Here is a 144,179-nt window from a genome sequence, read left to right as displayed (position 1 = left end):
TTTTGACGACTTCATTTCTCTCAGTGTACAAAGCATTGAAAATCAATTCAAGTTGAGGAACACCTAACATTAACAATGTGATGGGAAAAGTTATTGTTGACTTTACTGCATTGTAAGTGTACTTCTTCAGGCAACTAGGAATAAAAAACTTTTCCGATGTGATGGATCATTTATTTAATGAGGTAATTTTCATTATAAGTGATTTTCAATTTTTATAAACGTAACCCCAGCTTTTTTTGCATGTATATATTTTTTTTTACTTGTAAAAGATCAACATCGAAGAAACATCGAATGCAAAATATCTTCGATATAAACATCAGTGGGGAATTCATCGATGTTGCGAAATCATCGACATCGATGCCACATCCCTATTAGCATAACTCCATATTCTAATTAACATAAAATTGTTAGCCCATAAAAGAAGATTGATAAATTTTCTGTAAGTCTAATTCTATAGACTGCTGACTAAAACAAACTCTTTTCATTGTAATATGTGGATGCCTCACTTATTAACTCCATAAAACAAAAAGTAGAGAAAAATTATGAAGAAGATGGTGTTATCCATAGGGAGTAAATAGGCCCTCGTGTTACATTTTCTGCCATCACATGGTCAGAAATGTACTCAACCAAAACATTAATATAAATTCGCATGATAAACATCGATAAAGCACTGTTAAAGCATAAATGGTGATTTTTTTAAGAAATGGAGTTCATCGATTTATCAATTGAGGCACCCATATGTCCCAATAACGAATTCATAGTGAAGCTTCTCTCATAACTGTAAACATATTCTTATTTTAAGGATATTTTTGGTTAAATTATAAAACCTCGACATCAAAAAAAGTGGAAAGTAAAACACCGTTATTAGAAAAAACATCGACCGTAATACATCGGTGATGAAAACATTGATGTTTTAACGAAAACATAGATGTTTTGAAATTATCAATATGTATTTTTCACACCTACTTCAAACATAAAATTCCTAAAAATATATAATAGGCACTGTGAGTATGCCCTCTGTTGCAAGAGGTGCTATAGTTGAAGCGATAGTTTTGAGTGATAGCTCGATCCAAAACGAGTATTAAGCTGTTGATTAATAAAACGTTGATGTCAATAATATATTTCATGAAAATTCAGCACGTGAGAAATCCTTCTTTTTGTCTTACTCATATATTAGTGCGGTGCCAACCGAGCCTAAGGTCTTGATGACCCGTGGTAGAATACATGTGAAACATTGTTTCATACAAAATGAAGGAAAAAATGGATCAGTTCAAAATTATTTTACCTACAAGCTTCAGAGTTGAGGTAGCCGAAGGAAGAATGCTAGAGTCTCGCAGTCTTTGAAATTTTCTATTTTTCCTGCACACATTTAATACTGCTGAGCAATTCATCTAATGCAGCTTAACACAGCATAAATCTAAGCTAATGAAATCTAGCGCAACATAAAAAAAAACCTAACATAAATTAAATCGATCCTTTATAAACTGCAGACGCTACAAACTTGCATTTCTCTATACACTGCAGTACTGTATATTTTTTCTGGCATTTTTTACTTATAACACCACGAAACTTAAATTCAGGAGTATGTTTTATCTTTCTCTCGGAAGAAAACAAATTGATTAGTTTTCTATTGTTCAACTTTTCCTTAAATCTAAACAGTACATGATGTTTTTACTTCCTCTTTTTTAGAAACTACTAAAAAACTCATTTCCATAATGCGCCGTTTTTCTGTGTCAGGCAAGCAGCTGTGAAAATTTTTAAACGTTAATCATCGTCACGCTAAACCTAAAAAATTCTTTCTAACTCTCCAATTCATTAAAAGTTTTTAGGACACCGTCTTCTTCATCACTTAAAATGCATGTCATGTTGCACTTTCGAACTTAAACACTAACTTTGAAGTAGTTGAAACACTTACTTGCAAAGTATTAACTTAAAAATAAAGTTCTTTTCTTGCGACATTTTTTCTTTGTGCCTTCTACCTAAAGGAGGGAAAAACTTAAAGTACTCGTAAAAACTAAAAGGAGCACTTATTTTGTCCAGAATTACAACAGCCTGCTTTTATGTGTGTAAATAGTTTCTGTAATGCCTTTCATCGATAAAACTAAAGTGACTTGATTTAAATTATCTGAATCTTTTAAATGGAAATTTTTCCTGCGGTAAATATTGTTCGATTATTCAATAAAATATTGTTCGATTGGAACTGTTTAAAAGGGGAAAAATATTTAACTCAATACCAGTACTTTGATGTTTAATTTCCTTTTTTTTTCTCGTTTTGGGAGTAGATATACTTTCCATATTTAAATACTGTATACAGTGGTTTTTACAATCAGGGGCGAATACAATGAGAAAGTCATCGGGGTAGGGGTCCCCTTACCCCGCCCTAAAACGTTGAAAATAATATTCACCCATCATTATTGCAAGTGATCCTAATTTAATAATTGCAAAAAAGATGAATAAACTCTGAATGTTATACAAATAAAATATTACGTATCGTTTTCAAGTACTTAATGAATAAAAAAGTGTTTTCCATAGTTTTCTTACTTATTAAATTATTATTTTTTTATTTGAGTAGATATTTGAAACAGTACTTTCTTTCATTGTTTCTGAAATTAATTTAAAAATATCTTATGCCCTACTAGGAACCTCATTCCTGACCGATTTGGTGCTTTCTGTACACATCCAAGCAGTTCCAGAGATTTCTCGTACCCAAAACTCGATATTATTCAACTTGACTCCTTAAAATGCTAGTCTGTAAGCGCCCCCGGGTATAATTTAATCTTAAATTGGTCCTATCTGGTGCTTATCAAAGCTGTTGAATTAAGTAAACGTGTAAGTTATGCTACCCATTAAAAAACTAAACAACAAAAAGGATACCATAAATGAATACATTTGCTGTGTTAATTTAGTGAAAAATAGCATGCAAAAAGCATTGCATTTATGAAATCTTCTACATCATAAGTTTTAACATATGCTATTTTCAGTTCGTTTTTACAAAAGAAATAATTTAACGAATGTGAGATACAAAAGACGAAGAGAAGCCTATACTTCACTCCGGGGTACCCTGTATTTAACACTGCAAGTGGTTTAACTGGTTTAATGAAACCCCGAAAACAGCTATACAAGGTGTTGTGCAACACCCTGATCCAACACACCCAGAGGTAGCTTCACCACGGTAACTTCAGAAATTGATAACCACGACATATATTTATGTGCACTAGTTACCATTAGCGTATACGGGTAACTTTCTACTGGCAAGCATCGAACCTGCAACCTTCCAGTTACGAGTTCAACGCCTTACAGATCAGGCCACCACGGTAACGAAGAGAACAATGTACAACAATGTAAGCTTCGAATACTGACTGATAATGAGAGAAATTTTTTATTAATTTCATTTTATCACCTAATTCGCCAACCCTTTAAATAAAACACGAAGTTTTAAAAGGCGGTTCAAACTGCTCTGCTTTTCTTGATTTTTTAAAAGTTTTAAAGCGTTGTTGTTTCAACAAATCACTATTTTTTGAAGAATAAAATAAGCATACATGAAAAGTTTTGGCGCGGTGTTGTTTTATTAAATCAACTGAATTTGTTTATAATAGTTTGCACGTTGTTTATTAATAGATCTTATTCATGATAAAGACCACTATAACTTCTAGTATCAAGGGGGAAAAAACTATCAGCTCGATTAGTGTACTATTCGGATTAACTCCGCTACAGTCCTTCATGGTATCTTTTTTTAGTATCTTTGACTTTAGTGTCTTTGAGAAAATACTTAAAAGGCATAGTGCTGCACTCTTCCGGCAGAGTTATAAATCAAGTTTTCTACCCCTTATTTAATTTTTAAAAAAAAGTTGGCAATACTGTACACAGCTCATTGCATCATTCAATAAAAAGTTCAACCGCGTTTATCTCGACTAAATGGGACCAAAAGAAATCCGACTAAAACGAAAAATATAGCTGCTAAGCAAAACACATTCTTAAATAAGCAGACCTATCTTTTATTGCAGCAAAAAACGATGCTTTGCAACAAAATTGCAAAGGATCGTTTCTCAAAATCACTTTTATCATTTTCATTTCAGCTGCAGTGGTGTCGAACTGGCTTTGCAAGTACGCCGCATCGTTTATTAAATTACTATAATTTATTTCACGACGTATGCGGGAATTGTATGTGAAATAAAAATAAAAAGCAAATACTTGGCACATTTATAATTCCGTTTTTGCGATCATAATTTCAAATTATTATTTTAGTGCATATTATTTAACTCTAGAAATTTCATCCGGATAAATCAGTGATCCGTTTAACTGGAGTCGGAAAAACGAAGTTCTACTATACTTCTAAAGTTACTGATTGGAAGTTATTTTAGAAGTGGTTGAAAGTCTGTTCCCTACATCGTAATATTCTATGCAATATTGTAAAAGACAAACATCTTGCGACGCTCTGGAATACAGGAAGTGTTAAAACGATTAAAAATATTATTTCGCTGCATTGAAGTTGTACTACGTTTATTAAAATAACTTAATTTGCATCTATTCCTGGCGTGTCTCGAATTATCCCTAAATTGCAGGAAGGCTTTGAACCAGGATAATAATTCCTTTCAAATCTAATTTATAATTATTTCTTAGTTTTAACTATTAAAACAATAGTTTAACAGTGTTGCTTCCCTTTTGTACCAACAGCACTGTAAAAAAATTCCGAAACGTTACTGATTATTTCCGTGTAACGTTTCGGGATTTCAACGGTTTTTATTCACTTCCTGGAAAAATCAAGGATCTTTGTCAAAACGTTTCCTGAATTGCTACAAGTTACACGAAGGCAGACTTCTCATCGTTATGAAAAATATTTTTAGCTCCCAGTTTAAAGATTAACTGAATGATTAACTGAAAGTGTATCGGCTTCAGTTCAATTACGGCCCGTCCAGACTGATTAAGCTCCCAAAGGGAGCGAATAAGTCCATGGACTGCGTAGCTTTGCAAGAATTGCAGGAGAGTTAAACTCTTGATTCTCTCTTATATTTCTGTCTTGGCTTTGGCCATATTTCCGAAACTGATTTTGGAACTTTCTTGATAAATCAGGAAGGTGCCATGCGATTATATTATACTTACCAGAGACACAACTGGCTTTACACGGGAAAATTTCTGAGTTTTTCATGAAGCTTCCAGGATAATTTCAGAAAGGTTACTCAATTTTAGCGGAAAACTTTTCTGGCTTTTTCAAGATACGTTACTGGCGGAAATTGGGCACATCAGCTGCCCATTATTTTCCAGGAAAGTTTCTGAATTGTTTTGACAGTGAAATGCAGTAAATTTTTTTAAATATGAATGGGGCAGTGAGTAAAACAGAAAAAGTGTGACACAAAGTTACCATACTGTTTCGTTGTCGACTCCTTCACGTGACGAATTTTGTATCGGATTGGTGAATCAAATGCGATTTGTTCTCATGACTGGTCGAAACGACAGAGGAAGAAGTTCAATAGGTACAAGAATCTCCCTGATCATGCATGAAATTTAAAAATAAAACAAACAGAGCGTACTAGAAATACAAGCAAAAATGTAAATCTGCGTAGTCAATCCTAAGACATAAAAATTTAAAAAAGCAAATTTACGAGACCCGTTCTTAAAGAGTCAATGATAATAAATCCTTTGTTATTGATACTTATTCTATCGGCTCTCTCCTGATGGGTTTAAAAAGTTCTTCCCTCTTTTATATTGCTCTATTCACTTGCAATAAGAAATTCCTTGAAGTTTGAAAAGAGACGAATACAAACTTTATTGCAAATTTTTGTTTTTAACTTTGAGGAATTTAAGAGAAAGAGAGAGAAGTAAAGAGTTTTTAACCCTGTTTTTGTAACAACTCTCTTGTGTTTTTAAGAGCAAGGTCAACAGTAAGCATCTCTGTACCTTTTACTCCATTACTTGAAACACGATAAAACTGTTTTTTTTTAATTTAAAATATAATGTCTGATTTCTATTCAAATATTGGAATACAAAATAAAGCTAAAAATAGTTTATAATAGTTTTTAACTCTGAAACGACGCATGTTTCCATTTAATAAGGTATTCAAATGTATGCATTTCAAACACTGCTCTGTAAAAACGATTCAGAAACGTTTGTGGAAAATAATAGGCAGCTGATGTGCCCAGTCTGTGCCAGTAACATGCCTCGCAAAACCCAGGAACGTTTTCTGTTAAAACTTAGTAACTTTCCTGAAAAATCCAGAAATCTCCCCGTTTAAAGCCAGTCGTGCCCTTGGAACTTCAGAGTAATCTTAGGTAGGAATAATATAAAAGCTTGGAACCTTCCTGATTTATCAAGACAGTTCTAAAAACAGTATCGCAAACATGGCCAAAGCTAAGCCAGAATTGCTTATAAGTATCAAGCATCTCACCTGATTGCAATTCTTGCAAAGTTACGTAGTCCATACTCATTCACTCCCTTTGGGATTTCAGTCAGCATGAACGAGCCGTATTCAAACTAAAGTCGGTACACTTTATAAATACTCTTAGTGATTCTTTAAACTGGGAGCTAAAAATATTTTTTACAACAGAGAAAAGTCTGCATTCGGACAACTTGTAGCAATTCAGGAAACTTTTTGACAATGATACTTGATATTTTCAGGAAGTGGATAAAAACCATTGAAATCCCAAAACGTTACACGGAAATAGTCAGTAACGTCTCGGAATTTTTTTACAGTGTGAGAGCGAAATAGAATCTTCGTTGTTGCCAATAACCAATAAAATACACTGACGATGCTGAAAACTGAACTTTCCTGAAAAAACAAGGAACATTTCGTGTTAAAAGTTAGTAACTTTACTGAAATTAGCACGGAATCTTTCAGTAAAAGTTCAGAAACCCTCCTACTTAAAGCCAGTCGTGTTTCTGAATCAAATTTTTACCTTTTAGACAACAGCTCTAGTGCGGATGGAAATGTAAAATAGTTTTATTTTTATCACCATTTTCTGCATGTGTTGTTTTGTTCAGTCTTTTATGATTTTGATTAGGACTACGTCTTGTTCCTATGCGAAGAATGATATTTACTAGTTGAATAGTTAGGTACTTCTTCAAGGTTTGCCAATGTTTTACGATGTTTGACTATAAAGTATTTGTTAGTTTTTTCAGATAAAGCCTTATGCTGCCGAATTGTTTTTAGCCATGAAAAATGCCTAAACTGAAATAAGATTTTTGAAAGCATTTTTTCTGCGACTTAAACAAGAACTAAGAGCCGAGGAACATTTTTTAAAGTTTTTTTTCTCTTCCAATCAGGCATTTAAGAGCTAAATAAGAAAAATTTCTTTATTTAATTCAAAATGTTTTGAAACGTTTATTTTCATTTTTAAGGCATTTAAAAGGGCTTTAAAAAATATGCTACTTTGTGGTGCTTTATTTAAGTTGTAATACAATTTAACGACCATTCTTCAAGATATTTTAAGTTATTTTCCCTTTTTAAATAATTACAATAACTTAATAAGCAGTAAGTTAACATTTTTCACTGCCAGATATCTTAAAATATGGTTTATTTAGATAATTATTTTCAGCTCAAAACAGCCACAACTCTGTATATTTATTCAAACTGCAAAGTTGCCAGATTTTCAGAGTTCGTTCAGTTGGACACATTCCAAATACGGTTGTAAAACAGCTCCGTGCTCATGTTTACACTTTCGACAGATTTTAAGGTTTATAAATGTGCTGCATTTGACATTTGTTTTTGTAAGTATCAGTTTTATATCCACAAACACCATTAAGAATATTGATTTTTATCGTTCGCCAAGAAAAGTTGCAAAAACTGCGTAATCAACGCTAGCTTATAATGATTAATTTTACAAGTGATTATCAGAAAAGAAAAATTCTTCACATGAAAAAAATTGTTTCTTTTACGGTATTCATTTTTTTTAATTAATGATTATTTCTTATCTGCTTTAACTTTACGATACGTGCTTAAAAAATCTGTTTTATTCTGCATAACTTTAAATTTTCTTAAGATTTGTTTTTTCTTTTAGAAGGTTTGCTCTTTCATTTACAGTAATACATAAAACAAACTGTACTGTAAAAACGATTTCGAAACGTTCCTGGAAAATAATGGGCAGTTAATGAGCCCAACTTCTGCCTATAACATATCTAGCAGAAACCAGGAAAGTTTCGTGCTAACAGTTAATAACTTCACTGAAATTAGCCTGGAATCTTTCTGAAAAGTTCATAAACCTTCCCACTCAACGCCAGTCGTGTTTCTGGATTAAATCAAAACCTTCAGTAAAAACTTATTTATGTGCATAGTAAGAGCTTGGCACCTTCCTGTTTTACCAAAAAAAAAAAGCTCCCAAAGCAAAATGTCCGAAACTAAGACAGACTTGGAATCAATTCTTCCAAAGTTACAATATCCGGAGACTACATTTCGCCCTTGAATGGGATACAGTCAAACAGGGGGAGACAGTAGTTAACCTTGTCTGGCACCTAACTAAGCTGAAGGATGAACATTAAATAAAGAAACCTAATATATTTTTATACTGGCAGGTAAAAATGTTTTCCACCATAGTTTGAAATCGGTATTCGTGGAACTTGTAGTGATTCAGGAAACTTTTTAGCCAAAAAACTTGTTTTTCACAGAAAACTGGTGTAAACCTTTAAAATCCTGAAACGTTACCCGGAAGTAGTCAGTGACGTTTCGGAATTGTTTACATTGTATTACTCAAACGATTGTTTCTTTTTCTGCTGCTTCTTCTATGATTTTGAAGGTATGAGGGTAATCACTTCTAGAAATGATGGTCAATAAAACTACAGCCATGTTTTCACCCTAAGGTCCGTTACGCAAATATATACAGTGGTATTGAAAACCAATACAGAAAAGAGTAAGGGAGAGTGTTGTACTTTGGGGCGTTTGTACCTTGGGACACTGCTAATTTCTAAGAATCCATTTTTAGCAGCCATGATTTTGTAATCTAAAATAGTAACCTTCACTATTAAGTGGTGCCATACTAAAAATCAGCATCAAATGGGTAAAATACGATTTTGTGAGAGAAAGAAAATTTCATGACTTCGAAGTATTTTTATCATTTTTATTTCATTTTCTGTCTTTGTATTTGTGAAACTAATCAACTGAATTTTATTTTGATATAAAAGGGAAATACTATAAATATTTTGGGTATGAGAAAATAATGGTAGTGTATCTAGATAGACCGTCATTTTGATTTTCCTTAACCACTTGGTGATTTTACCTTAGGACAGCCAAACATATTATACCTTAGGACACGTTCCAAGGTACAACAAACGTATGGTTCTTAATAATTAAGATATGTTTAGGAACATGGAACAATGCTCTAATCTCATGTTTTCTTTTAAACACATTTAATATTCGACATAGTTCATTATTCATAATTCATAATTCATTACTCATGATCTAATTCATTACCGTGGACAAAATATATATTTTTCGTTTCTTGCTGCAAAATTGGTTTAAGTAATATGGAATCATGAAGACTTTTCCATAGTACAAAAGTCTGTGTCCCAAGGTGCAATACGATGTTGTACCTTCGGACAGCTTCGAACTTTTACTTTAAATGACTGGCAATATTTTATTTTCAAACAGTCTGAATTTTAAAAAATATACAGCAAAGAAATTGGTTGGTGTATTTTAATGTGACTTTAAAATTTTAAATTTAGTTAAAATATTTGGCGTTAAAAATTAAAATATGAAAAGTGTCTCAAGGTACAACAGTCTCCCCTACTGTTTATTCATATCTTGACGGTAATTAGACATGGAGTTCTACGGAAATTTCTTCAAATATATCTATCGCCAAACTGACATTGCATTAGGCATCGCTTTTTGCCGTAAACTTTGCGCCAGTTGCACCTACATATCACCAAACCTTCCCCATTAATCGCCACCAATTCAAAAAGTTACTTGTGTTGTATTCCGTTCAGTTGCTCTTATTTTTATGTTTGAATTTTACCGTCCTCACGTGAAAAAGAGGGTAACTTCAAAAAAATGAACTGATGTGTGCATCACATGACTTCCTTTTACTTCAATTTAATGTCATTTTCCCATTATTGGCATTTTTAATGTGATTCAATAGTTTTCTCTTTAAATATCACCAACAGTGGGCAAATTAAAACTAGATTTTTTTTAAAAAGGTCAAATTTGTCGCCAAGTTGGCAAAAAAACTTGGCGACCAAAAGACTGGTGATATATCGCCAAGTGTCCGCCAAATTTTAACACCACTTGAGTTTACATCGAAATTAACAATGATTTCCCCACAAAAAGGGGCAAAAGACCCCTTTAAAAAAAACCCGAATGCAACCAAAAGAAGAGGTGCACAACTAGACGCCACTAGAAGTCTACGTACCAAATTTCAACTTTCTAGGACATACCGTTCTTGAGTTATGCGACATACATACGCACATACGCACATCCGCACATACGCACATATATACATACGTACATACGGGTGTCACGAGAAAAACTCGTTGTAACTAACTTGGGAATCGTCAAAATGGATATTTCGCGTGTCTATACGTGCTTAGCACTAGAAAGACGGAGGGGCCTGTGTGGCCCCTCGCGTAGTTTGTTGTTTAATAACTCGGATAATATCTAACGGAACTTAATGGAATTTTCTGACTTTTCATTATTTGACACTATTTGAATGCTTGTTCAATCATTTAATCATTCGCCCCATAGTACTGTTAATATTGATGCTTATACCTAGAAAGACGGGAGGGGCCACAGTGGCCCCTAAGCATTTTGACAATTAAAAAATTTATTTTTTTCCTTTCTCCTAATTGTTGTAGCATAAAAAAAATGCCATTCACTCTAGTTTAACCTGTAACTTCCTCTTTATGCAGCCGATTGGATATCCAAATGCTATAAACAGTACCGAATGCTTACCATCCTAACGGTGGCCATTGCTCTTAGAAAGGAAAACTAATTCAACCTTTTGCCCAGTATAGAGAGAAAAACTAAAAATAATTAAGTACTAAGTTTTTATTTAGTCATGAAAGAAGGTGTATCAGGCATGTGGACTCCCTCAGGAAGAATTTTTAAAAGAATTCACTCTAAAAATGCGTAGGGGCCACACTGGCTCCTTCAGTCTTTCTAGGTATACAGAAAATGTCAGTCGTTCTAGTGTTAGGCACTTATCCACGTGTGATCGAGTCGAAAAAAAAACTCAACATTCATTCGGGGGTGAGCAAAATGGAAGTTAAGGTCGATTTTTGAGTGAAAATTTTTTCGCGAATACAATACTTCCTTTTTTTGTAAAAGGAAGTAAAAAGTGTTTTCCGTGGTCCGTGGTGTTAGTCCTCTATTACGTGACGAACGAATTTTTGAAAAAAAAACTAAACCTTCCCGTGAGATATATTTTTCAATATTTTTTTTTTCAATTCAAGTGCATAATTCTTGAACAAAGGGTAAGTTTAAATGTATAAGCATTAAAGTTTAAATCCAACGAAATTCCTGTTTTAAATATCCAAGTCACGATAATATACGTTGATATCTTCGTGAAATTTATATTCACAAATATTGTCAATAGAATTAATTTATTAAAAACATTTTTAACAGACATGATTTCTAAGTGGCTTATTTGGCATACATTTAGCTATTTCATCACACTCTATTAAAATATTCAGGAACCTTTCCGACGGAATTTCGAACTAGGAACATTGTATAATCTGCCCAAATATGAGGCAGAAACTTCAAAGAATCGTAATCATTAGTGTCAAAATGATTTGGACTTAATTTGTTCAAGGATTTTAACCATATACCATTAAGATGATTTATGATTTTATCAACTTTACTAATACTAAAATTTATCTATCCAGTATTGTTTTCTAAATCGAGTGTCATCTCTAAGTAAGATATAGAAATTTAGATTGACATACTCTAAAATATTTATGAAGATTTTTTTTTCTTTTTTTTTTTTCTAATACTCCATGCAGTTACGGGGAGCTTTTAAGTCACATAGTTTAAAGAATGAGATTTATGTGATAAATGTACAGCGATGTTCATACATCAAGAAAAGTTAGGCCTTTTCCCCCTAAATTGAATCAGATATGAATTTTCCTCTGTCATGTCCATTACTTTTTCTACAAAAGAATAAAAATTTCTCTTGTGCTGCGAAAGTAGTAACAACTTAAATTATGGCACTTGAACGCTTAATGTCTTAGAAGCTTCGGGCCATTTTATTTCTGTTTCGTAATGGTTACTGAAAGTGATTGATGATAGATGGTATATAAGAAGAATATTGTGGTATTTGTTACAAAAGAACCAAAATATCTCTTAAGATTACGTTTTCCTCGAGAAATACTCTTACCTAGAATAATAATTGCTTTATACAAAGTATTCGCAGTATTAACCATCCGAAATAAAAATTTTCTTTTATCTTCTTTCCGTGTTTAACAGAGACATTACACTCTTTCAGGATTATTTTGACCCACAACTTAACAGGAAGCAGGAAAACACAGTTCTCAGGGTTATTTACACAGATATTCATAATTCTTTCTGGAGTTCGGAAGGTCTTAATTAAAAAAATTAAGATGAACACGGCGAAAAAGAACATTTGAAATAATGCAGAAATGATTCAAGATTCATTTTTATAAAATGGGTGTTTTTAGACTCACCTTGTTTGTTAACTATAGAATTCAAAGTAGCTAAGCACAGAAGTTATACTACAGTGTTCTTAAAATATCAGTAAATTCAATGGGATGGTTTCCTTCAGTCAAAAGTACTACGTTTACTCATTGAAATTTATACAGTGAGCAAAAAAATAAATAAATTACATGGACCCAGAAAATACTTTCATTTTCCCAACAGTTTTTTTTAATTAATTTTTTAAAATGTCCAATTTTTCAAACAAGGCGTGGTCTTGAAGACGTCACAAATGATGCATTTTGCCTCATCTTTCTACTACGTTTCCACGTTATGATAATCAAGCAGCGAATTAAAATTGCACTCTACGCTTGCTATTAACCATATCGTTGCCAATGCACGTGAGTAAAGATGCAAATTAAATGTTTTGTTCTGTGAATGGCAACATTGATTGTCATTTCATCATTTGTGATGTCACACAATAGAAGTGAAAACAATAAAAGCGCACCTATTTAAGTAATTTTTTAAAAATATTATACTTTAAATAAATTATTTAAAAAATGGTCAGATCCTATGTTTTTAAGCATGCTCTTTCAAAAAAAAAAATACTTTTAAAATTTTAGAAACGATCCCATTGTTTATTTTATTTTTGAAATGGCTGCAACGGGGTGGACAGTGCAAAACATAGAAAATATTAAGGTATTAATTCAAAAAAAGAAAAAAAATACGCATTTTTTTATGTTTTGTTGTTACTTTATCTTTATGTAAAAGACATAAAGCACAAAATTAAAATGTTTTACCTCTTTGGCAATTTTCTTAAATTACAAGGTGACGTATTCAAGTTCTAGAACCAGTGGCCGCACTTGCAAATTCCGTTCCAATACAACTTTTCTCTCTATACCACGCCTTCACGAAAATGGACAATTCTGGAAAGGGATGGAGCAAAGGCTCAACTTTTCGCAGTCGGACTATAATTTCAGATGTTCTAGAAATAAGGATCTATTTCCTTGAAAACACAAATGTATTGATTTCTTTCACATGTGTTTGAAGAAATGCTGTTCTTAGAGGAATGTAGCCATCGGCTGTTTATGGAGAAAAGAATAACCATCGTTACCGAAACTGGATGGTAAAACATATGAAGAGGTGCGTCATCTCTACCAGAGAAAATACGGAAAGCAGCCACCAGCAAAGGCCAATATCAGGTTATTTGTTCAACGAACCGTTATCGTCACATGTTGGTGGTACTTTAAGACGTTTTTAGTCCCACGCAGTGGCGGCGATTCGGGGGGGGGGGGGCCCGAAGAGGAGGTTAGAGGTCAGCCTATGTTAAGTCTGGATTTTCGCCAGGACCATCAAAATGTGTTCAGAATATTGGGGTGTTCACGTTAGAGAGTGTTCAGATAGAGGGCGTTGGTTTAACTTATTTGCATTTGATAGTTTCAAGAATAAACTTGAACATAGGAAATTTATGTGTCCCACAATGAACTTTAAAAGGCAAGCTTGCTGTCCATTTATTTTAAGAATCAGCTATTTTTCATCACTTTGAAGTGATATAAGCTAAGAAGACACATTTTTCATCTTTTGAAGATAATTTTAGAGAAGTTTGAATTCCTTCTTTCTACTTGTCTCGAGTTGATGAAAATTAACTACTTCTAGTATATCTATCTGATTATAAAGCAGAGCGTCAAATTATATAGTATACTTCACAATTTTAATTCTAGCAATTTGTTTCAAAATGCCATCAGAGGGAGTGTTTTGTCTAAACAATTCTTTTATTTTAACATTCCGAGAAAAGTTTGAAGAAAATGTTTTTAACAATGTTCTTTCTTTTAATGTGAAGGAAGACTGCCTTAAATGATGCAATGTAAACAATGTTCTACGATGATTAAAGTGAAAAAACAACGTAAATAAAGCATAAATATTGGAGAAGATTGTGCTTTATTTACGTTGTTTTTTCACTTTAATCATATTGTAGCACAAAGCTTATATGATAATTTTTCATATAATGTTCTACGATGATTGCATTTATTTTTTCTTTATTGTTTTTAAGATTTTGAAAGTGATTGGATGAGAGTAAAACTAAGGAAAAGTGATAATGCGTTACTACGTTTTCAGAACAAAATTATGTTTAAGATTAAGATTCATTTATGTGTTTTTTACTTTCTTTCAAGGAATCACGTGGAATTGTTAAAAAGTTATCTCTATACAAAAAAGTAAACTTTACCATTTGGCAGAAAAATTAAAATTCAGTTGCGCATATGTTATTATTTCAATATTTTAATCGTCTTTATTGATAACTGCTTATAATATAAACTGCAATAAAGAAATTGAAGCTTTTTGTTCAGTGGAAAAGACCGTCTTTAATATTAAAATATAAATAATTCGTCACAACTAAATGTAACTTGTGTATCCTCATGTAAATAATAGCCGATGATCGAGTAACCCACGTGTTTCAACAATGAAACTCGGCATGATAGTTTGATAATATGTTTTGGTAATATTTAACATGCAGGGAAAGGCTTTATTGTGACAAGGCTGAACTCAATCCGGTAACTTAACTGTTGTATTGGTAAGACTGTGTCATTTGAGGGGAATGAAGAAACGGGAAAATGGTCAACTATATATATAAACGTTACCTTTTGGAGTTTAGGGTTAATCCACTGGAGTTACGGTTACAATTTCAACTATCAAAATATCACCAAACAGGCAACGGCTTCGTTCAAATGTAGAAGCATTTTTGACCCGGCATACCTTGACGGTTGATTTCCTAGTTTAAGTATAATTAATTAATCAAAAAACAATGAGCAATTTCAGCAGAATTCGCATAATTTCTTTTTAAGCTTCCATCAAAGGGAAAAACACCTTTTGATCCTTCCATTGTACCATACATTGTAGTTTATATACATATTGTCAAACGTTTAAAAATGTTCGAGTGAACTAAACTCCAAGGGGCTATTTATTTTCTGTTGTTATAAATTTTGATATTTTTTACTTTACAGTTAGCTTGCATTTTCATATTCATTTGAGTTAACTGCGATGAAATTTTTAAAACTACTCAAATTCACTGCTTATAATCATCTTTTGCTGTGTTTTAGTTTCTATCGGCAGCGTAAAATAAAAAATGTAAAAACGTTTCTGGGCCATTCCACGGAAAACGGTCAATTTTGTCCCGCACGTGACGCTTCATATGTTTCACTAAAAATAATACTTTAAAATATTAAGTAAAAAATTTTTCTGCTTAACAAATTACAAACTTGTGTGTGATTTCTTAAGCATCAAATTTCGTCATTACCCTTTTAAGTTATTTCTTTTTAATGAAATATATGAATATATGTCACGTGTGGGACAAAGGGTTGACTTTTTTGTGGGATGGCCCTTCTATCTGCATGTACGTTAATTTATGAAATAATATTTTGTTCATAAAGCGAAACAAAAACATTTGAGCTTCATGCAGCTAGTTAGCAATGCAAGTATTTGTTAAAAATAATAATATAAAACAAATAAAAACAGAAAAGAAAAAGAATGGGGCTGTTTCCTTCAGTCAAAAGTAGTACTTTTTGTCATTGAAATTGATAGAATAAGCAAAAAAAAAAAAAAAATAACATGGACTCAGAAAATACTTTCATTTCCCCAACAGTTATTTTTAATTAATTTTTTAAATTTTCCAATTCTTCAAACAAGGCGTGGTCTTGATGACGTCACAAATCATGCACTCTGCCGCATATCTTTCAAACCGCGATTCCTCGTTTTAATAATCAGGAAGCGAATTAAAATTGCGCTCTACGCTTGCTATCAACCATATCGTTGCCAATTCACGTGAGTAAAGATGCGAATTAAATATTTTGGACCGTGAATGACAACACTGAATGGCATTTCATCATTTGTGATGTCATTGCAGAAGCGTTAAACGATGAAAGAGCACCGATTTAAATAATTTTTTAAAAAATATTAAACTTAGTCAAATTATTTTAAAAATGGTCAGATTCTATGTTATTAAGCATGCTCTTTCAGAAAAAAATACTTTTAAAATTTTGGAAACGTCCCCATTGTGGTGCTTCTTGATTGTGGATTATTATGGAGTTAAGAAACGACAATGAAGAAGCAAAACCCGCTACTTTACTATAGCAGATATAGGAAAAAAGCATCGCTGAGCGTAAACATGGCGCACGTGTCGCTACTTATTTTACGTTTTAGAGCTTTACTTTAGTCAAGTTACACCGTTAAAAGAAATCCTGAAATTTTACGGTAAAAGTTACTGGTGTCCATGTTTCCAGTGACTTTTACCGTAAAATCCTATTTTACAGTAAAATTTTACCATAGATTGAACGAAAGTTACAAAACGCAGCATGCGAACAGCAGGTTCGATCTCGGGACTTTCGTATTAGCAGGCGGCTTTGCTGAGCATCAAACATTTGAGACACATTGAGTGAGGGGAAATACCGTGTTATCTGCTTCGCACTGTAAGTAACGTGGCGTATCAACCGTTTATTTTTTCGGTTCAATTTACTGTAAATTTTTTTCTGTACTGTAAACATTCTGTTTTACAATAATATTTACCTTAAAAGTTTCCGGAATTTTTAACAAATAATTAAACAAATAATAAAAGATAAATTACAGCACAGCGAGTAAGAAACTTTTTGTCTTATTATTCATAACTCTAAATTAGAAATTTAAACTAATTATGGTTATTCATCGCGTAATGTTTCTACATTCAAAAAATGGACTACATCTTTTAAAACCGTTGTTGTCGCTTTTTTTCAACTGAGGAATAGCTCTCTCACTCAGAAAGTAATGATCAAAAGAAATAAATAGAGCAGAAATAATTGAAATGAAAATTTACTGTCTTGTTCCAAATTCGTGGACAATGGCTTTTCACGAAAAGCAATTTTCGTTCAAAGTTACTGAAGTGTGAGAAATAAAAATCAATGCTACTTTCTCGAAATTATTGTTCCGTATTTCCTTCATGTTTTTATTCTTTTTGTTTGTGTAAAGTTGTTTTTACTTCTTTATATTTGCTAATTTTTCAGCTAACATATTTAAAAATAATTTAAATTAGTACTGTCAAGTGTCCATACTTGGGATGGTTTTAAGCTTGTAATTTTAGTAGCAAATTAGATGTTTTCAATTTAAACAAAGTATTCTATTTTATGGACGAGCCTTCATACTTTACCGCAGGGCAAGGTATAGATGTGTAGGTATGTCGCTTCAAAAATAAAACAGAAAAATATTCATTGTCCCAAGTTAGACAACTCTTTACTAGGGACACTTAACATCTTGGCCTTTGTATCCCACATGCAGATATCGATAATTACTTTGGAAACATATTGTCATTTTTAAGAAGTTTGTTTTACAACTACAGTGCTGGCCAAATTATTAGACTAAGACTGTTTTAAAAGCAAATTCTTTATTGATTACATAAACACATAGACACATTAACGAACAGTGAAATGATTATATAATATTTAGTATGCATTCCCTTGTTCTTGATGAGCATTTTAACTCTTTTTGGCATACATTTCACAAGGTTTACACCATTTCTTAACTTTTTAAAAAAGGAGGTAAAAAATTGTTTATGCTCACTATATTATATATACTCACATACACATACTCACTAATTGCCTAAAACTAACTTTAAATATAACAGAACACACTAGTAAAAAGAATTAGTGAACTGTTTAAGCTGATTGAGGTTATGTTCCTGGTAGGTAGATAAAGAAAGAACATAAACAAAGCAGACAGTGCTGCCACCTGCAAACATTAAATTATGGTAAAATAACGTAATAATCAGTGTACAGTATGTACTGTACTTTAACAGTAAAATAAATAGTATTTTAGTAAAAATAGTGTAAAAAAACAAAAAAAAAACTCTTTAGTCTAATAATTTGGCCAGCACTGTAAATAAAGAAAAATAACATTAGGTAAAAATGCAACAGTCATGTAGAGCTTCACATATTTCAGAATGTATACTTGCCTTCGAAAATATTGATTGTACCCCCAAGCATCTCTTTTCTTACAGTGTTTCCTCGTTCTTCTTTATATTTAAGAGCATAAAAGCAGTTGGTGATCCCAAATAATTCTTCATGCAGATGATTCTTACTTCTCTCCGTTTCTCATTTCAGCAACCACCTTTTCATATTCCTTTTAATTTCTTCATTATGCGCGAAACTCATTACAAATACAACCAATATTATCCCTATTTTCAACTCATTTTTAATTAATGGAACTATCATTTGTAATTATTTGGAAAAACGGCTTTTGTTCATGGACAAATAGTAAGTTTTTACCAGTGACAAATTTTCTGTCCAATCACGTTATGACAAATTTATAGTCATCAGAATACTCTTTTTTTAATGCAACAATATATTTTTTCAGTACAAATTGTTTACAAAATATTCTTTGTGGACGTTTTTTTATGTCTTTGTACCGAAACTTGGAACAGTGTCCCAAATTTTGAGCCTCTTTACAATTTTTTAAATTTATGAATAAATGAGTTAAATGAAATTAGTTTAGGCGAGCTGAATGTTCATAAATATTGAACAAGTACATAGCCGAAAAAAGATTGACAAAAATTTAAACAATGTTATTCGGTTAACGTAGGTAACCTATGGTATCATCCGGTAAAGCCCGCATTATCGGATGTCTTTACATCCGCAAGCTCACAACTTTGAATTGAAAAAGTGGTTCCTGGAAACCCCGAAACAGGTGTCTTCAGTTATGTGTTCATTTGTGCTAAACAACGTTGGCTATTGTTTGCCCTCATCACTTTTAGCAGGACTTGTGATTCATTACTCACTTTCGTTTGATTTCGGAATATTTAAAAAAATTCTAAGTCAGGATTAGCTGGGGGGAAAAGGGGGAAGTCAGTGGAAATTTAATAAAACACCAAAATATTGTTTGCTACACTGCCGTGTGCAGGTAAAGGGCAGTAACTGCAAATTTTTCTTTCTTTTTTTTTTTTTTTTTTGTCATCAATTGTATGTTACCTTTATTGTAAAAACTCGCTAATTTGGTTTCAGCTAAAAAAAAGGCTTGAAAATAACATCCAATTCCAACATTTTCTTGTTGTTAGTATTGAATCCACCACTATCTCGAAAACACATTTCTGCTGATACTGCCGTTTACCTGCACACTGCAGTATAATTGCGGTTTACTCATTAAATGAGAGTTGTCTTCCCATAGATTAAACATTGATCGAACCTAGTATATCTGGTTTCCTTCTTTGTTCTGAGTTATCGTAAATCAGGGCTCCTTATGATCGAGCTCAATTGTATACTTTATTTAAATGTTAAAAAAACTGCTTAGAACTATATTATATACAGTGAAATCCCGTTACAACAAACTTCAAGATACCACTTTTTTTTTTCTTTTGTAACGGGAATTTCACCATAACGGAATTCAAGCATTGTAATGGAAATTAAACAGAGCCTGAAAACCTATTTCGTTGAAGTGGCTAATTCGTTGTAACAGGATTTCATTGCATATTGTTTATTAATAAATTTTTACCATACGGCAGATAAATCCCGCTACAACGAATACCCGCTACAACAAGATATCTGTTTCACAAAATTAATTTTCAGTCCCGATTTAATTTCCATGGCAATGTTTGAGTTCCATCATAACGAAATTCCCGTTACAACAAACAAAATATGTATTCCCTTGAAGTTCGTTGTAACGGGGTTTCACTGTAAAAAGATCAACTTTATTTTTTGGTTGTTCATTTGTTTAAACTTGTGCTGCACAAGTTCGCTAAACCAATCTAATCACGCAAATCATAACGGAATTTGCAATCCCTCTGATCATTTCTCAAATCCAACCGAAGCTCCTTGATACATCTAACTCCCCGTTAAAACGAAAGATAAATGAAATAAATGTATCAATTCTCCTTTTCCTCAGACGCAAGATCCTCACTTAAAGCAGCCCTAAAACTAATGTTTAACGATTTTCGTTAAGCCATTTGCGAACGATTAATGATCGCACTTAATTGCAGCCGACTGGTTTTGTTAGACGAGCTACTTTTGTTACCATTCGTCATGGGTAATGTAACAAGCTATCATTACCACTCAGATTTACAGATTGCGCTTGCATTCCGCAATGTAGGTTAATTCTGGTTAGATTGCGCTGAATTTTGTTAATTACTGGTATTTGCAACTGGTATGTTTCAATGAAATAAAAGTACAGTATCTTTGTTTAATCGTATGACAGTCATTTGTGAAATTACAGCTATCAAGAAATATACTTTGTAGAAATATGTATGATGTGTGTATAGTTGAAACTGGAAGTGGATCATGTGGCTATCCACCAATTACAAAGTGAGCATTAGAAGAGAATTTTAGCAGGGTTGAAATGGCATAGAGAAACCTAATGGAACAGGAAAAGTAGAAAGGAATCAAAAATCAGCGAAAAAAAACGGGAAATTTGAAAATTTCATTAAAAACCTTCAGAACCTTCCTTCTTCTTTAAAATACTGCAGAGAATTTTACTTTTTGTTGTTGTTGTTGGTGTTGCAAAAATCAATACCTAAATCCAAAAATCAATCAATTAATTAAAAAATGATGATTTTATTTTGAAGTTTCTTTTTGAAACAAATATTGAAATGTCTATCATAAAAACAAAGACAATTTTTTATTTGACATGCATCTTTAATTTTATGTAAATTAAATTTTGAGCAGAAAAGACTAGCCATCAGTATTTAAGGAGATACCAATCAAAACAACACATGTCCAATTTCAACAAATATTGTATTAGCAGTTGTTTAAAATATTACAGGGGGATTCCTAAAACACTGCATTGTAAGCAACAGTCAACGAACTTAATTTTCTATTTAAATTCTGTTTTAAAAAATAGAGCCCTACACTGTAAAAAAAATTCCGAAATGTTACTAATCCAAGGTCACAATAAGGTTGAACCTGGTCAAAACTGCAATAGAAGTTTTTTCGATTGTTTTCAGTAAGTAGTCGATAATGAATAGAATATCCGAAATTGGTCAGAATCGAGTAATGGGAGCCCCTCCCCCCCCCCCACAAAAAATCAGACTTGAAAATGGGGGGCCAGTGACGATTATGTTCAAAATAGTTAATTTATTATTCATCTTTAAAAACATAGTAAAAACACATTTAGCATTCTCAACTGCAATAATTAAAGGTTAAGAGCCTCGGTTAAGGGTTACATCCCGAGAAAGTTAGACAGAACCTCGATAACTCGACACTTGGATAGCCCATCCCGGTAACCCGTCGCATTTGTTTGCCTCTCTAGCACAATGCTATATTTATATGAGTTGAGAAAAAAGGTTGCTCTACATATAATGCGATTTACGGTAGTCTGCCTTTGTAGTACAGAATTAATAGATGACTATAGTTTGCAGAAATTTTAAAAAAGAAAAAAGAACGTTTAAAAATGTCTTTTTTGAACAATGTTTCAAAATCTGACTGAAACTCTTAATTGTGAAAACTTCAGTATGTTATAAATTATTTTCTAACGTTTTATGAATACTTCGTGATTTTTGTCATCTATCTTGCTGCAGTTGTATATTGTTATATTTTGTTGGTTTCCTAAAATGAAATGCTTATTTCGCTATAGCTATCCCACTACGCTTGGTTGAAAGAAGTACTACTGTATCAATCGTATTGTTGTATCAGCTTTTATTTATTGCCATTGTAGACGATAACTAATAAGGTACATGAGAGAAGATAAAATAACGGAAGTCAGCGGAAAGTCAGTGATGCCTACCACTTATAATGTTACCTATCAAATAACTTATAGAATCGAATTAGCATCTTTTCGCTGATAGTTATCTGCAACGGTATATTTACTATCCATTAGAGATATAATAAAAAGGACATCTTGAATGAAGTAGAGAAGATTATATTTTTCGCATTTAAGGAATTTGGCTAAATATTTTCCCCATTTTTCTTAAATGAATAAGATTGATTTTTGGTTGGTTTATATGATTTTAATGGCGCAAAAACCCTTGGGGCTATACTGCGCCAAATTTTTATTCAAGTATACAGTCGGGAAATGATAAAAGTAAACGTATTTTGAAGTAAAAACATAAAACTTCAAGTAGTTTAAAATATAAAGTCGCTAAAAGCATGGAAAAGTTAAAAACATTTAAACAGAGTATAAATTAAGAAGATATGAATGAAACAATATCTTGACAATAAACCTTGAAATATAAGAAAAGGACAAATTGCATAATGACGAGACAAACACTAAATGAAAAAGGAGAAACCAATCCCCTGAAAGAAATAGAACAACCTGGGTTGTGGTAGAAGTCCCTCAGCAACACTCTTAAAGATGGATTAAAATCATTAAAATACTTAAAACGTATTCGATTAAAATTCGGGCAATTACTTAGAATGTGTAACACTGTCTGATTAATATTACATGTAATGCATATTGTAGCTGGTTCGCGGAAAATTGATTTTTATTTTAAATTGTTCACGAGAAGTAATAATGCTGAAAATAATCCGGTTGAAAATGAAAACGAAAATTTAAAATTTCTGCCGTTACACATTTAAAAAATCTATACATTTAAAAAACTAACGTTAAAGCAATTATATCTGTGTCCATGGACCTCACAACACCTACAACCTAGAAATTTGATACGCAATTACTTCAGATCTAGGTCGTTTGCACCTCAGAGTTTTTTTTTTTTTTTTTGAGCAATCACGATTGCTTATTGCTTTCATTTCACCGTTATTGGCGTTTGGTTCCTTTCTCAGCTTGGACCAGGCACACCAGCACCACCGCCCACCGGCCTCTGCAGGCGGCGCAGCTGCTTCGGTCCTGAACCATCCGCTTCTCCTGGTCGGAGGCGTCCATGTCCTACACACACACACGACTTCACATACATACACTCACACATACCTACGTGCATACGCACAGGTCTACGCGCACACACAAGCTTACACACTTACACACACAACTATGCACACGTAACCGCCTAGGAGGAGAGGCATGCTTGGGAGGACAGGAGCCGTTTCTAGAAACAATAACTCCAATGCGTAGGGTCCTGTCGCTTTTCGTGATTGCGAAAAACATAATTTGAATTCAAAATTTCAAAATTCAAATTAATTTTTTGTGTCATTAATTTTTTAAGTCAAAATTTCACACAAAATGCCGTCTTTTATTCTCTCAAAAGATGGAGTGTGAATTTTCTCAACTAACTAGATCAGCATTAGTTGATTAATTGGGATAAAATGTTATGTTAACGGAAATAAAAGATAATACCTCTTGCCTCTCGTAAAGTAGGTCCAGATGCTATGCAAAATCTATCACAATCAAAAATGAGGATTAAATTTTTTTTTGCAAAAATAAAAAAAAGAAGAATCAGCATAAGGGCATATTACCTTGTGAGACAAATCGCCCCATTCCATCGGGTTAGATGCCCACTTGAAGTATCATCACCAAACTTGTTACAACAAGCAAAAAGGATCTAAGATTGGGTAAATTAATGCAAATAAAAACAAATCATAATATGAGCAACGAAATGAAAATTAAAAACCAATTTTCCTATTAGCTTCATTTCGGAAAAATAAGAATGTATGAAGTAGTTGTCGTTAAAAAGTGTCACTCTTACCTTGCACTTTGTAACGAAGCTTTAATTACCATTAAAAGTTCACTGAATATGAATGTAGCGTACGCATAAAACTTCTTTATACATAAATGCTGGTGAAAAAGTCGACACAGGCGCACTCTGTTGTTGAAATCGCGAAGTACAGTTACTGGGGCATTTTATCTGACGGGGAGTGATACTCCGATTTACTCCATTGAACGTCAAATTAAAATGCAACACATAATTCAGTTAATAAATTCATGAACTTCAAACAGTTTTGAAAGACATTTCTGAAAGTAGTCTTATTAAAAAATAAACTTTCGTTCCGCATGATTATTCTAAACAAATAAAACGTAAGCTTTTTCGATGGCATTCAGAATTCAAAATGTACCAGTTTAATTCATTGAACCATCTTATGTCTTCTGCAGCGAGCAAGAAATTCTGAATGAAAACATATTTCCCTTTTTGTGCGAATTTCAATGTAAACCTTTGCTATTTTTTTATACCAGCATAAATATTCAGCCTTTTAAAATGAAAGAAATATAAATATCTATGAAAGCCAATCCAGGGCCTCAGAATTCTGGAACGATCTCGAAATGTTATGAAGCGTGTTTTTTTCTTATCTATTTTATTCCCCCAAAAAACATGACTTTCTTTTACTGAAAGAATTTCCCGTAGTTTATGGAGTAGTTAAATGCAACAATTTCCAGCCGTAGATACTCGCTTCTCGAAAAGAACAAAACTCGTAAAACCTCAAGTGAAAGAAAGAAAGTTTTTACGAGAATACATATTATTTTTGAGCTAATGGAGCAGATAGTTATTGCTCTAGAAACTTCTGTTCGCTCCTCTTTCACACAGTTTGGAAGGAAAGCAAAGAAACTTGAAAATAGTTGTCTCTATTGAATTCTTATGCTCTTTATGTTTGCAAATGTCAAAGTTATTTTAATATCAAAAGTAAAACCGTTATATCGAGCATATCATTAGTTCTTGCGTTTAATTAATTTTTGATGTGCTCACCGCGAATACAATTTATAGCAGTATTAAAGTCTCAATTTAAGAAGAATTTACGCATAAACGAAATTAAATTTCAAATTTATTTAGTTTAATAGAAGATAAATTGATTCAATATTGTTGCATTCTTGCTAATTAGTAAGAAGGTACATAATAAAGAAAAAATGTACGTAAAATATTGACACATTAAAACGTTTTCCAGAGGCTTAAACATTTTTTATAACATTAGAGATGCACATGACTGTAAAAGATAAAAGATACATTATGAATTAAGAACAGTTAGTTCGTAAAATAGTTTAAATTATATATATATATATATATATATATATATATATATATATATATATATATATATATATATATATATATATATATATATATATATATATATATTCTTTTAATAGTAGAAAAAAATGGCAAAACCAAAAAGTAAAAAGAAGTCAGACGTTCAAATACAAAAGAGGAGGGAACAAAAGAAACTTAGCATGAGACGTGCTAGACAGAAATTTAAAAAAAAAATCCTCTTATGTTTGAAGAAAGTAAGAAAAAAGAGAGAGAACGCTACTACCAAAGAAAGGCTAGTGGAAAAATTAAATGTGTTCAAGAAATGAATGAACGTGAAAAAAGAAAAATAAGAAAACTTTGGAAAGAAAAAGCAAGGAAATATCGTAAACAAAGAAAGTTGGATCATAAAAAAAGAAAGATACACCTCCAAGCACCTCTTCTCAATTGGATAATAGTAACAGTGCCAAGGAAAACAAGAATTCTGGAATTTTGAGAGGAAAAAAAACAATGAGAAAAAACCGTTATAAACTAAAGAAGAAGATAGAGGAATTAGAAGAGAAAAACAAAAAATTAAATACTAGACTTGAAAAATATAAAAAAAGATTCAGCAGATCTCAGAAAAGTGAAGAAAAGAAAAATGAATCACCACGAGAAAAAGTTCGAAGAGAATTGAGTAGTAAAGATAGAAAAAGCAAATCCAATGTGTTTAGAAAATTATTGTTTGCTGAAGCTATTCGCAGACAGATACAAACAAACTTTAAAAGCCAAAAATCTCACAAAGTGAAAAAGACAATGCTACAAGTTTTGTCTGGTAAAATTACGAAAAAGTATCGACTACTCAATAAGGTAAAAAAAATAACCTCAATCAAAATGCTTAGCAATTATGGTAATAAAACTTACAAAACTGTGTCAAAAAGAGATTTCACAGAAGAAACACAGCTAAATGTTCAAAAACTTCTAGAATCTGACAAAGCAAGTCGCTTGTGCCCAGGGAAAAAAGAAACAATTACAAGAAGAAAAAAAAAACAAAAGCGTTATTTAAATGATACTATGTATAATTTGCATAAAATGTTTATAAAGGAATGCCCACAACATCAAACTCTTAGTTATCAAACTTTTTGTCGTCTCCGACCTTTTTGGATCTTATTTCCGAAAGTTTCCGATCGGGAGACATGTTTATGTAAAGTTCACGAAAACATAAAGCTTTTAATAGTAAAACTACATAGTCTTGTTATTATAAATGAAAAAAATATATCTCAAGTTCTTAAAGCAACATGTTGTGATCCTCAGAGAGAACTTTGCCTAAATCGTAAATGTGATGCCTGCAAATTAAAAGAAATTAAAATAAAAGACTTTCAAGATGAACCTGTGCTACTTCCAAAATGGGTTAACAAAAAAGTTACTATGAAGATTAAAGGTGAAACAAAAATTTGCCATAGAACCATGAAAGTGGATACTGAGAGTACAAAAAAAGAATTAGTGAAATTATTTTTTTTTTCTGATATCATCAAATTTTTTAATCATACATCTAATATTGTACACCAATATCAAACGATTTCAGATATAAAAACAAATTTGAAAAGGAATGAAATCCTAATGCATATTGATTTTTCCAAAAATTATATATATAAGTTTCACAGAGAAATTCAATCAGCCCACTTTGGTGGTTCAAAGCCACAGGTAACTATACATACTTGTGTTGTATATTGTCATAAAGATATTAAAGAAAGTCCTATTTCATATGCTGTTACTGCTCATTTGCTTTCACTCAAAGATAATTTAAAGTCTCTAATACCTGATTTAAAAAAAAAAAAAAAAAAATATTTTCTCAGTGATGGTCTCAGTGCTCAGTACAAAAACAAAACAATGTTTCAGTTAATAGGTGGATATTTATCCTCTCAGTTTATTGTGGAGGAAATTCACTGGCACTATAGTGAAAGCTCTCACGGAAAAGGTGCTCCAGATGGAGTTGAAGCAGCAGTAAAAAGAACAGCTGACAATTTAGTTGCCCAGAGAACAGATATCCCAGACTGTGATAACTGTAAGAATGTAATAATAAAAAATGTTGAAGAAAGTTTTATAAGTGATGTAGATAAACAAATTCCAAAGCATATTTCACCGTTTTCAGGAACAATGAAAATTCATGAACTTGTATTTAAAAAAGACCAAATAAATATGGAAGCAAGATACCTCTCCTGTCTAAGTTGTGATGATCAATGTAAACATTACCATTTGGGATTAATTCATCGAGAAAGGATAGAAAGCAAACCAAAAATCAATAATTATGTTGTTGTACAACAGGGATGCACAACCTATAACCTGCGGGCCAGAAGCGGCCCGCGAAGCTTGTTAAATCGGCCTTTGGCAAGTTCTTCAAAAAAAAAAAAATGATTTTTCTTTTTTTTTTTTTTTTTTGAATCAAAAAAAATATCTTTTGATTTATTAGATTTTTTTTTAATCATCAATGAAACTAAGAACATACTTTCGATATTTTCTTTTCCAACTAAATTAGTTTGCACTTTATTGATTTTGTTACAAATGCTAGAATGTTGATTTTTTTTTTAAAAAAATAGGATATTCATAAAGAGCGAGGTCCTGAGTCTTTATTTCAAAAGCCTCCACATTTTAATTTGTTAATGTTAAGTAAGAGTCACATAATAGTTCATATAGTTTTAAAACGCATGTTTATTTTCATAACAACCTTTATTGACACTTTCTTGCATAAAAAATATCCTCCGTTGAGTATTTTATCCCCTCCGTGGACGAGGTGGGATTTAAAATGTTTGAAATCTTTTTAAAAATAAAATAGAAAACTTAACCACTACTATAGGGACATAATTTATAAACAAACAAAAATATTTATGCAATTTTTATTATTTTTTTACTTAGTTTTTTTAAAAGAATTTTTTTGGTCTATTTGTACCTTTTCTGTGAGAATGACCCATATATAATTTGTTACTATAGTGACAAAATACGAATGACAAACAAAAATGGTTGGTATAAATTTGAAGCAGAAAGTTTGTTGCAAAGTATTTTCAGTTTATAAGTCAAATACCAAATCCAAAATCATAAGCAAGGTAGTCCAAATGATAAGCAAACCGAATCGGTCTCAGAAATAAAATAACATATAAAAGTTTCATGTAGTTAAAAATGCATACGGGCAATGATAACACTTTAAACAGTATGCATGATGTAAGAATTCTAAATAAGAGCTTTCTACAAAATAAATTTAAAATGCTGGGTAAGTGCACCAGTGCTGGGCCAGTCTCTGGAAATCTACCACAATGGCATAAAACACCACAGAAGCAAGTATGTAATAGTTTAATATCAAACTTGAAGCATTTCTACGTTCACTTCCTTATCGCTAATTATGAGCGAACAGAAGTTGTTAAAGGGTAATTTTTCTTGAAATAGTTTAAACGTTTTTCAATGTTTTTGTTGTTGTATTTACTTTTGAAATGTATAGTTTATCGAAAATCAGCTATCAAACTGATTGCGAAATATTTGTGTTACCTTATTCCATAAAATCGGTGGCAGCGTAACCTGCCTCCACTGCTCTGGAGTAACTTAACAAATATAACCAGTAACTTAACAGGTATAACTGGTGCAAAGTCACCCATCGTTGCTTGCGGAAAGTTACACCACGGTATAGCGCAATGTATCACGAATTTCTGTGTAATTTATGTATGCTTACAGAGAAATTGCTTGATAGGTTACATATTATCAAAAATTAAGCTTTAATCTTTTTTTTTTTTTTTTTTTTGAACGAGCACTGGTTTTTCAAAAAGTAAAATTACTTATACTTTAAAATAACTATTCAATAATTTAAATTATTCAAATATTTTGAATGATCAAGTAATAACTTCTTTCTAATCAATCATCCGTTTATTTAATATTTATCAAGTTCATGCTTTCTCATAACCAATATACAGCAACCGACTTCACACCAATTCGAAATTTATTTTAATTTACAAACAATACATTTTTATAGCCCTATAAAGAAAGGAAATCACACCCAGGACAACTGAGTGGGATTGAACCCACAACATCTCAGTCTCACAGACAACACGCAAAGCAAGAGCTTTTTTACCGCTCGAACACGAAGAATGGTCGTCGTTTCGCCAGTAAAAGTTTAGGATTTCTGCGTCGATACTCATCTTCACGCATGCGCTTAGAATTTTACCTCAGTTTTTCAAAGTAATTTTGACTTCAGGTGGAACTTTACACTAACCGTAGTGTAAAGTTCCTCCAAATACTTGAGTTTTTAAAAAAAATAATACAATTTATTCCAGAATTCGTGTAACGTTACACCCATCAATCCTTTCACAATGTTTTTACAGTGCTCATGCAAGGACGACTACTGGTGCGTTTACCCAGTATAAATTTAGTAACAAATGACATGTTGTTCACCTGTAATCTTATGAGTTATTCAATGCAAAAAAATAACATTAAATAAACACTCAACTGTGAAGTGAATTTATTACACTAAGGTGCTTGGGAAAACTCATTATAAGTAAGTGAGGTAAGCACACCAGTAGTGGCCAGTGCTTAATAGCGCTTCGGTAATTTCCACTTCAAAGTTTAAGTTTGAAAAAAATACGATTTCAGGTTTCCCAACGGATTCATTGGGTAATACCCAATGGGTAATACCTCCTGTATGTTTGATGCACTTTTGAGTCCATTGGAAGACTTGGAATCCTATTTTTTCAAACTTGACCTTTGAGTGGCCATCACTGAAGCACTGGCCACTACTGGTGTGTTTACTCTATAGATTTTATTTTATGAATTTGATAAAAAAAACGTATGACATTATTCATGGAAAAAATAGATTTAAAATAAAATACATTTTAGAAAAAACATCCTCACTAAATGTATAACGGTGACAAGACAAAATTAGTGAAGCCAGAAGTGCAATATACGAATTCACATTCCTTGGAATGCGAAGAAGAGATTCTGGTAATGATTATTCTGAATGAATTGTTGATAAAGCTTGAGCTATTTTTTACTACGTAGATGTTTCTTAGTATTAATAAAATAAGGAAATAATCCCGAGTTCTTGTATTCTGAACATCAATTAATGTATCTAAATAAGTCAGTGGGAATGTCAATTTACTTTTAAATTTTGCCTTTGAACTTTCCTTTTAACTTAAAGCGGCTTTTATCTATTAAGGTCTTTCAAGACAGCAGAAACCAGTCCTTTCGAATTGCTTTAGTTAAAATTACATCTGCTATCTTAACATCAAAAGAAAAGCGGTAATCAACTAAACTCCTTGCAAGCAATGATTCGGAAAATAAAGAACCATTTTTCTTTCTGTTTATGTTTGCTAGCTTTTCTAAAGGTAGGATAATTTTCTGAAACCGAATCCAATATCAGTAAAAGAGAGAAGGAATTGTTTTAAGATTTGGGCTTTTTGTCTTTTCAAATTATCCAAGAAGTTCGTATTTTAACAGATAGCAGTTTTCTAAAAAAAACGGCTTGGGTTCTGAAACGTGAACATTGATTAAAATTCATAGTTTCATTTCATTCATTTTTCTTGTGTAATCATAAAATTGCTTGAGTATTTCTTCCTGTAATCAAAGAAAGATGTAATATTTTGGTATTTCCTTGACTTGCAGCCGATATAGTCACGTGATTTCGTGGCACTGAGCAGAAATCACAGAGTTAAGGGCAGAATAGAGTACGTCATACACGAGCGAAGATGTTCGGCAAGGATTGTGTGTGTTTTGTAGGTGTTACCTATGTTTTGTGACGTCTATTTTGTTAAATAATTGCCTAATGATAATAGTGGCTTCGAGTCATTTCCCATATCATTGTTGTTCTTGTTAACGCAATCATCATTGTTATTAGTATTGCTGTAAATACTGCTATTATTATTGTTATTATCATTACTATCATTATCATCATTTGTAGCAGTAGTAGTTTTTAGTCGTAGTAGTTTCATTGTTATCATCATCATCATTATTATTTATATGAGCGTTTCCATCATCATCAGCGTTATTATTGTTGTGATTTTTGTCATCAGCATTAATTATATTAGTAAATTATTATTATTATAAGCACTATCATCCATCAGTATCATTATTATCATTATTATCACTGTTATTAATCATCATTATTACTGTTATTAATAATTATTATTACTGTTATTTAATCATTAATATGGCTACCATCATCACAATTATCATTACTATTATAAATATTATGACTTTTTTTACCTTTCTTTCTCATAACACGGTAAGGATGACTAGAAGGTCTAAAGTGTTCATGGTGTAAGTCAAGAAAATTAAAAATTGGCTTAAGCACGAATTCGGGCTCAGTTTTTGTTTCGCCATTCAGGGTACCACTTGCGCAAAAAAAATACGGAAATGTATCGGCTCCTATGAGAGCCCTCAAATTGTCCATTAACCTCAGATACTGTTGAAGTGAGAATTCTAGTGGTGCAATTCAGTTTCTCTGCCGCTGTTTGGATCAGTAGACAGAACTTTCTTCTAGAAGTAGGAACATCCTTTAGTTCTGGGGAACAACCACCATGAATTGCAATAAAAGTATTACAATCAGAATTTGAAACTGAAGCTGGTTAAGATAGTTTAAGGAGGTTATGAATGTAAATTGGATAACTTCTGACAAAAAAAACTAGCATAGCTTTATTAAGAACGTATTATTATTAGCACATATGAAATTAACCAAACAACTAAATACAAATTTATTTGAGGTATTCTAGAATCTAGGTGAGAGTAGTATGTCATGCTAGTCACTTTTACATCATCCAGTGGGAGAGCTGTCATGGTTGTTTTTGACAAGTTTGAGGTTAGTAACTTGTAACTGTGACAAAGCACAGCTTAGGTGACTTTCAATGTCCAACTTTACTCGGTTTTGGTTCTATGAATGCCAGTGCTCAAATCTTAATTCATAGAGTGGATGAAAGTTGCACAGAAAAATTTTTAAACTCAGTAAAACCTCGTAAATGTGACCACAAAATTAATTAAATAACAGTTAATTTTAACTTTGTTTTATTTTTTAATACGTTAACGTCCCTCCTCCTTCCGCCCTAAAAATTCTCCACGACATCTTAGGGGGTGCCTCGTAGATAGATAACTCCGTTTTAATTTATAACAGCCCTTGCATTTGCAGTGAAACCTGAGTAATATGACCAGTTTCGGTACAGTAGTTTAGTGCTCAACTTAAACAAGTGGTCGACTTACAGAAGTTGATAAATACGGTATGGGACTATTTCTATAACTAACAAAGGCGGCCTACCTAGACAGGTGGTCAGCTCTCAAGGATGTTCACTTTTACAGGTTTTACTGTATTTCCTTTCTTTCCGTACTACCCACCGTAAATGTAGAATAACGGTGGTGTAAATCTTTTAAAGTTACTTCAACACAAGTTATAAATAAGTATTGATAAACGTGTATCTAGGTTCTTTAAAAATGTACCAAATTTTTAGTGACAAATTCATTTCTTACAGTTAAAATTTACGCAGTCTTGATTTATTTTCCTCGGTGAATTTACAAAACCTTCAAATGCTCGGTGTTTTTACAAAACCTTCAAAAACTTCTCTAGGATGAATTACACACACGCACACGCTTTCATTCTAATCATGCCCTATACCAGTGCTTCTCAATCTGAGGTCTATGGACCACTAGTGATCTACGAGCAATTTTCATGTGGTCCATGAACAACTATTGAAAATTAATCTATATCATTTTTATAGTTGTAATTAAATTTGTTAAACAAAACTTTGGAATTCATTTCATTTCATTTAATACAATTGTGCGAATATTACTTCTTATCCGCTTAGGATTCGGACGGGTACCAAGTGGTCCTCCGTAGTGAAACTGTTGGGAACCACTGCCCTATGCATTTATGAAACCATTGAACAAAATGTTTTGAAGAGCACTTCCCTACACAATTTCAAACATCTGACTTGTGTTTTAAGACAGTGGTTCTCAACCTTTTCATTACCGTTGGACCATTTGGTATGCTTTCGAATCCTAAACGAATCACATTCAGTAAAAATTATATTTTCACAACAATTGTATTGGGTGAAAAGAGATGAGTCCAAAAGTTTTCTTTAATAAATTTAATCATAGCTATAAAAGTGATACAGGTCAATTTTCACTAACTGTTTGCGAACCACATGAAAAGTGCCTGTGAACCACTAGTGATCCGCTATACACAGGCTGAGAATCATTATATTAAGACACTAGTGGTACCCGCACGGCTTAGACCGTAGTAGAAAATTAAAAGGTCCTTTGGTTCGCTTGTATATTTACAAGCAATGGATGATGAATTTATCGCCAATTTGCTATGTTCATTGGTATATCGCCAATGTTACGGTTCCACGTTATGATAATTTCGTAATTTTATCTTCCACGTTATGATAATTTTCTGGGTAAAATTTTCTTAAAATTGGAATAGAAAAAGAACAAAATAGAATTTTCGAAAAATCGCTTCGAGATGCAAACCCCCATGCTACAAACTAACTTTGTGCCAAATTTCATGAAAATCGGCCAAACGGTCTAGGCGCTATGCGCGTCATAGACATCCAGACGGACAGAGATTCAGATATCCATACATACTTTCAGCTTTATTATTAGTAAAGATAATAGAAATTGTTTTTATCTGTTTCTAAACATCTCAGTACATCAAAAGTAACGGTAAGACGGAAGTGATCGTTCCCATTTTCTTTTTAAACATCTTTAGTGCTAGAAAAGATAACCATGAGACAAAATTGGCTACGTTAACAACCAAAATAGTTTTAAAAAAGTAAAAACTAATTACTGCAAGTGCACTGGTTTTTTTTCGTTAAACTTTAATTTTCGAAATTTTCACGTTCATGTCGTAATCGCGAAAATTTAAGGCTAGTGAAATATTTCAATTTTATGTATATAATCAACTATCGGTTCTGTTCAGATGAAATTTGCAACCCTTTCAGCCGGTGAAATCACCAATATCTTCATTTTTGCTAAAACTATGACTCGTGAAAATAATTACTTATACAGTAATGAATGAAATCTTTACTAATAACAAAGCTGAAAGTCTCTCTGTCCGACTCTCTCTCTCTCTCTCTCTCTGTCTGTCAGGATCTCTCTCTGTCCGGATCTCTGTCTCTCTGCCAGGATCTCTTTGACGCGCATAGCGCCTAGACCGTTCGACCGATTTTCATGAAATTTATCACAAAGTTAGTTTGTAGCATGGGGGTGTGCACCTCGAAGCGATTTTTCGAAAATTCGATGTGGTTCTTTTTTTATTCCAATTTTAAGAACAAAATTCTCATAAGATGGACGAGTAACTTACGAAATTATAATAACGTGGAACCAGAACATGGGCACAAACCAATTGGCGAGAAAATTCACCCTACATTATTATTTGTAAATATACAGGCGAACCAAAAGAGCTTTTAATTTTCTATTACAGGCAAAGCCGTGCGGGTAAAACTAGTGAAATAATAAAATATGGATGATAGCATTTAATGAAAAAAAAGCAGTGGAGTTTTTTATAGTTTTTCTAGTTACCGTATTACCCCGCATTAGCCGGTATGCCACAAAATTCGGGAGTCACCAGATTTTCAATAACACTTGCCTGGTCCTTTCCGGCATGCCGGAAACATCAAAGTTAGGAAAAAAAATGGTAATGGTATAAAAATATATGTTCAGCCAAAAAAATAATATAAGTTTTATACATATCTAATTGGTATTAATAAACAGTATAATTTTGTAAAAATATTAACTATTAAAGCCATTTGTTATTTTAGCAAGAAAAATATTATTCAATAAGGAATAATTTTATAACAATTAAATTAAAACTAAGCAAACGTTTAAGCAGTAGTTACCGCTCCTGAGCCGCTAGTGCTGCTAAAGAATTTACCATAGCTATTCCATAAATAAAAATTAAACTCACCTCTCTAAAAGGAAACAAAAATAATTTATTTAAAAAATTATGAACGAATCGCAGTAACAATGATTTGCTTTCTGATTGGAACTGAATGGGGAATTTTACTTTAGTTTTGTTTTTAAATAAACCTCAAATTATCCGGCATGCCGGAAAATTCAAATTTTCCGGCATGCTGGTCAACCTCACTTTTTTCCGGTATGCGGATAATGCGGGGGTAACACGGTATCTTTACTAATAATAAAGCTCAAAGTCTGTATGTAGGATATCTGGATCTCTGTGACGCGCCTAGCGCCTAGACTGTTCGGCCGATTTTCATGAAATTTGGCACAAAGTTAGTTTGTAGCATGGGGGTGTGCACCTCGAAGCGATTTTTCGAAAATTCGATTTTTTTCTTTTTCTATTACAATTTTTAAGAGCTTTTTCCGGAGCAAAATTATCATAAGATGGACGAGTAAATTGCGAAATTATCATGACGTGGAATAGGAGAGCGAATGAACATAGCCAATTCGCGAGAAATTCGTCATCCATTATTTGTAAATGTACAGGCGAACCGAATGACCTTTTAATTTTCAACTACGGGCAAAGTCGTGCGGGTACCACTGGTATAGTTATAAAATAGTTATAAATCTTAATCCAACTTTCTCAAGATGAAACACGTTGAGCAGTTCTAAAAATAGTGCAAAGGACGAACATTTTATATTATTTCTCCATCATTAATAATGTCTTATTCCTTGAATCTTTTGACCTCTTTGCAACAGAAACGGCTTCGCACGTAATAAAAGGAATCGGGGACTAATCAATACTGGTCCCATCTGGAAGCTATTGAGAACGGATCAGGTAATAATCCATGCTCTAGATTAGTTGGAGAACCTTGTTCATTTTATGAAATGAGCTCATTTTGACGAAATTAAATGTTGAAGCAGGAAAGCTAGGCCTAATAAAAGTGACTCAGATGTAGCATCTCAAAAGTGTTTATTTTTAGGGGAAAAAACATATCCGTGCTATTATTGAGTTTGCATAAAATTAATATTCGTTTAAAGCAGTTATTTGGAGAGACTTTGATTCACAGTTATTCTATTTTTAACTCGGTTACTCATATTTTCATGGTGCTCATAATTAATAATTGCATAATTTCATATACTCATATAAAAACGAAGGAAAAATCCTGAAGTATTGTATAGTTTTTCAAAATTAAAAAATAATGATTTTATAAGCCGTTTAAAATTAATTATTAACTTATTTTAAAGTTATCCTAATAGGTAGTGCAACTTTAAAGAATGCAAAAAAATGTAATGTTTTTCTTTTTTTTTCCAAATTAAGCAAAGGAATTTTGAAACATAAAACAAAAAATTCTAAATGTTAAAAAAAAGTCCCATTTTTATTTCCATTCCACCGTTTGTTTACCACCTGTTTTGAATTAATCAAGTTTTAACTACCTAAGAATCATTTAACCAGTGCCCGAATATGCGCAGAATCCAGTTAGTCATCTGAGACACGGTTGCTTCTCAGAGCAGAAAAAAAAACTGTCTTCCAAGGGTTAAATATTTCCTGATGATGCTTTTTGCATATTGCTAACCTAAAGCTCGTTGAGGAAGAAAACTTTTTCAAACTGATTACACTTCTCAACTACCACTTTACTTTTTTCTTTTTTTTTTAATTTCCCGTTCTCTAGACAGATCTATCATTTCCAATATTCCAGGGGAGAGGGATATAAATTCAATGCAAATTGTGTGAAAAAAAAACAGGCCCACTCATATGTAAGCACAATAATTTATCAAAACCTAGATGGTCCCTAAATGACGGGATTGACTCTAGATTTTACTCTGAAAGTACGTCTGATGTTGGATAACATTTAAAAACCTTAATAAAAATGTTTTCCTTTGTGTGATATTTATTTTGATTTAACCAATCACAACTGTATAAAAATCAGTTAACCAGTAATACGAAAATGAAAGAACTAAAAGTACGCATCTCAGACAAAGAAATTACTGAAAACACACAAAAAAAATATATATATATATATATATATAGAATATATGTATAGTATATATATAGGTGTTTAAAAGAGTTTAAAAGAGTCTGTGACAGGCGAAGGATTAAATATTTTCAGATAATACTGTTGCATTTTAGTGTTAACCTGATTCACAGTTTGCAGTTAAGAAATATTTTTTACCAATTTCTCCGTTATCTTGCCACTTCAGTTCTGTTTCTCTGAAGAACTTCACAAACTCTATCTAAAGAATACGTCAAACGTGTCAGACGTCAACATTTCAAAAATTCTTGAGCTATAAAACACATTTTCTGCATAGATTTAGAATACGTTAACTTCGCATCAAAAACATTTCTCTTCATCTTACTTGATATTGCGCTTTATTCCTGCCAAGACCGAATTCCGCGACGGCACGAAGGGAAGTCTCTGACGTTTATTGAATCCCATTCTTCTTAAAATTTCATATTGTCCTTCCCTCTTCGGTAAAGGAATTCAGGAAGTATGGATGTTTTATTTTATTTAAATGTAAATGCGCTGTCGTTTCTGTCATCACACTGGTCATCGCAAATAAAATCTGGCATCTTGAGTAAAACGTTATGGCTGAAATAATATTTACTTATTAAATTGGCTCCATCCCAGTTAAAGGTTATTCAGACTTTTATACAATTTAATGTGAATGGGATCGTTTTTGAAATTTTAAAAGTATTTTTTTATACAAAGCTCTGAAAGAGCATGCTTAAAAACATAAGATTTGACCATCCTCATATAAATATTAGCCAATGATCGAGTAACCCGCGTGCTTCAACAATGAAACTCGTACCATAGCATGATAATTTGATAATATGTTTTGGTAATGTTTAACATGCAGAGTTATTAAGTAAGGCTTTATTGTGGCAACGCTGAACTGGATCCGGTACATTAACTGTTTTACTAGTACAACTGTCATTTCAGGGAAATAAAGGAACGAAAGAATGGTCAACAATAAACGCTACCTACTGGAGTTTAGGGTTAATCCACTGGAGTTAGGGTTACCATTTCAACTATCAAAATTTGGGTTAACCCACTGGAGTTAGGGTTACCATTTCAACTATCAATATATAGCCAAACAGGAAATGGCTTCGTTCAAATGCAGAAGCAATTTTCACGCGTTATACCTTGACGGGCGACTTCCTAGTTTTTTTTTTTTTTTTTTTTTTAATGACTAAGTTTCATATTTTTCAATTATTATTTTAATTAGTGCGTAGCTTCAATTTCATTCTTTACGCTTCTGCACATGACATCACAAGTGATGAAATGCTATTCACTGATGCCATTAGCGCAGAGTGCTGAATTTAAATCGCTACTTTACTCATATGAACTGGCAACGATATGATTGATAGCAAGCGTAGAGAGCATTATTTAATTCACTTCTTGATTATAATAACGTAGAAACGCGGTCGACAGTTTCGCCGAAGTACATAATTTGTGACGTCATGCAGACCACGCCTTATTTTCAAAATCGGACATTTTAAAAAATAATTATAAATTAAACGTCAAGAAAATAAAACTTTTTCCTCGCTCCATGTTATTTCGTTTTGCTCATTCTATCAACTTCAGTGACTAAAAGTAGTACTTTTGAATGAAAGATCTTATTGTTTAAATTACTTATAAGTGAAAATAATATCGTTGATAGCATATTAATAACAAGGTTGTTACTGCTATTTGCAATTCCCGAGCTCGTATGCGCTATCTTGCGATAATTAACAAAACTACCAAAAAAAGGTAAAACATTGCATTTAACGTGTACTTTTTGGGGTGAAATATTGTGCATAGACAGTTTGTGATGCGTACTGTTTTTTTTTTTCAGCCGGTAATCCATCATTCGAATCATCATCCGCAATATTATAAACATCTGCTGAAAAACTGACAGTAAACATTTTTTATTTATATTGTTCTGAGTGAATTTGACAGATATGAGTTTCTTATCTATAGTTCGAAAGGAGGATTTGATAATATTATCTGAATAATCGGGCTTTCACATCCATATAATTCAAAAATAATGGATTTAACTAACCTTATATTATTATAGCATTAATATTACAGCACTTTAAAAATATTCTGCTTCCGTTAAACTTATGTTCTTCATAGAAATATAAAAAGAGCTAAATGTTATTCTGAGTTCCAATGTTGCTTACCGAGTAAAGTTCCTAAAGCTAATTTTATCGACTGAAAAAAAAAAATTCCGAACTCCGTTATTATCAATATAACCGTCTCTGCCATTGCCTGATCGAAGCATTTAAAATCGATTGAAATATTTCAGCCCCACAAACTAAAAAGTAGAAAACAGCTAATGAACGGACGAAAAAAGTTTTTAAAATGAACTTAAAAATATTTAAAAAATCTCTGATCTTCATGTGCATTTAAAGCCTTATACAGATCCAGGATTTCTACAGGATTTCTACAAACTGTCTAGAAAATTTGTGATTGTAAGTTTTTAACACATATCAAAATGCTTGTAAGCTTTAAAAGGAGAAACATAGGGCGCATGCGCTACATTCCTATAAACAAAGGACAGTTATCAATAAGAAAACTTAAACAACGGTTTGTACTATTTGCCTAGCGATAAAATTGTTTGTTAAACTAAAATTGCATCAATTGTCTGTTTCTCGCAACCCATATTTTTATTTTGTAACTCAAATTAGCAATGCAGTCTTGAACTTTGTGTGAATCTGCTGGCTTTGGAGAGGCGACAGCTTGAATTACAGACTTCGAGTCAGATAAAATAACCGCTTTATCAAAACTCTCACTCCTAGAAATCAGTTGTTGTGATGCCAGCCTTAAATAATAACATAGCCTGAATTGGAGTCGTTTTTACTGACCCTGTGATTAATCTCAGAGTTTGATTTTGAGCGATTTCCAGCTTACTCATTGCTGTTTTGCTACATGTAATAAGAGGCTCGCAGCAATAGGTTAATATAGGCCTTATATACATTTTCAACTGTTATGTTCAACGAGTCTCTGCAGCAACTCCATCTCGCACGAGCAAGTCTCAGCAAAACCTTTGATCTGTCTTTCATTTTAGAAGTAACCTCTTCAATTTGTGTTTTCCAACTTAGTTTTTTATCAAATACGACACCAAGGTACTTGATATCATGGGACTCTTATAGCAAAGTATTAGTATACACAATATTCATCTCAGTTGGTTGCCGATTTAGATGCAATTTTTTTTTTTTTTTTTTTTTTTTTTTTAAAGCTTGCAAGTAGTGTTTGCCCGCGTTTGCTATGGAATTGGCAAACGCCCAGTTAAGACGAGTCTATCTGAATGATGGGGAAAAGGAAATATTTGATGTTCGTGTTTGGCTCATTTCGATGAGACTGCTTATATATAATTTAGAGACTAATATACATCTAAAAAAATCTTACATTCCTGCAAAGTAATAGATGCACCCGCTTCCGTTAGTAAACCGGATGCCGGATGCTCAACGTTCCATCTCATCGGTGGTCAGACAGAATTTTGATAGCTATTAAAAATTCATATTCACAATTTTCCAGACAATTTGTAAGAAATTCTGAATGTGCTCGTATATATGGAACTTTAAGTTTAGAGAAATTATTTATATTAGCTCTAACATTAAGTTTAGAGAAATTATTTTATACTTCTTAGTTCATTTTAAAAACATGGTATGATAAAAACTTCTTTAATTCATTAATTATTTTATTTATTATCATTTATGCAGCGAATAAATTTTATTTTTGACTTATCTTGATTTATTCAAATGTATTTATGATGTTGTATATATGTTTACGCCTTCTTTCTTGCCTTTATGTATTTATTTATTTATCTTAAACTTTTATAGTAAAGTAGGTTACGAAGCGCAAGACAGAAGTGCCCACCTAGGGGGGAGGGGGGGGGGTCATGGTGCAGACTACGCCATTGAAATTTTTAGGAAGGGTATAATGAGGGGTATTTTTCTCATTTTTGGGGGGACTCTTGCTTTGGGGGGTGTTAGCGATATTTAGGGGGTGTGCCCTTGTTTTTAGGGGGTAAACAAGGGCACACCCCCTTGTTTGCCCCCTAAAAACAAGGTGTTCCAAACTAATGCTTCCAAACATAATAATGCTTGGAACAAAATGTTCCAAACTAGTACTTCTTATGCAGGGATACCCCTGCATAAGAAGTATTAGTTTGGAACATTTATTTTGTGTTTCTTTTGTTGTCTGTACACTAAGTGAAAAAATATGACATATTAGATTGTATTTTTTCTATGCATTTCTATAAAGACCCTCATACTAAAAATGAATCCTAAAGTGGCCATTATTTTATTTTTGTGACATCTTATCTTTATTTCATTTGAGTCAAAATAATTCATTTAATATTTTCAAACAAAATGCGATGATGAATATCACTCCATATTTTCCTCCCGCTTTAATTACTGGTTTCTAAGTAATGATCATTACACTTTAATCACAGACTGCACTCAGTATGAAAAATTGTTTCAATAATGAATGGCAATTTGCGACCACGCTGTGTTACACTCTGTGCCGCATCGCATCTGAAAACAAATTCTTTTAATAATATTATCGAAATAAATGTCTAATTTTAAATGCAGTCACGTACTAATGATTTATGCATAGTGATTGCTATGATTATAAAATACTTAAAACTAAAAGATATTTTTTACGAAATGAAAAAAAAATTGCTTCGAGGTCGTTGTTTTTGATTTGTAAGAAATATTTCTATGTGTAAAAGAAAGTTTGAATTATCGAGTAGAGATGGAGATTTAGACTGCCATAAAAATCTAATTATAACACAAGAAATAAAGAAACTAAAAAGTTCATTTCACGTTTTTTGAACGCCTCAAGAATTATTTTCCGAAAACGTAGTCAACAGAATAGGATTAGTAAAAACTGAAAAAAAGTATTGAAGTTAACCTTTAACTGTTGAAGTGGGGTGTCATACACCCCAGAAAAATTCGACTTTTTCATTCAAAACGTTTGTAATGCTTACATATGTGCCTTCATATGTACAATGCACATGTATGTTATTTACGGTACAGTTTAGCTGTATTAATATGGATTAAAAGTATTAAAATCAATGGAAATTATCTTAAACTTTGTGTAGTGCACAGGGAATATAATTTGGGGCTTTACGCACCCTACCTCAAAACTTTCGTTGAAAAAAATCTCCTCAAAAGTTTTAGTGAACCTATAGCTTTTAAGGTTCTTTTCTTTCAGCAAAGAAAAAAATGAGCTAAGCAAAAAGTAAACTGAAATACAAGCAAAACAAAATAGAGAATTTTAATTAACAATGGTAATAAGTTACTCAACTAAATATTAGAGTCAGCTCATTACCGGGAATACTAATTAACAAAGAGCACTCTTCTAAAAAAAAAGGAATTTAAATAGTTGAAACCAACTTAAATCATGAAAAGTTTTAATTAATTTTCCAACTCTCCTTTTTGCGGTAAATCTGATGCTACTGGTTCCTTATTATTGGGTTTGTCTACGTTTTTATGAAGGTATTTGTTTTAGATTTTCTTTTATGTATCATCTATTATTTAAATCAGGGGTTCTCAAAATGGGTGCCGTGGAATCCTGGGGTGCCGCAGGAAGAGGCGGGGGTGCCACGAAAAGTCCATGTTATCAATACATATCTGTATTGATAACATGACCTGATTTAATAAACCCATCTAGCATATATGCTTACGGGTTTGTTAAATCAGGTCATACAAACCAATTAAGAAATGTCCGTAATTTTTTGATGTATCACAGAAAAAAATCCATAGATTGTGACTTCATCTGAAATCATAACTGATGATAAAGCATTTTTAACAAGCAGTATTTAATAACCAGGAAAAAGTTATTACAGAAGAGTGATGAGACTACATGATCACTGCAAGTTTTTCTTCTTATTCTTGTAGCCTAATTTATGTAATTTCGAACTCACAAAGTTAAGTATCACTCTGCAGCGTAGTTTTTTCCTGTGATTGGATAATCTAGAAAAGTAGAATGTTAGCAGTTAAGGCCGTGGTTAGTCTACATAGCACTCCTGACCCTTGTGCTTTTATAATGTGACACCGGAGTATCAAATAGAGGATATGATCATGTGCTGCACATATGTGCACAAATTGTACTCAAGGGGAGGGACCAAAAAAAAAAGACCGGAAACAACGAATTATCAGCTGCCTCGAATTGGACTAGTGACCTTTTACCTTTCCATGGAAGTAAACATGGAATTTTGGTAATACCGGCGACCAAATTTTTAATGCGACCAACCCCAACCGGCATTTGGAGGTTATTAAATGTGGTTTAATGTATACGGATATCAAAGACTTTTTATTCGTTTAGCTTCACAGTACTTTTTAACGTTTTTGATGTTTTCCACGTGAAGTTATCTCTGCCCAGATTTTTCCGTATTAAGGCTTATAAGTCCTAATAAGGTAAAATCACTTTTCTTTACTAAAGCTGATTAAAAAAAAAATTGAAACTTAATTCTAGCGTGTTTTTTTTTCCTTTGTTTTTATGAATCATGTGATGAAAATGCAAAAGCCGGTGCAATTCATTCATTAAAGAGGGAGACATTAGGTTTCGAACCTTAGACTAACCTTATTTGGCACACTTTCGCACTTATCTCAAAAAAATAGAAATGTACTTAGAGTGCCATAAGAAAATGCTAATTCTTTAAAGGGTGCCGCGAGTTGAAAAAGTTTGAGAACCCCTGACTTCAATGTATCACCTGATTCTTGGCCATTTTCAGCTTCTAGCTATATTTTTGCTTTTTATTTTGCCAAACAAGGACTTGATTCTGGAAGAAAGTAATTATATTGACCTATCTTAAGAATGACACAAATTGTTTGTATAAATGATTTGGAGTACTTACAAGGTACTAAATGAAGTTTTTCAATTGCGCTCTGATGGTAGGTTAATTACAAGGAAAATATAGATGGATTGTCAAAGGAAGCATGATGAAGTATTTTGTTATATGAAATGTGAAGTAAATTTTGAAATTATGCTGGACGCCCGATTATCTATGTGTGCTTATCCAGTGCCTAGAATGTTTGTGGAGTTTGAAAATCACTTAATTACGGAAGCTGGTGCAGTTTAAAAATAATATGAATGCGGTATATAGTGAAGTATGAAAAGCACTTGGATACGGACCCATAATTTGAAAATCAATTGTTTATACACTCAGTTTAAGTACGTCATTGTTGAAAAAGAATTGTTTTTTTTTTCACATTTTAAATATATAAAATACATACTTTCATCTTTATCTTTAATAATAATAAAGCTGAAAGTATGTATCTCTGGATTTCTGGATCTCTGCCTGTCACGCGCATAGCTTAGACCGTTCAGCTGATTTTAATGAAATTTGGCACAAAATGAGTTCATAGCTTAGAGGGGAGCACATCGAAACGATTTTTCTAAAATTTGATTTTGTTCTTTTCCTATTCCAATTTTAAGAACATTTTATTGAGCAAATTATCATAACGTGGACGAGCAAATTGCCATAACGTGGACCAGCAAATTACCATAACAGGGGCGAGCATATTAACATAGCAAATTGGCGAGAAATTCATCATCCATTATTTGTAAACATACAGGCGAACAAAATGACCATTTAATTTTCAACTATGGGCAAAGCCATGCGGGTACCACTAGTTAATAATATTATCCACAAAAAACATTCCATACGCAAAGTATAACGCACATAGAATAAAAGAACACAGCTTTATAATTGTAATATTTTTACTAAGAAAATTGTTTGCGTCAACATCTCGAGGCGAAGATGAAATATATGTGGAGTTCGAATTGAATATGGAATAAATTTGCAGTTTGAAAATAATCTGAATAGGGAATAGAAGTGCTGTTTGAAAACCAACTGAATACGGAATGTCTGTGCAGTTCAAAAGTCACTCGAATACGAAATCTCAATGCAAGCTAAAAATTAACTAAATTTTCTTCACAGATTTCAAAGAATAACCTTAAAAAAATAGATAAAGAACTTGGTTCCCAAAAGGATCCTTGCTAGTTCAAACTGCTACTTAAAAATGTGTAAGTGCACAGCAAGATTTTTGCAGATATGGGCATAAGTCAAAAAGTACTTTTAATGTCAATTTTGGTCACTGTACATGTGATTGATTTATAGAAAATAGCGTGTCTTTAGAAGACAGAACAGTGTGTCACGTGGTTAATCGAAGCATATTCATCGCCTGGTTTATCGAGACATACTCGTTATTTTCTTGTAGTTCACTGGGACATAATCGATGCGTGGTTCATCGAGACATAATCGTCGCTTGTTTCACTGAGACATAACTCACACTTCAGTCGCAATAAAGTTATTGAATTAATGACAATGGAGTAAATCCTTATCTTTAAGTTTTTCTTAGTACTAGTCGGACGTTTTTCTTAGTTCTAGTCGGACAGATGAGTAAATTTCTGTCCGACACAATTTGAGTAGAAAGATCCCCTCCTTTTTACACTTCAAGCATTGAAAGTTCAACAAGTTTTGAAAAAAATTTTGAAAAAAATCTCCCCCGCCCCTCTCCTCCACCTTCACTCAGTTCCTACTTCATCACTTGGCATAAATGTAACTTAACAATTTTACTTCATTTGTGTTTTGATGAAATTGCATTTCGATTTTATAATTCAAAGCGGACGACTTGGACTTGATTTAATTGACAATGCATGGTACTTGAAAAATAGTGTTTTCGCGAGAAATATTTTATCAAAATACAATAAAAATTTTTACTTTGTACAGGGTCGTGCACAAGGGGGGGCAAGGGACGCCTGTTGGCCAGCTCCTGAGCCTGAAAGGGGCCCGAGATTTGTAAAATAGTGATGAAATATATGTAAAGGCGTAGAGGCAAACAATATGGTAGGGGCCCCTAAAAGTCATTTGTGACGGGCCCCAAAATTTATGTGCATGCCCCTGATTGTGTATATAACTGCACATTGCATCCAAATTTTTGAAAGTAATTTAACTGTATTATTAAATATTAAATTAAACAACTTTTCGTTTAGTGTTACAAAAAAGTAAGTCTTTTCTTTAAAAGTTGCAGCAATTTTAATTAATTTCCAATTCATAATTCAGTGACATCAGTTTCATAAAAACTGCATAAAGACAGAGAAAACCTAAAGAAAAATAACGCTTATGTCATTTGCAGAAAATCGTTTTTGTCATTTAGCGAAACATTTTTAATAGCGAAAATGAAAAAGGGAGCTTTACTGAAACTGGATAGAGTTTTTCATAACCGTTTTGCACGGTTTTGCCTCGAGATGTTAACGCAAACAGTTTTCTTGGAAAAAAGATTACATTTCTAAGGCGGTGTTCTTTTATTCTGTCTTGTGCATTATGTTTCGCGGTGGAATGTTTTTTTGTGGAGAACGTTATTAATGAGTATATTTCATTTTAAATGTGCGCAAAAAGAAGTTCTTCCCACAATAATGTCCTTAAACTGAGAGTATAAAACCGAGTTATGGTGCAAAGAAAAAATTTCCAGGTTGCTTCTTACTTTACAATATTCATACACAACTTGTAAACTACACATCTAATATTTTCAGTAGTGATGAAAGTTAATATTTTGCTCTGAGCCATAAATGTTAATTTGCAATGTACTTTTCAGATAAAAATGTTTAACTTTTTTTTCTTCTCCCCTTTCCACGTTTCTGGTTGTATTTCAAAATTTGCATTTTTTTTTTTTTTCTGTTTTCTAATTTTGCTTTCTAAACTCAATTATTTTTAGAATTTTAGTACTGATATGACTTATCAGAGCTTTCTTTTATTTTCTTTTTTTACCGAACTGCTTAATACCTATGTCTGCGCATATTTTTAAAGTTTTTACTTCGATTTAATATCTTAACTACATCGTCTTTCTGGTATGTCAAAAAATAATAAATAAAGAACATGCTTAGTACACCCATAGTGCGCAAATTAAAGTTTTTTTTTTCTTCGAATTATGATATACTTTTGATGATTTTGTGTATTAATAATGATTCATGAAAATTCAAGCAATGGTGGGTAAGTTTTAATGTTTGTAATCTTAAGACATAACTCTTAAAAACTTAATATACAGGGTTAGCATAAAAGAAGAATATCCTGGTTTTAAAAATTTATATTTCATAAACTATTACACTTACCACTGTAAATTATACGCAAAAATAAAGATAAGCTGTGGAAGTTTTTAAGAACGTAAGTAACTACTTAAACGTGCAAGATCCGCACTAGCGCAGCCAGAAATTCCTTCCGGAAGGGGTTTTTGGTCACAACAGTACTTACACGTGTATTAACTACTCTATTAGGATTGGCAACTATAATAAACCAAGATCTCTGTTGGGTGTTTTTACCCCCCAACCCCACTCCAACCCCTTCGCTGTGCATTGACGTTCAACAACGCTGGATTGGCCGTGCAGATGATGATGATGATTTGCCCTATATGCGTTGGTCAGCCAAATCCCCAAACCTAAACTCAAGTGATTTTTTTTTACTTCCTTTTACAAAAAAGGAAGTACTGTATTCGCGAAAAAAATTTCACTCAAAAATCGGCCTTAATTTCCATTTTTCTCACCCCCGAATGAATGTTGAGTTTTTTTTTTTTTTTTTTTTTTTTTTTCGACCCGACCACACGTGGATATATGCCTAGGAACCTACAGACACCCGAAATATCCAATTTGATGACCCCCGAGTTAATTATAACGACTTTTCTCGTGACGTCCGTATGTACGTATGTATGTGCGTATGTGTGTATGTATTTCGCCTAACTCAAAAACGGTATGTCCTAGAAAGTTGAAATTTATACGTAGACTCCTAGTGGGGCCTAGTTTTGCATCTTCCTTTTTGGTTGCATTCGGATGTTCTTAAGGGGGTCTTTTGCCCCTTTTTAGGGGTAAATCATTGTTAATTTCGATGTAAACTCAAGTGGTGTTATAATCTGTCGGACACTTGGCGATATATCGCTAGTCTTTTGGTCGCCAAGTTTTGTCGCCAACTTAGCGACAAATTTGGCGATTTTTTTTTTTTAGTTTCAAACTTGGTTTCAATTTGGCCACTGTTGGTGATATTTAGAGAGTAAACAATTGAATCACATTAAAATTGCCAATAATGGGGAAATGACAATAAATTGTAGTAAAAGGAAGTCATGTGATGCACACATCAGCTCGTTTAATGAGGTTTCGTCAAAGACAGTGTTTGTACACCACCATTGCCTACAACATTGCAAGAACTGAAAGAGCGCATGTGTGTAACATTAAGAAAAATTGACAGTGAAACACTCCAAAATGTATGTTATACATGTGTGTCGCTTTACGAAAGGCGCACACATCGAACATTTTGAGTGGAAAAAAAAAACTTTCACAGTTTATCTTCGTTTTTATGTATCATTTGAGGCTACATACGAGAGCGCGTCAACCCACAGTGCCACCGAGGCATATGCATCATTTATAGTGCTAAGTGTAATAGTTTATTTTTAAAAAATGTTTAAAACATGAATATTCTTTTATGTTAACCCTGTATATTTATTGTGTCCCCCCAGTATCGCCGACATTTCAAATTTCCTCCCGCCTTAAATATACCAAAATGTATGGTTGAAACTGAAAAACAGAGGGAAGGAAATTTCGTGTAGGCGAAACTGGGGGGAAACCGATAAAAAATCCTAAAAATCGCATAAAATATTAAAACATTCCACGTACATACATACAAACATCCTATTGCATTATATGTGTATCGAAAACTTATGATCTATGAAGTTATGACAAAAATTTTTTAGACTTACATTGTTATTTACTTAATATTCTTAAACTGTTCATTACTGGTACACTTGATTTCATAAAGAGTTGGTTGAAAACATATAAAAATGTGAAACACTAATCAGAATTTCATTTAGTCTTGAACTTTACATTAGAATAAAGGGTTTTTATTAAAGAAAAAGAAAGAAAGATACGTAATTCTAAATGCTACTTGCAGATTTTTTTTTCTTTTTTTTTTTTTTTGAGCGATTTACCATTCCTCTTGTTTGATTTCCGAGTTTTAAAAAAAAATCTCTTTTTGCTAAACTGCAAAACCCCGTCCCAAAACTCTTCAAATTGTATTTTAAAAACATAAACGATTCCATTATTTGCCAACAGCATTCGAAAACACTAATAAAATTTTTAAAGCACGTAACACTAAATTCGCTTTTATGTTATGTTTTGCTGTTTCTTATGTATAGCTTTTTTTCCATCATAAACAAGGTTATAAATCCATACAACTAATGCTTTTCATATCATTTCCAGGCGATTCGCTACTTTATCCACGCGTTGATTTGTTTCTGATTCCTAATCTTTTATTTGTCAAGCGAGCGGTATTATTCAGATAAAGTATATCATCATAGATAAAATACAGGAAATCTTACTCTTTCCATAAAATCAACATTTCTGATTTGATAATTTAGCAAAAGAACGACATTTATTTGTGATAATATCGAAAACTTCCTAAGTCGGTGAGTCTAAAAAATAAATTATAACAATTACAGTCAAACTCGCTTATAACGAATGCAAAAGGACCGCGATAATTGCTCGTTATACCGAGTGTTCATAAAAAAACGAATTCGTGAAAAAAAATCATAAAAATTCATCGTAGTTCCTTTTTTTCTTCTTTTTTTTTTAATCACTGTGCTTGCTCCAAAGAAGTTGGTTACTTCGCTTTGAACTGTCTGAATGTCTCTTTCTTATGTCATTCATTGTCTTTGAGGAATATACATATACTCACATATGTAATTTTTAGCTGTTTCTTTACTCCACAAATGAAAAAAAATGTGTTGTCATCGCTTGTTTTCAGGATCGATGACTTATCACTAACTTTGGTTACTTTTGGAATGTTTAGGAAAATTTAATACAAAAGGCTAAGCTGAGCTGAAAGTCAATAGAAATTTTATGAATCGCAAAAATATTGCTCGCTTTAAGCGAGGTTTGCTCGTTAAAAGCGAGTTACGCCACCATAGACTTAAAATTATGTTAACCAAGTATTTCTGATTTACTCGCTAAATCCGAGTTCTCGTTAAATCAGGGCTCGTTATAAGCAAGTTCGATTGTATCTTAAAAAGAAAAATCATTATTCAAAGTTTTCTTTCATAACAAGGTTGCAGAAATTTATCTCCTCTTACGATTCGAAAGAATATAAAGCAATGAGAACGGGAAAAAAAAATCCCCTAAATGTAATCACATTGAATTTCTGTAGTCATGACTTTTTTTTTTTTTTTTTAATGTAACACACCTATATACATCTTTCTCCTTTTATAATATAGTATTTTTTCAATCGATGTTACATGTATTCTTAGGAAAGTAAATACTGAATGCATATATCTAAAAACCTTTTCTTTCTTTCCTTTTTTAGCCTACTTTCCCAGTAAAAGTCGAAGAAAGAAGCATGAAAGAAGGCTTAATGCATCTTAAAAATATCGCGAAAAACAAAAAAAAAATTTTTTTAATTCGAACAATTTTTTTTTGTTTGAAAGATCTCGGCAAGGGCACCTCATTCCCATACTTCATTCTTTGATTTGAACAGCTTTCCGTTCAATTTTGAACAGTTCAAATCCCTTAATATTAACGCCTACGGGGAAACTGAAAGTCAATATAGAACTCGCACTCCTGGAATTTTTGAGCAGTTGACTCTGAAAATTAGTCGAACTCCGACTCGGACTCTGTAGCTTTGGAAAACATTTAGACACGGAGGGATTGACTCCGGCTCTTGGAAATTTCACTCCGACTTCGACTCCTTTATCCCAAATAAGTCCGACTCCGACTTCTCAAATATTGGCAGAATGACGGAATGACGTGAAAATGACCGAGTCAGACTCGAATTTTTCCGAGTCTTTGAATTAAAAACCTTAGACTCTTGACTCTGACTCTTTTACCCCAAAATGAAATTGACTCCGACAGCGTAGCCATGGTTACACATACACAGTGAAAAAATTATTGTTGACAAGATTTGTTTTTTATTTTCACTCTAAAGTGTTAATTTATGCACTCGGTTTTTGGCGGAGAAATTCGGAGTCCTTTATGTTTCTATATAAAGATATGCGCAGACATTTTTTTTATAATGAAGATTATTTCTTTCATTTGACATTTTATTGTTTTTGTTTCCTTTTGAAAGTACGATGAACAAACGATTTTCTTCTTTTTTTTAATTTGATATATTGTATTTATCGTAATAAGCTTATTATTTTTAAGATTTTTCTCCTTGAAAGCGATTAAAGATTTTTTAATGGAGAAAAAAAAACCTACTTTGTTTAAAAGGCGCAACTACTTTATTTCTTCGTTTATTTATTTTTTACGCATCTATTTCTTTGGATGAGCGAGACATATTGATTTCCAGAAATCAGCTTAAAATGTTAAAAAGTTATGTTTAAATTAATTTGTAGTCTCAGCTAATTTTGAGAATATTAATCAGATATTAGAAAGTCGATATTGATATACGGGAATTTAGGTTCGTTTATTTTTGGACGGAACTTCTTGTTTATGCAGCGCACTTATGATCACCTCACTGCAGCAGTAGGGTAATTTGGTAGAGGATAATTTTGGTACAGTGGGATAAATTGGATATCAGTTTAAAAAAATTTAATTAAAATGGAAACAAATAATTTCATGCACTTATAGAAAAAATCCTCATATATATAATAGCCAATGATAGAGTAACGCACCTGACGTCATCAACAATGAAACTCGCTCCACGACATGATAATTTGATAATATGTTTTGGTAATGTTTGACATGGCAGGGAAATGCTTTAGTATGACAAGGCTGAACTAGATCCGGTAACTTAACTGTTTTACTGGCAAGACTGTCATTTCAGGTGAATGAAGAAATGAAAAAGTAATCAACAATGAACACTCTCTACTGAAGTTTAGGGTTCATCCACTGGAGTTAGGGTTAAAATGTCAACTATCAAACTATCATCAAACAATCAATTGCTTCTTTCAAATGCAAAAGCAATTTTCACCCGTCCTACCTTGACGATCGATCAACTAGTCACAGTTATAAACATCAGCCTTGCTTATGAGTATGTAATGAAGATATGGTGGTAACTCTGCCATTGAAGTTGATTAAACGTACGTTTAGTCTTCTGAAGATGCCAATGTAAGGAAAACTAATTACTTCGAAATAATGCAGCTAATAACCCTTCTAGAGTATAAGCAATAAGTTATCTGCGGTTCATTTATGGCATGGACAAGTTTCAGAACATTTGGCAAGACACCAATCCCTGCCATGTGTAGGTAAAGGAAGTAACTGCAAATTTTTCCTTTTTCTTTTTCTTTAAACTCAGATTTTTGTTATTTGTGTTCAATTAATTCATTTGAAGTTATATTCAGTAAATTACCGCCCAATAGCCAGGGCTAAAGCAGAAATACATGAAATACACCGCCAGCTCAGTCATTTCCAGCCGAGGACTGCAGTTTCGTGCTTATTAGTACTCATCAGCCCGGCATAGGAAAAATGACTGAGCTGGAGATGGAAAAACATCTTTAGGAAGCCAAGAGTGCCAAACAAACTGGTAGCTAATATAGAATTAGCGCAAACCGAACGAGTGACCGAAGCAATGGTTCGGTTCAACTCGAAGATTGAAGGCAAGACATGGTATATTCAGTAAATTACCGCCCAATAGCCAGGGCTAAAACAGAAATACGTGAAATATACCGCCAACTCAGTCATTTCCAGCCTAGGACTGCAGTTTGCTAATAAGCACGAAACTGCAGTCCTCGGCTGGAAATGACTGATCTTGGCGGTGTATTTTATGTATCATTTGAAGTTGTTCATTTTTCACGTGAAATATACCGCCAACTCAGTCATTTCCAGCCTAGGACTGCAGTTTGCTAATAAGCACGAAACTGCAGTCCTCGGCTGGAAATGACTGATCTTGGCGGTGTATTTTATGTATCATTTGAAGTTGTTCATTTTTCACTTTAGCGGTCTATCAATAGTTATTCCTTAGAGTAACTAAAGTGTAAAATGTTTCTTCTATTATATACTTTAACAGATTTGTCTAGTAATTTCATGAATTACCCAGTGATTCCATGAAATAACTGAATTATAGACATTAACGGTAACATATATGTCTCCATGAAATATACTTTGGGAAAATAAAGCTATAAAGAGGCATGAGAACTTCAATGATATACAATTTGAATGCTAAAAGGAATTAAACGCTAAAGACTCATTAAATCAAAATCTCTCTACGGCATACAACAAGAGCAGTTGCCTCGTTTAAATAAAATATTCTACCCTTGTTTTGAAAATCAGTCACAGTGTTTAGTAATTCAGTCCCTTTAATAGAAAATCTGCCTCATTTGCGCTTTTTCTATTTCTAAATGCATGATTAAAGGCATTTAATATCTGCTTCGTTTATGAAGAAAAAAAGTTTAATAACACATTATTGGATGATTAATACGATAGCATGCATTAGGTATTTGTTCATTTTAGCGAGATAATTATGGTGTGTTTTTGATAATTGATGTTATCAATTAAAAGATTCCTCGTTTTCGCATTCTAAAAAAATAAGCAAACGTATGGAGAACAACTATTCATATTATTTAGTATCAGTCGTTATGCATTCAACAGAAAACATTATTTCTGAAGGTGTAGCCAAAGATAACCATCACTCTATAAAAATGCTTTTAAAACTAGTGTTTGCCTTTTTACAGAAATTAAAAAAAATAAAAATCGGTACTTTAAATGAAGCAAATATTTATAGCGTTAATAATTTTCTAAAATATTTTAAAACGAGTTTTTCTTTCTAATAATTCTTAGTTATTTTAGAAATTGATAAAGCTTTTGCTTTATTTAAAGACTAGAAAATCGCCCGTCAAGGTATGACGGGTGAAAATTGCTTCTACATTTGAACGAAGCGAAGCCATTGCCAGTTTGGTGGATTCTTGAAATTGTAATCCTCACTCCAGTGGATTAACCCTAAACTCCAGTAGGTAGCGTTCATTGTTGACCATTCTTTCTTTTCTTCATTCCCCTGAAATGCCAGTCTTACCAGTAAAAGATCTAAGATACTGGATCGAGTTCAGCCTTGTCTCAATAAAGCCTTTCCCTGCATGTTAAACATTACGAAGACATATTATCAAATTATCCTGCCGTGGCGCGAGTTTTATCGTCGAAACTCGCGAGTTACTCGATCATTGGCTATTATATATATGAGAATGCCAGCTTTGAGAACTGTTTTTTGGAAACCAGTTTTAAAGCTACTCACTTTAATTACAAATCTAAACCAGGGCTGTGGAGTTGGGGAGAAAATCCGACTCCGATTCCGACTCCTGCATTTTTAAGCCTTTGGCTCCAACTCCAGCTCCTTTAGCACAAAATCAGTCTGACTTCACGACTCTCACTCTGACTCTACAACCCTGGTAAGTTGCGGACATTGAGAAGAGATAAAATGGAGGGGGTGAACACTTTCCTACGTGAACCAAAGATTCCAAGACACGTGATAGATTTTAAAGCAAAGCATTGGACGAAATCAGGTTTCTTTCGCTAGTTCCATCCAAAACGTGTCAACCATTCGTCGTTGTTGGGTCACGTGACTTGGAGTCGTAGCCTCAACTTTTGCTAAGTCAATGGTTGGACATGCTCCCTCCATTTATATTCCTTCTCTGAAGACTTGGAGGGAAAACGACCGAATCCGATTCACATTCGCCAAAGGTTGAACTTTTTGACTCTCGACCAGGGGCGCCCGGTGAAAGGTCACGAGAGGTCACTGTGACCTTCTAAAAATGTCCTTATTCGGCGAATTTTGTCCAACGATTTGGCAAAATTCGAAGTTATTTTCGGCAAAAATTTAGAGTGCCATTCAGCAAATTGCGAAATTTCGCCCGCCAAAAAAAATAAATTCCGGGCTCCCCTGCTCCCGAATCGGACTCTCATGCCCCAAAATCAGTCCGACAGGATCAAATATGCCCTCATTCCATAAACGACTCCGACTTTGCAGCTCTATTGAAAACGAATTATTAAAATTAACTAATTAAGACATATCATGAAACAAAAGCCAAATAAACTAACAATTAAATTAGTACAACGTACGACAAAGTAGCAAGTTTGTCTCTCAGCAACTCTGGAGGAAGCTTTTGGTGTTCTTTGATGGCTTTACCTTTCATCCACCAAGAAATATTTATCTTGAAATATTTCATTGCACAAAGAAGCATAAAAGTCTCATAACTCCTGGATTTTTAAATAAATTAGCAGCGCCAGAAATGTTTCAACGGAGTTAATGCTAGCTCAGCGAAAGCTTAAATTTTAAGCCTCAAGATTAGTATTAAGTAAGATTGGATGTTAAGAGTTTAATTGGTAAAACAGGGGAACTAATAAAAGGATACTTGTAAGTTTAGCCATATTACTGTCCGATCCCTTGAGTTCTAATTGGTATTCAGCGTTTACTAAATAAAGGTGCTTTAAAAACACGCGTGTAAGTTCTCTTTGATGTTATGTACGTTTAATATAGGGATTTTAATCTTTATTTAGACTTGATGCATTATTTAGTTTCAAGATTCTTTGAAGTTGCAAAACAATGTTTTGAAATGTAAAAGATATTTTTCAGGGATAGACATTATTATTTCACCCATGCTTTATTATATAATTATAATTATCATTTTTTTGCGCATTCAAATGGCGCGAAAAAAATTTTTACAACGCAACTGACACCTAACGACAATCGGATATTTATCAACTTGCACACTTTAGGAATTACATTTATATTTAGCCGAGAGTATGAGTAATGCGTTGATTTCTTAAGCCCACGTTTGCGGGTTCAAACCTAGTCCAAGTCAGTGCGGTTATAAGATTCAGACAATCGTCTGCTGCCACTTCGCATCATTGTGTGGCATATTAAAGATTCCTTAGCTATATGTTTAACTTGGATGCTCTCGACTGGGTTTAATTTCCTGGGACATTCGCATCACAAGGGTCCAGGGGATTCCAATTGGGGGTAAACCGAGCAAGGTGGTAGTTAAAGTGATAGTGCATCCGCTGATAGTGGTGCCAAAAAAAACCAAGACTGAAATGCACCAAATCTGAAAGTAGTGGGGAAACTATTCGCAGCCCCATTAAACACAGTAACAACAGCATTATACACTAAAAAATGTGTTATTCTACAAACTCGGTTTCCTTTTTTTTCCCGCAGCAAAAATCTGTAAAAATCTTTTTGAGCGACATGACACTGGTAACCCCTGTGGAAACTAAAAAGTGATTTTTTTTTTTCGGTTGATATTTAATAAAAGAAACTAGAAAGTCGTCCGTCAAGGTATGACGGGTGAATATTGCTTCTACATTTGAACGAACCCAATGCCTGTTTGGTGATATTTTGATAGTTGAAACTGTAACCCTCACTCCAGTGGATTAACCCTAAACTCCAGTAGGTAGCGTTCAATTGTTGACCATTTTTTCGTTTCTCCACTACCCTGAAATGACACAGTTTTACCAGTTAGACAGTTAAGTTACCGGATCGAGTTCAGCCTTGTCACAATAAATAAAGCCTTTCCCTGCATGTTAAACATTACCAAAACATATTATCAAATTATAATGCCGTGGCGCGAGTTTCATTGTTGCGGGTTACTCGATCGTCGGCTATTATTTATATGAGGATGTTTTAGGCAACATGTTTCCTTCGTGCCTGATCAATTACTTTTTAAAAGTAAGCCTGCATATTCTCTACACACGTTCTCTGACTCAAATCGTAAAATTATAGCCGTGAAAAAAGCCCCTCGTTGGCATCCCTGTAAATAATGTTAAAATTGATATGCATCATGTAAATACGATGAATTATCTTCTGACACCCTCATCTTTTCTTCAAATCCTATTAATTGGTAAAATATATATATATTTTTTTTTTTTTGCTTCCAACTTTTTGCACGTAGGGTAAAGGAGGGTAATATGACTAACCGGGTAAGATGACGAATTTAACTGTTCTGTAATTCTATCACTGATATCAGTATCTGTCAAAGATCTTTTTTATCCTAAGCTGTTGTGTAACAAAGTTCACTGCAAGTGATGTCTGAATGGATTGCTTTGCGATCCGTAAGCAGCAGGATGGATTTTTCTTGCCTGTAGTTGTAATTTTTTGACTGTACAACTAAGTAACTACTCGATGACAGCAAGTTAATTTTTTTTTCAAAAATCAATTGTTTTTAAAATACAAGTTGTGATGCAAAAACCATGAGTGACGTAGGACGTTAACGATAGTCTACGGTACTGAAAAACAAACTTAAAACGAGAACGGCAGAATGGGGGTAAGATAATGAATGATGATGAGTGGATTGCTCGTTTATCAGCTTATCTGACACGTTTTGAGGGCCCTTACTATTTAATTAAAACGCTAGACGTCAACATTTAGATAGTTAAACAGTTTCAAGCTTCGTACACTACGCATGCTGTACAACCAAAAAAAAAGGAAGAATACCCAAGCGTTTGATCCTCCCATTTCCTCAGAGTTCCCTCCAAATCCAATCAAGTCAGCAAAACTTCCTCCATAGCCTATCAACTCCTGAAATGTTCTCTTACAGCCATCGGCTTCCTTGACCCTTCTCCCGCAGCTACCAACCATTGAGAAGAGATAAAATGGAGAAAGTGATGACTTTCATTCATGAAACCAAGACCCCAAGTCATGTGATAGATTTTAAAGCAAAGCATTGGAAGAAATCAGGTTCCTTTCGCTTATTTCATGCAAAACGTGCCAACCAATCGTCGTTGTTGAGTCATGTGACTTGGGGTCTTTGGGTCAGTTTTTGCTAAGCCAATGATTGAACTTGCTCCCTCCATTTTAATTTCTGCTCTAAGCTACCAACCTGCTCAGCTGTTTCACAACTTCAGATAGCCTACAGGAAATAACCAGGATACACAGGATGAAACTGCCTCCTTACCACTATCCTTCAGACAAAATTATATCAGAAATCCTTTCTCGAAGCCTGTTAAATTTTCAACTATTCTTCCAAATTCCTTGACTCTTTCTCCATGGCTTCTCGTTAATTCACTTAGCATATTCTCGTTTTCAGATGAATATCAAGAAAATAACGAGGAGGGATGAAGCTTCTTTCATACCACGTTTTAAGACTTTATTTCGCCTGAGGCCCCTATATATACGAGCCGACGCATCAGCTTAAGATTAGCCATTTTGGATCGGAGCGCGTGTTTGAGTGGTTGTCTTTTCTGGTGAGTTGTCGCGTCTGGTGATTGTTCACTGTGAGCAATTATTAGCGGCACACACGTGTATTGTTTATTAAATAAAATATTATTTTCGGCAAATTTGGCGAAATCCGAAACTTTGTTGTGGTAACCCTAGCAATGCAACAATAAAAAATCCGATCCAAAATGGCTAAAGTTAAGCTGATGCGTCGGCCTTTCTATATAGCGGCTATAGTTTAGCCATGAATAGACAATTATTTTATTTTTTCGTACTTAAACTTTTTCATTTCTTTCCGCTGACTAGTACAAAAACTAATGTCACAAGTAACCTTTCGAACAAAACCAAAAATGAACAAATTCTGTTATTGTCAAAACCAACCAAATATTAAATTTAGAAAAGCTCTTCAAATAGACTATATAACTTTCTTTGACGGGTAGCAACATCATAGGATATTTAGGGGTCTATTAGACGCATAGAATCTGTCATTGGAAGTTAATCACTAATAATTATACTATCGGAACCATCTAGTCGAGCGCTTTCTGACGGGATAATGAATTTTCCGCGGGAGATAGGTGCTCAACATGCTCCGAATATTTTGTTTAAGGTTTGGCATGGAAGAACATAACTTTTGTTACAAAATGTGATTTTTTGTCGTAATAAACGGTAAGTTTGCTTATTTAAGGATTTGCTTTGCTTACTACCCTTATTTCTAGGATTATACGGATTATATGCGGATTTCTATGAACTGGATTGTCTTTGGTCCCTATTACTCTGGATAAAGAAGGTTGTTAGTACTTAAATTGCAAGGCACTTTTACGATTTTGAAAAAAGTTTCGGAGCAATAGACAAGTTTTTTTTCCAGTTGACGCCCATATACTTTCAGCAAATATTGTGATTATTCATTCTCCAAGAACTATTTCAGTCATAAATAACATTCGAAACAAAACCATGAAATTGTAAAATACCACAGAGCAAAAGGAGAAAATTCGAAATGGAACTGTGTCTTACATTTCTTGAGGCATAAAATTTGATCGAAAACTATTATTTTCTAAAGAAGCATTTTTCTAAATGGTTTTTCCCAGTTGACACCCAATGCTTCTAAATGATTTTTACAGTTGACATCCAATGCTTCTAAATGGTTTTTTCCTGTTAACACCCAATGCTTCTAAATGGTTTTTTCCTGTTAACACCCAATGCTTCTAAATGTTTTTTACAGTTCACAACCAATGTTTCTAAATGGATTTTTCCAGTTGACACCCAATGCTTCTAAATGATTTTTTCCGGTTGACACCCAATTTTTCTAAATGACTTTTTCCAGTCGACACCCAATGCTTCTAAATATTTTTTTCCAGTTGACATCCAATGATTCTAAAAAAATTTTTCCAGTTAACACCCAATGTTTCTAAATGATTTTTTAACCATAAACCATACCTAAAGTAAACTGTTATTTTTTAAGCTGTTTTTACGATGAATTAAACAAGAGTTAAATGCCAAAGAACAGATTGAAAAATGTTTTTAAAGTATTATGCATTTGAGACTCAAAATGCTCAAAAAAAAATAAATAACTAAACTGAGGCAGTACAAATTACAAATATTTTTTAGCAAGCGAATATGTTCCAAATTTGTACTATAAAGCTCGTTCATGTGTTTTGAGCTGTCCTATTTTTTGGGGCGAAAGCTTTTCAATTTTTGGAATACTTTGAATACTTTCAGCAAGCATTGTGATTATTCATTCTCCAAAAAGTATTTCAGTCATAAATAACATTCGAAACAAAACCATGAAATTGTAAAATACCACAGAGCAAAAGGATAAAATTCAAAATGAAACTGTGTCTTACATTTCTTGAGGTATAAAATTTGATCGAAAACTATTATTTTCTAAAGAAGCATAAAACGCAGTAAAATTGGAATTGATTTCTGCAAGTCCTTGGTACGCTGCTCAAAAGATATATTTTTACCCTAACAAACTTCTAAAATTGTTATGAAAGATGAGGTACTCTTAAACCACCATAAAATCTCCTGGCCATTTTGCTTTATTAGCATGAAAATCATATCTAATCAAATGCTTTCTGCCTGAGTTAGTTTAATGCGCTCGATTTTATTCCAGTATAAATCAGTTTAAGTATTCTATTTCAATGGCGGTAAAAGAAGAGAATTTTTAAAACATTTGCTTAGCTCCTCATTTTTGAGGCCATGAAAAGGGCTTCTAATCAAAGTGAGGTACTGGTATTTTTTAGTGGTTCTTTCAGAAGTTTTTAGTGAGGTTGTGATTCCAAACATAAACATGAAGTATAGAGCCGTTTTTATTTTCGGTGCACGTTTGAATTATTTTTTACTCATTTTTATTTGCAATATTCGCATTGCAAATCACTCGTAGCAATATTCTTATCAATGAAATTTAGAAAAAATTATGAACAAAAAATGGCTATGCCCGATGAAAACCAATCTCAGTAAAAAAAATCCCAGTTAAAATTCACTTTTTTAAAGACCGGTGGCAACTGGTTGATCGCAGTTCAGTTCCGGAAAGTACAGTGTCAAAAACTGGATTGCCAAATATGTTTAGAAAGTATAAGTTACAAAAATTACTTATTTTAAAAAGTATTTTTTTGATCATTTCTTTTCTTTCTTTGGGCTCCGCCCTAATTGAAAATTATTTTCTTTTTGTCATAAGCTGGAAAGTTTTTCGTGTAAATTGCGCCCACATGAGCCTTGTATTAAGATAATAATAACTTGAACTTAGATACTATCTTGAAGTCAAATTGCGTTTTTCACAACCATGAGTTGAGAGAGGACCCTACTCGTTGTATTTATTGTTTCTACAATCGGTTCGTGTCCTCCGCAATCGACTTTTTTTATACCTGGTTCTTTTGACTTGACACAATCCTCTTTGGACAAAAACACCATCTCGTACACGTGTATGTGTGTGTGTAGGACATGGACGCCACCGCCCAGGAGGAACGCATTCCGGTGGACAGTGCCACTGGTGGAGGCCCAGCACCAGAGGAGCAGTATCTGCATGGTCCGGTGGGCGGTGGGACTCTCAGAGGACCGGGTCCAAATATCATAAGAGCATCAACTTTGATCAGATGAAGTACATAAACAAGTTGTTGATTGCTTGAAAAACGGACGTAAGACCGCAGAAAACGAGCTGATGTGTTGCATCACATGACTTCCTTTTACTCCAATTTAAAGATAATAGTGCCTCGGAGTGCGCAAAGAAACACTTTAAATATTTTCACCCCAAGTTTGTTGCGAATTAAAGCAAAGAAAACGTTTTAAACAGATAACTTTTCGCAATATTGGCAGTTTTAATGTGATTCAATGGTTAACTCTCTAAATATGACCAAATTGAAACCCGATTAAAAAAAAAAAATGCTAAATTCGTCGCCAAGTTGGCGACAAAACTTGACGACCAAAAGCTTGGCGATATATTGCCCAGTGTTTGCCAAATTATAGCACCGCTTGAGTTTACATTGAAATTAACAATGATTTGATCCCAAAAAGGTGTAAAAGACCCCCTTTGGAACATCCGAATGCAACCAAATGAGAAGGTGCACAACTAGACCCCACTTGGAGTCTATGTACCAAATTTCAGCTTTCTAGGACATACCGTGCTTGAGTTATGCGAGATACATACACACATATGCACGTACACACATACATACGTACATACAGACGTCAAAATGGATTATACAGGTGTTTGTACGTTCTTAGGAATGTATCCACATGTGGTCGGGTTGAAAAAAAAATCAATATTCATTCGGGGGCGAGCAAAATGGAAATTAAAGTCGATTTTTGAGTGAAAATTTTTTTGCTAATACAATACTTCCTTTTTTGTAAAAGGAAGTAAAAATTCACCCATTCATTTTTGAACAGAAACATGTGTCCGTCTATTGTATAGTATTTCAAAGTGAAAATGAAAATTAAAAGTTTAAAAATATGAAGAATGTATGTATTGTATCATTATTTCGTATCGTATCATGATTTGTGCCTTTATAATTTAAACTTCTTGTTTGGCAACACCAGCAGTAATTCAGTTAAGCTTGCGTTCTTGTAAATAAAGGTTTTTTCTTTTTACTTCCTTTCACAAACGAGCTGATGTGTGCATCACATGACTTCCTTTTACTCCAATTTAATGTCATTTCTTCATTATTGGCAGTTTTAATGTGATTCAATAGTTAACTCTCTAAATATCACCAACAGTGGCAAAAATGAAACCAGATTTTTTTTTAATCGCCAAATTTGTCGCCAACTTGGCGACAAAACTTGGGGACCAAAAGACTGGCGATATATTGCCAAGTGTCCGCCAAATTATAACACCACTTGAGATTGCATCGAAATTAACAATGATTTCTCCCCAAATAGGGTGCAAAAGACCCCTTTAGAAACACCCGAATGCAACCAAAAGGAGAGGTGCACAACTAGACCCCACTAGGAGTCTACGTAACAAATTTCAACTTTTTGAGATATACCGTTCTTGAGTTATACATACGCACATACGTACACGCAGATGTCACGAGAAAACCCGTTGTAATTAACTCTAGAATCGTCAAAATGGGTATTTCTTGCGTCTATACGTTTTCAGGTATATATGCATGTGTGGTCGGGTCGAAAAAAAACTCACCATTCATTTGGGGGTGAGCGAAATGGAAATTAAGGTCGACTTTTGAGTGAAATTTTTTTCGTGAATACAACACTTCCTTTTTTTTTCGTTAAAGGAAGTAAAAAGAGGAAAACGTTGTCATGTCGGAGTTCACCTAATCAGTGCCACAATATACCGTTTTGCAGCGATCTAAATACAAATCGAAACCACCAAGAAGAAACATCTGGAAAAAACCGACCGAAAGTATTTTCTTTGAAAATCTTTGGCTGTATTTGAAAAGCAAAGAAACAAATCACACTTCAAAATACTTTTATAACTATGATTCTTTAAAATAATAGCACATCATATTTCTTCTGAAGTGTGGGGAGTCAAAAGGTATTTTATGCTTGATTTATGAAGTCCTTATTTGAAATGTCAAAGTAAATTGTTTTAAAGGATTTTTTTTTAAACTATCTTTCTCTTTATTTTAAATACTTAGGAAAAAGTTTTTGAACTCTTATCGGATAAAAAATAACTATTTATCCTCCCCTTGTATTAATACATTATTAAATGAGTGTAACTAGATGCTATTTTCGTGATATTTTCCTACGCCTTCAACTACGCCGTCGTGTTGTTTGAGAGTTATGTTTTTTGTGTAGCCAAAATTGCAATAATTTTTAAGTATAAATTTCAGCCTATGTTGGGAAAATTGAACCCAAAATTAATTCAGAGTATTACGTTAAGGTGTGAAATAAAATCACTTGTAATATTGTTTATCCTCATATATATAATAGCCAACAATCGAGTAACGCTCCTGAAGTCATCAACAATGAAACTCGCACCTTCACAACATGACAATTTGATAATATGCTTTGGTGATGTTTAAAATGCAGGGAAAGGCTTTATTGTGACAAGGCTGAACTGGATCTAGTAACTTGATTGTTTTACTGGTAAGATTGTGTAATTTCAGGGGAATGAAGAAACGAAAAACTGGTCAACAATAAACGCTATCTACTGGAGTTAATCTACTGGTGTTAGGGTTAAAATTTCAACTATGAAAATATCACCCAACAGGCAACTGGTTCGTTCAAATGTGGAAGCAATTTTCACTGGCAATATCTTGAGGAGCAATTTTCCAGTGTTTAAATATTATCGAAAATGTGCGGAGATTCTATTTGGAGCCGTCCACACAACGTGACATGTGACAAGGGGAGAGGAGAAGTTAAGGTGAGGTGTGACCTTTTGTAACAAATAGGGGAGGAGGAAATGTTTTAAAAAATTTTACATCATTTATGATGTTCCGTTTTAACTTGCAAGACCTTTATTTTTGCAACCGTCAGTTCTAGATGCATACTTCCAATTGCAAAAATGTTCAAAATCACATGCAGGATTAAAACATTGAAAGTTTGAAGCAAAAATTAAAATGAATAAAAATATACAAAATTTAACTTTTTATACGGGCCCCACGTCCCATAACTAATCTTTAGAGAAATAATCTCCATTGAAAACTATTACTGACACAAAAACTTGACATTTGTACAATTCAAACTCAAGGAGATATTCAAGTTTCAAAGGACCATACAAAAGATGAGATTGCAACTTATCGCCCTTTCAAAAGAATGACGGATCGTCAATGTAAGAAAAACAAGGTATTTATATTTTTCATTGCTATTCAAAAATAAATGCATAGGTTATGCCGTGATACGCAAAAACACAGCAAAAAAACCTCAAACAATTTGAAAAACCACTCTCTATGCATACATATAATTTTAAACACTTGTTAACCACTATATTTTCTCCCAAAAGGTGTTATTGACGGCGAGTGAAAAGTGGTGTAAGTCACAAAACGCTGCGTTTCATATCTCGGTGAGTATTGGTCGTACTAATTTCAAATTTTTTGCGTTGGAATTATTTTTTAATTGAAATTATTTCCCTGAATATAAGTTAGGGGACCTGGGGCCCGTATAAAAAGTTAAATTTTGTATTTTTCGACTCATTTTTATTGTTACTTCAAACTTTCAATATCTTAACCCTGCATCTAATTTTGAACATTTTTGCAATTGGAAGTATACATATAGGACTAACAGTTGCGAAAATAAAGGTCTTGCAGGTTAAAACGGAACATCCAGTATATTGCACATTCCCTTCCGTGAGTCATTTTTGAAAGGGTTTGGATTAGAAATACAGTAAAATCCCGTGACAACGAATACCGACACAACGAAATATTCGTTTGAGCGAAATAAATTTTCGGTCTCGATTAAGTTTCCATTACACTACTTGAATTCCATTGCAACGAGATCCCTTGAAGTTCGTTGTAACGGAATTTTACTGTATTTGATTTATTTTATTTTTTTAACTCACACAAAATGTCTAAATGTATTATCTGTCATTTTTTCATATTTCATAAGGGGGTCCGGGACACATTTTGAAAAGAAATTATTAAACAGTTTAGAGTTTTGAAATTTTTTGCACTGATTTACCATCTGTTTAATAAGAAAAATCATAACACAAATATTTAAAAATATATTTTTTTATTTAAATGTATTATTTTTTTAAATAAGGTTGCTTTAAATTGCTAAAATTCTAAATATTCTTGGTCAATTTTTCAACTTTTTTTCAAAAAATTTTGCACAAATATCCAAGCTTTAACTTTTTTTCGGCGATTTGAAAAATATTAATTCAATAAAAAATAGGAAATATTTGAAGAAAAATTTTGAAAAGTTCGAAGATACTTTTTCTTTTTTAAATCCCATTTTTTGCAGTAAACTTTTTTTTAATAACTTTTTAATTTTTTAAATCACATTTTTTGCAGGTAAACGGGTTTTTTTTTAATTTGACGTTTAAAAAAATTAAGTAAACTGTTTGAAAACGGTATGCTCCAAATTTCATTGCATTACCTTTATCAGTTCTTGACTTATAAGAGTTTGATTGCAAAAAATCGGAAATTATTGCATCATGGAGAAAACGCGTTTAAAGTTTTAAAGTTTTGTACAATATTATATAAATGCATGCAGCAGAAATAATTGTATCTTTTGTTCTAATTAAGATAGAAACAAGATTCAAACTTCCTTTTAAGCAGAAGAAAACGGAAAGGTTTATTAAATAATGAAAAAAATTGCCAAATTTGACGATTTTTGTGGTTCGGACTTCCTTAAGAGAAACTATAATGTTCAAAACGTATAAAATCATACATGACATGAACTAACTAGTACTAAATTCATAAAATCGTACAGAAGCATAATATATAAAGCCATTTTGCCCATAAAATAAACAAGTTACACAAGTTGCCTTCAAGCAAAACTTTTAACTGAGAGCTTGAAGCAACACGGAATGTTGATCTCTGTGCTGTGTACGTGTTTAGAAATATTTTTATTAAGGAATAAATGGCGTGGAAAATTATGAGTATATCAGAATAGTCGTAGTAATGACAGTCATTTACTCAATGGGTCATTTGATGCAGCTTGTTCAATAGCATTTCTGCAAACATATTAAAAGTTATTAAACAGCTCGTTCATTTATTTCAATTATCGTACGCCTTATTCACGGACAATATGATTTGTAAAACTCCAGTCTTTACTTTTAAATAAATAACTTCTATGCAGTAAGATCTTCATTTTCTGCTATAGAAGTATATGAATTTAATTGTAATGCATCACAAATAAGCAAAAAATTACTTGTATCTATTATTGAAAATGTACATAATCAAATATTATTCAAAAACAAATTATTATAGTTTAAAGAAAATTCTTACAAAAATCGTAAATGAATTAAAATATACGGTGTTAACATGAAAGAATACCCCGGCTTTAAAAATTTATGTTTCATAATTTATTACACATATTATACACATATATATATTACACATATTTACATAAAAATAAAGATAAACTGTATACGTTTTTTTAAGGTAGGTGACTACTTAGTCGCGCAAGTTCCACACTAGCGCAGCCAGAAATTTCTTCTTGAGCGGGTTTTTTGGTCGCAACAGACCTTACACGCGTATTAATGCGTATTAGGATTGGCAACAATGCTAAAACCAAGCCTCTTGGGGATGTTTTTACACTAAACCCTCTCCCCCCCCCCCCCTCTTCGCTGCACCACTGACATTCCGCAACACTGGATTGGCCGTGCAGAGCCAGATCCCCAAACCTATCTCCTTGTGATCTTTTATGGGGTTTCTCGAAAAACAGTATTTATACACCACCAGTGCCTACAACATTGCAAGAACTAAAAGATTGCATATGCGTAGCATTACGACAAATTGACAGTGAAACACTCCTAAATGCATGTTATAGATGTGCGTCGCGTTACGAAAGGCGCACGCATCGAACATTTGTGAGTGAAAAAAAACTTTCACGATTTATCTTTGTTTTTATGAATCACTTATATGGTGCTAAGTGTAATAGTTTATGAAATATAAATTTTTAAAACCAGGATATTCTAATGCTAACCTTCTATTAACAGTTGCGGGCAATTCCACATGGGACGAAATGACATTTTTGAAGCAGAATAAAAATATATGTGACTCTTGTCTAATTATTTTCACTATAACTGGCATTTGTTTCTTTGCATTTCATTGTTAAAATTTAAAACATGAAAAATAAAACAGAAAAAAAATATTGTTTTAGTTCTCAAATTGTTGGCTACTTTTTTGCTTTGTGACTAAATGACTTTGTAAATCAAGCTTTTGAACGATTTTTTTCTTTTTATGAATTAAGTATAAATTCGATCTTTCAACTGATGAAAATATTAAAGATACAGAAGTAACAATGTAAATTTATTAATTTGAATAATGTTTTACTCGTTGGGATTAAAGTTATTTCAAAGTTTATGCGTTGTGAAGAAAAAAATTTCTCAGTCCATTTATTGCAAAAATGTAACAAATTTTTAAATGAAATAATAAAACATTTATTGCACTTGGCTCATATAAAGTTACTGAAATAAGTATAATTGAACTAATCTGTAAAATCATTCCGATAAATTAGAAACATAAATTCCAATTCCAATAATTTAAGCAATTATTTTCGTAAAAGTTTTTCGTTTTCATGAAATTGATGTGACTCTTTTTTTTTTTTCCATGTGATAGCGAACGTACTGGTTTGATCAAGACTAAAGGCCTTAAAAAAATATTTTATCTGAAACAAATAAGTTTATAGATTATCAATTATGTAACAATATTTTTAAAAAGTTTATGGCTGATGTTTAACGTCAAAAATATTTACTGTCAGAATAACACAGAATAAAAATTATAATTCGTTTTTCTCATCGAAATAAATTTTCACTGAAGAGTTTGTAATCAAATGATGATGTTAATGTTATTGTAAATTTACATTGACAAGATTTATAAAAAGACAAGATGTTTTTTAAAACATGTTTTGGAACTTTTCTTTTCGCTTCAAACACAGAGCCCTTTTGAAAGATATTGGGCTAGACAGTTTTTAATTACTTACCCAAATTTAATTTCGACTTTTAAATGTATTCTTTATAAATGAAAAAATAAAATGGGAAGTTTGATAAAGTGCCAAAAAAGATTCAATTTCAATATAAGGTAAACACCAGTAGTGGCCAGTGCTTTAGTAATGGCAACTTCAAGTTTATTTTTGTACTTTGAAGAAAGAAATGAACAATTATAATGTGAATTTTTGTTGGTATACTTGATGTAACTATCATATTGAATCAATTTTATTCATCAGTTACTTGAATTTAAGGAAAGTAATGTAAATACTTCGGATGGGAGAATATCAGATGGCCACTACTGAAATTTTCGGATTTTGGAGAAGCCACTGCTGGATCAAATTTCAGGTTTGAGAAAAAATTGATAAAAATTGGAAAAATTGAAATTCTGGTATTTTTTGAAATTTTGAAGATTTAGAAAGCGTTGGGCTTTAAAATACTTATTGAGCTCCAAGAGGGGCAATTAATATTGTGGACGTAAAGTTCAAAAATGTACTTCACTGTGGCTAGTGTATTTTAAACCTTGTAGTGGATACTACTGAAGAAGTGGCCACTGTTGGTGTTTTACCTTAAATAAAGATTTTAATCTTTACTAATAATAAAGCTGAAAGTCTCTCTGTCTGGATGTCCGGAGGATGTCTGGATGTCTGGATCTCTGTGACGTGCATACGCATGGACCGTTCGGCCGATTTTCATGAAACTTGGCACAAAGTTAGTTTGTAGCATGGGGATGTGCACCTCGAAGCGATTTTTCGAAAATTCGATGTGGTTCTTTTTCTATTCCAATTTTAAGAACAAAATTATCATAAGATGGACGAGTAAATTACGAAATTATCATAACGTGGAACCGTAACATGGGCACAAGCCAATTGGCGAGATACGAAATTATCATAATGTGGAACCGTAACATGGGTACAAGCCAATTGGCGAGAAAATTCAACATACATTATTTTGCAAATATACAGGCGAACCAAAAGACCTTTTAATTTTTCTTTTACGGGCAAAGACGTGTGGGTACCACTAGTTTATCAATAAATGTATAAGTACAATTTATTTATAAGTTATATTTTAGGTGTAAAAAGAATAGAAGAGCCTCCATGGCTCAGTGGTAGAAGCTTCGCTTTGAAAGCCGGAAGCCGTGAGATCGATTCCCATCAGTACCCTGGGTGTTATTTCCTGCTCTTTGTGATGTAAATCTTTCTTGTGTTATCTTACATGTAAGTAAAATAAAGAAGTTCAACTTCTCAAGGCAATGGCATTCATCTTCCTTAGTGCTTACTAAGGAGGACACAACAGAAAACAACAACAACAGAATAGTGCTCATAAGTCCATAGTTTAGGGTAAAAAGGGTTTAAAGACGAAGTTTTTGGTACACTTTAAAAAAATCTGTTAGGTTAACAGTATTAATAGGTGTAATGTTACACGAATTCTTAAGTGTGTAGCATCACTGTTTTAAAAACTTAAATTTTTGGAGTAACCTTGCATTATGATTTCAGTAGAATTCAAAGCGCATGCCTAAAGATCAGCATCAGCGCTTAGCACGTAAATTCTTATTAGAGAAACGAAAACCATCCTTGGTGGATGAGCAGTAAAAGCGGCATTTTCTGTGAGACTAGAGCCGCGTGTTCGGACCCCTCTCAGGCCATTTCCTCTCTTAGTGCAAGTAAAATGTCTTGTTACTTTCTTCTATATTTAATATATAGAAGAAAGTATTGAATTCGTGCAAATTTTCGAATTTCGAATTTTGACGGATTCTAACGTTTTGAGGCGTGCTGAGTCCATTTCGACTATTTTTGGAAAATGTCTGTCTGTCTGTCTGTGTGTGTGTGTGTGTGTGTGTGTGTATGTGTGTATGTGTGTCACGTCTGTGTGTGACCAGTTTTTTGTGGCCGCTCTACAACAAAAACTACTGCATGAAATTGAACGAAATTTGGTACACATATGTGCCCCTATGTGAACTTGTGCCCATTGGTTTTTGGCGTGAATTCCTCCAAGGGGGGTGGAGCAATGGGACGTTTTTTGAGTTACGCGTGCTTGCTATTAAACAGGAAGTAACTGGCGGAATCAAATAAAATTTGGTCCATATGTTGCCCCTAACAGGAGCAGGTGCTGATTCAATTTTGGCGTCAATAGCTCAAACGGGGGTTTAGTTATAGAACGTTATTTGTCGTCAATTTTGACTGCTGTATCTCAAGAAATAACGAACGGAATCAAACAAAAATTTTTTGACAAGTAGCCCTTAGTGGGTATAAGAGCTGATTTTATTTTGGTGTCAACAGCTAAAAAGGGGGTAGCGCAATCGCCCGTTCTTTTTTTCCATTGTGAGTGCCCTATCTCAAGAAGTAATGCTACGTTCTGGTTTAAATTTGGAATATATGTGAATCCATACATAAACAGGCTTTGGTTCAATTTTGACTCCAATCGCTCCAAGAGATGTTGATTTTTTTTTTTTTTTTTTTTGCGGATAAAAATAGTTTTATTAATGCAACAATAAGAAAGATAAATCGTAATAGATTGTCGTCTGCGTATTTCTCGTGATTTTAATTGCATGGAAATGATCGGAAATATTATCTCAATGATTTAAAATTTTTAACTGTTGCCATCTTATGGTTGTTAATAAATAAAATATTTGTAATTAATTCAAGTAAGGCTTTTAAAGTAACTTTCAATTTTCGCTCTTTGTTTTGTTTTTACAATAATTCAGACATTGGGATGGTCATCAAGTTTTTGCATGTGTAATTTTGTTTTTGTTAGGAATATTGCTTCCTCGTCAAGCATGGGGAGGGACCAGAAAAAGGAAAAATATAGAAGAAAGTTTCGTGATGGCCACAACATACTAGTTTTTATGTTAAAATGAATAAATAATTGTTGTATGTTGGGTGTTAAAATGCATTAACTTGGTAAATCGTTTATGAAAGTCAGACGAAAGCTCAACTTTTACTAATGTGTAACCTTTCAAGCAATTTCTCTGTAAGCATATAGAACACTCTGGTGCAACTTTACGCAGAAATGAGTGAGGCGTTATGCTATAGTTACGTTACCATGGTGTAACCTTCTACTAGCGATATATAACTTTACACCAGTCATAACAGTTAAGTGATTCGAGAGCACTGGAGGCAGCTAAGCTGCCACCCATTTTATGGAATAAGGTTACACAATTTTTTTTAGTGTAGACTTTCATTGAAATTTTTTCTAAATCATCACCTACCAGATGATGTAAGTCTCAGGTACGAGTAATATCTCTTGCCTCAAAACAGAGGAGAAGTTCACCTATTATTTGTACTGGTTATCTCTTAATATGTTAAAATTCAGAAAAAAAATAATTTTTTTTTTGAGCAATCACGATTGCTTATTGTTCTCACTTGACAGTTTTGAATTCCTATGATTTTATTCCCCCCCCCGCCTCCCTCTGTAGCACCACCGTCGGCCGGCCGCCTCACAATGCTGCTCCTCCAGCGAAAACCGTCTCCAGGTTGCGTCTCTTACTTGCCTACACTTACACATACACCTATACAAACACATACACCTACACACACACATACACCTACACACAAGCACATACACACATACGCATACATGCAGACACCTACACATACACACACACACGCATACATACAGCCACCTACACATACACACACAAACATATACACACACATCTACACATACACACAACTATCCACACATAAACATTCCCCCCCCCACACACACACAGAACTACCCACACACACAAACACATGCCTACACACACATACACATACCCCACACACAAACACACACACCTACATACACACACACACACACTCGTGATTGCGAAAAACATAATTTGAATTCATGATGTCAAAGTTCTTTTTTTTTTTTTTTTTTTTCAAAAAAAATATTTTGCCCCGAGATAGAGCGCAAATAAATGTTTGCTCATCCGTAAACTGTAGCTGCTCGAATCTTAAGAGTTAGTTTTCATTCAGTCAGCTGTTAGTCTTGAATGATGCTATTTTTTACCTCGGTTCTGAAACCAATCGGCTATTTTAGACTTTTTTCAGTATTTCTAATGGATTTGGAAGTAAATATCGTCGCCTCATAGAAAGAGTAAGACATCTAATTCCATGAACAGGAACAACAGTGTTGCTTCCTACAACCCTACTGTGGCTTTGAGGCGATGATATGTAATTAGCGTTGCAGCTAGGGTGTTTTATGATATTTACTAAACAGCTGGATATTTTACTTATTTGTAAACAGTGTAGATAAATTTACTGCACTTCTATTAGGACTGTGTGTGAGTGGTTATTTTTAACAATACCTCAAGCAAAAGCAACCACGTAACAATTTAAAATAAATTAAATTGAAATTTATCATACTAAACATCAAAACCAAATATAACTATTGTCAACCACTTTTACAAAAAAATAATAATTTACGGTAAGGTATGAGTTCAAAATAAAATAGTAATTTTAATTTATCTAAACGAATGAACAATAGGACGGTAAAAAAAAGAAATAACAACGTCAAAAAGCACAAATTGCAGATTACTGCAGACACGTGTTTCGGCGTTACAAGGAACGCCTTTTTCAACACAAAAGAAATGAGCTTATAAATGAAATACAGCGGACAAAGCATTTGACTTTTGTCCCGGATGTCTTTTCCTCCATAAGCTCATTTCTTTTGCATTGAAAAAGGCGTTCCTTGTAACGTCGAAACACGTGTCTGCAGCACTCTGCAATTTGTGCTAAAAGTACGCTGTTATTTCTTTCTTTACTTTTCAGCACAAAGGTATTTATTTATCTTAATAGAAAGGTATTATGCAAAAATTGGTCAACCCACCAAGCAGTACTTTTGAGTAATTGAGTGTAAAGTTGTACACCAATGCCTAGTTTGTTAGAAAGGGGTTGGCATTTTGTTCATTAAATGGCAAAGTAATAAAAGAATTTGGTTCAATTTTTATTTGCGTCCTATAGTGTGTCAGTTTATCTGCAAACCAATATGAAAACCTCATTTTTTGAATTTTTGTTAACTCATTTTTGCATAACACCATTCAATTTTTCTATCAGCTATCAAGCTTCTTTTGTTCAAAATCCGAAATAATAGAACAAAGCCAATTTCCAAGCAACAGACATGTGCTTATTAGTCTTTCCTCATTATGTTTCCACTGATACTTATAGCGAAGCAATCGTTCAAAAGATTTACTCTGAAAAAATAAAGGCAACGATAAATTATTACATTACAGATCTAGGATGTATTCAATTCCCTATACAAATTACTTATGACTAGATGAGAATTGTATTTCGCTCTGCTATGCACATGAGAAATGGATCTTATTTTTCCCCAAAAGTAAATCGAATCAATGCAAATTGAATCTTTTTGATAGAAAACAATGGAAGTAAAACTCTCTCGAAGAAAGATATTTCGATTGGAAACGAAAAGAGTTATTCACCTTTTAGTAAATGTCAAAGGAAGAAAAAACTACTCGAGTCCAAAGGTTAAAGGAATATTACGTGAGGTTTTTAAAGAAATATTTGCTGAAATCCTGTTGGTGGTTATTTTCTGTATTGAAAAATCTGTAAATGTGTTCAAATGAATTTGTACATTCAAACAACTACTGACAGTCACATTAAGAAAAGAGACTCCTTGATTTGCATCGAAATCGGAGTTTATTTCGTGTGAACGTGAATTAAAAGGCACACTTAAAAACCATATAAAAATATGATTGTCTTCTTCAACTGAAAATTACTTTTACGCATTCCGCAAAATCAACCAACATTGTGAAAAAGATTTATAAGCATTTCTTTTTTTTCGTAAATGATGCTTTTATTAATGTCGAAGTTCATTTACAATGAAGCGGGAAAATACAGAGTAATATTCTTTTAGTTTTTTGTTTTACTTGCAATTCTATTTCGGGTTTTAAAAGTAGATCAAATTAGAGCAGTAATTTTAGTTTGTTAAAAGAGATGCCACAAATAAAAACGGAGTACTAATAAATTAATAGCACTGTAAAACGTTCACTGTGTGAAAAGATAACATAATTATCAACGTGTCAAAAAGGCGCAACTCTTAGAAATTCAAGACACTTTTACTGTAAATATTATTGTAAAATGGAGTGTTTACTGTACAGAAACATTTTACAGTGAATATTACCGAAAAACTAAGCAACTGCAGCACCAATTGGTACACCACGACCACGTGACTTATAAGACGAAGAGAATAATTCCCCAATTGTGCTCCTTTCTGGAGTACCAAACAAAACTAAGGGCTAGCGCGCAATCTGAAAACAATAAGAAGGCAGGTGCAAGTTCCCCAGCTTATTTTTTAGAAAGTGCAACAAGCCAAAGCGTTCTCGCTTTTTAACCCGTAAAAATTTACTGTAAGACAGGATTTTACGGTAAAACGTACTGACCGCATAAATGTAGTAGGGAAATGTGGGGCAAAGTGAAATGGTGAAATATTTACTCTGCTTTTAGCGTGACCTATCTGGTAATATTGTAACTGTGTAGTAACACATGTGGCCTATTCCAGTCAAGAAAAAAAATAACTTTGAAAGTCATAAAATATGATAAGTAATAAAGCAATTTTCAAAAAATGATACTCATATCGTAATATTTTGTTGCAAATCGAAAATTACTTTTGGCATTATTGAATGATAAAGTTCTTGTAATTAATATTTGAAATATTAATTGAGACCTTCTAATATTCGGTTCAACATTTACTTAGTTAATATTAAGTATATTTGTATTTTAAATATTTTGTACAGTTAGACAAGTTTATGCGAGGCAAAGTGGAATAGTTAATTTCGTTTAATTATTTACGCAGTCATTTAGTAAATCTCTTACTTTTTTTTATTAATTAATTAACATACCTTAGTTTAGTAATTCACTTATTTATTTATTCATTCATTCACTCTTTTACTCACTCATTTATTTGTCCTCATGCATTGACTAATTTATTTATTAAATTATTCGGGGGGGTTTTCAGAATCTTTTCATTTATTCATTCAACCTTTTGTTTACTGATTCATTTAATCAAAAATATTTTTTATAATCGAGTAGAAAACATTTCGTTACAAAAATATTTCATTTTTCACTTCGAATCATGAAAAAATAATGTGAAATTTTACACTTTTCTTGAAAGCACAAATTCGCCGCCAAAAAAAAAAATTCTATTTCAATGCAATTTCTTCATGTAATGTGATTTTCAAAACAAATTTCCAATTTGTACATTTTGAAAAAACTCAGTCATCTTAACTATTTCACCTTGCCGCACGTTCCCCTACATTTTGCCTTAACATTTCAGAAAACATTTTAACAGTGTGTCATAAATATAAGAATTTATCTTAAGTGAGCCTCTAACGAAGAATATTCAAAAACATTTTTGATAACAAGCATACATCAAACAGTTCGAATTAGGGAATCCGCAAACTGCAGATTCGCGCTTATAAGCAATCGTCAGTTGAGGTTAGCCACAATCGAGCTGAAGGCAGAAAACCTCTGTTTTAAGCTGAGATAACTCCAGAGTTTCATTACTGCTATTACAAAACTTCTGTGCCTTTGCCACATTTGATGGTTAACAAGCGCATCGCAGTACTTTCGGCTTGTAAAATAAATTGTTGAAGTTTTTTCCAGTGTTTTTTCCTCTCTCTATTTCTGATGAAAGTATTCCGGCAATGGCGGCTAGTGGGAGAGACCGGAGGGGGCCCGGGCCCTCTCACTTTTTTCAAACAATAATTCATAACTTTTTATTTATTTTTCCTTTTTTTTTTTGCGCGTACGTGCTTGAAATGAAAAATGGATTGTACCGTATTTCCTGCGTATAATCCGCGGTTTATCCGTTGGAAAAGTAAAATTAATGAGGTGGGGTGAAAAGCCGGTGAAACTGCCTCCCTTGCAGCCCCTTACGTACTGCAGCGCCGGAAAGAATTTTAAAAAATTAACAAAAAGGATTTAATGAATGAAAAATTTAAAGAATTAAAATATTGTAACGGATTCGGTGCGACTTCCACTTTCTTGAAATGAAGACACAGTTCTTGATAAAAACACAGGAAATTTATTTACACTATGTACACGAAAGATCGTCAACAACTGCTAAATTATTCATCAGCAATTAAGCAATTATCACACAACACCGTAAACTCAACGTTTACACACGTATTTACTTCCAAATACGAAAACAACACAGCGAAATGCCTCGCAATAAACAGAGCAAATACGCTCTCAGTTCGAAATCTCAATCGAAACTCACTTTTTATCCATCGCTAACGGTTTATGTACACACCGAAAAGAAATCTCTCAAATATTCCACACGCTTCTAGAACATAGTAGACCGTTATCAAATTTTATCAATGAACAAAAAGGAAATAGGTGGGTCGTATACTTTAGCCATATGAAAAGGGGTTGTATGTTCATTACGGGAAACTATTTACAGGTTACGTTACTACAATAATTACTATTTACAGGATTTGTAACATTGCCCCCTTCCAAAGGACTGCACGTCCCGGGCAGTACAATCCCCAGAAAGGGTGCCAAACTTCTATCACAAGTTCACAATTACACACATTAAATAATAACTAACAGATACAGAAAACACAATAATAACAAGAAATATTACTGAACATTAAAAGAAAAAATTATCTACAACTTTTATGTTATCAACCATGGTTGTTTACGTAATACTCATGAACTATGGCCATAGTATGGGGCTAACCGATCATAATGTACAACCCTAGGTTTTGCATTAGGTGATTTTTGGATCCTCACTAAGACGTCATTTAGTCGGTTAAGGACTTTGTAGGGTCCATCCCAATGCGACTGCAATTTGGGTGACAGACCTTTCCGTCGGATGGGATTCCATAACCAAACCTTGTCGCCTTCGTTGAATTCATGTCCAGTAGACCTTGTGTCGTATCGGGTCTTCATCTTCTCCGCCGCGATGTTGATTCGCTCTCGTGCGAAGTTATGAACGTCTTCCAACCGGGCCTGGAGATCCTGGATGTACTCCTCAGGCGATGAAGGCGCATCCGGAGGACGACCGAAGACGAGATCACAAGGTAGCCGAAGCTCTCGTCCGAAGAGCATCTGAGATGGGGCATATCCGGTAGTCTCGTGGACAGCACTGCGGTAGGCCAGCAGGAACAAAGGTAGCTTCTTGTCCCAATCCTGTTGATTTCTGGATACCATAAGCGAGAGATTATTCAGGATTGTGCGGTTAAATCTCTCCACCATGCCGTCCGATTGTGGGTGTAGTGGTGTTGTCCTAGTTTTCTCAATTCAGAAATTTTGACATAGGCCCTTAAACACAGCAGAGATGAAATTCCTCCCTTGATCGGAATGAATCTGCAAAGGTGTTCCATATCTCGAGATCCAATGTTGGACTAGAGTCTCTGCTACGGTGGTAGCTTCTTGATCTGGAATGGGATATGCTTCCGGCCATTTGGTGAAATAGTCGATGGAAACAAGAATGTATTTGTTCCCATCAGCAGTTCTTGGTAGGGGACCCAGGATGTCGATTCCAATTCGTTCGAAAGGAGCTCCAACGTTGTACAGGTGTAGCTTCCCTCTGCTTCTTTTCTTCGGTCCTTTACGAGCAGCACAGGCGTCACAAGAATGGCACCACTTCTCCACGTCATCCTTCACCTTGCTCCAGAAGAAGCGCTCCCGAACTTTATTGAGGGTTTTCAACACACCAAAATGTCCTCCAGTCGTACTACTATTATTTCTTTCAGAACATCTGAAATCCTTGATCGGGGAAGTAGTAACTGCCACCTAGACGTTTTACCGTCATCAGATTCCCATTTTCGGTGTAGCACGCCGTTCCGTAAATGGAGCGAGTTCCATAAAGCCCAGTATCGTTTTGTTGCAGGACTAAAGATGGAAACGTCCTGCCAGCTAGGTCGCCGACTGTCACTCTCCATGAACTCCAAAATTGGTTTTATGTCGGGGTCTTCAAGTTGATCTTTTTGAACTTGGTCGTCACTCCATGGATCAGGTTCTGAAGATGTTGGAGTCACTGTCACCTGATAGGAAGTAGGGCTAGTCGTTCCATACTGTTTCTCGATTCGGGAACAATAATTGCAGTTCTCAGGACAGGGTCTCCTTGATAAAGCGTCTGCATTACCGTGAGACAACCCTTTTCGGTGCTTGATCTCCATGTCATATTCCTGGAGCCGCTGTATCCACCTGGCTATCTGGCCTTCTGGATTCCTGAAGTTCAAAAGCCAAGTTAACGAGGCATGATCTGTCCGAAGCAGAAACTTTCGGCCGTAGAGGTAATGATGGAAGTGTTCTACAGCTTTCACTATGGGCCAGTAACTCCTTTCTTTTGACGCAGTAATTTCGCTCCGACTTTGATAAGCATTTGCTCCAGTAAGCGATGACATGTTCATTGCCGTCAATTTCTTGGGATAAAACAGCTCCGATGCCCTCGTGGCTCGCATCAGTGTCCAGGATGAAGGATTTTTCAGGCTGAGGATAGGCGAGGATAGGCGTTGATGTTAAAGCCTCCTTCAGTCGTAGAAATGCATCTTCGCATTCTTTGGACCATTCAAACTTTTGCTTGCTCTCCGTCAGCTTATGCAAAGGTCGTGCAATGTTGGAAAAACCCTTTACAAACTTCCTGTAGTACGTGCAGAGCCCCAGGAAACTTCGCAGCTGATGGATGTTTTCGGGACGACTCCAACACTTGACTGCAGATACCTTTTCTGGATCGGTTTGTACACCTTCAGAAGAGATGATGTGACCAAGGTAGTTCACTTCCCGGCGGAACAAATTACATTTGGACGGGCTTAAATTCAGATTGGCTTCCTTAAGCTTCTGCAGCACCTTCCTAAGATTTGCCAGATGTTCTTCGAAACTGCGTCCCACGATGATGATATCGTCTAAGTAGACCAGACAGGATTCGTAGGAAAGTCCTCTTAACACTGTCTCCATAAGACGCTCGAACGTAGCTGGTGCATTGCAGAGGCCGAAGGGCATCACTTTGAACTGCCATAAGCCTTGTCCAGTTGTAAACGCTGTCTTCTCTCGGTCATCAGGGTGTATCTCAACCTGCCAGTAGCCGCTCTTCAAGTCCAGGGTCGAAAACCACTTGTGTCCGGAAAGAGTGTCCAAGGTGTCGTCTATCCATGGAAGAGGGTAACTGTCTTTCTTGGTGATTTCATTCAGCCGCCGATAATCGACACAAAATCTGGTGGAGCCATCTTTCTTTCGGACCAAGACGATGGGAGACGCCCAAGGACTGGATGAAGGTTCGATTACATCGTTCTCCTTCATCTCTTTCAGGAGGGTCTCAACCTCTTCCTTCTTGGCGAACGGTAGTCGTCTTGGATGCTGTTTAATAGGGGGGTGTTCTTCAGTGTAGATCCTATGCTGCGTTAAATTCGTACGGCCAACATCCTCCGATGTAGATGAAAACAGATGCTTGAAATCGTCCACCAATTGTTCCGCAGCAGTTCTTTGATCTTTCGATAATGGCGCACTCCCAATTAACTTCGATTTCAAGGACTCAGAAGACACAGTCTCGGGGGAATTGATTCTTCTAATGATGCAGTTTACTGGAGTACAAGTTGCTAACACTTCACCTTTCCGGATATTCCTTGGCCTTTCACTCATGTTGGCGACTCTCACAGGAACTACATCCTTAGAAAGGTTCACAAGCATAGATGCTACCAGCACTCCTTTTAGGCTATTGCTTAGGTTAGGGTATTCAATGAGTCCAAATCGAAAACTATTGGTTTCTTCAATGGAGCCAGGTATTAATGATTCTGACCTTGAGGGAATCGATAAATCTGTTTGGGCTATTATTTGATGAGCTGATTTTACATCATTTTCAACGTTGAAGATGGCTATGTCTTCTCTCATCGAGTGCAGTTCATTAGTCTTGAAGTCAAGGGTGAAGTCGTATTTCTTTAAAAAGTCCAATCCGAGAATGAAGGGGTCCGTGATATCCGCAACGAATGCCGTATGATGGTAGGTGGCATTCCCAAACACTATTTCCAAGTCCACTTTACCCTCAATCTCAATTTTGTCACCTGTCACAGTCTGGAGACTTACGCGTGGCGATGTCCACAACAGTTTCAATCCAAATTCACGAGCCACATCTGTCCTAACGATTGTCACATTGGCTCCAGTGTCGACAATCAGTTTGCAAGGGTTCCCATTTACATGGGCGTAAATGAAAAGTCCATCACTGCCACTACTAGTAGAGGAAATCTGCATAGCTCTGGTGATTTCTTTCCCTCGCGTAGCTTGGCGAACAGGACAACTCCTTCGCAGGTGCCCTTCACTACCGCATTTCCAGCACTTCTGCTCTTGTTTCTTTTGGGCTGTTATGCTGTTCAGATGTCTTGCCAAGTCACCGAGTTGTCTCTCAAGTTCAGCGAGATGGGACGACCTGGAATCAGACTCATCAGCTTCCTGAGTCCGGATTAGATGGCGATCCACACGGGTTGCTTCTTGGGCGGCCTCGTATCTCATCGCATACATCAAAGCGGATTTTAAGTCGTTTACATTCGCCATCCGGAGGGCCTTCTGGATCTCAGAATTCCGAACTCCGTCGATGAAGTAGTTGAGTGCCAGGTTGTCTCGAACATCCGCAGGACAGTCGCAAAAAGCAAGATGCGACAGTCTCTCGATATCCGCCGCTAGCTCTTGCAGGGTTTCCCCGGTTTTCTGGAAACGGGACTTCAACTGGAGTCGGCTGAAATCTTTCTGGCACTTCTCACCGAAGCGAAGCTCCAACGCAGATGTGAGGGCGGCGAAATCCAGGCGCTGGCCGTCCGGAAGGGTCTGAAGAATGTCCGCTGCGTCACCTCTCAGGGATGCTGCAAGATGGCAGGCCTTGGTAGCAGAGTCCCATCCGTTCGCTTCCGCCACTATCATGAACTGAGTTTTGTAAACCTGCCACGAAGTTTTCCCATCAAATGTGGCAAGTTTAATGGACGGTCGAGCAACCGATGTGGGAGCGCCAAACTGTACAGAGCTGCTTTCCGCGGTCGCCAATCTCCTTTCCAGGTCTTTAAAGATTCTATTCTATTCTATTTAAGAGTCACAACTGACTTCAACTGTATTTATGTCGAGGACTGCATACTAAGTGCCTTGCCTCCATTATTTTATATACCGATAGATGGCAGCACCATCACCGGATCGAACAGTTAATGAGAATTTAGAACTAGTCCAAGAGCTAATAGCTACCTGGTACTAGCACCCCCAGAGGTATCGTTTCACCTGGAGGACATTGAGACCACGAGCATATTTAACGTCGCCCAGTCCCCTTTAATGACGACGGTGGGTCTTCGACCAGCGGGGATCGAACCCGAGCCCCTCCGGCCCCGAGTCCAATGCCCTACCGATCAGGCTACCACGGCCCTGTCTTTAAAGATGTCTTCTTTAAGTTGATGAAATTTTCTATCTTCTTCTTCCAGTTTATTTTCTACAGCATTGCATCGGCCTTCAACGGTACTTAATTTTTCTTCAAATTTCTCTTCGATTTTATTTTCCACTGCGATGAATCGGCCTTCAACTGCCTCAAACTTTCCTTCAATAGCATCAACTCGATGCTCTATCTCATTAAATTTATTTTCCATCACAGTCTTTACCGAAGTAAGATCGTTTTTAATTTCCTCTTTGTTAGAAACTAGGTCATTTTTCAGCACCGTTAAATCACTTTTCAATTGGTTTTGATTAGCCGCCATATCATTTTTTAATTGTTCTTGATTAGCTGCCAAACTTGCAGTCAAGTCACTTTTTATTTGTTCTTGATTAGCCGCCATATCACTCTTCACAGAGGTGATTGCGTCAAGAAGTTGTTTTAATTGTTCATCCATTGCACGAGTAATCACCATAAAAATAAAGTCCTAATTCAAAAAAAGTCTTTATGAAAAAATGTCCAAAGTCACACTTATTGCAAGAAAGTCCTGAAGTAGCCCCACGTTGGGCGCCAAATTGTAACGGATTCGGTGCAACTTCCACTTTCTTGAAATGAAGACACAGTTCTTGATAAAAACACAGGAAATTTATTTACACTATGTACAGGAAAGATCGTCAACAACTGCTAAATTATTCATCAGCAATTAAGCAATTGTCACACAACACCGTAAACTCAACGTTTACACACGTATTTACTTCCAAATACGAAAACAACACAGCGAAATGCCTCGCTATAAACAGAGCAAATACGCTCTCAGTTCGAAATCTCAATCGAAACTCACTTTTTATCCATCGCTAACGGTTTATATACACACCGAAAAGAAATCTCTCAAATATTCCACACGCTTCTGGAACATAGTAGACCGTTATCAAATTTTATCAATGAACAAAAAGGAAATAGGGGGGTCGTATACTTTAGCCATATGAAAAGGGGTTGTATATTCATTACGGGAAACTATTTACAGGTTACGTTACTACAATAATTACTATTTACAGGATTTGTAACAATATATATATTTTTTATTTATCAAAACCCGGGGGGGGGGAGGGATACGAGTGCACCCATGATCTAGCATCCTCACTTTTTCAAGGCACGAGCCGCCACTGTATTCCGGTATTTTGGAAATTATTAGTGCTGTTCCGTATAGGGGCATAAAATAATGGTCAAACATACCTACAATCTGCTACGTACTGTAAGTATGTTTAACCCTTCGGATGTATAATGAGAGTGGTTGTATAACTGATTAAGAAACTCCACTAGCGGCACATTTACCATGCCACAAATTTTGCAATTCCGAGGAGCAACCTAGTTCCCAGAGGACCCGAAAGGAGTTCAAATACGATAAATATTTTACACATTTTTGCAGCGAGTGCTTGGTCGCTCGTGAACTGTTCTGTTCCTATCAATCACTACATCTGGTTAAACCCTCACCAGGAGAGGTAAGATGGTGATTGAAGGGGGGCTTAAATATATAAATAAATAAATGTTTTATACATAGATCTGTGATAAATAAAAAAGGCTCCAAAATGTGCATTGCGATGAGCCCTTAAATCAATAAGACCGCCTCTTGGCTACACTTTTGTCTAAAACTTTAGGTCCCAGTTTAATTAGCGACAAGTCCGCCATCTTGAAGCCAAATGCCACTTTTTTTCTGCTATAATAAAGTAGCGTGTTTTGTGTCTTAATTGTGGTGCTTCTTGATTGTGGATTATTAAGGAGTTAAGAAACGACAATGAAGAAGCAAAACCTTCTACTTCACTATAGCAGATATAGGAAAAAAGCATCGCTTAGCCCAGCGTTCTTAATTTCTTTGATTAGTGGAACCCTTTTTAATGCTCACTTTTTTTGGAACACCTGGTGTTTCTATAGTTTTCAGTGGCGTAGCCAGTATTCTGTTTCGGAGAATGCCCAGGTTCTTACCTCAAAGAGACTATCTTATTCACTCTTTGCCAAGAAATCGCTAATTAAATATACATAATTATAGATCATTTTAATTATTGATGATTGCTAATTAGTATTTCTTATTATAAGTTACCAGTATTTGTTCTTATTGTAAAAAAATTTTAAAATTTTATAAAATAAGAGATATTTTAAAATGATAAATTGTAAAATATCTCTCATTTTTTAATTTTTTTTATTTATTTACAAATCAGAGTTTTTGATGTCACTGTGTGTTCCCTCAGACAGAACTAGAGCCGCTACATATATAAGGGCCTTAGAAAGAACTAAAACCTTTAGACCCTCGTGACCAGTTCTCCTCCTTAAATTGGTCATTACTCGTTAAACGCTTAAATTGTCCTTTCAACTGCTGCCGTAGATACTTTTCACTTTCCACTCCAGAGTCCCCCGTACCAGCCACTATTTATGGCTTAACCAGTTGGATGGGACCCTGAAGACAGCTCTGACGTTTCGAACCAGACCTGAAACCGAGCAATTCCTGGTCCAGCATCCCCAGAGGTATCGTTTCACTTGTAGGATTAGATGCGAAAGTGACAGTAATGTATTTTTGAAAAGGCGTTATTTTTGTCGATTTTGTAAGTGACAAATTTGAAAGGTGTGAAAAGAAAATATACAAATCTCATGGAACCCCTGAGAGAGCTCCTTGGAACCCTGGGGTTCCGCGGAACACAATTTAAGAAACGCTGGCTTAGACCAAAGACGGCGGAAGTGTCGCTACTTATTTTGCGTTTTAGAGCATTAACTTAGTCAAGTTACACCGTTAAAAGAAATCCTGAAATTTTACGGTAAAAGTTACTGGGGTCCATGTTGCCAGTGACTTTTATCTTAAAATCCTATTTTATAGTAAAAAGTTACAAAACGCAGCATGCGAGCAGCAGGTTCGATCTCGGGATTTTCGTATTAGCAGGCGGCTTTGCTGAGCATCATACATTTGGGTCACATTGAGTGTGGGGAAATACCGTATTAACTGCTTTGCACTGTAAGTAACATGGCGTATCAATTAGAGCTGCAATCTTTTTTTTTTTTTGGTTCAATTCACTGTAAATTTTTTCTGTACTGTAAACACTCCATTTTACAATAATATTTACCATAAAAGTTTCCTGAATTTTTAACAGAGCACTCTCTAGAATTATTCATAGTTTTCCTGTTATTTATTCTGACTGACCATTTTTCAACACCAAGTTCATGTATACTTGGTGTAGAAAGGTAGCCATGAAGTTTGCATGGTCAAATGCATGCTCAACTTATCCTCAATATTAAGCAGGTTTATATATTTGCTTAAGTCGATAAGTTAAGCCAGAGAACCTTTCTCCGCACAAGTTGTAGTAAACCCAACAAAGTGCAGACACATACAAAATCATTGTATTTTTATTCAAAACCAGTCCAGAAGCTTATTATTTCAATTCTTCAATGAATCACATCATATCCCACTCCAGGGTCTACCGTACCTACACTTATTTTTGGTTTAACCGGTTGGATGGGGCCCTGAAGACAGTTTTGTTTTTTGATCCAGACTGAATCCGAGCAATCTCTGGTCCAGCAACCGCAGAGGTATTGATTCAATAGGAGAACTTTGCAACCATGGCATATTTCATGTGCTTCAGTCACCATTAACGAACACGGAGGATTTTCGATCGTCTTTCATCGAACTCGGGACCCAGTGGTTACGAGTCCGATATCTTATCGATCAGGCCAACACGGCTTGTTCTTCAATGTAAAATCATACGATGCTACTCTTGCTTTAAATTCTAGCTTAATCGATATATATATATATATGGTAGCTAACCGCGTACTCGTTATGATCTTTTACATTCTCCGAAGAGTATAAATATCATCGTTTGAGAACTATGGCTTTAATATGAAGATTGCTCCATAATTTCTCTTTTATTAAATAGTATATAAATGAATTTAACATTCATTTATATACTGTATAATAAATTTCTTGTTAAGATTTTTAAAACATACATCTTTGGACTCCTCTAATTTCCAATACTTCATTTTTCATTTTTCATTTAAATTTCAGGAAGCAACTCTTTGCTATAAGAGAAAATACGCTATTATTTTTAAAGGAAAAAATAATTCAAAAAAAATTTTGTTTTTCTTTCTACTTAGACTTTATTTTTAAAGATGCCATTCCAAAAGCAAAATATGCTTGGGAATTTAAAAAAAGCTTACATATAATTTTCGACTATTAAAAAAACTGACAATAATCTCTCAAAGCATTTTTTTTTTTTTTTTTTTTTTAAGTTTTCCCTCAAATCGCGCGGATACGTAACATCTAGTGATTTAGGCAAAAATGGGTACCAACTATGTTAAAAATACATCCCGAAATGGCATAACATTGAAATTATTTAGTTCGGGAAAGGTATTAATAGCCTTTATGCCTCGGTTTATTGCATTGATTCGAAACTCTAATTAGCTTTAACATTAGTCTCAGTCCTTATTTCCAATTTTAAACAGCCAGGAGCACTCGAAAAAAATATTTATGACTTTCAAAGCAGACATTAAGGGATTTAATGCCTCTAAATATTTCACAGCTCACTAAAGGGAATATGATATTCAAAATACTTGCTTCTTTCCAGGAAAATGGTCTGTTTTAACATTAATACTTTGAAACTATGATAAATTGCCTGAAAATGTGAACTTTCAAAAAGTATGGTGCGGAAATCCCACAGTAGTTAAAAAAATACTTCTTTTAGACGGATGTTCAACGTACATAATGCTTGATTCAAAATTTTTTCTTCGGTTAATCACACAGCTTAAGTAAATTTCTTGAAAGATTTGATACATTATTTATTGAGCAATCACGATTGCTTATTGCTCTCACTTGACTGTTTTGATGTGCTATGATTTTATTTTCCGGCCAGCCGCCTCACGATGCTGCTCCTCTAGCGAAAACCGTCTCCGGGTTGCGTCACTTACTTGCCTACACTTACACCTACACACACACAAACACCTACACACACACACATACATCTACACATGCAAAGACATACACACACGCATACATACAGACACACAAACACATACACACACCTACTCATACATACAACTACACACACATACACATACCCCTCACACACACACATGCCTACACCCACATACACAAACCGTCCACACACAAACAAACATACCCCCCACACACACAAATACACACGCCTACATACACACACACACACACACACACTCGTGATTGTGAAAAACATAATTTGAATTCAAGATGTCAAAGTTCAAACTATTTTTTTTTTCTTCTTGCCCTCAAAAGGATTTGAAAAAAAAAACCCAAAAAAAGTCTGCTTCAAAAAATCACACATTTTACACTTTCTTTTTGTTATAAATTACTTACTTTTCATTGCTGTACGAAGTTCCCGAAGTAACACTATGACCAAACTCTGAAATCTTGACTCTTCAGAATTTTTGGGCATAGCATTGAAGAGTCAATTTTCTGTTTTGCAATACGAGTACGGAGACAAGGAGTTATACTTGCATGAATATGCCATAGAAACTACAGATGGAGGATTTCCCAAAAATGAATAGCTGCATGTTTACGCGGATGGCTCAGGACTCTCGCATGGTGGACAATGCAGGTGCCGGAATACGTTTAGGGCATTTCTCATTTCATATTTCAATGGGAGAGAACACAAAACGTTTTGATGGAGAGGCGTATCTCTACGAATGTATACTGTGTGAGTATCTCTACGAATAGAACAACAATTATGTAATAAGAGGAAAGGTTTTCGAAAAAACAGTTATTTTACCTGATTCCATGTCTGCTATTGGCTCGGTAGGGTTAAACACTAGAAGAATTATAAATGAAACCTAAAATAGAAAAAGTGCTCCGGTTGTCTGAATGTGAACTGCAATTTTGGCCAAATTATTAGCCTAAAGAGTTTTTTTTTCTTTTTTTTTTTTTTGTTTTTTGTACACTATTTGCACTAAAATACTATTTATTTTACTCTTAAAGTACGGTACACACTGTACAATGATTATTACGTTATTTCAGCATAATTTAATGTTTGCTGGTGGCAGCACTGTCTGCATTGTTTATGTTCTTTGTTTACCTACCTACCAGGAACATAACCTCAATCAGCTTAAACAGTTTAATAGTTCTTTTTATTAGTGTGTTCTGTTATATTTAAAGTTAGTTTTAGGTAATTAGTAAGTATGTGTATGTGAGTATATATAATAGTGAATATAAACAATTTTTTACCTCCTTTTTTAAAAAGTGTTAAGAAATGGTGTAAACCTTGTGAAAAGTATGCTAAAAAGACTTTAAAATGCTCATCAAGAACAAGGGAATGCATACTAAATATTAGATAATTATTTCACTGTTCGTTAATGTGTCTATAGGTATGTAATCAATAAATAATTTGCTTTTAAAGCAGTCTTAGTCTAATAATATGGCCAGCACTGTGAAATGTGTTCCGAATGTGCTCCGTCAAATACACGTCTCCTCTTTCTCAGATACCTTCCATTTATTTCCAAAAAAAAACTTCATGAAATCAATCAATATTTAATTTTGTCTTTGATTTCGCCGTCGTTTTATCCGCTTCAAAATGCATTTCGGTCCTCTAAAAAAAATGTAGGTGAGGATTTTCACACTTTCTAAAAATAACCCTAGCTTTACTTCAGCTTTGAAATGTACAGATATATTTCATGAACCAGTTGAAAAATGTATATTGTGTGCGGAAAGCCTTTCACACTTAGTGCATGTGACTTATACATGAATTTAGGACACTTCCTCTTCAAAGCCCAAGATATATTAATACATTCCAAACTTTCCCTATTAAGGCTCAACATAAGTCCATAGCTTCTTTACCAGGGTTTCAGCCTTAAGCGTAATTTATTGACTAAAACCCTTCAAGGAGAATCCATGTTCCTTTACCTTGCGCAAATACATCGGCAACCCTCTTAACCCGTGAACATAAAACGCAACGACTTGTCCAGAGAGTATTAAATTATTGCCTCATTTGCATAATTGGTTATGTGAAGCTCTAGTACAGCTGTAACGATAATCAACAGCTGTGTCCTAGTTTATTTTGCAGCAAGTTTCGAAGATAAGTAGATTTGGGGATAACTATGATTAGGTTTTTAAGTCGAGGAGATCTTATAATTGGCTGTATTTAAGGTCATTTACGAAATCTTTTCCATTTTTGCTTTAATATTTAACAGATTTTCTGAGAGAATATGCAGATTGCTTTCAGAACAATACTGTAAAAGGACGTGTTAGTTTTTAAATTATGAATCATGACAACTGCTTTTGTCTGCTTCGCCGCGTTTTAACTTTTATACTTTTTAATTTTTCCACTAAAAATGCATAATGCAAATAATAATTATCGTGATTTTGATAGCAATTTTGCTGTTAATGTACATGAAGACACATTAATATTTTCTTGGTTATAATAGCAAACATTTAACTTATCATGTGACGTATATCAAAGAACACGCACTACGAAATGATACGGTGTAATATTAGAAATATTCCCTATAGCATGAAGTCTTGAAAACCCTAAGATGTCTCAAATTGGTTTCTTGATCGATCCTTAGCATTGATGTAGGAAACAAGATGCTCCGTTCAGAACTAAACGAGCCTACTTTCCCGTATACCATTACCGACTTTCTAGTATTTGATCAATAGTCTCAAAACTAGCTAAAATCGCAAATTATTTCAAACATAGCTTTTTAGCATTTTAACCTAATTTCTAGAAATACAATATGACTCGCTCATATAAAGAAATAGATGCGTAAAAAGTAAATAAGCGAAGGAATTAAGTAGTAGCACCTTTTAAACAAACCAGCTAGCATATTTATTTTCCGTTAAAAAAATCTTTAATTGCTTTCCAAGAGAAAAACAAATGAGAAATAATAAGCTCATTAAAATAAATACATTATATCCTAAACTAAAAAATCTTTTGCTTTTCCCCAGTTGAAAAAAAATCATTACTTTCAATATAAATAAAAAACAATAAAAGGTCAGCTTAAAGGAATAATTTTCATTATCAAAAAAAAAAATCGTCTGTGCATATCTTTATGTAGAAACATAAAAATCTCCTAATTTCTCCGCCAAACACTAAATACATAAATTATGAAATATACGTACATAAATACGTTAAAATAAAAACAAATCATATCAACAATTATTGTTTCAAAATAAAAATCATGGCTGCGGTATCGTAGTCAGAGTCAATATCATTTTGGGGTAATAGAGTCAGATTCAGGATTCGAAGGTTTTTAATTAATCGGAGTAGGAATCTGTTGTTTTCCCTTTAAGTCCGCAACTCTGCCAATGTTTGCGGAGTCAGAGTTGGACTTATTTAGAGATAAAGGAGTAGCAGTCGAAGACGAATACTTTAAAGTTCCCAGAGTCGGAGTCAGTCATTTTCACTCAGTGGCAAAAATTTTTGTCAAAGTTACGGAGTCGGAGTCGTGAAGTCGGAGTCAGACTAATTTTCGGGAGCAAGAGTCGGATTCAAAGTCAACTGCCCTGAAATTCTAGGAGTTAGAATCTGGAGTTGGTCATCAAGAGCTATTCCCAACAAAATTTGTTTGAAGTAAATCCGCCTTTAAGTTCGGGAACTATATTGATTTTTAGTTTCTCCATAGGCGCTAATGTTAAGGGATTTGAACTGTTCAATATTGAACGGAAAATTATTCAAATCAAAACGATATTTTCTATACATGTTCTTCAAAAGCTTTGTCCTACAATGTTTGTTTGAAACAAATTCGCCGCTAAGTTCGGAATTTATATTTACCTTGAATTTCCCCGTAGGCACTCATGTTAAGTTTTTTTTGAACTGTTTAAAATTGAACAAAAAATGAACTGTAGAAATAAGGTGTCCTCGCCGAGATCTTTCGAACAAAAAGAAAAATGTTCGAATCGGAGTATTCACACAAAAGTTATTGGGGAAGGGCCGACAGACAGACGACATTTTCCCCCTTCTCAATACCCTACTTTCCCATTTTTAATTTTTCGATATCTTATTTAATTATTTTATTTACTTTCGAGTTTTTTCCCCCTATTTTTTAGATGCATTGGGCCTTCTTTCATGCATTTTTCTTCTTTCTTTGACTTTTGCTGGTAAAGTAGGCTAAAAAACGCTCGCATATATCCACGAAAATTCACGTTACAATAAATATTATAACAGAGATTTTACGAATTATTAATGCATACAAAAGATTTTGGCAGAAATAAACTTCTTCGTGATAATAGTTATAAACTTGTGACGTTTAGCAATGAATATACACTATGAAAGTATTTGTGTAGAGCAGCACAGATTTACCAATGAATCGCAATTCATGAAAACTTTTAACGCTCAAACAGGCGTAATAAATAATTCGAACTCAAATTAAAACTTAATCTTGAAGCATGCTTTCTAAGTTACGCTCTTACTTCCTTAACCAAGTGATATCGAACCCTTTTAAGTTGGAATTGTATACATGCATTCGAACAACCCATTGTCACTCAAAAATTCTCCCCGTGCATACTTTTCCAATTCTCTGAAATTTCCTTTCCACAACATTAATCTTCATCGCAAGTTGAGATTGCAGGAAATGGATACAAATGCCAAGATGAGGTTTCCTCGACAAGTAAGACGAGACTTTTCTGACATCTAAAGGGATTCGATTTTTCTAAGAACTATACATTCTATTTCCTTTTCAGATAAAATGCTTTTAACTATTGTGTACGTATTTGTTATTTTTTTAAGAGCTCTCAACTTCTAAAGCTACTAGAATTGACTCATAAATAAAGCTAAGTTTTTTTGAAGTTTAAGTATAAGATTCATTACAGATTTAAGAATCAAAACTGATTTTTTTTTTCTGTACTTGGAAATGGCAACATCCAACGTCAAAGATATCAGTTTTGCAAAAAAGTAGTTGTAAAGTTTTTAAATTATTTTTTGGCTCTATCTGATTTTTACACTCGAGACAAGTGAAATTTTGAACATCTAAAGACATTATTGTTTCATGCTGCATTAAGAATTTACATATAACTAGAGGACCCGACAGACGTTTGATATTTAGTGTAAAAAACTAACTATCCATCTAGAACAAACGGTAATAGGCAACTCCGTCTACAATGGAGCGAAGCCAGAGCGATGTGGGATGTCATCGACTAGCAAAAGGTGGTGTTCAGTGATGAATCCCGGTTCATTTTAGGGTCAGATGATAACCGCGCACGGGTGTGGAGGCGCCCTGCAGAAAGGTACCATTCCACCCATTCTATCGCACGACATACTGCCCGCACCACGAATATAATGGTCTAGAGGGCCATAACCTATGATAGCCGGTCCACTCTAGTTGTGGTACGTAAAACCTTAACGGGTCAACGTTATGTTAATAAAATTCTGCAACCACATGTAGGACCTTTCCTAAATGGTCTTCCAGGGGCAATTTCCCAGCAAGATAATGCTCAGCCGCATACAGCTAGAGTTGCTCCAGACTTCTTAGGTCCTTTTGAGACTCTTTCATGGCCAGCCCGCTCTCCCGACTTGTCCCCTTTTGAGCAAGCATGGGATCAACTGAAGCGCTAGATGCCACCGTGCTACTCTGTGCAAGATTTGGAAGTGGCTGCTCAAAATTTGTAGATCCGTCTACCTCTGGACAACATCAGACGTTTAATAATCTCAATGGCGGACCGTGTTGCGGCTTGTATTGCAGCAAAAGGGGGTCCAACGCGCTATTGAAGTAGACTGTATTTATTTCATTTCTTACCCTGTATTTTGAGATCAAGTATATCTCTCACTATGAAATTCTGTATACTAAATTTCACTTCAATCCAATGTTTCCTTCTTGGGGCGTTATTTTCAATGTTCTTGAGTGTATAAGAATAATAACAGCCCTTGCAGGGGGGAGGAAGGTCATGACGCAGACAATGACATTAAGTTTTTTACAGAAGGATTTTAATCCATTAAAAAGATGGTGGCGTTTTTCTTTTGTTTGGGGGGATGATAAAATTGAAGGGAGCCACCGCACTTAGGGAAGGAAAATGGCACCCCAGCCACATCACATATAAGATCTGCAATTTGTTTTTTGAGGGGGCGGGGGGGGGGGGGCTCGGTAAATCGGTAAAATTAAAAATGAGGGACTCCATCGCGCGTATTACGGATTGGCAGCACTAGCATCATGATCTACATGTTAAGATCTGCAACAGATAAAAACCTACGAAAATTTTGAAATGTCAATATTCCAGCAATTTATTCTAATGATAAAGCTGGGGTACCCATTTTAAGGGGGGGGGGGCATGAGGCTGAAAATACCTTTGAAACTATCAGAGGAGTTATTTTTAAAGGATTTTAGACTCTTCCTAGGGGAGCCCGTTTTTCTCGGGGGGGGGGGACGCTCAGTACAATTGAGGGGTGTCGTCGCAGTTGAAGGGATGTGCTTCCCTAACTATATTATTTGTGCATTGAGATCTGCAATAGAGGGAAGCCATCGGACATTTTGAAAGCTACATATTAAAGTAGTTTATCCCAGTAATAATTGCTAACGCAGGCATATGCCCTTAGGGGGGGGGGGCATGAGGCAGACTATGTAACTGAAAGAATCAGAGATGTTATTTCAAAAGGACTTAGCTCCCCCCCCCCTTTTTTTTGAGGATCCTTTTTTTTGGGGGGGGGGGCGAGGAGGTTTGTTAAAATTGAGGGGGAGGCAACGCACTTGGCGATAATTGGCATTCCTAGCTACATGATCCGCAGTAGAGAAAAGTCATCGTAAATCTTGATCCGTAACTATTTTAGTAATTTATTCTAATGATAATAGCTGAAGTATATATATACAGTGGTGGACAAAATTATAGAATCAATTTTTTTTATTTTGTTTCAATTACAACATGACTCAGTTTAAATTATTTTCATTGAAGTAAAGATAAATAGTTGAAGAAATAGTTCTAAAATAAGTACATCTTATCAGCTAAATTAAAAAATTCATAAAATTAGAAAATTTGCAAATTTAATATTTTTTTATTACGCGAAACCTGGACAAAATTATAAACTCAAAGGTAAAAAATCCAGGATTACGAGAAAGTTTCGTTCGAAAATGTTAATTTAACGCCATAGAATGAATAAATGTTGCCATCAGAGATTGCTAAAAGTTTTGTTTTTGGAAATTTATGAGAAACATATAAATGCACCGCTGGACAAAATTATAAACTCTTTTTTTTTTTTTTCAATCATAATTTAACTCAGTTAAAAAAAATTTTGTTCCAGTAAAGATAAATAACTCTCTCAGTGTGGTAAAGCAGGATTGGCATTTCTTAATGGAAGATAGAACGCTGAAGATTACCAATTAATACTGGAAGATCATCTCTTACCTTTTGCTCGTCTGATTCCTGGAGGTAACTGGTCATTTCAACAAGATAACGCGAGTGTACACACAGCGAAAAGTACAAAAGAATGGTTCAAGCGCTGGGATATCAAAGTTATCAAATATCCAGCTCGTAGTCCGGATCTTAATCCGATTGAAAATCTTTGGGGGACCACGGTTCGCAAAGTTTATCATGATCGGCACCAATACCAAACCACAGAGGAATTAAAAAGGGCAATAATTTCAGCATGGAACCATATGCCACTGCAACTGTTGGAAACTCTTGTGAAATCTACATGCCCAGCCGCATATTCGAGGTAATTCAGAAAACTGGGGGCCCAACTCGTTTTTAAAAGTTTGTAGTTTACACTAATGGCTAGATTTAATGCAGTGTTAATTTTTAAAACATTTCAAATATTGATTTTTTTTTTTTTTTTTTTCAATTTATCCATGTTAATAGCAAAATTACATTTTCCTAAATCTATGTTTTTGTTTTACAGAAGTAATTGCAAATGTAACTTAATTAAACTCAAAAAAAAAAATTAAAATTTTGTCAGCTTATTATTGTGTTTATGCAGTATTGTAATTTTTTAATTCAGCATTGGTTAATTTTTGGTTATTAAATGATTACGTATTTGAATAAAATTCTACCAAACTTCAGGGTTTCTTACTTTTGAGTTGAAACTTTTGTCCAGGCCTTATGTATTACAAAGATATTAAAGTTGATATTTTTTTAATTAAATTATTTATTTTATAAAGTTTGTGAGTTATACTGAATTTAGGACTATTTATTCAGTTATTTATCTTTACTGGAACAAAAAGTTTTTTAACTGAGTTAAATTATGATTGAAAAAATGAAAAAAAAAATGAGTTTATAATTTTGTCCAGCGGTCCATTTATATGTTTCTCAATAATTTCCAAAAACAAAACTTTTAGCAATCACTGATGGCAACATTTATTCATTCTATGGCGTTAAATTAACCTTTTGGAACGAAACTTTCTCGTCTCCCTTCTCGTAATATTAAATTTGCAAATTTTCTAATTTTATGAATTTTTTAATTTAATTGATAAGATGTACTAATTTTAGAACTATTTCTTCAACTATTCATCTTTACTTCAATGAAAATAGTTTAAGCTGAGTCATGTTGTAATTGAAACAAAAGAAAAAAAAATTGAGTCTATAATTTTGTCCACCACTGTAGGACGGCCCTTCCTTGGGGGGGGGGGGCATGAGACAGACTTTACCACTAAAATAATTAATAAGGATGATTTTGGCAATTTTTGACTCCCCCTCCCCCTATTTTGACTCCCCCTACGTAAGAGTACGTGAAATTTTTCAAAACCCTCCCCCCTATTCTTACGTAAGATTCCATTTCGTTTTTCTAAAGAATAAAAATTCGCTATTAAGGAATAAATCACTATTATTTTATAAAACCTTTTTGTGTAAAGAAATATTTACTAAAAAGTTGGAATCTAGACTGAATGTTTTTCCGACACTTTTTTTTTTTTTTTTTGTATATGATGCGATACTAATTAAAAATAAAACGTGCCATACAAAGTGCGATTCTTTAATGATATTTTACACTATTCATTCTTTGTAAAACAAATAAAAAACGACTCCTCCTAATACAATTTTTACCCCAGCCAAAAACCACTTGAACGCACGACTTCTGATATAAAATATCGACTTGAAAAATATAACATAAGAATGGGTTTGAACCCCCCCCCTCCCAAAGTAAGGGTATGCAGATATTTTTCCAACCCTCCCTCCTCCTCGTGACCCTTACGTAATTAATGAATGGCCCCTTATGAACGAAGTCAATATTTTCCTTCTTTATTCGGGACTAATAAGTTGTATTTGTTCAGCTTATGCGGTCCGAAAGGGATGAGTTGCATTAGGTTTTATTGTCATTAGGTTTTTTTCGTTTTTCTTTTCTTTTAATACAAATATTTCTTTTCAATATTTTTCGCAAACCTTTTATTCAGCGTAATATCAATGGTTTACATTTAATTAGAATTATGACTCGTGTTGATAACTCAATTGATTCATTTTTAATTGTTGCATTAAGATGCTTTTTAACCAACACGCAATGACTTTTCGGGGCCCACAAGAGGCCATATCAGCCTTGTCAGAAAATAGGGGCATGGTCCTTAGAAGGGCCCCGCTTTCGAAAACTTTATAGGGGATGGGATCTGGAGACCAAACTGACAATAGGCCCACCATGACCTTCGGCAGCCCTGTTAATTTTCCCTTTTACTATAATTAAATATTAAATTACTAATTGAAGAATGCAGATAATTTCTTGAAATTTCAAACACTCACCCATCACACAGAACAATCAAAGATTATGTATTTTTGAGTTAGTATTTCAATTTCTCCGTAATTATGTCCCGTATTTCCCTTTCAAACGATATATATCGGATGGATAAAAATTTAAGTATCGTTACCGCGGTAATAGATATTCTATCGATATATCGGTATATCGCCCAGTCCTATACTCAGTAGCTTAAAATTTCAAATTAACTAGTGTGTAATAAGTTGTGAAATGCTGAATAAAAAGTTTCTAATTCAGTTTCACTTTCTAATTATAAATATTTTGTACAGTTGCTTGTTAAGGGTTTTTAATAGAGTAAGTGCAGTTTTTTTTTTTTTTTTTTTAGTTTTTTTCACACCCTGATATGAATAACCCCGATTTAAGGTATAAAAGTTTCGACCCCGATGAATTCGCTAAATCGGGGTCCGACTCTACTAGAAAATCGCCCATCAAGATATGACGGGTGAAAATTGCTTCTACATTTGAACGAAATTTGGTGATATTTTGATAGTTGAAATTTTGACCGTAACCCCAGTGGATGAATCCTTAACTCCAGTAGATAGCGTTCATTGTTGACCACTTTTTCGTTTCGTCATTCCCCTGAAATGACACAGTCTCGCCAGTAAAACAGTTAAGTTATCGAATTCAGTTCAACCATGTCAAAAAAAAAAGCATTTCCCTGCATGTCAAATAGTACCAAAAAATGTTATCAAATGATCATGCCGTGGCGCGAGTTTCATTGTTGATGACATCAGCGTTACTCGATCATTTGCTATTATATACTATATGAGGATATCATTCATCATCTCGCTTAGATGAAACATTTTGTGAGAAAATGCCCAACAAATTATTTTTTAAGTAAATGACTCCCTTTGTAGAAAAGCAATATTAAAAACTACTTTTCCAAAGCCCTACTTCTTAAACGCCTTCCCGAAAACACGAAAGGCGTTAACCGATAGATATCTTTAACAGTAACTTTCCGAAGCCTTTTTCGCGATAAAATATCATGAACTGAAAAATGATAGAAACTTGCTCCGAAAGCAATTAAGATACCAGATCGCTTACAAAACTGAATATTAAAGTTATTAAAGTGTGCGAATCTTAACGATGTTCGGGAGGCAAACAAAATTAGAACCCTGCATATGGCGGACTCATTTTCTAAGGTACTATATTCTCACAGAATGACGACTGGTATTTTAGCTAACGATAATGATGGGACGTTTATTAAAAGTCGTTAGAAAATCCGTAATTTATAAAGACTTCAAAGCCCTCGCTTTACTTATTAACTTTTAAATAATTAACGACTTTTGTAACAGCAAACAGTATTGTTTACTGATAAAGAAACTAATCAAAATGAATGTTCATAAAGGAAAAGCAATTTGGGACGCAATATTTCAAAAATCTTTTGAATAGCTGTTTTCATAGCACCAGTTTACTTTTTTTAAGAGGAAATATTTATTTCTTTTTGCACTAAATCTCAAAACCCATAAATTCTCCGCGTTTTTCATATGTTTATTTATTTTCTTGCGACAGCATTTTAGTATGAATCTACGTTCAGGAAGAAAACAAACTAAAAAAAAAATTAATTTGAATTTTGACATCTTGAATTCAAATTATGTTTTTCGCAATCACGAGTGTGTGTATGTAGGAGTGTGTGTTTGTGTGTGGGGGTATGTGTGTTTGTGTGTAGGAGGTATGTGTATGTGTGTAGGCATGTGTGTTTGTGTCTGTGTGCTCGCATAAGTGCGTGGGTAGTTGTGTGTATGAATGTGTGTGCGTGGGGGCGGGGTATGTGTATGTGTGTGTAGGCATATGTGTTTGTGCCTGTGTGCAGGCATGAATGTGTGGGTAGTTGTGTGTATGTGTGTGTGTATGTGTAGGTGTATGTATGTATGCGTGTGTGTATATGTGTGCGTGCGTGTGTGTAGTTGTGTGTGTATGCGCGTGTGTGTAGGACATGGATGCAACCTGGAGACGTCTTTCGCTATAGGAGCAGCATCGTGAGGAGCCCGTCGACGGTGATGGTGCGGAGGGTGGCGGTGGGAAAAATCAAAACCAGTCAAATGAAAGCAATAAGCAATCGTGATTGCTCAAAAAAAAATCCGTATTGTATAAATGATTTAAAATTTTCTTGTTATGTATCGCAATGATGCGCATCACTTGGCGAGTGTTGTTGCTACTGTCTGACCATGGATTGTATGGAAAGACAAGCATCCGTTTTACAGTTGGAAATGGACGAATCTACGATTTTTTTACCAATGTCGGCTTTTGCAGAAGCAGAGTCTCATTCAAATGAGCAGAATACGCGCATCAAATTTTTACTTTTCCCCCTTATTCACATAGATTCGTCTTATCTGGACATTTGAAAATTCCATGCAATCCGTGGTTGGACAGTAAGTGTTTTAGCCAATTGTAGCGAGAGCTTCATAAAAAACTGTCCATAGTTGAGACAGAGCAAATATGGCAGCATTGTTAAAGTTGTTGGTAGCAGTGTTGTCTACGCAAGACCTTAATCACGCCAATCAAAAACTGACAGGTTAGTAGTTAGTAGGTTTGCCTCAACTAAAACCCTAGATTGTGGCTTAAGTAGCGACATGTCCACCATCTTGAGGTAAAGGCCACTTTTTTCCAAAGTCTGCTATAATGAAGTAGCGTATTTTGCTTCTTAATTGTGGTGCTTCTTGATTGTGGATTATCATAGAGTCAATGAGAAACCGCAATCAAGATGCAAAACACGCTTTCGTCGGAATAGCAGACATTGAGACATAGGTTTTGTCCGTTTTTCACGAGAAGGCACTTGACTCCTCCCTCGTCACGTGGTATCCGATGATTCTATTTCGCTGTTTTTGGCAGAAGGTATATTCGGATCATAGCATTTTGCTGTAAAAGCTAAACTAAAATGACAACAGACAAGTGAAGCAAGTGATGTAAAGGACACTAAGACTTTTTTGCACATTAAAATGCACGCCCAAGTTAAAGATGTCTGGTTTTGTCCCCTTTAGAAGCGCGTGGATTGCTTACCGATCACCCCCGCGTAAAATGGAACTCTGTGATCGAGGAGGCGTGGTGAAGTGCCTTCTCGTGAAAAACGGACAATCGAAAGCATTTTTTAGATCCAAGATGGCGGACATGTCACTTTATTCTGCGATTCAGGGCTTTTTAGCTTCAACTATGGTATTGTTTCCTGGCAAGGTGAAAGTTACCAGTTGAGTTTCAAACGTCCACCGCTTTGCAAACACTTTGCTTGGACCGCACAGCCCAAAGATGTCTTTTGTCACGTAAGCGAAAGTAAAATATTTTACCTTCGCAACAAAAGAATGTGATCTATGGAATGTGCAGCTTTCCGGTAATATATTTTTTAGTATATTTCCTCGTTTAGTTTTGGTAAGAGCGATTCGTGACTCCACCATTAGGCTCTCAGATCCGAGTTAATAAACTCTGAATACAATTCTTACATTGGAGAAGCACATGTTCCAAAGAATAAATGAAAAAGCAGATTGTCGCACGTTTAATAATGTTAATAAATCAAAATTCAAGACAGCAACGTTTTAGGACAATTTGAAATTCCAAAAAAAAGAAAAATTATCGCTTGTCAAATATGCTTCTAACTTTAGCAATGCATACCATCAAGTTCGAAGAGAGAACTCAGCCACCAAAATTCAGTTGTCTGGTTGTAAATGGCGATTTCAAGAGTGCCTACGCCAAACTCGAATACGATCAGAGTAGACGTTTTTTCAACAACTGCCCAAGACATTAATTTTTGGTTAGCCCAACAGAGTTTATAAATAACAGTTGGCGCTCGTAGATTCGTTGTTGGGTTACCAATCCACCATTTCCCAACAAGGCCCAACAAAAATATTCTTGTTTCCAGAAGAGGCTGGATCTCCGTAGAATCAATGTTGGGTTACCGACTATCTTCCCACGATTTTCCAACGGTTGATCAACTACTTGCACTACATGGAACAGTTCTTTTCTCCCCAGTGAATCAAAAGTAGTTAATCGTCCATATTTGAAATTCTCTTCTTTCAGTCAAAACCAGATGCTAGACATCCATCCTAGAAGTTCGCTTATTTCACTCAATATGCAGATGCTATACATCCGTCCTAGAGGCTCTCCTCTTTCAGTCAATGCAAAGATCCTAAGACATCCATCCCAGAAGCTTAATTCTTTCACTCAATATACAGATGCTATACATCCGTCCTAGAAGCTCTCCTCTTTCAGTCAATGCAAAGATCCTAGACATCCATCCTAGAAGCTTAATTCTTTCACTCAATATACAGATGCTATACATCCGTCCTAGAAGCTCTCCTCTTTCAGTCAATGCAAAGATCCTAGACATCCATCCTAGAAGCTTAATTTTTTCACTCAATATGCAGATGCTATACATCCGTCCTAGAGGCTCTCCTCTTTCAGTCAATGCAAAGATCCTAAGACATCCATCCTAGAAGCTTAATTCTTTCACTCAATATACAGATGCTATACATCCGTCCTAGAAGCTCTCCTCTTTCAGTCAATGCAAAGATCCTAGACATCCATCCTAGAAGCTTAATTCTTTCACTCAATATACAGATGCTATACATCCGTCCTAGAAGCTCTCCTCTTTCAGTCAATGCAAAGATCCTACACATCCATCTTAGAAGCTCTCTACTTTCACTCAATATACAGATGCTATACATCTGTCCTATAGAAGCTCTTTTCTTTCAGTCCATGCAAAGATGCTAGACATCCATCCTAGAAGTTATCCTCTATCAGTCAACACACAAATGCTAGGAACCTGAACTAGAAGATTTCAGTGGCGGAGTTTTAGGTCTCTGGGCCCATCGCAATGTGTTTTTGAGGCCCCGGTTGGGGTCCCAGTTTATCACAGAGTTTTGTAAGACATTTATTTTTTATGAGTATTTATGATCGTAGGGGCCCCTCGCAATTGGAGACATGATAAATTCGCGACTGTATATTTCCAAGAAAAAAAATTATTCATCTTAGTTACTTGTGAATTTCGAACGATGGGCAGACTAAAAAATCATATCATCTATTTGAAGCAACCACACAAGCAGAACATTTTTTTTAATAAATGTTTGTACAGTATCAATATCAATGGAAGTTCTTCATTTATTATCCTTTAAAAAGCAGCACAACGTATAAAAGACTGAAACCTTCTAGAGTTTTTTTAATGAAAAATACTCGTTATCAAAAATTACTTGGATTAAAACTTTCAATTTTGAACAAAAACGATTGTCGTCTAGCATTATAAAAAAAGAGAATCCCCAAAATGTCTTCTTCATTTGATTTTTCAAGACAAAGTGGAACACTAAATACCCAGAAACAAAATTCCTTCTTTTAAAGAGAGACTCTTTATTTCTTCTTTCGTGGGTTTCTAAAGCTACTTAGGCATAATCGTCTTAACCAAAGAATAAAAGAAAAAACACAAAGTTTTCTTTTGTCGAGAACGTTTTAGCAATAAAAGATTGCTTCTTCTTAAACGCCTTTTGTTTTGCTCAATTCGCTTTCGTTTACGCTTGATGAAATAGTTATTTCTTCTGCACAAAGTACTGTTTCGTCAAAAGTGCACAGGCATAAGTTTGCCAGACAGCCTCTTAAAATAACTTCCTTAATTAAGGAAACAAAAAATTGGCTTGCTGGTTCGTTTATGTAATTTTATCATGCAACAGTTAAAATTCAGCAAACTTTTGTGTCTTAGAAAATAACATTTAGTTTAAAAACTTACAAAACCAAGTATTCTTTCAGCAAAATTTATCCAAATAAAGTTAGCTTCTGCCATAATAAGTCGCATTTGCTATTATAAGACAGATAAAGCTAATATTGCTAGTGAGTTTCATTTAACTGATTACAACAGCACACTCTGTTAATGTACAGTCAACTCTCGATAACTCGAAGTCCCAAAGAACCGGCTAAAACGTTCGAGTTATTGGTAGTTCGAGTTATGGGAAGATTCTACAACAGCCTCAAGAGTTTGGGAGCCAATAAAAACTATATTGGGGACTAACTATATAAAACTATATAAAAGAATATTCGAGTTACAGTTGAACACTCTTAATGCGATTACGTTTAATATGAAATCACGGCTAAAACGAACATTTCATTCGTTAAATAAGGTTTGCTAGCTAATTACATTAAACATTTCACTTATAATACGAACATTAAATTGAAAGTCTCGTCTAAGGCGAACAAAAATTTATGACCTCTTTACTTAAAATCTTAAATGTTGAAAATGAAAATTTATTTTTAGAAACTATTCATCCTTTTGTCATATAGTAGAGGTCCTATTGTGTATCTAGAAGAAAATATTAAATATTTCTCATAGAAAATAACGCCCACACATTATCTGTATACATTTCGATTTACTCGGAGACTGGTCATCTTTCATTGTGAGTTACTACCTATTCCGCGATTGTCGATTGCCATCATCCTTATTCAATATTTTTCAAAAACATTCATTTATAAGAAATAAGTAATTTTTTTTAGTTTGACTAAAATTTATGTATTAGTGGTTGTATTTTTTAAACATAGGTAAGAATTTCTTTGTTTTTTTTTTTTTTTTTTTTTTTTTTTTTTTTTTCACAGTATCATTTATTTACGGTTGTTACGAATAACGGCTAATACGAACAAATTCGTGGATTTTTGACATTTCGTATAAACCGAGTTCAACTGTATAAGCTTTGACTTATCGAGATCCGACTGTACTTGAATATCTAACATAACTACATACATGACTCACATACATATACATACTACATACATATATACATACTACATACTCACATACTACTCACATACATGAGTCAGTGAGAAGCAACGTGATGTAAGCGAAAAAATTAAAAATTTCGTGACGACCTGTTCAAATGGTATGAGAACCTCTCCTCTGTTCCGGGGGTAAGCGATAAAACTATGTAGTATTCCTGGAGGCTGCTATACAGAAGGATTTTTTTAAAAAATTCAATGAAAGCCTACTTAGGATCTGAACTTCAAATGCGTCTTTCTCAAATCTTTAAAACGTCCACTTTAAATATTACTTTGCTTCTCACTGCCACGTATGTAAAGTAATTGTGTTGAATTAAATTACCATCTAAAACCACAAATTTAAAAAAACATCTATTTTCCCCTGTGTTGCTTTATTGTGCAACTAGTGGTACCCGCACGGCTTTGCTCGCAGTAGAAAATTAAAAGGTCATTTGGTTCGTCTGTATATTTACAAATAATGGATGATAAATTTCTCGCCAATTGGCTATGATCATTCGCTCTCCTATTCCACGTTATGATAATTTCGTAATTTACTCGTCCATCTTATGATAATTTTGCTCCGGAAAATGTTCTTAAAATTGAAATAGAAGAACAACGTCGAATTTTCGAAAAATCGCTTCGAGGTGCACACCCCCACTCTAAAAACTAACTTTGTGCCAAATTTCATAAAAATCGGCCGAACGGTCTAGGCGCTATGCGCGTCACAGAGATCCAGACATCCAGACATTTAGACATCCAGACATCCAGACAGAGAGACTTGGATCTTTATTACCAATAAAGATTTTAATCGTGTAAACAAAAAGATTTAACTAAATTAACACGATTGAATATTTAAAATAATAAACGTTTCTTCCTTGCCATTTAGTGCACTAACTGACTTTAATTAATTCGCTCAGTATACTGACGCATTCATTAAAATAGACATATTTCCTGAGAGTGGAATATGAGTGTCTATACGTATCACCTAAAAGCAAGAATTTAGTATTCTTCAGTACTGAAATTTTTTCTTCCGACTAAGAACATCAGAAAATCTTCCTGAAAAATCAGAATTTTTCTTCCATTTGACAAAGTAATAAAAGAAAACAAGCGACAGATCCCCTGGAAAGCTCGTGAAAAATTGGAGGGATTCTGTTGTTTATGTTGACTACTCAAAAGCATGTAATCGTAAATTTCCTTTTTATGCATGAAAATTGTTGAATTTTTGTAAGTTTTGTTGATTTGTCTTTGCCTCGAGGGAAGAAATCACCTTAACTTCCTTCCGGGCTGGATTGATATATCATTCTGGTTACGTAATGCAATAAGAAACCTTACGTTACAAGATTTTTTTTTCCTCTACTTTTTTACTACAAATTGGAAACTGTGCAAGGTATCAAATTGGGCATTTAGTTTATTTCACAATTTTTTGCAAGCTATAATTTAAATTCCGTTAGGAATACTGTAGAACGTTAATAATTCCGAATTAATTGGGACCATAGGCAATTCGGATCGTTTTTGAAATTGACGTTTTGAGAAAATCGCGGCTGAAAGTAAAATTTTGCGTACACTTTAATGCATTTCAGCCCCATTAAATATGTAAATTGAGTTACTCTTAATCTTTATAGAAACATGAATTTGATGTCGCTAAAAAGCTTAACTTGAATATTTTGAGCACATAAGAGCTAAAAAAATATTTTTTGTAAAGGTTTTAGGGCACCAACTCTCCATTATCAAATTAAGTGGTTATACAATAGATATATACCAAACAAACAATACGGTACACAACGCTACAATATTTAATTATATTTTTTAACTTAATCGAACAAAAATTAACGATTGTTGTTTACTGAACCTAAGAGAAAAAATGGAAAATATCTACAGTACTGTGTGTACTCTGTGAGGAAATATTATGTAGCAATTAAACAAAAAAAATTGACTAAACTTCTGAACAAATATACACAGACTTCACACAGAGAAAGTTGAATTCATTTCTGCAAGAAAAAACTGACAAAAAGTCATCACAAAAAAATCACTGATTTCTCTTTCTGTTCCTTGGCAATGGTCGAGCAGTTTATTAAGGCCTCCAACACACGAGGCAATAGTTGAATCAACTTTCATACTGGCTGTTATTAGGAAGTGTAACTTGGAAGAAAAGTTAAGAAATCACCCTGCATCCGTCACACAAGTCAACTCATCTGACACACCAGGCATATGTGCCGCTACGTTTCTCATCCCGATGAGTTGAATCTTCTTCTTAGTTGATTCAACTCATCTGAGCATTACCAAGCGTTCGCTCTACGCACTTGTAAACGAGTTGAGTCAATTCGGTTCAGTTTTAGAATCGTTTTGGATAAGCTGCTCAAACAAATTCGACTAATTAAAAGAAAAGTTGATTCAACTAAGTTGCCTCGTGTGTTGTAGGCCTAAAACTTCATAGGATTACCCCCAGATTTTTGATGTTCTGCTGTATTTAATACTAGTGGTACCCGTACGTCTTTGCCCGTAGTTGAAAATTAGAAGGTCATTTGGTTCGCCTGTATATTTACAAATAATGGATGACGAATTTCTCGGCAATTTGTTGTGTTCATTTTCTCGCCAATATTACGGTTCCACGTTATGATAATTTCGTAATTTACTCTTCCACGTTGTGGTAATTTGCTCGGAAAAATTTTCTTAAAATTGGAATAGAAAAACAATAAAATCGAATTTTCGAAAAATCGCTTCGAGGTGCACACTCCCATGCTACAAACTAACTTTGTGCCAAATTTCATGACAATCGGCCGAACGGTCTAGGCGCTATGCGCGTCACAGACATCCAGACATACAGATATCCAGATATCCCGACAGATTTTGAGCGTTATTATTAGTAAAGATTAATTTGAATCTTTGATTTTAGCAATAACGTTTCTTCGTGAGAACATACAAAGTTCAGTTGTTGTCAAAAAGTGGTCGAGGTTAGGATCAGTTGGAATGAGAATACGTTACAGTGAGAATGAATAATCTATGCGTAAGTTTTTCTTGTTATTCAACGCTACTGAGTGCTGGTGCATTATAAGTAAAGAGCATCATCGACACACCATTATACACACACATCAACCCACACTCACACACATTAGCATTTGATACATGACGTAGATTGATACACACACAGACCAATCCACACACACATGCACACTAACAATCACTTCACTCCAGTCATGATTCTAGTAACTGTTAATTAAAAAAGTACGCAAAAAAAGTCCAAAATTATTTATTCACTCACTAGAAAGCTAAATTCAATAAAATACTATGTGTCACGTCCGACTTAACTTTAATTCATTTCAAGAGATTTATAGCCAAGAATCTCTCAACAAAACGCACTCCCATGATATAAACAGCAAGAAAGAAAAATTAAATTAAAGAATGTTCCATTCTTTTGCTACATTCGTGACTCAATAAATGCAGCTAAAGGGGACGACTGCCTTTCTTGTGCCCTAAACAGATAGCGAAATCAAACAAATCGAATTCCTCTTGCTTGAAGAGATTAGAAACAAAGAAAATAAACAATGCGACGAAAGAAGCATTCCTAACTCGATTTCATTAAGAGGAAGCTTCGCGCCTTCGAAACTAAGTTAAAAACTCTAATTGCATTTCCTTTAATTTACTTCGAAGGTTAATGAATAAGTAATGATTGAACTACGTAGCGGAAGATTTTTAGCTCTTTGTGTAGGTCATTGCCGTTTGACCATTGAGAGTTCGAAACAATGCCACGAAGAATCAAAAAGAAAAAAAAACTATTTCAACTAGAAGTCAACTTCGGAGAATTATTTCTTTAATCTTGATTGGCTATATTTTTCTTACACAATGCATGCTGTGCGTTGTTGTTGTTGTTGTTATTGTTGTTACTATGAAGGGCCGTGGTGGTCTGATCGGTAAGGCGTCGGACTTGTGACCGGAAGGTGCCGGGTTCGATCCTCGCCGGATCGAAGATCCACCGTCTTCATTAATGGTGACTGGAGGACGTTAAATACTGGGGGTCATAAAGTTCTCCGAGTGAAACGATACCTCTGGGAGTGCTGTACCAGGGATTTCTCGATATCTGGTCTGTTTCAAAAAAATCAGAGCTGTCTTCAGTGTTAAATCCAACTGGTTAAGCCACAAATAGTGGTTGGTACGGGGGACTCTGGAGTGAAAAATGATGTGATGTTGTTGTTACTAATGCCACACGGGAAACCGGGCCCGAGTAGTAAGGCTGCTCGAGTTAAGGCAGAGAGGTACGGTTTCTGTTTAACCGAGCGCTTAATTATTGGTCCGATTTGACTCAGACAAAACGATAAAGGGCAGCACCATCTATAGACAGTTCGATAATATAGAACCAAAACAGAAGTCGATAACTCTTGGCTTAGCAACTCCGGAAGTATCGTTTCATTTGGAGGACTTTGTGACTACGAGCATATTTAACGTCCCCCAATCACCCGTAATGAAGACGGTGGATCTTCGACCGGCTAGGATCAAACCGGGACCCTCCAGTCACATTGCCAATGCCTTACCGATCAAGCCACCCCGACCCTGTGCTGTGCGTAACTTATTGGTATAGATTTCGATTTTTAAAAAATCATAAAAGGTTTGTTTGGGGGGAGGGGAGGACACCTGGAAATTCTAAATCGTTTTTATCTTTAAAAATTAATTTCAAAGTTTTTCAAAAATGCTGTTTAAGTCTTCTGAAAATTCGGTTCAAAGCTTTTAAAAATCGTAATCGAAGTTTATAAAAGCCAAATTCAAATATTCCAAAAGTCCCATCCGAAGTTTTTAAAATTCCGAGCCGCGTTAAAAGCTTCTAAAAACCCTCTGTCCCAAATTTCTGAAAATCCCGTTCAAAGCTTCTGAAAATTCCAATCTAAGTTTCTAAAAATAGCATTATGTGTTGTCTAAAAATGAATATTAATTTTATTTTACTGTAGTTTCATTCAGGTGATTTTTTTGGGGGGGGCGGCATTATCCTTTATGTCAACATATTAAAATTAGACAGTTTTCCTACATTTACTAACTCATTTTATGTCAATGATTTTGAGTGTAGAACGGAAAGCTAAACAAAAATATGAACTTTTTTGCTTTAAATATACTGGTTTTAGTACTTTTGCCGCAAGTAAATTAATAGTCAGAAATCTTTATTTTTTGAAAATGTTGCAGCAAAAAATCTTGTTAGAAGAGTAACGATTGAGAAAAAATCTTGGGGGAATGGGGTTGTTTCCTTCACTCAAAAGTACTACTTTTAGTTACTGAAATTGATAGAATGAGTAAAAAAAAAAACATGGACCCAGAAGATACTTTAATTTTCCCAACAGTTATTTTTTAATTAATTTTTTTAAATGTCCGATTTCGAAAACAAGGCGTGGTCTTTATGACGTCACAAATGATGTCCTTTGGTGCATTTTTCTCTGCGTTTCCACATTAAGATAATCAAGAAGCGAATTAAAATTGCTCTCTACACTTGCTATCAACCATATTGTTGCTAATACACGTGAGTAAAGATGCGAATTAAATATTTTGTTCTGTGAATGGTAACACTAAATGGCATTTCATCATTTGTGACGTCACACGACAGATGCGTAACAATGAAAGCGGACCAATTTAAGTATTTTTTTAAAATATTAAACTTAAATAAATTATTTAAAAGATGGTCAGATCCTATATTTTTAAGAATGCTCTTTCAGAAAAAAAATACCTTTAAAATTTTGGAATCGACCCCATTATATTCACGCAAAACCCCTGAATACTGCTTTAAAGCTCGAAACAGGAAATGTGATTTTTTGTTTTCCGAAATATTAATGAGTGATAATAAAATTTCCTCATCTTACAAAATATTTTATCTTCTCTGATAGTGTATTAATAAATGTTTCTAATTAAGTATAAATTTAAATTATTACGTGCTATTAATTACCACAAAATAGCAAAATTTTCATTTCATTTTAGGGAAGTGTGACAAAAAAAAATTGTATTCATATTCAGAATTTAATTACTTAAGCACATATATTATGACTAATATAAAAAAAAATGTTTGACGTAGACACCAAGTCTTTAGAAATGAGTAAATTATCAACATTTACCGCTGAATGCTTTTATTACCTATTGCATTATATATAATATATGCCTGCTACATATTATTTTATTACCTATACTATTATTTTTCCGGGGGAAAATACTTCCGCTCATTGATATAACTAATGCTGATGTAATGTTGAGCTTAATGAAACGTTTTAATTTCGATATTTTGTGTAATTTTCAGTTCTATTGTCTCAGGGATGAAATATGTAAAAAAAGAAAAATCAAGACCCTTCTTTGTTCCAAATAGGTGCTGTTACTTTTTGGCTTTCTTTTATTAAGCCTAACTATGAAATAAGAACGTTTTAATTTGATGCTAATAGTGATTAATCAAGCAGCGGCCTGCGTTAATTCATTCTGTACGAAATTTTAACGTATTGAGTAAAGTTATGACAATATTGAGTGCAGTCGCTCAAGTATGTTTTTTAATTTGCGAACCTTTATTCTAAGTAGGCAAATTTAGAGTTCTTTAAGTTCAAACAAAGTAGCCCGTCATGCTGAAAAAAATAATCCTCCTTGATGCATTCCACGAAAGAGCAACTATTTTGTCCCATAAGTGACAGCCCTTACTGCCATGTTAGGCACAAGAGTCGTATCTGCATTTTTTGTCAAAATAGAATTACGATCACCAGGTGGTTCCTTGTCACATATTTCACCTAAATACAACGTTTTATGGGCATTTGTAAATGGGAAGTATTTGCTTTATTGTTTTTAAAAAGGAGCATCTGAATCAAATACATGGAGGCACATAACTTTAAACGGAAATCTCTCCACTTCAACTCAACTACAGATACGATTTTTGGGCTTAGCACGGCAGCAAATATTTCATTAGAAAAGCAATAGTTTTTAAAAGGATGAACAAAATTTTTTGCTTAAGAATACACACATTCGGTTGTGATTTCTTAAGCCACAAAAGTTTGCTCATTACCCTCTCAAAATATTTTTCTTTATTTTTTTTTCTTTTCATAAAATATAGGAGCTGCCACCGGGCCGTTAAATAAACTGTTGAAATCTAAAACGGTTTCTTTCTCTCTCTTTTTTTTTTTTTTTTTTTTAATTTGAGCAATCATGACTGCTTATTGTTTTTACTTGACCGTAGGTGATGTTCCGTTGATTTTATTTTCCTATGCTTGAAATGTAAACTTCACTCTTCCACGGGCCTCTGTGAACAAATACCTTCTCCTGGGCGATGGCGTCCATATCCTCAGGTCCACGGGCGAGCATGTCCCTCCTCCTGGGCTGCGGCGTTCATATTGCCCTGAATCGACTTCTGTTTGTACCCGAATCTCTCGATTTTACACAATCCTCTTTGGACAAAAACAGCATAAACCCCCTGGCATTCATTTGAATTTTAGGCATATTGAATTCAAATTACGCTTTTCGCAATTATGATTGCGATAGGAATCATTTGTAGAAACGAGAAACCCAACGAGTAGGGTCTCATCGCAATTCGTTAGTGCGAAAAACATAATGCCAGGGGCAGGATGCTGGATGTTTTCTTTTTTCTTCTTTATTTCTTTCCGAAAGTTTTTTTTTTTTTCTTTCTTTTTTTGTTCCAATTATAATTAATGTTCTGATCAGTTTTATTTGTGCTTCTGCATTATTTTCTCCTAATGATGGTCACGGTTCATCTTCTAAAAGCATTGTAGTCGAAACAGATTCACGTACAAATGCACCAAACAACTGTGCTTCATTGTTTGATTTAAACTATTTCTAATCGTATGCACAATTTCCCCCGTTTGTTGCTTAAAATATTACATTTTTGAGAGCATTTCTTGAAACAAACTACAATATTGATTTATAATCCTAAAAAATATTTTATCATACTTGCCAAAAATCATTTCATCTTTATCTTTGGCAATTTCTGCAATGTTTTTATAGAAAGAAAACCAATGTTATTATCCATTACTTTCAAGAATTGATTACAACTCAAATTCCGGCTTTTCTAACTTCTGGAAGACAGTTAACTTCAATGTTTCTCTCATTTAAGTTCATGTATTCGATTTGCTAAAGTTCCTCTCATCTCGCTTTTTCCAAGCAAAGATTGCATTCTTTCAGAACATATTGCGCAATTTCACTTTCGTATTTCTCTTTTTTTTTTAACTCAATTTTCTTCTTGCTTTACAACTTTTTGTTTCTTCTATTCCTTTTCGCATAAAGTTTTTTCAGTAAGACACAATTCTAAAACAAAGTGATCTTTATCCTTTTCTATAGTACTTGACATGCTTACAGCCTTCTTTTTTTCTACGAAACCTATTTTGTATTATTGATCATTCACTGTTTACAAAGAAAGACGTAAAATCAGCGTTTTTACTTTCTCCTATATACCTAATTTGCGAAGAAGAATAGTGTGGCGGAAACTTTCGGTTTTTGTTTTAACGGATTTGCAAGTTTTAAAGGGTGCTGGAAATTTGTGCTGTAGTTGGGACGTAATGCAGTTTCTGGAAGGAATATTTGGTTCGTTATTGCAAAATTAAAATCAATTTGATACAAATTAATTTCAAATCACTTTAAAATAAATTAATGTAAACTAACCTTTTAAACTAAGGGTGCCGTCGTAATCAGAACCAAGTTTTTTGGGTATAACGAAAGCTCGTCACACACAGTAGCGTAACTAGGGGTTGACCATAGGCCTTAGCTGCCCACCAGGGGCGCAGCAGCCAAGGGGCCGACGTTTGGCATTTCGACTGGTATTTTTTTTAATCAAGTAATTTGAAAAAGACTTTGAAAAAATTTTAAAAAAATTCGCAAGAAAAAGAGCTAGAAGGGGTATATACATACAAACATATATATATATATATATATATATATATATATATATATATATATATATATATATATATATATATATATATATATATATATATATATATATATATATATATATATATGCATAATATCTACTGAGAAGGAACATTGGGCATCACTGAAAATTCTAAAAAAAGAAAATGAGAAAAAAAATAATGCTGCCTCCTATTTGTAGAATCAATTAATCAAAATATAAGGTTTTTTTTTTTTTTTTTTTTTGAGGTTACAATGAGCTCCGGTGACTTCCCATGTGGGCAATCCTGGGGAGGGGGGGTCACAATTTCTTTAGTTCGCCAGGGGTGCTAGACTCCATAGTTACGTTACTGGTCGCACATGACATTGATTTATCAGGATACCCAATATGTCTAGCATTCCAAAAATAAGAGGCAGATTAATATCTGTATGCAACAGTATGTGTATTCCAGCGCTATCAGTTTGATACATTTGAAACCAAATCTCAAGGAGTTTTTTGAGTTAAAATTTTAACGGACTGTGCAGAAGATGAGATTAAATTTTATCGCCCTTTCAAAAGAATGACAGGTTGTCGAAGTAAATACACAAAATATTTATTGTTTTCTTTGCTGTTGAAAAATCAATGCAAATTTAATTTTAAAAAACTCTACAAGTAACTTCTGCAAGTAAAAATAGTTTTCCCATAACGCTTTTCATATTTCACAAGTGATTTCAACACATGGACCACATTTGAAGCACAATGCTCCAAAGCAGGTCCGTCATTTCGAATCTTCCCAGTGTGGGCAAAGGGCGCATACTTAATACAAATTTTATCGGAAAACAACAAAAACCACTCCCACTTATATGTAAAAACATTAACTTTTCAAAGCCAGGGATTCAATTGACCCCTCTGATCCCCCCTCCCCTAAATGACGGAATTGCTCTAAGGTGACCCATAAGCTATTATTTTGTAATTGTATTATAAAAATAATTAAATTTTATTTTACGAAAAAAATTGCGCTTGACATGTGTTACAGATAAGGAAAATTCAATATAAAAAATTCCGCCAAATTCATCTAACCAGAAAATTATGAAATCAAAGTTTAACCATGGCTACTGCTAGTCCAAAAACTTATTTTATTAACGATCGTACGCGATCTTTCCTTTAAAAGCAGTACTACCGTGAGCCTAATATTCCAATGTATTCTATATTTCCCATCCACCACATTAACAGTAATGATAAGTCCAAATATGTACCTCTAACTAATTAAATACTTCACTTCAATGTACTACAATCTGAATTTTTTTCTTCTGGTGCCAAAACTGGAGTTTCGGAAAATTGGAACATATTTCGACTGGCAATTAAAATGTACTAGTTCGATACACTTACCTTGAAATAATTCCAACACAAATCGTACTTAATTAAACCTGCAGTACTTTAATCAAACACAAGCCATTCGTAAGTGCTGCATCATCTGCATCATAGCATGACCATTAATTAATAATCACAGAGCAGTTCTAACATTTAAGTTTATAATTGTTTGTACCGACTTCTCAAACGCCACTATTTGATGAAACGTTGCATATTAAATTTGCGTCTATTTCAAAATTTGAAAATAAAAGAATATTTACTGATAAATGAATTGCAATGAACCGTTTTGAAATAAAAGGTCATTGTATTAATGTAAGAGCTGCAGAGCTGTGTTAAAACCGCTTCAAGTTTCACATTCATTATTATTTTTAATTTATAGGACATGTGACTGGGGAGTAAGTCAGTTTCCTTACTGTTGTCGTGTCTGTACTAAACTACTGCGAAAAGATTGGTGCTATTGCCTCGAGAGGATGGATTTCTTTATTAACAGATAAGACAACACAAGAAAGATTTGCAGATCATAGAGAGGAAATAACACCCTGGTCACCGGTGGGAATCAAACCCGCGACCTCCAGTATATGAAGTGAAGCTTCCAGCAGAAAAAACTTTCCACCATCTCTTAATTCAAAACAGTCTCTGCATGTTGTGTGACTCTTTTTTCAGAAAATCCATCGTAAATGTAGAATGATAGTTCTGTAAACCATTTACAGTCATTTTAAAACTAGTTACAATTAACTTTTGCTAAAAATTGGCGCATAATGTATTTTTTCAAAAAGTACCCATTTTTACTTCCTTTTACAAAAAAGGAAGTATTGTATTCGCGAAAAAAATTTCACTCAAAAATCGACCTTAATTTCCATTTTGCTCACCACCGAATGAATGTTGAGTTTATTTTTCAACCCGACCACACGTAGATACATGCCTATAGGAACGTACAGACACCCGAAATATCCTTTTTGATGATCCCCGAGTTAATTACGACGAGTTTTCTCGTGACGTGTGTGCGTATGTGTGTATGTATGTCGCATAACTCAAGAATGTAATGTCCCAGAAAGTTGAAATTTGGTACTTAGACTCCTAGTGGGGTCTAGCTGTGCACCTCTCTTTTTGGTTGCATTCGGATGCTCCAAAGGGGGTCTTTTGCCCCTTTTTGGGGCATCGAAATTGACAAACAAAATCATTGTCAATTTCGATGTAAATTCAAGTAGTGTTATAATTTGGCGGACACTATGGGAGAGATCGCCAGTCTTTTGGTCGCCAAGTTTTGTCGCTAACTTGGCGACAAATTTGGCGATTTTTTAAAAAATCTGTTTTCAATTTGGCCACTGGTGGTGATATTTAGAGAGTAAACTATTGAATCACATTAAAACTGCCAAAAGTGAGAAAATGACATTAAATTGGAGTAAAAGGAAGTCATGTGATGCACACATCAGCTCGTTTAATACATCTCTTACTTTTTAAATTAAAATTAGTTCAGTCTTGGTCTATTTGCACCACCCTCATTCCAACTTCTCATAATATTGTTCAACGTACAAGGAACTACTACGTAATATGATATTGTACGATGATTAGAATTGGTCTGAGTTGTATTTTTGTTATTTTTGATAAGAATACAATATTGCTTTTACAGGAAATTTAAAAAAAATCTCCAGAAAAGATTTTAAAAATGCAGTTTTGTTAGGTTTCTAACTTTTTCTCAAACAACAGCTGAAGTTCTGATTAATGAAGATTTTTTGTATTCTCTTTAAAACTTTCATAACGCTGATGGGGTAGGAAAAAAATGTTGTTCCGCAATAACTGCAAATATTATTCTTATTGTTCAAATATTTCCATAAGCCGATCTCGTTTTTTTAACTTGCACGCGGTCCCAAAGAACAGTAAAAGTTATTCTCATTACAAGGTAGTTAGCATTTTTTTTCTAGTCATCGTCATAAGACATACCGCATTGTGAGAGACTAGCGCAAAAAGTATGAATTATGACTCCCTGGGATATAATACAAGATACGGTTGGACAAAAGAACAAATGTCTCACAGAGAAATATCTTTTTTTTTTTTTTTTTACGTTGTAGAAGTTTTAAAAATAATGAATATCTATCTCTATTTACAGCTGCACTTATGTTGTAATGAAGCTAGTGGTTAATATTTTGTCCTTAATAAGATCGTGACATCCAAGTATTAACACATTTTTTCCCAGTATTTATTCGAAATTTCTTTAAATTGAAAAATTGTACAATTGTACCTAATACAAATTCGTATAGAAAAAGAGGAAAAACAATAAAGGGTAGTCTAAAAATGGTGAGAGAGGAAGGGGGGGTCGTAAAACTGTAGCACTTTGTGACAAGAGCGAATTAGGGTTTAACAAGGAGGGGAACATAACGCATTCTTTATAACATTGTTTAATGAAAACAGCGCGACATGTGACAAAGAAAGGTAGGAGTTAAGTGTGACACTTTGTGCAAAAGGAGAGAAGGGTGTAACAAGGCGTATGACATAACGTATTCTTTATAACATTGTTTGCGTAAAATAGTGTGGCATGTGGCAAAAGAAGATAGGAGTTAAGTAAAGTGTGACATTTTGAGCCAGAGGGGGGAGGGGTTAAAAGTGTTGAAAAAACAGCATGACATATTTTATTGACTTGTTAAAAATATTTTTTATTTTTATCATTATTAGGTCACTAGAGGGTTAAATTTACTCTGAGAAATAAAGGTGATTTGTGACACTTCGGGCTAAAGGAGGGGAGCGGGTCAAAAGTGTTGAAAAATGACATAATTTATGGAGTTGTCAAATATATATATTTATAATTCAGTCACTAGAGGGTTGAATTAACGCTGAGAAGCCAAAATGAAGTGTGACACTTTGTGCCAAAGGAGGGGAGGGGTTCAAAAGTGTTGAAAAGAAGTGTGACATAGTTAAAAGACTTGTCAAATATATTTTTTATGTTTTCATAATTCGGTCACTAGAGGGTTAAATTTACTCTGTGAAACCAAGGTGAAATGTTACACTTTGTGCCAAAGAAGGGGATGGGTTCAAAAGTATTCAAAAAAAATGTGACATAATTTATAGATTTGCCAAATATATTTTTTATTTTTCCATAATTTGGTCCCTAGAGGGTTAAATTTACTTTAAGAAGCCAATTCAAACAAAAATATCTTCCTGTTATTTATTTTACTCGAGCATCAAAAGATTATTTTTGGGAATTTGTTTTCCAAAGCTGAAAAAGAAACCCGTAAATTGCAGAAACGGACGAGAAGCAGATAAAAGGAAGGAGTGATGTTTAGCCTGTTAGCTAACGCTGATATACGTTCGCTGTCACTTGCACAATATAGTTAATCTCTCTCTTCGAGTAAATAAAGAGAAGAATAAGTCATTAATACGGAAGGATTTCCGAAGGTTAAATTTGACAGGCACTATAATGCGATGCAGGCAGCCGGGGTAATGGTATTGATGCCAAATGAACTAAAGGAATAGATTAGAAGATAGAAATTCTGTCAGCTCCGGGAAATTGCCAAGAGTCAGTCTATATATTTGGTGCTGAAAGGTTACATTAGTTTCGTTATTCAGTATTATCCACGTAATTGCACTGGCAGTAGGAAATACTTCAAATCTGAATTTCTGATTGAAGTCAGTCGATGCATCTGACAGCTTGGTAATGAGAAAAGTTGCATTTACCTTTAAAAAGTTCTAATTCACGGAAGAAATACATTGCTAATAACTTCATGGTTATTTTTATATGTCAAATAAAAAATTATTTTATGTGTGCAATTTTTCATACTGCAAACCGCTTGTATTTGATTTGTAAAAGAATGATCATTCTTTGTGGGAAAAAAAACAAATAACTTTGTGCAGCAAAGTGATAGTAAGGGAAATAACGTTAACAGCTCCAAATTTAACAATTACAGACACATGTTTTGGGGTCTCAAGAAGAATCTTTTTTCGAATTGAAAGTAACTAGACTCCCTTGAAACCTTCTTTTCCTTGAATGTCCTTTTTGGTTCCTGTCTCATTTACTTGGAAAGGAGGAAAGGTATTCATGAAAATTCCACACTTCAACTTTTGAAATGTCACTGGTTAGAGATGAAAGTAATCAGGAGGAGCAACTTCTAAATAGTTATCAATCTCCTTCAAATTTGGTACATATGTATTATTTACGTCATTGAGAATCATGATGTAAGCAGTCATATGAAAGTTACAACTTTGGATAATTGAAACACATTAATAAATAAATAAATGTAAATGTAAGACATGATTTATACATAACTAATAAATACCAGGTGTCCGAAAAGTAATTGACACAATTTGAAAATTTATAGGAAAGCAACAAATTGTGGTATGAAAATATGTGTTTCGCACCATAATTCTTCACAGCTTCGGGAATGTTTTACGTCATCGTAAAAAAAAGGGAAAAAAAATAATAAAAGGAATAATAAGTTATTTACAGAGGCAGCTGTATCGTCACAGTGAGATAAAGAAACAAAATGTACGGTGCTTAATCATTTAATTAAACAGAAAGCAATACCTTTCATTACTACAGTTCAATGTGTGTTCGGTTTGTGGACATGGTATGGACTTGAGTACCGTTTAGATGTGGTTCGAGCAGGGCCGATCCTAGGGTGTCGGCCGCCCGTGTGCAAAGACCTAATGTGCCGCCCCTCAAGAGTAATTTGCATATTTTGACTAATCTTTAACGTCTATATAAATCTTTCTTTATATTTCTATGCCAAGTTCGAATTTAAAAAGGGGGTGGGGACAGAAGAATGATCTTATAAAAAGGAAGAAATTTTTTATAGTAAGAAACTCCTTAGGTACAATTTATATCTTTGAAGAAAGTAATAGACACCAAAATTTACTAGTCGTAAAAACGCATTTTATAGTCTTTCTTCGGTGACATCAGAGAAGGGACGGAGGAAGGGGAAGCGTGGGGGGAGGTGTCAGGGGTTCAGGGGAGGAGGATTGCTCTAAGAAAATTATCGAAATTGGCGTATCTTACTAATATTATATATGCGAAAGTTTGTCTGTATGGATGTATGGATGTATGGATGGATGTTTGTTACTCTTTCACGCAAAAACTACTGAACGGATTTTGATGAAACTTTACAATAATATAGCTTATGCATCAGAATAACACATAGGGTAGTTTTCGTCCCGTTATGGGGGGCAAAACCCCCTTAGGGGGGCAATAAAACACAATTTTTGTATAAATTCTCTAATATTGGGATGAAAAAATACTTGCACATATTTACATTATATGTCCATCGAAAGCTCTGATTTTTCTGCTGAAGATGGCACCTGTTCGAAATTTCTAAGTAGAATAAAAAACGAGTTATGAGCTTTTTAGATCCATGTTCGAAGGCTTTCCTCAACTCAATACAGTATTTAGTGTATCATCTCAACTCCCTGTCGATAGCGACAATTGTTGTCTTTCTTTGCTTTTCGTGATTGTTCAAGGCTTTTCTCAAGTCAAATCTTGAAGTAAGATTTTTGCACAAGATTGGCAAATAATACATGATTTGGCTGATGATTTTCCATTTAAACGGAACTTTAATGTAATTAATGGTTTTTATTATTATTTATGCTGATTGAACATTTACTCATTATCCAAACAACCAGCAGATCGCCAAAATTTTTGCAGAAAGATTTCCGTAGCTGACGCATTTGGCAGTTTTTTCAACGTTGCTGTTTTTGAAGCCGAAGACTACGTCATAATGTTTCTCAGCTTTCACCATGTAAACAAAATATCGCCAATCAAAGAATTTTCAAAAGACTTTTTTTACTGTGTTAAATAATCCAGCAACTAAATTAGGCAAATCCATAAACAGCACAAAGACTTCCATTAATTTTCATTTTTGCACAATTTCAAACAATCACCAAATTGTATTACTTATTTTGGTAACATTTCGGATGAAACTGTTTAGCTCCATTTTATGGTGACCAAAAATATCTCAGCATCTGGCGACGATATCTCTGTAACGAAAATTAATATCATATCGTTTTACAAAGTAAGGAAAGAATGGGGGAGCATCATCGAAGGTACTCCGGAACGACTTTCGCAAATTCGGTAAAATCGCACCAAGAGCCACAATGATTGAAATTTCCCGAAATAACTAAAGCAAGTATAAGGGGATTACGAGCGCAGCTACTTTTTTTTAATCACTTCGTACTTCATTAGCCATACAGAGAAGGTTTTAGACTCCATGTTAAAAAAAAGTATCAACAGATTAATCTTTTTAAATATGAGAAGATTAATTTCATGTTTTTTAAATTTGTATATGCTTAAATATAGTGCTTTCGTTTCTAAATCAATACTACTTTGTTGTTTATACTTATTGCTATTTTAGTTTTATGGGTAAGGAAGAAACTCGATTTTTAATCACGTCAAAAAAAATGTGTTTTAAATTCTTTCACTTAAAACAGAAAACAAAAGCAAGTAACGATTTTTTCTAATAATTATTACTGACCCAGGCAACGCCGGGTATTTTTGCTAGTATTATATATGCGAAAGTTTGTCTGTATGGATGTATGGATGTATGGATGTTTGTTACTCTTTCACGCAAAAACTACTGAACGGATTTTGATGAAACTTTACTATAATATAGCTTATGCATCAGAATAACACATAGGGTAATTTTCGTCCCGTTATGGGGGGCAAAACCCCCTTAGGGGAGCAATAAAATACAATTTTCGTATAAATTCTCTAATATAAGGATGAAAAAATACTTGCACATATTTACATTATATGTCCATCGAAAGCTCTGATTTTTCTGCTGAAGATGGCACCTATTCGAAATTTCTAAGTAGAATAAAAAATGAGTTATGAGCTTTTTAGTTCCATGTTCGAAGGCTTTCCTCAACTCAATACAGTATTTAGTGTATCATCTCAACTCCCTGTCGATAGCGACAATTGCTGTATTGTTGACTATTTTTGCTTTTCGTGACTGTTCAAGGCTTTTCTCAAGTCAAATCTTGAAGTAAGATTTTTGCACAAGATTGGCAAATAATAAATGATTTGGCTGATCATTTTCCATTTAAACGGAACTTTAATGTAATTAATGGTTTTTATTATTATTTATGCTGATTGAGCACTTACTCATTATCCAATCAACCAGCAAATCGCCAAAACTTTGCAGAAAGATTTCCGTAGCTGATGCATTTGGCAGTTTTTTCAACGTCGCTGTTTTTGAAGCCGAAGACTTCGTCATAACGTTTCTCAGCTTTCACCATGTAAACAAAATATCGCCAATCAAAGACTCTTTAAAAAACTTTTTTTACTGTGTTAAATAATCCAGCAGCTAAATTAGGCAAATCCATAAACAGCACAAACACTTCCATTAATTTTCCTTTTTGCACAATTTCAAACAATTGCCAAACTTTACTACTTATTTTGAAAACATTTCGGATGAAACTCTTTAGCGCCATTTTATGGTGACCAAAAGTATCTCAGCACCTGGCGATAATATCTCTGTAACGAAATATCATATTACATCATATCGTATCGATCTGATATATCATTAATATCATATCGTTTTACAAAGTAAGGAAAGAAGGAGGGAGCATCATCGAAGGTATCCGAAAACGATTCCCGCAAATTCGGTAAAATCGCACCAAGAACCCACAATGATTGAAATTTCCCAAAATAACTAAAGCAAGTATAAGGGGATTACGAGCGCCGCTATATTTTTTTTTTTTAAACTTCGTACTTCAATAGCAATACAGAGAAGGTTTTAGACTCCATGTTAAAAAAAAAAAAAAGTTTCAACAGATTCATCTTTTTAAACATGAGAAGATTAATTTCATGTTTTGGAAATTTGTATATGCTTAAATATAGTGCTTTCGTTTCTAAATCAATGCTACTTTGTTCTTTATACTTATTGCTATTTTAGTTTTATGGGTAAGGAAGAAACTCGATTTTTAATCACGTCAAAAAGATATGTTTTAAATTCTTTCACTTAAACCAGAAAACAAAAGCAAGTAACGATTTTTTCTCATAATTATTACTGACGCAGGCAACGCCGGGTATTTTTGCTAGTGAAAAATATTTTTAGTTAATCTTTAGTTGTGTTTGGTTGCAAGGACAAAAGAGTCAAGTATATTCAAGGTGCATGGAGAAATTTTCGAAACTGACGTCCAATACCGCAATTTTAGGAACTTTTTCGAGACTTTAGATGAAAGTAATGTTGCAGTTCTTTCCTAAATTTCTTTCAAAATTCAAATCAATTTGAAGCTATTTTTTAAGACCGTAGCTTAGGAAGGATCGGCGTTCTTCCCAAAAAATCTCCGAAACTGAAATTTTAAACCCGCAATTTTGGGTTACCTTTGTTGACGTTGCAGGAGGAGGGAGATTCAATCGTCTCCCATCGAAAGATTTCGAAATATAAGTTTAAAACGCAAATTTAGGCCGTCTTTGGTGACGGAGGGGATCTGGCGGCTATCCTCCGGTAATTTCTCGGCACTATTTTTTTCAAAAACCCGTTTTTGGCTAGATTTGAAAACAATAGGGGAAACGTAAAAATATTCCGAGCCAAAATATTTTTCGGAACTGAAATCCATTATAGGCTATTTTTGGGAAGGAAGGATTTTGGGGCTCTTAAGCGGATATTTCTAAAATCGCAATTTTATATTTTCTTTGGTGACGTTAACAAAACTGGGAAGCTTCTACGGATCTTTCGGATATTTTTCAACATTATTATCTGAAAAATATAACTATAGACTTTTGTTCACCTCAACTCGACGATTGATGGATATGCCCTAGCGCCGTGAAAAGTTACATAAGCCTGGCAGTTCTCCGGAATTCTTTAGAAAAAAATTAGTCCCAAAATCGTATTTTAAGCATTGTTTGATAACGATGGGACTAACAGCGGGCGGGGGTTCAGTGTGCCATCACGAACTGTGTTATTGAAACTAGACAATTTCAGGCTAGTTTAGATAGGAAGCTGTGACTCCAGGAAACCGTCTAAAAACGAAATTTTCAGGTATAGTGATTGCGTTGGAGAAAAGGGGGATCCGGGGTCTTTTCCCCAAAAGTTCTTGAAACCGATGTTTGAAAAACGCAATTTTAGTTTGTTTTTCAATACGTTAAGTGAAAGGGGGTGGAATTAGGGGCTTCTCTAAAGACGCTAATTTAGACTGTCTTTGGTAGTAATGTTTGCGAATGGATTTCGGGGTCCTCTACTGCAAAAACTTCGAAAAATACCAAAGCAATTTTACATGACGTTTGATGATAAGAAGGGCTGTCGTCTGAAAACACGTTTTGGATTTTGGAGCCAACATTTTTAGGCTATGTTTGATTAAGTTAAGGTGGAAGAGGTGAATCAGAGACTTAATTGGGTCCTTAAGATCAATGGTTCAACCAGCGAAATTTTCCGAAAGTAAAGTCCTAGAAACGCAACTTTAAGCCTACTTTAGCTTCGTTAAGGAGGTCATGGCATCCTTTTGGATCTTCGTTTTGGAGCCACATTTAAATTTGCTTCCCGGGGCAAGGACCCTGTCCTCCTACCTGATCTGAAACCGGGCAGTTCATTCAAGATTTTAATCAGAAAAATTGTCGTAAAGGGGGAAAAGTACAACATTTTAGTTCGTCATTCATATACGTATGTTACTGTCAAGGGAGTCGCAATTTTCCACTTTCTCTCCACGCATCCACGATTGTTAAACATAGAGTTTGTTACATAGTGTTGTTTGAAATGCTTGCGAGAGTATCTAATCAGTAGAGCTTTTTTTAATAAATAAAATGTCTTCACTGTTTAGGTCTATAAAAGCTTGGGGGGTAAACAATAGTGGCCGCCCTCGGTGCTCCTTTTAGACGACACCATTTCATGCTTCAGAAGGGGACCTTTCTCCTCCCCTGTATCCATGCCTGATTGCCGGTTCTGTCACAAACTTTGCAACCAAATGAAGCATGTGTGTTAAGAGTAGCTATTAATGGACAATGAACCAACACAATGTTCCCTAACATCTGTTTTTCTTAAACTATGCTATGCTGTCGGGAAATCGACACATACTTTGACAATTGTACATTTAAAAATCATCATATTTGTTCTACTTATTATAAGTTATCTTGTGAGAAATTCTTGAGGAATTTTACTTGATTATAAGAACTTTATGATGCGGCCTGCGGCCGCCCCTTGCTTTGGCCGCCCTTGTGCGGCGCACACTCTGCACACCTACTAGGATCGGCCCTGGGTTCGAGCAACATACGGTGCACACATAAAGACATTGCTTTCTGTTTAATAAAATGATTAAACACCTTACATTACATTTGATGCAGTGAGAAGCAAAGGGATGTAATTGGCAAATTTAAAAATTTGGAAATAACCGTTACAAATGATAGATGGACCCCTTCTCTGTATTGTGGCAAGAAATAGTGCCAGTAGTCCTAGTGAGTCCTGCTGTATAGCATGATTGAGAAAAAAAATTCAATGAAAGCCTACCCAGGACGTTATCTTTAAAGTCGTTTTATTCAAAACTTAAAAATGTCCAATTACATCCCTTTGGTTCTCACTGCCTCATTTTCATTTTTCCCCCCGACGATACAGCCGTCACATTAAATTACTTATGTTTACACTTTTTCCTTTTGTTTACGATGTCATGAAAAATTCTTGAATCTGTGAAATATTATGGAGCAAGCTGCTATTCACATAACAATTTGTTGCTTTTCTATGAGTTTTTAAGATGTGTCAAAGATTTTTCGGGCACCCTGGATAACGTTTAAGTCACTGAGACTCAGGCTAGGCAGGGCTCTCCGACGTAAGCAAAGTCATATGACTAGTTATAACTTCAGAAAAACAAAACATCTTAATAAACAAATATGTGTGTGTGTCAATTTTTACATAAGTATGTTTAGGTTGTCGTTAGAAGTCATGCATATACGAATAAACAGACAAAACAAGATTTTATAAAAATTCATTTTCTACTATGAATACTTTGAATTTTAATACATTTTCACTTATACCAACACAAGTAAGGCTAAACAAACTACATCAATGGTAGTAGTTGAAAAATAAAAATCTGTTTCCACTGAGAAAATTTTCAAACAGACAATTACTAAATATTTGCTCTTTTTAATGCTGAACCGGAACTAATTTGAAACATTCAATTTCTGGTAAACTGAAACACGGATGCCAGATAATGAGGAACGATAGCAAATCCCAGGACCGCATAGGAAGAAAACGCGTATGTAGTTAATTTCCTGCGCCAAACGAGTTATGGAAATAAAAATAAATTTCAGAAGGCTTTTAAGGAAGAATGTAGCCGCTCTTGTAATCTCATAAATTCATTTCCGAAAATACTTTTGCATTTATTTAGATTATTAATGGGTTAATAAAGTTGTTTGCAAAAATGTTGATTTCTATGTGTCCGATTCTTGCAAATGTGAAGTTTTTATAAGCTCAAGAAAGCTGTTCTAAAAATGATTTCAAACCAAAAATGCATTTTTCTACATTAATGAGCTTTTCCTTCCTAGTAAAATTATTACAACGCTTGATTTATCTTTAAATAAAATTAATTAGTCAACATTTAAATCAAACTATATTATCTTTAAAAAAATATCGCTTCTTAACCGCTAGAATAAGTATTATAAATTTAAGTTAAAAAGCGCAGTTTAAACGAAAAATGCATACACGTGTTGGAGTTAAAATGAACCATTTTCTCAACATACAAGAATGTGAGCAGAATCATTTGTAAGATATTTTTACATCTATATGCTCACTTCTTTTTGCATTAGGAAATTGATTCCTTGTTAACTCCGAAACTCGTGCATGAATTTTTCGCTGATCAAATTGGAGATATTTGACAACTTTTTGATGCAAAAAAATTATTTTAAAAAGATAAGTACAACTTTGATCCAAAAAAGAAAAATTTCTAAAGGTTCAAAAACTTCTACTTTCATTTCATAGCACCATACAATTTCTAACAATTATCATATTGCATCCCCTGTTAGAATACCGATTACAACCACTTCAAATCAGCATTCAAATAGAGCCCAAACAATTACTGGAGAATTAGTAAATTATACTGTTACAATTTTGTTAGTGTTCGTTGTTTTTATGTTTTTTATAGGCTTGATTTGTTGTTATCTAGCTAAATTTGCCATCAATCCCATTAATGTTGACTCAAAATTATCTTACTTATTGAAATTTACCTGTATGTTAATTTTGTCTGCTTTACACTAGCTCTTAACATAAGAGTCCATGGGCTTGGCCAGTAACTGGCGAAGTATCACCAAGTTGACTTCCTTTTTAACGACTATTTTTTGCGCCAGCAGGTGACTTTTGTCGACATTTTGAATCAAATAAATAACCCTAGAATTTACTGGAATTTTGTAGTAGTCTTCCACTGCTATCATAATTTACAATAATCATTTAAGTGAATATAACGTTGTTTTACTACAAATTGGACCCAGATAAACCGGAGATTCGGTTAAAAGGCAGACGGATAAATGAGGTTCTACTGCAAATAAAGAAAGCGAACTAATCATACATCAAGGTTTAGGTTAAGGGGGGGGGGGATCTTGACAGAGGTTTACATCCCGGTCCAAAGTTTATCATGGTCAGTCCCTGTACATGAGTTAAACATGAACACAAGCGTGCAAACATGAGATGAGCTAAGATAAAATTAAATTCAACTGCGGACACATCTATCGATTCATTATTTTGTTTTTGTTAAATAATTGTATCAGAAACAGAGCAATTTTTTGTTTAACGTGTTGCAGCTGGAATTATTAATCTTCTTCATGGGCTTAATTTCGACCATCTATTTTTCTATTTCCCTCATGTTATCTTTTCTCTGGTTCCATTTTAAGGTCCCGGGAAAAGAGGTGCTTCTTTTATCGATTTCCACTAGCCCGGGAAAAGGAGCATGAATCGTTTTCCCAAACTATTCTGTTAGACTACCTCACTCGAGTATACTTCGAACGATTTAAAATTTGTCCCAAGGAACACTTTCTAGAAAAAGACGTACGAGGACACCAATCCACCGTCACCATGTGGGACAATGGATACCTGCATTTTTATACGTATACATATTAAGATAGGGCTGAAAATTTTAAATTTGTTCTACAAATGAAAGTACTTTACTTGTTTGAATGGTTAAGGAAAAGTATTTTTCCTTAATACCTTTTTAGTTGCCATTTTTTGAATGAAGTTTACGTGCTACACGCTGTCATGTGCTACACACACTTTTGAACATCAGCATTGGAGTTTTCAATTCTAGCAATATATCCTCCGAATTTATTGTTGTAGTTTTTTGAATATGTATTTTACTTTTTAGCTTATAATTTTTAGCGTTAGTTTCAAAAAAAAAAAAATAATGATTCATTCCACGGAAAATCAGACATTTTGTCCCGCACGTTTTTTTTTTTTTTTTTTTTCTTTGTTTCTAAAGAGTTTCTAAAGTCCACCCAGAACTAAGCGAGCCTACTTTTCCGTATACTAACATCAACTTTCTAATACCTAATCAATGTTCTCTTAATTAACTGCGAATTATATCAAAAATACCTTTTTAACATTTTAAGCTGATATCTATAAACAAAATATGCTTCGCTCACCATCTGTTGAAATAAATACGTAAAAAAGAAATAAACAAACAAATAAAGTAAAAGGCCCTTTTAAACACGTAGCTAATATATTTTCTTGCATTAAAAAGTTATTTAATAGCTTTCAAAGAAATAATATAATTAAAAATGAAAAGTTTTGTGCCCCGTTGCCAAAAAGAATAAGAAGAAAATATAATACGCTTTTGGAAATAAATAAAAATTAATAAAATGTCAACTTAAAGAAATAATTTTAATCATTAAAATAAATCGTCCGCACAGCTGTTTTTGTTACAACACAAACAAACTATAGGGGGCACTGCAGCCGCTGTCTAGTGGCGGATGAAAAAGGTAAAACAAACGCATGCCGTAACGTAATTCTCATAAGTCTAGTAAATTTTGTTCGCATGCACGATTTTTTCACTTTATTCTTTTTAAATTAATTTTCAAAGTCTTGTGGATATTCTGGCCCACGTAGAAAGAAACGAGAATTCGAGAAGCATTACTAAGCGTCAGAAATTAATGCAAATTACGTAGTACGTAGTTCTAAGCAGCCATTTCCACGATGTTGAATTCGATATTTATCAATTCTTGATAAAAACTAAATAATAATTGTGGCCTGACAATTAATGCTAGATAATTTGATTATATGACAATACGAATTATTATCAAAAGAAGATGATACTTCTTTACCTTGCTTGTCTAGCGCTAATTGTTTTGCATTTGTAGCTGAGTTATTTTTCTCAAATTGCCGAATCGGTTAATTTTAAATTTTTCTGTTTCGTATTTTTCTAATTTCTGAGTTATGATTCAATTATGTCGTGCTATGCAAAGCACCAACAAAATTCTCACGGATATATGGTGGTAGTTTTCTTTTCAATTGATCTACCATTATTTCTTTTTACTTGTCGAATTTTGTAATCTTTCTACCATATTTTATTCCACTCATGATAAAAAATAAAAATGGTTTAATTGACATGCGAAATCTCGCCAAGGGTTCTTTGCTCGCACAATACTAAAACTATAACCCTAAACAAGTTTGGCGAAACCTTTCAGCTGTGAATGTAAGCAATAAAGTAAATTCTTTCGTGGTTAATCATTTTTTCATTTCGTTCTATGATAATACATTCAAGAAAATATTTTGCATACTGTCCATTCCAACTAAATGCTGCTGTAAAATATGGTTAGTAAAATTAATTTAAGATTTAAAAAAACCCATATTCTTACAAATTCACACAAAACAATAAAAAAATTTACCTGATACAACGTTATCCAAGTTTGTTAATCCAGAGTTTTCTTGTGTTTACGCTTTCACCATTTAACAATCAACTCACTTTTTAGAAGGAAATAAGAAAAACTAACATTATTTCGAGAAGCTCGTGAATACTATTAAGGGACGAAACAATTTCTGTAGCTGAAAGCAATATAAGACACATCGAATGCGTTAATAAATACTCATAACAAACTGCCTATGTTTACCAACAGAAACACGTGGGACGCATTGTTTTACTTTTTTTTCTTTAATTTTGTAAATCACTGCAAGGTCGCGTATTCGAGCGCTGGAGTTGCGAGTTTCACTGTGAAAACCAGGGCTGCGGAGGCGGAGTCTGAGTCGTGGAGAAGGAAACTAGCTAATTTAGGGGTAAAGGAGTCAGAATTAGTCATTTTCTCTCAAATTTCGAGAATCTGCCAGTGCTTGATTCGTCGGAGTCAGAGTCAGACTGATTTTAAGATAAAGGAGTCGGAGTCGAAGGCTCAAAAATTCTGGAGTCGGAGTTGGTCATTTTACCTCCGACTCCACTGCCCTATCAAATCCAAGGCTGCGGATTCGGACACTTAAAAATAGAAAAAATGGATTAATTAGCAATTAGTTACCGAGAATTACTGTAGAAGTTTACCAACTAATTCTTTTGAGGTAAGTAAGATGTGTACCAATCGTAACTGTATAAGACTTTTTCCTCAACCTGCCTTAAAATACATGGAGTTCGAATGCAGCAAAGATAAAATTCCCTTTAGAAGCAAATTCCGCCTAAATCTGTATTTCTAAGATAATCCAGGTGTTCCACTTGTGATTGATTGTATTTATTCAAAGCTACTCAGATTTTTCAATAAATAAATGTCGTTTTTCGTAACTCTATTCCATCAAACAACAGAAAAAAACACCGAAGTTCCACGAGAGCAAGAATGAAATTCAAGAAAACTTTGGAAGGCTTCATATTTCAATCTTGTTGTCATGGAAACAATAAAGCCACTATAGTAATCCTACGAATTTTAAGTCCTGACATTTCTTACGTTTGGATGATAAAAGGTTTTTGTTGTTTTAACCTATTGTTTCTTCGTCCGCTGTTATATTTCTCAACACTCTGACATTCAGGTAGATGTTTTACTTTTATTACACAGTTTATGACGCCGAATTTTAGTATTAGGATGGAAGAATATATGGAAGAAAAGCTATATTTTATTTTGTTTATGGAACTCATCGGGAAAATTATAAATGGTAATGGAAACAAAAAAAAAAGAAATTTAAAGAGTAGAAGAGATCTCTATAGAAATATTGGCCTACCACAAAGTAAAATTTACATTTTAGAGCACTTTAAACATTTTAGGACAAGCTCAGAAAAACAAGATTTAGAACTTGTCAGTCGCAATGCATTAAGCTATATTGATACAGTTTTAAATAAAACAAGAGGCAAGACTGGTCCGATCATAGTTTCAAAGGTAAGCAAGGTTTTGGAGAAAATCCTGGCTTCCAAACAGTAAGAAAAATCTGTCTTATAGAAACTGGTGAAGCTACATTTTTCGATGTAGAAAAGTGTCAGTAAGAGAATTTAGATTTCTTGAAATAACATCTGTACACCTATAGATGTTGAAAGTAACTGCTCCAGGTACAAAAATATACTTTCAGACCAAGGATGTTTTTTCACATTTGAAAATAATAAAAATACTTTATAATCCAATGCAATTTTTTTTTTTTTTTTTTTTTTTTTGTAATTTCATAAAAGCATCAAAACGCATTAAAATATGTTTTAAAAACTGACTACTGGGTTCTTCCTTTCGTATTTCGTTATTTTATCATTAACCATTTATTTCAAACTTCAATGAAAATCGTACCGCAATTTATCTCAATATAAATATTTAAAGACAATTTTAGGTCTTTAGGAAAGAAATAATTCTTCAAATGAAAATTCGTGTTAAATATAAGAGAAATTTTTTATTATAAGTAAGCTGTTTGTGTTTTCAAATGTCTTTTTCTTACTATTTTTAAGGGCATTTCTGAAGGTATTTTAAGAGATTTTTTATGTCATTAAAACTCTTGCTTTCTTGTCTTAGGACGTCTTGCCAGCATGAAGGCGATTTGCAAATCTTGTTTTTGAAAAACGTCTTGTCTTTGGAGGCGAAGAATTCAAGTCGTGCATTTTTAACATTATGCTCAATTTTTAATTCTTTTCCCACCAAAAGATTTTATAAAGAGAGGAATAAGGAAAAATTGGAGGGTGGAAGTCTTGTGTCTAATATAGCGCATGCGAAACAATATCCCTGCCCATCTCGGCGATTTTCTGACGAGTCTCCAAAAATGCAGGTAGTCTGGTTTAGTCGTGATGCTGTATAATTTACATTCTTTTGAATACATCTCCGGCCTCTTAACGTACAATATTTTTAAAAAAAACTGCATCGTAAATGCTAGTATTATGGGTACAGAAATTCAAGAAATTGCCTAAATGTAGAAATTGCTTGCCATTAGTACTTCTATTTCAAGAAATCAGTATTTTCCTTTAAAAATTAAGCAGCGCAATGCAAAATTGAAATACTACAGCATACATCCAAAGCTTAGTTGTAATTTTTTGTAGTACTCTGCATGTTTAGAAGCGAATTTATAAAGCAAATTGTCATACTTACTCTCCTTATTTTGGTGGTAAGGATTTGTACAGTCTGAAATCCTTCTCAATTAGAATTAATAAATATACTTTGCATAATCGCTTTCAATCTTGAACTTTAATTCAACAAACTGTTACGCTTTAAAAACTTTATTTACTTATTAATGTTTGCAAAAACATGAAATCAGTTAAGTTATGGCAATAAATCAACATCAGTTTTCAAGAAGAGACTCAATAAGAACATCGGCATTTTGAAATCATTAGAAGGAAATAATTTTGACATCACGCATTTCACTTTTGAAATTTTCCATATCATTTCCGGCAACGGTGATTTTTTTTTTAAAAAAATACGGGATTGCTAACAGTTCACTCAGCAGTTGCATGCGGTAAGAAAGAAACCTTAAAATATCACCACTGAAGCGTTAATCAGACAATTTTACGTGAAAACTAGATTGATGCGTTGAGCTTAAGAATGATTAATGGCTTTCGTTTTGATTCAATCCAGGGAAGAAATCAGAAAAATCCTCCAAGCTTAGCAGAGATATTTTTTAGGCTGTTTACTTTAAATCGAGAAAAAGAATTCTTGTGAAACAAAATCGATTCTGCCGTTCTTTAACTGCCACATGATTGAATTCAACTGTGAAAAGTTTTAGGAAACAGAAAAGTTGTTCCCATAAAAAAAATAATTGAATTTAGGAAACTATTTACATTTCTCGCTTTTTCATGGATAAAAATTTTAATATTTTAAAAGTATTAAAGAAAACTAATTTAATATTCGACACATGCGGGAATAAATATTTGAATGATGTATGACATACAAAATGATGTATCAATCAGAGGCGCCAAGAAGGGAGGTCACGGAAAGGTCAAGGAAGTTTCTGTGGCCTCCCTAAAAACTTCCTTATTCGGTAAATTTTTATTGACGATTCTGCAAATTGGGAAAATGTCCCTTTTTATTAGCCTACTTTCCCAGTAAAAGTCAGAAAAAGAAGAAAAAAGCATGAAAGAAGGCTTAATGCATCTTAAAAATATCGCGAAAAACAAAAAAAAGGTCAAAAATAAATAAAATAATTAAATAAATATCGAAAAATTAAAAATTGGAAAGTTGTATTGAGATGGGGAAAAATGTCTGTCGGTCTGTCTACCCCCCCCCCTAATAACTTTTGAATGAATAGTCCGATTCAAACAAACTTTTTTTTGTTCGAAAGATCTCGGCGAGGACACCTCATTCCCATACTTCACTTTTTGATTTGCACTATTTTTTATTCAATTTTGAACAGTTCAAAAAAACTTAACATTAGCTCCTACGGGGAAATTCAAGGCAATTCCGAACTGTGAGGCGAATTTGCTTCAAACAAACTTTGTAGGAAAAAGCTTTTGATGAAAAACTTGTATATAAAATATTTTTTTGATTTGAACAATTTTCCGTTTAATTTTGAACAGTTCAAATCCCTTAACATTAGCACCTACGGGGAAACTGAGTCAATGTGGTTTCCGTACTTGAAGGCGGATTTTTTTCAAACAAATTTTGTTGGAAATAGCTCTTGACGCCAAACTCCAGACTTCGACTCTGAGAATTTAGGAGCACTTGACTCCGACTCCGACTCCTATGCCCGACAATTAATCGGACTCCGACTCTGACTTCGTAGCTTTGGCAAAAATTTATACGCGGAGGACAAATGACTGACTCCGATTCTTAGATATTTGACTCCGACTCCTTTACCCCAAAATGAGATTGACTCCGACTCCGACTCCGCAGCTATGGTTTTGACTCTGAAATAATTATTGTTGATCTGACTTGTTTTTATTTTTACGCTAAAGTTTTAATTTAGGTATTCAGTTTTCGGCGAATAAACTCGAAGTCATTTATGTTTCTACATAAAAATATGCGCAGACGATTTTTTTTTTTTTTTTTTTTTGACAATGAAAATTATTTCTTTAAGTTGACATTTTATTGTTTTTATTTATTTTGGTAAGTGCATTAATTCATTTAAAAAATTGTTTTTGGCAATAGGGGAAAAAGAAACGATTCTTTTTTTTGATATGAAGTATTTATTTTAATGAGCTTATTAATTTTAATTATTATTTTTTCGTTTTGAAAGCTGTTAAAGATTTTTTAATGGAAAAAGTGTATTAGCTGCTTTGTTTAAAAGTTGCTGCTTTTTTTTTACGCATTTAAGTTTTTTAGATGAGTGAGGAATATTTTATTCCTAGAAATCGGCTTAAAGTATTTTAAAAATATGTTTGAAAAAATTTGCGATTTTAGCTATTTTTGAGAATATTGATCAGGTACCAGAAAGTAGTATGGGTATACGGGAAAGTAGGCTCGTCTAGTTCTAGACAGAACTTCTTGTTACATAGATGTTTGTATACATCCCCGTATTGTATCATTTGGCAAAATTTGGGGTTCCATTCGTGAAAAAACTAAATGCAAAAGCTTTGATTATCTTCTTAAAATGCAAACAAAAATGAAACTCCCACAAATAGCGACTTCGTATCTTACTATCAAACAAATGACACGCCACAGATGGTTTCCGTGCAGCGTTCAGGGATTTCACGGTTTTCCACCAGTTACTTGTGAAAATCAAGTAGTCGACCCTCGATGACTCGAAGTCTCAAGGCACCGGCAAAACTTTCAAGTAACCGGTAATTCAAGTTATCGGAAGTTCCTTTCTCAGCCTTCCCAAGAATAATTTTTATTTTCTTTTTTAGGAATGGTGCATAATGAATAGACTAAACCACATATAAAGAGTGTTTTTTTAGAGGCAGAGAACTTTACGTTCAAATAAAACACAGTTAAATGTTGTTAATTGCCATGAATGTTGCTTTATTCTAGAGATGATTCTTTGCCATTTTTATTTAAATATGATTTTTGACATATGGCCACCTCGGCTGGCTCGGAGAAAGTCCAATCGGAAAGTAAAATTTTCTCCCTTTTTTGCAGCAATGGAGGCCGTATGTCAGTGATAAGGTGGCCAACGTTCTGTGGCTTATCGGTGTAGACCAGAGACTTCACATAGTCCCACAAAAGGTAGTCCAGTGGTGTTAAATCGCATGATCTTGCAGGCCAATTCACGGGTCCATTGCGCGAAATTATTCGTTCACCGAACGTTTCTTTCAATAAATCAATTGTGACACGCGCTCTCTGGTATGTTGCACCGTCTTGTTGTCTATTCATTATGAAATGGCAAACCAAACTGAACACAAAACAAGTGACAGCTATCAAAATGGCACACATATCAAACAGTGTTGCCAACTTAAAGTTCTATACCTCTAAAAAAAACACCCTTTAGTTTGGATAAAATTAATTATTAGTCCTCCGTAAAAGTATCTTTACAAAGAGTATTTGTTTTAAAGTTACTTCGAAAAAGGATGTTTTTTTGACTGCTTACATTTTTTATTGCGTCTCAAAACGTCATTACGGTTGTATGCCGTAGGCCCAACTTATTTTCTCTTGATTTCAGTTCGTTTTGCTTTTGAAAAAAAAATTTTATCCCAAAAGCAGAATATTTGAGCTATTCAAAAAATAAAGAATACTTTCTTCAATATTTGCCTAAACTTTAAGTCTCTTTAATATGAGCCGGCAATAAAATTTTAGATCGTCAGCTACGTCGAAAATTAGCCCAATCGGCTACTTCTCGAGTAATATTGCAACATTATACATTAAGAAGATTTTATTAGAGCACTTTTTTTTTTTTTTTTTTTTTTTTGCACATTTTGAGGGTTTTTACGGGCCTATATTTTGAACAATTTTCAAAATAGAAATCCAAAAATTGGCAGGAGTACTTATCTTTTTGTACGTATCCTTCTTGCCAAAGCTTATTAAAATAAAAAATGTTTAAGTCAGGAAAGTGATTGATCTGACATGTAATTGCTCTTTCCCTAAAATAAATTATCTTTTAGTTCTTATGCATGCTGTCATATCAAGTCATTCTTCAACCAAATTAGAATTTTTTATTGTAACCCTAATCATCTCCTTCCGCATTATGAAAACAACAAGTCGTTTTATGACAAAAACCAGACCACTGCTGTGCCTCATTATTGTGTTTATCAACAAAGAGCTGTTTTTCTCCCTTTAAAACGATAATGATGTTTCTGAGAAATATGTTCCCGTTGTCTATATTTTATACAACAAATGCTATTATATTTTTGTTTTAGTAAACATTTTGAAGTTCAAGTTAGTTAAACACTCTGACGACACATGATTTTATTATTACTAGTGTTCTCCCAGTGGTCGAAATTCGACAATCTTCATAAATGATTATTTGAGAAAACTTGTATGAATTTAACTTATTCCAACATTTTTACTCTTACTCATGTTTACTGCATGTCTGGAAACATACAATTTTGATATGTACACACAATACCAAACTAATTATTTATTCAAATTTTGCTTCTTGTCTGTTAATCTCAAAATAAATGGATGAAAGGGGATATTTTGTTAATAGGGTCGTTTCTGAAATTTTAAAAGTATTTTTTCTGAAAGAGCATGTTTAAAAACATGGGTTTTAACCATTTTTTTTTAAATAATTTGATCCTTCAAGGGATCCAAGGCTTCTTGTACTCTCAATATATTGTAACATATTTCTTTGTATTAAATTGGTTTAGGGGTAAAAAAATGCAGTGATGTTCCAGAAATACCTCTTTTACTTAGAATCGAGAGCAGATCTGTATCAGTACCTATTACTGAGACTGGTCTGGAGCTGTTCTGGCATGTTTTTATTGCAATTGAGCAAATTAATACATTGTCTTTCCCTATCCACATGTACAACATTCATTCCTCCTAATCGGAAGTATTCCATCGTAATTTGAATTAATCTTGATTTGTTCTCAGAATTCCGCAAAAAGTTAGTCTATATAGTTGTTCCCACTACATTTTCTTCAAAAAGCAGTAGTCTCAGACATTTTCGACTTCACTCGTCTTTCTTCCAATGTTAGTTGGTAATGCATCATAGTATCTATTAAAAACCACTGCTTCACATAAAAAGAAGTTTTTTCTGAAGACACCTGAAGTATTTGAGGCATATGTCTGACTTGTCCCATGCCAATGCTTGCACAATAATCCCTTCATCTTTAATGGACAGAGAGATTGGTGGTGGGTGGCTTAACAAAAGGCTCTACTGATTCAATGATAGCTGCCACACTTGTGTTTTCATCCTTTCTCAGAGAAACCCAACAAAGAAGCGAGGATAGTTGAGGAGCTAACTCATATTTGAGATGTCCCGTAAATTATCATTTGGTTTGAAAACAGCAGCATCCTGGTCAAAAACTGTGGAAGACTGAACAGAACGCTCATTTCTAAATAATAACCCCTTTTTTCATCTGAAGTTTAACTTCCACAAAAGAACTTCCTAAAGTTGAAGCAGTGATCTTTCACCGACATTTTTTTCCACTGTCACATAGTTTTATGGAAACATATTTTTTGTTTTTAAATCATTCTTGAGTAACTATTTGCTACGTAAAATGCACAAAAAATACCACTTTGAGATAACAATGATCTTTTTGTTTAAAAAAAGTTTTAACGATTTTTGACGAATTTCTATCGTTATTGTGAGTGTTTTTTTAATATATATATATATATATATATATATATATATATATATATATATATATATATATATATATATATATATATATATATATATATATATATATATATATATATATATATATATTCACTTAATATTACAAAAGGAATTTGGAGCCACTTTACGATTTATGGTAGTTTCAAACAGCTAAAGAGATCAGCACTGAATTTTCACACCGAAAATTTTGCATTTCCGACAAAAAACATAATTTGCAGATTATATATATTTTTATAGCTTTTTATGGGGAAATGTCGGTAAAACACAAGCACCAATTCAAACATACATAACATTTTTTAAAACTGAAAAATAACAACTATTGACTAATATACGAGGGAAAGTATTTTTAAAAAATACCCCATAAAATGTCAAAAATTATTTATTTTAGTAGCTTATGTGTTCTGCTGCATGTTACATAGAACACAGAAATTCCAGTTTTTGGTGTGAAAACAAATGTTAGAAATTTTTTAATGACTATTTTAAGTTATGTGTCGAAAACAATATTACTTCTACAGCCTACGGTATTTTCAAAACTGAAAAATTTTCATTTTTGACCGAATTATTATCAAAATAAAAAGTACCAGTCGGCCATCTTTGATCTGCCATTTTGGATAGAAGCTCCCGGGGGAACTTAGGGGACTTTTCAGGATTCGCTCTACACATGTTCAGGAACTAATCCTGAGAAATTCAGCTAATTATAATTTTGTGGTGCATCGACCCTATTTGTGGCCTAAATTTACTAGGCTACTCAGCGCCATCTATACAGGAGCGTGCACAGAAATTTTGGGGCCCGTCACAAATGTCTTCCACGGGTCCCCCCCCCCCATATTGTTTACCCCCTACGTCCCCACGGGTGCCCACCCCCTAAATATAGCAAAGACCCCCCATAAGCAAGAACCCAACCAAAAAAGGAAAAGATACCCCTCAAAACAACCACCTCTAAAAATTTCAACGGCGCGAGGCACAGATTTAACACACTACCTCAAGCTTCTTACTGTACATCATGCACGAAGAATGTCTAAAAAATGCAGGGTAATTTGTCCAAAACGTATATTATCTTTGTTTAAATTTCCAGTAGTCATTTGCTGTTCTAAAATACTTTTACAAATACATTTTCAAAGTATTCAACAATTTGCAGTATAGCAGTTTGTTTTAAAAATATTCCGTAATGCAAATAACGTTTTTTTTTTCTTTCTTTCTGAATTATCTTTCGCAATGCAGAGATTTCAATAAACTTCTTCATTTATCCGAGAAACAGGATGATTTTTCAAAATAACTATTTCCTATTCTAATTCTAGAAAGTAATCTTTGTCGTCCCTAAAACCTTTCTTTACACTTCCTGAAATCATTTTTCTTAGGATGCAATTTCTTATCGAAATAGAGAAAATGGGATGAAAAGTTTTTTTTTTCTCTGTTATTTACTTGTTTGAGTTAAGAAGTAGATAACGAATTTTGTCTTAGGTCCATTTTTTCAATTTTGGAATCTTGATTGACATTGTTTACTGTGTCTTGCATTAAATTAGAAAATCATACTTTTTTTTAGAAATTCTATCAAAGAAGTAAATATTAGGTCTGTTTATTAACTCTTCGCTTGAAACACTTTTCAAATATTGTCTTCTCTGTTCCACTTCTACGGAATTTCAAAAATATATTTTTTTCTTTTCTTTGATAAAGAAAATTTAATTCTGCAATTTTTACAAAAAATAAAAAGGAAAAAAACTTCTACAATACAGAGTGATTCAGAAACGGTGTTGTTTCTAACTTTTTTTTTTTTACAATAGAAAATCGCCCGTCAAGGTATGACGGGTGAAAATTGCTTCTATATTTGAACGAAGCAATGGCCTGTTTGGTGATATTTTTATAGTTGAAATTTTAACCCGAACTCCAGTGGATTAACCCTAAACCTTCATTCCCCTGAAATGGCAGTCTTACCAGTAGAACAGTTAAGTTACCGGATTGAGATCGGCCTTGTCACATTAAAGCCTTTCCCTGCATGTTAAATATTACCAAAACATACTATCAAGTTATCATGCTGTGGCTCGAGCTTCATTGTTGATGACGTCAGGAGCGTTACTCGATCATTGGCTATTATTTATACAGTGACTCCCAAAAGTGTTCGTACACATATGACTTTCAATGAAATAGGCATCAATCCATTGGTTAAAATTAATATTTCGGAATAGGTATTTAATTATAAGATCTATGATCTATTTCTAACAAAACTACATGAAAAATTTTAATAGCGTATTAAAACTTAATTTTTAAAAAATCAAAAACCAAAAAGTGCTGGAAATTTTATCTTACAAAAGTTTTTCGTACACTTCAAAAGATGTCTTGATATTGTTGAATAATGTAACATTTTACTAAGTTATTATTAAGTAGATTATAATGCAATATCAACAACAGCTTTTAAACGTCTGGGATTAGATCTCATTGTTTTTTCTTTCGTTTTTTGTGCAATTTCTGAGTAAGTGTTCAGCCACATTTTGAGTCTTACTGTTTCCAGCTCTTTTCCTTTTCAAGCCGTATTCTCGTAATGTAGCCTCCAGATATCTATAAATATGTTACATTAAGTTTAAATTTGGCGATTGAGGAGATATTTCCAAGCTTAAGGACAATTTTTGGGGGCACCAGACACAAACGCTGAAAAATCGTGTGATTCTTATCGTTATCTTGATAAAAAAACAAAGTTGTTTCTGATAACCAAATTTTGGGCTAATAGTTTAAAATTGTTTTTTTTTTTTTAAATATTTAAATGAACAGCGTGATTCATTACTTTATCCAAAAATTCCAAAGTATCAAGTTCTGGTACTGATATGCACCCTCAGACAAGAACACCTTCACCGTCCTGATTAACTGATCCAACTAAGTTATTAAGATTAAATTCCTCATTTTTCTTCTATTTACAATTATACAACAATTTAACCAAAAATGTTAAATTTATTTTCATGTGTAAGTTAGACGTTATTCCAAAACGTTTTGAGCTTATTTACCATTGATTTTGCGACGAAAAGCGTAAGCTTTCTGTTTTTCGCACGAACAAGAAACTTTCTGCAGGAAGAGGTCCCATTTAATCCAGCTAGTCTTGGAGAAAAATTTTAGGTGAAAATTAAATGTTAAATGATTCATTAAATTCTGCAGAAACTTTAATAGCACTCAAATGTGTATTTTTCATATTTTTTTAACTAAATCTCCGATCACGCTTTGTTAACTTTGCCGGTTGACCTTTTCTTACCATGTTTCGGACCCGATTCTTCTGTTTAAAGCATTTTATCAAGCACTTCACTATAGAATGGTATAAATTAACTAATTTAGAGACATTTCAAACCAATAATTCACCGCTACTGTGAGGGGAAAAAATCAAATTTCGAATGGTGTTTGTTGGTTTTTACGAATGACAGCCATTTAAAAATAATAAGCAGAATATTGTGGGATAAATAAACAAAATGTTAAAGCCAAATGACTTTACAGTGTCAACACAATGCAAAAATAACAAAAAAACGACATGTGATAATTTTAACATTGAATTTATACGAAAATATTTCACTGTACGATGACTTTTCCTTTGGCGTATTTTTTCCCCGTCTCTGTTTTTTGACAAATTTCAAAAATAAAATCAGGCAATGTTTTGAAAAAAAAAAACTGTTGAATTTTATTTAGAGTGGCATAGTAATGATGTGAAAACAATTTAGACTTCGTATTCGAATTCAGTTTCGCATTATTTTGGTTCTACTACAAAATTTCTAGGTGTACTAACACTTTTGGGAGCCACCGTATGAGTATACCTAAATCATTCTCACTACGTTCCACGTGCCCTCCTCCCGACGCTTGAACGATACCGCACCTGTACTCAAGCTTCAGTCAAACACGTTGTAGCGTGTACGCTGTACGTAGTCGCAGAATCAATTGCTACAGTGATTTATATTGTAAACTGATAATTATTTAATTATTTTTGAATAAAATTTTGACTAACTGATTGCAATTAATAGCTCTGTAAATATTAATTAACTAATTAAATTTAAGCTAATATTTTATTAATTGCGTTTTTAATTGAATAGTAATATTTAATATAATTTAGAGTTACTATTTCTTATTTAGCCTTCTTCTATTTTTGAAGCTCGTGTCGGACCTGACCTCCCCCCCCCCCCCCCAACCAAGTTCTCATGACGTGCTTGTTGTTCAGCTTTTTTAACTGCAATAGTGAATAGTAATAAATCCGCATGTAAATGTAAAATGAACGTGTAGCATACTTTAAATACGTTTTCCTTATAATTTAATATAGACAGTTGGGCCAAACTTAACTTGGCAGCGTTCTAATGCTGTGATTAGAATCTGCATAGCCTTTATGAAGGGTGCCAGAGGTTAGGTTTGCCTCAATTATAGTTATTTTGATTTTTCAATCAAAGCTATAATAAATAGTGTAGAAGAAATGTTTTCTTGCATTTTAAAACATTTCATTTGATCACATTCTTATTAAATGTGAAAATAAATACAATAAGATAGAAGCAAAGCTGTAATTTTATCTTCATTGAAGAGTGTCTCATTAACAAGAGCCAAAATTGCAACAAACACCTCGTCCGAATTTAGCGAAGAATTTTTTTACGAACCACGAACAAGCAAAAAAAAAATAATAATAATAATCCTAACTCTTAGAACCATTATACTTGTCCAGCTTTAATGCAGTAAGAAAACGGGAAAAAATTATAGCTTAACAAAAAACAGAACTCGCTTCGTATTTTAAGTGCGTATTATAAAAGTTTGTGTGGAGAAATTTTCTCATTAAACACATTTTCTTTGGACTTCCTTTGTTAAAAAAGATGCGTTAATGCTCCATTACATTCTCCAAATTGCACAATTTAAGCAAAATTATTAACATTATCCCACATATTGAGCTGGTAAAGAAGAAGAAAAGAAAAACGTTTTTTTATTTTCGTAATTAGATGTTGCTACTCAAGTTATTATTCTAAAGCAGGAGTCGGCATGCTTTTCGTAAGAGTGGGCCATTTGGGGGGGGGGGTTCGATGAACAGCTTTGGCAGCTAAGACTTAATGGAAGATAAATGTCATAGTACAATTAATTACTCACTCTGTTAATTATTTATTTTTTGCATTTTGCTAGTGAAAGATAAGATGTACCGTCACTCAGGGTAACTTTGACCCATGTGGTTAAATGCAAAATATAGACAAATCGGTTGTGACAGCCAGAGACTGCAGTTCCGCCCTTGTTATAGACTCATCAAAGTGAAATAGTCAATGACCGAGCTGGAGGCAGATGACATCTCATTGAAGCAGAGAGTGCCAGTAAACTGGTAGCTCAAAATAAATTTAGCACGCCAGCAGAAGTCCACAGCAATGGTGCGTTACTGCCAAGCACCATAAGGCAAAAAGCTAGGAAAAAAAGCAGTAAACTGCTCATGTGGTTCAACTTTGCTCCATTGCTTATTTATTAATGTGTTTGGACTTCTAAAGAAATTGTAGAAAGCCCAATGCTGCATTATGATGGCAAGTTTACAATATCAGCTTTTTTACTTTTTATTTTGCGAAACAAGTTGGCAGCACTGCACAAAACTCATTGCATCATCCAATCATACTGAAACTATTATTCGGAACTCTTGTTATTCTTGAATACTAATTTGAAGTTAGTAAAATCCGTAACCCTACATTTTCCTTTTTATCTATGAAATGCAATACGCCATACAAAATCTCGTGATGCTAAAAAAAAGTTTAATTTTTACGTCACTTTTTCTGTTGTTTGTAAATTACAATTATCTCGCTCTCGCGTGCAACGTCCCGTTCAGCCTCAAATGCAGTGGTGGAGTAACAAATTCAGGGACCCGTCGCAATGCATTTGGGGGGGGGGGGGGCTTTTTCCCTATCACGTACTATGCAAAACATTTATCCTAAACATTTTTGTATCCTCATCGAGGCACCTCGCAATTGCAAAATTGTAAATCCACCATTGAATATTGTTCTTTACTTTTCAGCACAAAAATATTTCTTTATTTATAAGATTTGCATCATTCTATTGTGCGACGTGAAATAAATCCGACAATTTAAAACTTAAGCTAAAGATTTGGTGTCCTGGGCTCGTGCCCCATGCCTTAATCTGGCACTTTACACCAAGAGTTTAATACATTTGTTTCAATCTAAATTTTCCCACCCAGAAAAATATACTTGATTTATGTCCCCCCCCCCCCTGCAAAGGCGTGTGTTCTTCATTCGTTAAAATTAATTCAGCAATTCTACACTTTCACTGCGCTAATAAATGAAGGCAATTTATCTAATGTTTCAAACTGGCCACCGTCACTGCCAACTAATTAATATGCATTCAACTGAATGAGATGGAATGTTCTTGCGGCAAACTGCAATTACATTAGTTATAATGAAGAGGTGGACATTTTAGTCTCAGCAAGATTATTCATTTGGAAGCGCTTCATATGGTTTTCTCCGATATATTATAGTATAAGACATTTTGTTAAAACGAGAAAAACATTGTACAAAAATGTAGCACAGTCATAACAATTATTCTAGTGAAAAGTGGAGCCATTTATGCGAAAACGCATGTAAATCATATTAGGTAGGCGAACGCCCTCAATATTTTTTTTCTTACTGGGGGGGGGCTCTGCCCCCTGCTCGCTAACGCTCACCAACCCCCGAAGATTGTTTCGCAATCTTATTTGATTCGCAATGATTTAAATCGTCAATTAGAAACAAACAGATAAAATATGCATTATGAGTTCCCTTTGGCTCAAAAAGCACCCCTTCCCCGGGTTTCAAAATAACTTGTACCAACTTGCAGAGCTAAGGGGCTCATGAGCATTGAAAAACTGCAGTTTTGTACTTTTGAAAAGTTGCTTTCATATTCGTGGTCTCTAGTAATATGTTTCGCTCTTTAGCTCGGGGCTTGAATTGAGTTGAGCCTAAGATTTTCCGTTAAAATCGAAACCCTTAAAGTTTGTGAATAAGAAAGAAGAAACGTAATCGAAAAGACGTAACTATAGCAACGCCAAATAAAACATCAATAATTTTAGTGGAGATGAGATTATTCTAAATTGGTTTTTAACGGCTTGTAACTTTTTTTTTCCTTTGGAGATAGAGGTTTAGTTTTTCGACCATGGGTCGAGTTAGATCTGGAGTAAAAAAAGCCGCTCGTTTCAATGGTGTCAAAAAGGAAACTGTAGGACAATTCCTTTGTTTTTTACAGATAGATTTAATGAAGAAAGTAGTCCCTAAATTTTAGCTAAGCCTAAAAAAGGTCGAGCTAAAAACGCAAATACCTCCCGCCGTATTTAAGTTAGAGCATCGAAACAAATTGCGTAGAACGCGGAAAATTCTACCCTTTCTAACAATATGTAATATTAATATGTGCAAGTTATTTTTCATCCTTTTAATAGGCAAAAATAGGCATTTACGCGAAATTTGAGCTTAAAAAATTCATTACAAAAAAACTAATTCGAATTTAAAAAAATAAAACCTTAGGTGCACACCCCCGGGGCTCGAAGTAATTTTGTACAAAATTTTAGGGCTGTAGGTGCTATGGGGTCTTGCTGGACGCACGTCCACACAGACTTTCTTCCAGAATTTCTTTGAAACCTTACTTTTATTTACTACTAGTGGCACCCGCACGGTTTTGCCCGTAGTAGAAAATTAAAAGGTCTTTTGGTTCGCTTGTATATTTACAAATAATCTATGATGAATTTCTCGCCAATTGGCTTGCCCATATCACGGTTCCACGTTATGATAACTTTGTAATTTACTCGTCCATTTTATGATAATTTTGCTCGGGAAAATGTTCTTAAAATTGGAA

Source organism: Uloborus diversus, chromosome 8, assembly GCF_026930045.1.
Source record: "Uloborus diversus isolate 005 chromosome 8, Udiv.v.3.1, whole genome shotgun sequence".
NCBI lineage: Eukaryota > Metazoa > Arthropoda > Arachnida > Araneae > Uloboridae > Uloborus > Uloborus diversus.
This window is presented reverse-complemented; position numbering follows the sequence as displayed.